This window comes from Mustela nivalis (genome assembly GCF_964662115.1).
Source record: "Mustela nivalis genome assembly, chromosome: 14".
Taxonomy (NCBI): Eukaryota; Metazoa; Chordata; class Mammalia; order Carnivora; family Mustelidae; genus Mustela; species Mustela nivalis.
This window is the reverse complement of record NC_139033.1, coordinates 79186844-79289461: the sequence shown is the minus strand read 5'-3', so window position 1 is coordinate 79289461 and position 102618 is coordinate 79186844. Positions and strand designations below refer to the sequence as shown.

General features: G+C 38.5%; 1 protein-coding gene across 5 annotated transcripts; it reads left to right on the top strand.

The window, feature by feature from the left end:
* Positions 1 to 20753: 20753 nt before the first annotated feature.
* On the top strand, positions 20754 to 101138 carry PTPN2 (protein tyrosine phosphatase non-receptor type 2). Of its 5 annotated transcripts, XM_082697417.1 has the most exons (10): positions 20754 to 21038; positions 42418 to 42508; positions 63453 to 63553; positions 68545 to 68643; positions 72752 to 72889; positions 79675 to 79884; positions 81621 to 81773; positions 88003 to 88184; positions 93299 to 93400; positions 100771 to 101138. In XM_082697417.1, exons 1-10 carry the CDS (start codon positions 20970 to 20972, stop codon positions 100790 to 100792), a joined length of 1167 nt encoding a protein of 388 aa, XP_082553543.1. In that variant the 5' UTR covers positions 20754 to 20969; the 3' UTR covers positions 100793 to 101138. The 5 variants fall into 5 exon arrangements, with proteins under 5 accessions (XP_082553543.1, XP_082553542.1, XP_082553545.1 ...); XM_082697416.1 differs by lacking the exon at positions 100771 to 101138 and having other exon boundaries at positions 20765 to 21038; positions 93299 to 94529; XM_082697419.1 differs by lacking the exon at positions 79675 to 79884 and having other exon boundaries at positions 20778 to 21038.
* The last annotated feature ends 1480 nt before the right edge of the window (positions 101139 to 102618 follow it).

The following is a 102618-nucleotide window of genomic DNA, read 5'->3' as shown; positions in this document are numbered from 1 at the left end:
CTGGTGGGGGTGAGGAATGATGTCGTTGTGGATTTACTTTGTAATCTCTAATGACACCTAGAAACGTTGACTGGCCATCTGAATATCCTCTCCATAAAAATGCCTATTCAGATTTCTTGTCCATTTTCCTTTTTTCTTTTACATACTGATTTGTAGCCAGTCTTCATGCATTCTGGACCTGAGTCATCTGTTAAATCTATCTGTTGCAACACTTCTCCAGGCTGTGGCTCACCATTTCCCTTTCCTAATGCTGTCGCTCGCTGAACAGAAGTTCTTGATTTAAAGTAGCTCAACTTATATTTTTTCTTTGTTATGTTGCATGCTTTCTATGTCCCATTAAGTTTGCAATATGTCTTTTTTCATATTTTTCCCCTCAAATCTTTATATTTACTTTCTGTATTTAACTCTCTAGTCCATCAGAATGGATTACTGTGAATGGTCTGCATTAGAAGGTCAAGATTTATTTTTTCATATACTTATCCAATTGACTCAGCCTCATTAATTTTGTTTTTATCCTCCTCTTTGATATGATTATTTATTAGGGGAAGGAGTGCATAAGGCAGGATAGGTGAATTCCATAGATATCATTATCATGTGTATCATTCATTCATTTATTCAGTAATTAACTATTATAACCAATTATCAAGAACAAAGTGTGGACGTTTCTTCATTCAAGAAGTTAGATTTTGGGGCACCTGGGTTGTTCAGTCAGTTAAGCATATGTTTTTGACTCAGGTATTTTTCTCAGGGTGGGATAGAGCCCTGAGTCAGGCTTCCTGCTTCGTGTGGAGCCTGCTACTCCCTCTCCCCCTGCTTGTACTTGTACATGCTCTCTCTCTCTCTCTCTCTCTGTCAGATAAATAGATAAAATCTTTTTAAAAAACAAAGAAGTTAAATTTAGAAACACAATTTTTTAAGTCTTCTTATTTCTCAGAGTATCAATCTGGGTCTAATCAGAAGAGAGTTATCACACAATAATTTGAAGAGAGAAAATGTAAAGGTTCATTAACTATAACAGGACACTGGAGTAACAAATGATTCTCTAGAAAAGTACAAAGAACTCTGAGGAATATAAGAATAGAAGGTACAGGGGTGCCTGGGTAGCTCAGTCAGTTCAGTGTCTGTCTTCAGCTCAGGTCATGATCTTGGGGTCCTGGTATAGAGCCCCACATTGGGTTCCCTGCTCTATGGGGAGTCTGCTTGTCCCTCTGCCTCTCCCCCCACAGCCTGCAATCATGCTCTCTCTCTCTCTCTCTCTCAAATAAATAAATAAAATCTTAAGAAAAGAAAAAATCATAGTAAGTATAAGGAGCAGCCATTACCCCTCTAGCTGAGAGAGTGTCCAAGGAAGGGCACCCCCTCTACTCGCCCCCTATCACAGACACCCTCTTGGTGTTGAGAGCCACACCTCCTTGAGAAGCCATGCCTCTGACATACCAAATGGCAGAGGAGACCCTGTGGAACTACAGCAGTGGAACTTGCCAGAAATCCTGTACAGCTGGCTGCCCAAATACCTCACCATGAACTTGGTGGCTTAAGACAACAGCAATCCATTCTCTGTCAGTTCTGGAAGCCAGAAGTCAGAAATGAAGGCATCTGTGGGGCTCTTCTTCTTCTGAAGTCACCGTGGGTGGAGGGGAATCTTCTCTTGCCTCTGCTGGCTTCTGGCGGCTGCAGGTATTTCTGGGCCTCCATCAGTTCATTGCTATTTCCCGTTTCAAATCTCTCTCTACCCTTTTTTTTTAATTTTAAGATTTTATTTATTTATTTGTCAGAGATTGAGAGAGAGAGAGAGAGAGAGAACACAAGCAGGCAGAGAGGCAGGCAGAGGCAGAGAGAGAAGCAGGCTCCCTGCCAAACAAGGAGCCCGTTGTGGGACTCGATCCCAGGACCCTGGGATCATGACCCAAGCCGAAGGCAGCAGCTTAACCAACTGAGCCACCCAGACATCCCTCTCTGCCCTTCTAAGGACACTTGTCATTGTATTTAGCGCCTACCCAGATAACCTACAATGATCTCATCTTGAGACCTTTCCCTTAATTACATCCACAGAGATCCTGTTTCTTCATAGGGCCACACTCACAGGCTTGGAGGAGACATCTTTTTGGAAGGCCACAATTCAACCCACTACACGGCTTTCTGAAGGCTGCTAGAAATCAGCTATCGAGGGGGCCCAGGAAAGCTATTCATGGGAGATATCTCACTGAAGGTACTCTACTGCATAAAGCACCCAAGGAACAGGGTGATGCAGGAACTCAGGGTTGGAGAAGCCTCCTGAACTATGGGAACCTGCTGAAAAATCACGCTGGAGTCAGGAGGGAAATCCTTTTCTCTTGCGATGTCTCTTCACTGATCTCTTCTGACAAAGATGAACATCAGGTCAGCTAGCAGGGGGCCGGGGGACATGTTGAAAGGACCCAGATCTGTTTTTCACAGAGAAGACAAAAAAGGAGATTTTGGAGCTTAAAGGCCATGAATTGATAACCAGGATACTCAGAGACAATGAAAGTTCATTTGGAAGTCTACCATATATGCTGTGTAGTTGGGTTACATAGTTATTTTTGAAAAAATTTAAAATTTTAATTCCAGTATAGTTAACATACAGGGTAGTATTAGTTTCAGGTGTATAACATAGTGATTCAGCACTTCCATACAACGTCCAGTGCTCATCACAAGTGTCCTCCTCAACTCCCACCATCTACTTAACCCATTCCCTTGCCCTCACTCCCCTCTGGTTACATAACCATCAGTTTGTTCTCTACAGTTAAGAGTCTGTTTCTTGGTTTGCCTCTCACTTTTCTCCCCTTTGCTTGTTTGTTTTGTGTCTCAAATTCTACATACAAGTGAAATCATACGGCGTTTGTCTTTCTCTGATTTATTTTGCTTAGCATTATACTCTCTAGCCCCATTTTTATGACCTATTAATATTCCATTGTATATACATACCACATCTTCTTTATTCATTCATCCGTGAAGGGACACTTAGTCTGTTTCCATAATTTGGCTATTGTGATTCACACTGCAATAAACATTGGGCTGCATGCATTCCTTTGAATTAATATTTTTGGGTTCTTTGAGTAAATACCCAGTAGTATGATTGCTAGATCATAGGGTAGTTCTATTTTTAACTTCTTGAGGAACTCCCATACTGTTTTCCAGAGTGGTTGCACCTGTTTGCATTCCCACCAAGAATGCAAGAGGGTTCACCTTTCTCCACATCCTTACCAATACCTAATGTTTCTTGTATTATTGATGATTTTTTAAAAAAGCTATAACTTATTTGGGATCTTACCAAAGCTGTTTTGGAAGCTATACATGAAGTTGAATAAATATTAACATTTTTGTTAGAATCATTAATTGCATTTGGTACAAACTTAGACAGCAGATATAGTTTATGACGGTAAAATATGGAGTCATGGTGAGTGAATTTCATCTACATCCCCTGAGCTTCATATCTATACATTGTTGTTGCTGGCAATTTGAGAAAATCAAAGTACATTGTGTGGCTTTGGAAGCTGTGTACAGCTTTCGGCTATGTTCCCTACGTGACGTAAGCCTGTTAAATATCATGTTAGATATATTTCTAAACGTATATCTAAATATATTTCTAAATATCCCAGCACCATTTATCTTTTTAAAAGAAACTGAGTACGGCTGACACATAATGTTACATTAGTTTCAAGTTTACAACATAGTGATTCAAGAACTCTATAAGTTAGGCTATGTTCGCCACAAGTGTAGCTACCACCCATCACCATACAATACTATTACAGTATCATTCACTGTATTTTCTGTGTTGCACATTTTACTCCTCTGACTTATTCATTCAGTAACTGAAAGCCTGTATCTCCCATCTCCTTTCACCTGTTTTGCCCATCCCTCGATCCTGCTCTGCTCTAGCAACCATCCGTTTGTTCTCTGTATATATAGATCGGATTCTGCTGTTTATTCATTTGTTTTTTAGATTATGCATATAAGTGAAATCAAATAGTATTTGTCTTTCTCTCTCTGGCATGCAGTTAGCATAAAACCTTCTAGGTTCATCCATGTTGTCACAAATGACAAGATCTCATTCTTTTTTATGGCTGAGTAATATTTTATTTATATATATATGTACATATATATATATAAAATATATATACACACACAGGTAGTAGAATATATATATAATAGAAATGCAATCTAACATCTTTTTTTTAAAGATTTAATTTGTTTATTTGACAGACAGAGATCACAAGTAGGCAGAGAGAGAGCAGGGGGAGCAGGATCCCTGCCAAGCAGAGAGCCCAATCTGGGGCCCGATCCCAGCACCCTGGGATCATGAGCTGAGCTGAAGGCAGAGGCTTTAACCCACTGAGCCACCCAAGTGCCCCTCTAACATTTTCTTTATCCCTTCATTTATAAATGGGCACTTGGGCTGCTTCCATAACTTGGCTATTATAAGTAATACTGCAGTAAACACAGAGGCACAAGTATCTTCTCAACAAAACAAGAAATGACAAGCATTGGTGACAATGTAGGAAAAAAAGAACCCTCATGTTGGTGGGTATGTAAGTAAATCAGTACAGCCACTGTGGAAAATAGGAAGTTCGTTCCTCAAAAATATAAAAATAGAAATACCATGTGCTCCAATAATTCCTCTATTCAGTATTTACCCAAAGAAAATCAAAGCACGATTTACTCTTATTTATTTAAATTTTTAAGTGTTTATTGAGGTTATCATGCATACAATAAAGTACAGAAATCTTAAATGTATAGCTCAACAAATTTTTGTACATAGATACAAAAATATGTATTATATGGAACCCAGATTGAGATATAGAATATTTCCTGAGTCCCAGAAGGTTCTCTCATGCTCCTTCACAGTGAACATCTCCATCCCACTCTGACTGCCCCATAGATAAGCACTACTCTGCTACTTATATGATCTTCATTTAAATGTCTGCTGTCCATTAGAACTTCATATGAATGGAAACATACAATGTCTACTTTTTGGAACCACCACCATTTGAAGACACCTTCATTTTCTCATCGTACCAGTGTCAACCTCTGTGAAATACACACACACACACAATTGTATATGTGTGAGCCTGTTTTTGGACTTTCTTTTAGTTCTGCTGGTTAGCTTGTCGACGTTTGCATTAATATCACACTGTCTTTATAATAGATCCTGATATCTGGAAGGATGAAGTCCTCCAGATCCATTCTTCTACTTGTCTACTCTTGGAACCATGAGTTTGTTTCCTGATTCTCTTCTGTTTCATTCTATTTGTCTATCGTCGCACTGTTTTAATTATTGTAGCTTTAGAATATGTAATAATATCTGACAGAGCAAAACGTCCAGTTTCCTCTTCCTCAAAATTATTTTGGCTATTTTTGGCCCTTGCATTTTTATATAAATGTTAGATTTGGCTCGTCAATTTCCAGTGTTAAAGTGTCTGGCCTCGGGGACGCCTGGGTGGTTCAGTTGGTTAAGTGTCTGCCTTAGGCTAGGGTTTTCATGCTGGGGTCCTGAGATTGAGCCTCACGTTGGTCTCTCCACTCAGCGGGGAGCCTAATTATCACTCTCACTCTGCTCTTGCTCTCTGTTCTCTCAAATAAATAAACAAATAAACTTTTAAAAAGGTAAAAATAAAGTGTCTATTCTTGTCCCAAGATGGAGTTGCTCCTGCTAAGCCCCACAGAACTCACCTAACCTTCTACCCTTGTGTCTTCCAACCAAAAGGCAGGCCTAGGTCAAGCAGTCAGTACTTGCTCACTCAGCACAACTTGTCTGACCCAGATCTAAGACTTCCCTTGGCTCCATGCAATGAAATAACCCCACTTTAACCAATCAGCAAATGCCCAGTAGAACTTCCTTTTGCACCAGATTAAAAAAAAAAAACAAAAAACAAAAACGAGTTTTACATTTTGCTCACTTTCATCTATACAAATCTCTCATTCTTCAGAATGCCTTTCTATGTGCCAGAGTGGAGGCTACCCAAGCGATGAATTGCTGAATAAACATCTAGTAGATCAGTAAATCATCTGTGGAAAGTTTTCTTTTCATACCACCAAATAAGCTCTGGCAGGATTTTGTTTGAGATTACATTGACTCCATACTCTGAGATTCTAACACTAAAGTTTTCAAGCCATGCGCATTACATACCCTTCCATTAATGTAGTTCTTCTTTCGTTTCTCTTGGTAATAATTTGTGGTTTTCAGACTAGAGGTTTTGTTAGTCTTCTGTTAAATATTCTCCCCAAATAATTTATATCATAAATTTTTTAATTCTCTATTTGTTTGCTGTTAGATAAAATTATAGTTGATTTTTATAAATATTAACTTTGTATTCAATGACATTGTTAAATTCATTTATTAATTTAGTTGTAGATTACTTTGGATTTTCTGTCTGCATAATGTGTAATATAATATCAACTTTGTTTTATCTTTTGCATTCATTATGCCATTTCTTCATTCTTATTAGCTGTTGCTATGGCTTTATAATGTTGGACATAAGTGACAATGGTAGGCATTATTGTGCTGTGTCAAATCTCAGGGGAGTACAACCACTCAAATCTGTTCAGCATTACATGGTAAAGCTAAACACCCACATATACACTATGATCCAGCACCCCACTCCTGATATGTGCCCAAGAGAAATGAGCATATACACTCACCAAAAGACAACTATAAGAATATTCAAGACAGTACCCTTCGTGGGGCACCTGGGTGGCACAACTGGTTTAGTGTCCACCTCTTAGTTTTAGTTCAGGCCATGATCTCAGGGTCCTGAGTTGAGCCTCATGTTAGACTCCATGCTCAGCACTCAGCATGGAATCTGCTTGAAATTCTCTGCCCCTCCTCTGCCCCTCTTGCTTGTGCTCTCTCTCTCTCTCTTAAAAAAAAAAAAATCTTAAAAAGCAAAACACACACAGACGCATGTATACAAATGATACTCTTCATGATAATCCCAAATTGAAAATCAAATTTAGATTAAATAAATAAATTGTGGAAGCATCAAACAATCAAATACTATTTAGCAATGAGAACAAATGAACTACTTCTACATGCCACAATAGAGATGAATCTCACAAACATGTTGAGCCAAAGAAATGAGGCACAAAAAAAAAAATTCACTATATAATTAAATAAAGTACAAAAAGAGCAAAACCAATCAGTGGTTTTAAAGAGCAGGATGCTGGTTACCCAGGGGTGGTGTGGTATCTAGCACAGAGCTAGAGGGGGTTTCTGGAGATCAGTTAGAGTTCCTGTTCCTAACCTGAGTATTGGTATATGGCTGTGTTCACTTTGTAAAAATTCACCGCCTGGGTGGCTCAGTGGGTTGAGTCACTGCCTTCGGCTCGGGTCCTTTGATCTCAGGGTCCTGGGATCGAGTCCCGCATCGGGCTCTCTGCTCAGCGGGGAGCTTGCTTCCTCTCTCTCTGCCTGCCTCTCCATCTCTGTGATTTCTGTCAAATAAATAAATAAAAAAAAATCTTTAAAAAAAAAATTCACTGACTTACATATTTATGATATGTGTGTATTTCTGTATGTATATTTAGTTAAAAGTTGATTCAACTGAATAAATTTGAAGATCTAATTGGCTATATTCAGCAACTCATGGATCGGGCAGCATCCCACCTAGCAAGAAGAAAAATGTGTAAAGAATGGAAGAATTTTATAGGCCGAAGGAGGCAGAAGAAGGAAGTTATTAACAGAGTGGATTGTTTCGGACAAGGTCACCTTCCTGCTGGGAACAGGAGGGGTCTACCAGGTGGGTTTCTGCACTAGTGCTGACCACGAGATCCCAGATTTGTTGGTTAGAGGTTATATTCCTGGGTGAGGCTGAAACTGCAAGTAGTTTGAGTATGAGGTCTTGGTTTGCTGCTGTAGGGTCTAGCACATGTGACTGCATTTTAGACCTTTTTTTCTTAATTAAAAAAAAAAACCCAATTTCAACAAAAGTTTTATTTCAAAAATATGTATGTACTTAATTGAAGTTCCATTCTCACTGGAAACTATGCAACAAAACAAAAGTTTGCCCAGCTCTGTAAATGTACATCCTCTATATAGACAGCAGGTTTTTGGGGTATAGCTTGATATGCTTGTCCCTTTGAAGTTCTAGTTAAGGGGCCTAAGGGGTTTTTCAGGGCAAAGGGGTACAAATTTCTGTTGTTAATTAGAGGAACTTCTCAGGAAACTGAAATTCAGAAGGTAGGCTTTATTCCAGTGAAAGGATGGATCTGAATTCTTGCTATGTCTCTCTCTCTCTCTCTCTCTTTTTTTTTTTTTTTGGTCTAGATGAGTGGTTCCTGTCTGTGGCAGCAGAAGCTGAATACGCCAAGACATTACTATGGATTCAAATATATAACCCATCAAAAATTATCTTTAAAATGAATAAATATCTCATATATATATAAATGTATTTGAAAATACACATGGGTATTTTTTAAATTAATATTTATTTTTAAAAGAATTTCTAAATTAAAAGATTTGTTCACTGTGTATTTTCTTAAATATATAAAAATACGTTCATTAAAGTATAGCTACTATCAAGGGGACTTCAACCACTTAGAGGCAAAAGGTGAACCTGATACTTTTAAAATCTTGAAAACTTCCTATCTCAACTTCAGATTGGGCAAAGGTCTAGGTTAGCTGTCCTTGGAATTGGCTAGGTAGGACCTAGTTGGGCTATGTCAGAGAGAACAAGCTATATTCTAGATATTCTAGAAGAGTTAACTCTCTTCTAGATCAATAGTATTCAAGCTTCAACATGTGTAAGAATCCCCTGGAGAGCTTGTTAAAACTGTTTCCTGGTCTCCATTGATTCAGTAGACTGGTCTGGGGACTGAAATTTGTGTTTCTAACAAGGTCACAGCTGATGTAAATAATGCTAGTGAGAATCACTGCCTTAGAAACTTAGCTGCACTCAGCAAACTGTGGCAGACAGTTAGAGGGGCAAGCACTACTCTCCCCCAAACAGGGAGGTTGACAAGTGGGTTCCAAAGGGATGGTAAATATCTGGTGACAGAATTGTTACTTTTAGATCAAGAGGCTCTTCCTTTTAGGGAAATACCCCGACTAAGGTCAACCTTGGAAAAAATCAGTTGATTTAAATGGGCTAATGGGTTGCCTTTCCTTATAGAACAGTATGTTTTCAGGTTGGAAAGTAATCTGATAAGCTGATTGATGCTGAAGAGGTTTAGAACAAGTCTCCCCAAAATGTGCCACTTTGGCATATGGACTATTCTCAGCTGATGGTACTCAAGACCCAGCAGACTCAAGAAAACCTTTTACCTCTCCCTTGAACTCCCTAAAATAAGTTAGATAGGGGGCCTGGCCCAGAAAGAAAGCTATTCCTGAGAGATAACTTTTTAAAAACTGTATAGCAGAACAAACATATAATTACCAAACTTCTGTTCTTTTTATTGTCTATGAATCACCTCTTCCCCTTGGAAGCCCAGACTCCTATCCAATTCCTTAGCAAGCCTCAATTGCCAGGCTCATCCTTGAGTCTCATATTCTTATGGGGTTCCCATATATATATGTAATCAAATTTGTTTTCCTCCTGTCAACCTCTTTTATGTTAATTTATTAGACCAGCCAAAGAACCTATAAGGGTAAAATAAAATTATTTTCCTCCCCAATAATTGGCATAATTGGCAGGATACTTTGCTGGCTCGACACTGCTCACTGCTGCAGCATAGATATCCTGGGGTCTCTGACAAGTGCCAAAGAAGGTAAAAATTCTTACCTCATTAGTTTCCTGGATCTTTACCTGTAGAGTCAGGTGGAAATGAGCCAGGCGGAATTTTTTTTTTTTTTAATTTTTCTAAGTTTACATAGCAAGAGGATATATTTGTGGAACTATTTCCTTGGGTATAGGGACCCTGCTACAGATTTATAATGAGCACTCCTGGTTTTACTGATCCTTTCCTCCAGAGATGGTTGCTGTTTTCCTTTCCATTGTGTTGTTTGACTTAGGGAGGAAAAACTATAAGGTGGAATGCAGGTACAGGCTCTTTAAACCTGTGTTTATAGAAGGCAGCCTCATAGACTGGTGAGTTCATGGTTCTCACTAGACTGACATTTGTTTACTTTACTGTGGATCCCCTATGTAGAAAACAGATGGGGCTTTTCTTTTTTGTCTTGTTCAGTATCCAAAGAGCTTGGGTATTTGACCAGTGAGAATATTCTCTTCTGGTCTCTGTCAGCTGGAAGGTGCACTTAACCAGGGGGCCTTTTAGTGGCCAGGGGAATAGACTGGTTTCCCAGACATGAAGTCACAAGTGATGATCTCTTTGTTCAACTGTGCCAGCTCTCAGGGGGAAATGGTTGTAAGGGGTCCCAGTGTAGAAGGGGTCTTTGTTGTCTCAACCTTCGTTGCCTCATTAGTGCCATGCCAGATGGACCTGCCTGTGTCACAGATTAGCAGCAGTGACTGGAGGTGTCTTGCGTTATTGTGGGAAACTGGAGACACTGTTTCCACAGTGCTGTCCTTGCTGCCTGTGCAATGAACTCCTTTGCCTTTCTCAGTCTAGGTCTGGGAGTATATTTTTTAGATCTCGTGAGGGCTGCGTTTTTGCATTCTCTTGTGGTGCCTCTTTCATCCTTGGTTAAGCCATAAAAGATGCTTATTAGTTGGAGCTGCTTTTGAGATTAATGAGAGCCAACTCTTCATTGACCAGAAAATGGATCCTTTGAATTGGTTATATCTGAAAGAAAAAAAATTTTTTTTAGAGAGCTCTCATTCCAAACAACTATCTTACTTATGGAAGGACCAAATTAAATAGAGGACACACAAAAATATAAGGGCTAGCCTGAGGGAGTCCCTTAATAGGATGAAAGAACAGGAGTTAGACCTAGAACAAAAATTAAATCCAACATAAATGTCTCTTCTCAAAATCCAGCCCCATCTGCCTGTTTTAACTTCCCTTTTCCTACAGGATTTACAGACAGCACTCTGGGCCTGATCTCCAGGCCCTGGTGTACAGGTTACTTGTGTACAAGCTGAAAGTCGGGAATTGGATTGAGCCAAAGCGCCCGGGAGTGACGGTTGCTCTTGCTTTGCTGGATTCCATAATTTGGTGCTCCCAACCTCAGGTCTTCCTATGTAATGTCCTTTCAGATAGATCCTAGACTCTCACTCAAAGAATTCATGTCCCCTGAGCAGCCCCAGATACTCTAAATTCTAAATTCTAAAACCCCCTGACCCCCACTTTCAGAGGATCCCACTGCATTTAAAAAGGATTAATGGCTACTTAACAACCCCATGCATAAGGAACTTGTTTGGCTGCTAAGGGGTATTTCTTCCACCCATGATTATATTGTAGTCATCAGACCAGCCAGATGACCTGCTGGGATATTCCCTCCAGAGGAAACTGATGACCAGAATTTCTCCTAGGCCCTCCTACAAACGATTATCTGAAGGTCAATATTCAGGGGCTGATAGACTTTTCCCCTAAGGTGAATCAATCCAAGGTTGAATTGCACACTCAAAAGGAAAGCCTTTGTTAACACTTTATTACAAAGGCAGATTAAACTCTGAAATGTTTGCTGTTGGTCCTGGCTGAAAACTAACAAGATAGTTAAAAGAATTTTTTTTTTTTTAAATGTAGCTCTGTAGTCAAAAGTTGCCAGATTGAAACCTGATATTCAGCCTGATAGAAATTTTTTAAAGGCCTTCTCCACTAAGCTAAAGTAAGATTATGTACACAGAAAGAAAGAAACAAATTGAGGATAATGTAGTTGGATGGGTAGATCAACCTATGATGTCATTTATGTTGCAACCCAATTCCTTGAGGGAGTAAATACAACTGTCCTTATTTTACAAATCCTTGTAAAACTGGAAACATGGTTCCCGGAACAATTCAAAGTCAATCTTTGCTTTTAACCACTCCCCAGACCTTCCCTCTTTATCTCAAAAGGCTTATAAGTATTGCCTTCAAGAAACCAACATTTATATTGGAGGAACTTGGATACTTTCTCTGTGCTTTTCTGATGAAGATTTTCTACCCCTTTTTTCTCTAGAACCTAAGAGCCTTTCTTTGAAATGCAAACTTTAGAGAGAAGTTTCTCAACAGAAAGAAAAAAAAGAGAAGAGGGGAAGTATTGGAAATTGGGTATAGGAAAAATCTCTGCAAATATTAGTAACTATATGATCTCTGTGTCTGTCTGTATGTCTGTGTATTTCTATTTGTGTATGTTTAGATGTGTGTTATTTTTCTGCCCCTCAAAGGTATTGCTAAAAATAATTTGTAAAGGAGCTCTATTTAATTGATTTAAAATTAAGCACTTAAAAATTAAGCATTTCTAAATCTCAGAAATACAATAGAAATTAACCCAAATGTTTCTCGAGTTCTGGTGATCTAAGATAATTTTAAGTAAATAAAAGCTAGTTTGGGGCACCTGGGTTGCTCAGTTGGTTAGGCATCTGGCTTTGGCTCAGGTCATGATCTCAGGGTCCTGGGATCCAGTCCCTCATTGGACTCCCTGCTCGGCGGGGAGCCTGCTTCTCCTTCTCCCTCCACCCCTCCCCACTGCTTGTGCTCTCTCTCTCTCAAATAAATAAATAAAATCTTTTTTTTAAGATTTTTATTTATTTATTTGACAGAGAGAAATCACAAGTAGATGGAGAGGCAGGCAGAGAGAGAGAGAGAGCGAGAGAGAGGGAAGCAGGCTCCCTGCTGAGCAGAGAGCCGGATGCGGGACTCGATCCCAGGACCCTGAGATCATGACCTGAGCCGAAGGCAGCGGCTTAACCTACTGAGCCACCCAGGCTCCCCAATAAATAAAATCTTAAAAATAAAATAAATTCAAGTTTAAGTTTGTTGGCTTAATTAATACAGACATGTCTTTAGTATTAAATATAATACTTTTATCCCCCCTAGGTTTACTAAAAGCTCATATTATCTTTTTTACAGAATTTGTTAGTAAGAAATGTAAGATGATGTTCACCTGTTTAATATCACATGAAATTCTCATGACTAATCTAAACATAGTTGTTAAGAAAATATGAATTAAATAGATGAAAGTAAAATAAAAATTTATAAATTATCAGCAATATTTATGTTTTAAGTTATGTCTACTTAAATACTTACCGCAAATCATTTTGGTAACTTTAAAACATTCTGCTAAGTTAAATTAGATGATGCATAAGCATTAAATATCTAGATAATTTCCAATTAAGAGAAAATGTTGAACATTTATTACTGGCTCTTCTGCCAAAATCTTCCATTTTGTCCAACTCCATAGGTCTCCTTAACATTAGCTAGATAGGATTCTATTAGATTCATGAATTTTGCCAATTACATCTTCAAATTTACTCAGCTTAATTTTGGGGGTTTTTAAAAACACAATTACAGAGAAGATAAAGATATTTGGACTTGTTGGTAAACATGTGTCACATTGAAATATACTGTGAAGAAGCACATGCTTCTAGAAATTATGAAATGTATTAATAAATTTGCCAGTGTAAAGAGTGCTGGTATGATAGAGTTCACAATTGCTTACTTTTTAGTTTTCACCAGGAATTAAGGTTTCTAATGGTTAAGAATTATAATTAATATACATGATTAATGCTACTGAAACAACAAGGGAAATATCTTTGCATGCAAGTTAAACGTGTGTTTTCTTGAGGAAAAAGAAAATTGTAAAAGATTTGTGGAAAAGGAATCTTTAGAAAGGAATTTTTAAATTTTTTGGTATGGTCAGGGCTGTTTGAGATTGAAATAAATTTAATTAAGTGAATGAGCTTGAGTATCAAAAGTAAGATGATGCAAAATTAAAATTTTGTTTCTTCTGTTAAAAGGACAAAGTTTTCTGCTCTTGATAATAAGAGATTGTGAAAGGATTTTCTTTGCTCTTAAAGTAATCTACCTAGAAAACAAAAATTTTATGTTTTATTAAAATAATGTCTTGTGCCTCGGGGGTCTGGGTGACTAAGTCAGTTAAGCCTTGGACTCTTGATTTCAGCTAAGGTCATGATCTCGGGTTGCAGGATTGAGCCCCTCATGAGGTTCCGTGATCAGCACGGACTCTGCTTGGGATTCTCTCTTTCCCTCTCCCTTTGCCCCTCCCCCCTCACACATTTTCTCTCTTTCATTCTTACTCTCCAATAAATAAATAAATAAATATTTTTAAAAACGCACAATGGATTTTAAAATGAAGCCCTGTGCTTCATTTTATCTTTTCTTAAAAAATTTATTTAAGGAATCTCTGCCCAATGTGGGGCTCAAACTCCCAACCCTAAGATCAAGAGTGGCATCCTCCTCCTAAATGAAGAGCCAGGTACCCTTTATTTTGTCTTAATTAGATCTTTGATTACTTAAAAAAACTGAACCTTTTCCATATTAAAAGTGCTAAGTTTTCCTCAAAACTATGTAATCTTTTGTATTTGCTTTTAAAATGTTTTATTGTAACTGTGGTATTTTAAATACACAAAGTGTCATTTCATAATGACCTGTGATCCTATTTATTTATTTATTTATTTATACAGATTTTATTTATTTATTTGACAGACAGAGATCACAAGCAGGCAGAGAGGCAGACAGAGAGATGGGGAAGCAGGCTCCCCACTGAGTGGAGAGCCCAATGTGGGGCTCAATCCCAGGACCCTGGAATCATGACCTGAGTGGAAGGCAGAGGCTTTAACCCACTGAGCCACCCAGGTGCCCCCTCTGATCCTATTTAATCAAAGGTTCAAACTCTTTGATATTTTTGACAAATCCCCATAATTCAAATTTTAATCAAAGGCTTTTTGACTTAGAACTAACTTTGAGGTAGGAGATATTCCAGAGGATTCCTGGAGTACCTGAAAAGATTTGTTATCTCTTCTTATAAAAGAGAGATATGAAATTAATTAAGCTTATTTGATATGTTAAATTATATGGGAAGCGTTTTCAAATAAGTGACGATAAACCTCTTTAGGTTATATTGTATGGGTGAATATTATTCATATAAGCATTATAGAAATTATATAAAATTTCTAAAATTCTATTCTGTTCTTCTATAATAATTCTAGTTATGACCTTAAAATGTTGTATGTCATAAAAACAACTCAATTTCCTTGTCAATTACATTATAATGAACTCTCATCAAATCTTTAACATAGGCCTTTTGAAGTTTTTTTCTTATTTATAGACAGTTATCGTTTTACCCTGATACTTTTGCAAATGTGTTTCATCTTCAAGGAGATTGAAAGAACTTTGACTAATAGAGATTTCTGGTAACTTAAAGATTATAAAACTGAACTGGGTAAGAATTTCCAGCATTGGGGCACCTGGGTGGCTCAGGCGGTAGGTGTTTGCCTTGGGCTCAGGTCATGATCCCAGGGTCCTGGGATGAAGCCCTGCATGGGGCTCTTAGCTGGGCAGCAAACCTGCTTCTCCCTCTCCCACTCCCCCTGCTTGTGTTCCCTCTCTCGCTGTGTCTCTCTCTGCCAAATAAACAAATAAAAATCTAGAAAAAAAGGAGAAAAAAAAAAAAGAACTGTACTTGTTTAAAAAAAAAAAAAAAGGAATTTCCAGCATTAACAGAGAAAAAAAAGAAAAACTGGACTCAAGCAAAACAAGAATTAATTACATGGGATTACATGAACTAAGTAGGATAATTACAATTATTTATGAGTTTGTATTTAAAATATTGTTGATTCTTGGGGCGCCTGCTTGGCTCAGTGGATAGAACATGTGACTCTTGATCTCAGGGTTGTGAGTCCCAGCCTCACACTGGGTGTAGCAATTACTTAAACAAACCAACAAACAAACTTTAAGAAAAAAGAAAATACTGCTGATTTCAAAGTTTGTACTTTCCAGATATAAGGGAATCTTTCCTCTCAAGCTAACTATGACTTGCAGAAATTTGGTAAATTATCCTCTTATAAGTAGGGTTGAAATATTTATGTTTTTCTCCCTACTGGATCCCTCCAGCATTCAGAAACTTAGTGAGTATTCTTGTTTTCATGGCAATATGGTTATTGATATAAGTTCAATAAGAATCCGTTCTCCTTGTAACAGGACACAATTGGCAACTTTTGTTATAATACTAAGCTTTAACTAAATGTTATATTTGAGAGAGATATAAACAAATTAAGATACAACCAGATAGCTTTAAGGAACTGAAGTTGACTCTATGGAGCCAATAAAGCCCATTGGAAAAATCGGCCTGGTACCTTGCTTATAGGGCTCCCAGCAACAGGTAAGAAAGGTTGCTTCCTGGCAGGCACAGGAACCTCAGGATATTTGGGGGATCTTGAGAAAAGAGGAATTCACCCAAATCTGTGGGTATTGCAGGCAAAGTCTGATGGTGAGTGTTTGGTGTGGCTTCTTAGCCTCAAGAGGCTTTTAAAAATTGAATCTTGGTTCCTTATGAAAAGTTCCAGCTAAGCAGCTTATATGGTCAATCATTACCTTGATGTACTTATATAAATAATCAAGCCAACTTTATTGAAATAAGATTTAGTTTGCAGATGAGTCTTGCTATGGTTATCTTTGATAAAAATGAGCAAAACTGTAAAGGAAAAATTATGTTTCAGCAATATACCTTTTTGGGTATAAAATTCTAGTGCTATTAATTGTCTTTGAGATTGTTTTCTCATAAACTAGACTAGATCCTGCATTCTTCTCATTTACTCTAAAATTCATCTGTAACTCCTCAAACTAACATTTCCAATGTTCTCCCACCCTTTTGACTTGGAATCATTGAGAACTTAAACTGCCCTTTTCCTGAAGCCATGCAAACGAATGCTGGACAACTTGAGAAAAACTTCAGAGAAATCACCATAACCATTCATGTATAGACAATTTTCATGCCTGCTGCTATGCAGGCCATTAAGAAACACCACCAGAGACATTCAAACTGCAAATCAAGAAACTGTATCGGATTGTTACTACCTGCCCTCACTCTATCCAAAGATGTTTCAAGCTGGACATCTAGAAATCTTGACCATCAGTCTTCAGAATTCAGAAACTGGGATTCTAATCTGCTCCAATTTTAATCTTTATACCCCCCCCATAGAAATGCCTCTTATTATTTGATTATTTGCACCACAGGCTTAACTTTGGGAGCCCACCTGCATTGGGAGTCTCCTGAAATGAGACAGAACTGTTCAACTGAACTAGCCTACTCTCAGGCCTGAGACCCTGGTTCACTGAGCTGGAGCTTAACTTGTAGACTGTGAAACTTCTTGGGGAAGTTTCAAATGTGTGAGGAAAGGAGTTCAGAATAAATCCCCCAGATATGCTACTTTGACATGGGGACTATTTTCAGCTGAAGGCACTCAAGACTCAAGAAAAAATTTACCTCTCCTTAAACTACCTTACAGAATTTAGATAGAAGGCTTGGCTCAGAAAGAGAGCTTTTACCAAGGATAACATTTTTCCTGTGTGGCAGAATAAACATCTAATTACCAAATATCTGCTCTTCTTACTGTCCGGTGACTCACCCTCCTCCTCTTTGAAGCCCTGGACCCCTATCCTATTCCTTAGCTCAAGATGGCATATGAGCCTCAACACCAGGTTCATCCTTGAGTATGTCTTATGGGGCCCCCATATGTATATAATTAACTTTGTTTTTCTCTTGTTAATGTTTTATGTTAATTTGAAGATTAGAAACAGCCAAAGAATACAGAAGGATTGAAGGAAAACTTTTTCCTTTCCAACAATCTCAGGAGATACCATGCCATTAGTACAAATAATCAGTTTCATTGACAGAACTTCAGAAACCAGGACCATTGTGGGGTATTTCTAGAGGAGGTTTCATGTGTTTGTAAATTACACTATGTAAAGAGAAAGGATGCTTTGTTGCTTAATTTTCTGTTACTACAATTTCTTCTACCTCCCACAGCTTACTGTCTTTACTGGTAAAAATTTTCACTATGTATATAAGGACTTTTTTTTTTTCTTCATCCATGTATTTTAATCCTTTCAGACAGCTCTGTCTCATAGAACTTTGATGATTATGTTTGCTCTGTGATACATTAGCCACTAGCTACATGTGCCTATTGAGCCTTTGAAATGTGGCTAGTACAACTGAGGAACTGAACTGAGAAACTTACTTCATGACACTTGTTGAAAATGACGACTTAGGAAGACTTTATTCACAGTGAGGGGGATCTATTGTAACAGGACCAGGGGCCCCTGCAATGAGTTTTGCAGTGGTCAAGAGAGTGAGCTCAACTTTTTTTTTTTCCTTCTTAATATTGGTTCCAGGAGAATTTAGTGATTCATTACTTACATATATATAGCACCCAGTGCTCATAACAAGGGCCATCCTTAATACCTGTCACCCATTTAGCCTATCCCCCACCCATCTCTCTCCATCAACCCTGTTTGTTCTCTGTCGTTAAGAGTCTCTTATGGTTTCCCTCCCCTTTTCTTTTTTCCTTCCCACGACATCATCTGTTTTGTTTCCTAAATTCCACATATGCGTGAAATCATATTTGTCTTTCTCTGACTTACTTCACTTAGCATAACACACTCTAGCACTATCCATGTTGCTGCAAATGGCAAGATTTCATTCTTTTTGATGGCTGAGTAATATTCCACTGTATGTGTAACCATATATATATATCACATCTTCTTTAACCATTCATCACTTAGATTGAGCTCAATTTTGAATACAGACAGGGCTAATGGGAATTTATAGCCAGGGTGCAAGGTGAAGGGTCAGTGGATAGAATATGACTAAGAGGTATTACAAAACAAAATTCAATTGAGTAAACTTCAAAGATAATATTGGCTTTATTCAATGGTTCATGATCTTGGCATCATCAAATCTAGCAGATATAAATGATCAGAGGAGCTGTACAAATTGAAAGACTTACAGACAAAAGGAGGCAGGAACAAGTTGCTTATACTAGGCAAAAAGGAGATTGGTTATTGCAAGATTACTTTTCTTCAGAGGATAGCAGGGGTCTATCAACAGATTACTTAACTAGGGCTGATCAGGTGACTCCTAATTGACTCAAATATTTAAGATCCCATTTCTGGGAGAGTTGAAACAGTAATTAATTGCAGGTCTGATAACAGGGGGTTTAGCAAGCAACTCCATTTTAGGAGTGTTGTCTTGTTTTTAACACAAAAAACATCACGGGCATTCTGACTAAACTTATCTAATAGGAGTCTTACTGTAGGCAGGCCAGGATGATCAGATAGCACCTGGGGGATAGTGGAAGATGAGGAACCTGATTAAGTATTGAGGGCGATCAGATATTGAGAATGGTGGATTCTGGATAAACTGACCTTAGTAAGATTTTTGCTAAAATTAGACAATGCAGAGAAATAGGGAAGTCCAAAAATCAATGCTTAACTGAAAAAGTGCTCAGAGGAACTTGAGTAGAATTTGTTCAAGGAGTGAATCTTTGTCATTTCTTTTTTTTTTTTTTTTTCTTATTTTTTAGAAAGAGAGAGAGAGGGAAGCAGGCTTCCTGCGGAGCAGGGAGCCCGATGCGGGGCTCGATCCCAGGACCCTGAGATCATGACCCGAGCCAAAGGCAGCAGCCCAAACCACTGAGCCACCCAGGCGCCCCGTCATTTCTTTTAATTTCAATTAAAATTTAAACATCCAGGTACCTGGGTGGCTCAGTCAGCTAAGCCTCTGACTCTGGATTTCGGCTCAGGTCATGATCTCAGGGTCTTGGGATCAAGCCCCTAGTTGGACTCTGTGCTGAGCAGGGTTTTCTGGAACCCCCCCCCCCCCCCCCCAATAAATAGGGACCTTTGCCTTCAGCTCAGGTCATGATCTCACGCTCCTCGGATACAGCCCACATTTGGGCTTCCTGCTCAGCGGCGACTCTCTCCCTCTGCCGCTCCCCCTACTCACACTCTCTCTCAAATGAATAAATAAGGTCTTTGGAAAAAATAATAAATATCTAAAAATAAAAAAATTAAATGTCAATATTGGGTAGCACCGCTAAAGTTTTTCTAACCCTTCTCATTTTTCTTTTCTTTTTTTTAAATTTTATTTATTTATTTGACAGAGATTACAAGTAGGCAGAGAGGCAGTCAGAGAGGAGGAAGCCGACTCCGTGCTGAGCAGAGAGCCCATATGGGGCTCGATCCCAGGACCCTGGGATCATGACCTGAACCCAAGGCAGAGGCTTTAACCCATTGAGCCACGCAGGCACCTCACCCTTCTCATTTCTTAGGAAGATGACATAACAAGATAATATAAGCATATGGTTTACCGACAATGAGTTATCTTGGTCTGAAGAGGGATGATTTACATAGCCAGCATGTTTGTGCTGTAAAAGATTATTTGTTCTTTTAGGTAACATTAATTTTTAAGTTGTGTGACATTTACTTAACAGCATGTATTCTCCCTAACTCCGAGAGAGGCTGCCTCTCCTTTTGCTATAGTGGCTTATTTGGCACAAAACCTTCAGGCATACACGAGCTGTCATCAGGTCTGGTTTATACTCTCCGAGGGAGCTGAGAAATTTGTTTCAAAATTGGACACAGGTCTCGACACAGGTCTCCAAACTGACCTAGATGACGTGTAAAATAAAACGAAAATACTCCATTTAAAAAAACTAAGACTAAAGAGAAAAAGAGAAATGGGACAGCAAGAAGGAAAGTCTTCCCAAGGGACTTTCTTGGTCCGCTCCATTTCTGAGAAACACGGTACTGTACCTCCTCCCCAGGGCCAGTCCACTCAAGTCCAAGGAGCCGACCGCCCAGAGCCCCACTTCCCCCAACTGCAGCCTCTGGGTGGTCCCCTTGGCCCCGCCCTCTCTCCACCTGGGCGCCCTCTGGAGCACGCCTCCTCCAAACGTCCCGCCCCGCTGCCGTCCGACTTCAGGCGCCTTGAGTCGGCGCGCTGACGTCCGACGCTCCAGGTACTTTCCCCGCGGCCGGCAGGGCCCGGCGTGGGGGCGGGGCAGGGCGCGGAGCGCGCATGCGCCGCAGCGCCAGCGCTCTCCCCGGATCGTGCGGGGCCTGAGCCTCTCCGCCGGCGCAGGCTCCGCTCGCGCCAGCTCGCTCCCGCCGCCATGTCTGCCACCGTCGAGCGGGAGTTTGAGGAGTTGGATGCTCAGAATCGCTGGCAGCAGCTGTATTTGGTGAGTCGCGGGCTCGCGCAGTAGCCACAGTCCTCACCGAGGACCCGGGCTCGCGCCCGCCGGCTCCCTCCCGCCTCCCCCGCCTCCTGCTCGGGGCGGAAGTGGCGGCGCGCGGGCCGCGTCAGGGGCGCGCCTGCGCCGACCGGGTCTCTGGGCCCTTCTGAAAAGACTTTGGGCGGACGGGAGTGCTCTTCAGGAGCGCAAGCGCAGAGTTAGTTCGGGAAGGCGGCTCCACAGCGGCGCCTGGTGGCGGGCGAGGACGTACTCCGCCACCCGGGGGGGACCTGGGAGGTCGGGCGGGGGGTGGGTTCCCGGGAGACCCGCGGGCGGTCCGAGAGTCCGCGGGGGGCCGAGAGAAGGGAAGTGAGGCCTCGGGGGACCGGGCGGGCGGCGGGGAGCCGGCTGCAGGCTTGTGGGAGTTCGCAAGCCCTGGTGGCTGACTCTGCCCGCGGATACCTTTTTCGCTGGCCAGGTGTTCTGTGGCTGAGCGGAGGCCGGCCGCGGCACCCATTTCCGACGGCGCAGCTGGCCCTGGCCTCGGTGTTCTGGGTGGCTGCGGGGCCTCTCGAAATGGCAGTGCCTAAACCGTGGGGACGGCGGAAGCTCCCGGCGAATCAGCAGTCTGAATGTTTTCAGAGAGCCCAGTGTCTCAGCGCGTGGGTCGTTCTCCACACACAGCTTCCAGGAACGAGAATATCTGGCTTTGGTTGTGTTAGTTAAAAGAAAGAAAACGGGTGTTCTCTTTGAAATCTTCTTTACCGAGGAATACTTTACAGTAAGAGACACAGATTTTGTGTGCGGAGTTAAGCAAGTTTTCTAAATGTGTACACCTGTGTAAGGCACCAACCAGGTCAAAATAATGAACCTTTTCATTACCCCGAAGGTGCCGTCATGCCCCTTCTTCCATCCCATAGACCAGACCACCGCTGTTCTGGTTTCTTACTGCTGTACGATAATCTTGCCTTTTCTCGAACTCCGTATGAGTGGAATCATGAGTGTAGTTGGATTCTTTTGTGACTAGTTTCTTCACATCAGCTAGAGAACCTTTGAATTCATACAGAACTGTATCTCTTTGAAAATGATTTAGTTGTCTGTACTGTACTGCTTCATTATTAGCATGTTATTCCCAAGATTAAATGGAGTGGTTGGTGAGTTAAATGTTGCTTCGGCTGTTCGGTTCACTATGCAGAAAAAGGGAAAAAAAAAAAAAAAAGGTTTTCCTGTAAATCTGGATGATTCTGGGTTTCTCCCCATTTAAATTCATTTAGTTAAAGGACGGTAAAAATTGCTTCTTTGTCATTACGATCAGAATGTAACTTTTTTTCTTGAACACATTAGCAGGAAGTGTAATAAATACCCTGGTTCACTTGAGTACAGAGTATATTAGAACAGAGTACTAACTTTTGAGAACGCTGGTAATGGCTTTACTAATTATAGAAAATTTTAAATGCAAATTCTGGTAGGAATCTTTGTGTTAGAGCCTGCCAGCTGTGTGACTTCTCCTGTTACATTTGTTTAAATAGAAGCTACTGTCTCCAATTTGCTACTGATAAATCAAAATCCAGATTTGAGAAGAAAAAGGTGAATGTTACAGCTTAATTCAGTTTAATATTTTGGTTAAGCAGTTTGATTTTGGGGTGGTAGGGATAGCATTAATATATTTGAAAACTTAATGAAAACTGTAATTCCCTCTCACCACAAAAATGGACTTTCTTATATCCACTGAAAATTTCACATTAAATTTCAAGGAATTCAGGAAACACTTCCATGAACTGGTGCCCAGGAATCCTTTAGTGGTTTAGTCAATGCTTTTATTATTTTTTTCATAACAGAAGAAGGAGAGCATTCGTTTGGTCAGTAGAAATCGTGCAAAACATACTGGTGTTAAGATAAAAGTGGGTCCCAAACCAAAAAAGTTAGTAATGGAAAGCAAGTGTTGAAAAAGGTTTTCCTTTGACTCTAGGATGTACATTCAGCTTTACTACAAATATGTACTGAGCACCAGTGGTGTACCAGTCCTGCTCTGGGCCATTGAGATTCCGCAGAGAACGAAGCAAAGTTTCTTCTCTTGGGGAGCTCACAATTCTAGGATTTGTTCTTTTGATGGCTTCACAATTCCCTATTTTTGTTCATCCACTCCTAACACATCTATTATGTATCAGTGTTAGACTGAGTCCCAGCTCTCAAGAATCTATCCCACTGGGAGTAGTAAATGGTAAGAAGATGAAAACCTAAAAGTAAGAAATGCAAAAGCTAGTTTTAAGCATGGGGTGTTGTCTAATCACCCAAAGGGGTGCACCTGGAAATTCTGGTAGTGATTCTGCAGGAGGTGTGGCCTTAACTAAGTCTTGAAGGACAAGTTGGCTAGGTGAAGAGAATAAGGGAAGAAGAATTAGTGTTCCAGAGAAGGAAGGAATGTGTGCAGAGGTACAGAGCGTAGAACACCAAGAGGACTACCAAGAAATTAGCCTCGTGAGGAGTATGGAATGAAGTTGAAGTGCTGGAGGGATAAGGCTGGAGAGTAAGACAGAGGCTATTAGGTGCCTGTAGATCAGACTATGGAGTTGGAGCTAATTGATAGGACTCATTGAGGAATTTTAAGCCTGGAAGTACCATGCAAGATCATACTATATATTTTTTAAAATTTTTATTATTTTTTAAAGGTTTTAATTATTTTTTTGTCAGCGTGCAAGTGAGCGAGAGCACAAGCAGGGGGAGCATCAGGCAGTGGGAGAAGCAGGCTTCTCTCTGGGCAAGGAGCCCGGTGTGGGACTCAGTCCCAGGACCCTGGGATCATGACCTGAGCCAAAGGCAGATGCTTAACCGACTGAGCCACCCAGGCGTCCTTTTACTATATTTTGTTTTTAGTAAGATTGTTCTACTGGTGCGAATGATGGGGCTCTCTGTAGGCAGGTAGTACAGGGAAATATTCTGTTGGAATAAACCAGAAGAGAAGTGTTGACCTCCTGAACTAAGGCAGTGGTAGGAGGAATGAAGGGGAGATACTGATTTGAAGTGGTAAGGGGATAAGATGTTTGAAACTGTTTAATTCAGTTTGAGATGCCTGTAAGACATCAAAATGGAAATAGTTTAATATATAAATACAGACTTCAGGGAGGTCTGAGCTGTAAATAGGATTTTGGAAATCATGAGCACATAGGTGGTATTTGTGGATGAGGTCATCTAGGGAAAATATGGAGGGTTTGGAAATGCTGAAGGCCAACAACAATTAAGGGTGTAGGTAAAGAAAGAAGCTTGCAAAAAAGACTAGAGAGCAATAATCATGGAAGTGGGAGAATATTGATGGTAGGTGCGAAAGGAGTTGATGGTGAGGAGGGCCACATGCAGCAGATGGAAAATAAAGTCAAAACTGAAAGGGCCCATTGTCTTAAGGAGTGGATGATCACACCTTTATTTTTTATTATTTGGTGTTGTTTTGTTTTGTGTGAGTGTGTTTTTGTTTTGCTTTGTTTTTAGAGGTGGGAGAAAGAGAGGGTGGGAGGGAGAGGGGGATAGAGAGAGAATCTTAAGCAGGCTCCATGCCTACCCTGTGTGAGCCCAATGTGTGAGGCTTGATCTCACAACTCTGAAATCTTGACCTGAACCGAAACCAAGAGTTGATGCCTAGCCCACCTGAGCTACCCAGGTGCCTTCAGATACCTTTAAAGATAATAATTTCAGTGGAGTACAAAAGTCAGATGCTGAGCGTGGAGAAGAGAAGGTGGGAAGAAGTATAACCATGTAAATGGAGACCATTCTTTCAAGAAGCCTAACCTGACTGATGGAGTGGGGTAGGTAGCTAAAGTGACATACAGTTACGTCCCTTCTTACTGAAAACCTTCAGTGGTTTTTTTCACTGCTCATAATGTAAAATTCAGATCCTTCTGTGGCTCACAAGACCACATGGTTTTTCTTCCCATATGACTTAATTCTCTCTTCCGTTGGGCTCTATTCCTTGAAATGTATGTGTCTGTTCTCCCTGAGGGCCTTCATAATTGTAGCTCTCCTGCTTTAGCACAACTTCTCCCCCTATTTTCCCCATTAACTACCTCCTACTCATCCCTGAAGTCTCACTTCCTTAGTGAAGGGCCTTCCTGCCCCTCCCCTGCAGGATATGATCCCCTGTTACATACTCCATAGTGTTCCACGACTTCCCCTTTCATAGCATTGCGTTGGTTATAATGTGCAGCAGATTATTTAGAGAACACAAATTTGCATTAAGCAAACCAGTATTATTTGAGTAGGGAAAAAATGCTTAAGTGAGCTCTCTGCTTTGTCTGTCACAAGACTGGGTGATATTTGTATGAATTTTTTTGGCCGCGCTAATTGGATTAGGAAAAGAAAGGCTTTGCTCTTGGGCAAAAACTAGATATAACTAGAAGTTGGACATGCTTAGTGGTGTGAGAACTTTTGTTTTACACTTCATTGAAAGTCTTGCAGGAAATGAAAAATGAATTGATTATTTACTCCGTTTTACCCAGTTTTGAACAGTTGCTTTTATAACATAGCTTTTGGTAATAGGAGGTTTCTTAGGAATGAGTTATAGGGTCAGAGCAGAACAGAATATGAATTTCTCTTCTGCATTGTCTCATTAGAACTTCATGCAGGCAGTGGCAGTGCCTTGCACAACATCAGGCACTTAGTAGGTGCATGATAAATCTTTGTTGAATAATGACTTCTTACCAGAGAAGCCTGACTTGATGTGTCTTGGGAGAGGGGGAGGATAAGCCTAAAGAGAGAGGTTAGAAGTTGAGAAATAGAAGGATTACTGTTGGTGCCAGAAACCTTGAAAAGCAGGTGCTGATGGGAGCAAGAGCACATAGATGGAAGAACTGGCCCCGAAAGGACACAAATGGCAGAAGTGAGATTGCTGGAAAAGTCTAATTTGGTTTGACTGACAAACTAATGAAACATTAATGTAGTCTCAGGTTAACTGCTTTTTGAGAAATGTTCATGATTGCTTTCTTTTTTGTCTGTAGTCACTGTGATTGCTGTCTGAATCAGGCCGGGGCATGAGAAGGGCAGAGAAAGAATGAAGTTTTACGAGCTTTCAGGGAAGGGAGTGAAACTGTAGGGAAATGGCAAAAAAAAAAAAAAAAAAGAAGAAGAAGAAAAGAAAAAATCATCTAAGCCATGGAGTAATGTTTCTAGTAAATGGTGGCTCAGAAGGAATTTGGTTGACTAATCAGAGTTTAGGAACTGTGAAACTCTTAACTGGTCATTTTTCTTTATTAGAAATTAGTAGTTCAGATAACTGCCAGAGTTAAGAGTCATTTGTGAGTCAGCCAAGTTTTAGAAGTAGAGTATCAAGGGAAGTCTATTTTTCTAATATTTATAATGGGTAGCCATAGGATAAACCAAAGCTTTCTTTTTTTTTTTTAAATTTTTAAAATTTATTTGACAGAGATCACAAGCAGGCAGAGGCAGGTGGGGGGGGGGGAGCAGGCTCCCTGCCGAGCAGAGAGCCCATGCGGGGCTTGATCCCTGGACCCTGAGATCATGACCTGAGCCGAAGGCAGAGGCTTAACCCACTGTGTCACCCAGGCGCCCCAAACCAAAGCTCTCTTGTACTAAAACACTTCCTTTGCAGTGTGTATTACACGTTGTCTACAATTGTTTAATGTTAGAATTAGGGGTTTCACATGGTTGCATGTGCTCTTCTCTATAGACTCCTTAAATTTCCTTGAAAATAGCCTGCTTTCTCATATTTGGAGTCTTTACATATGTTGGGTATTTTCTATGCCTTATATATCTAGGAAACCTCTTTAAGACTAGCCTCTGGTCTCCGTAGGCAAAGTTATGTGATTCCTGAACCTCTATATTCTTTTATTGGAGTATGAATCACATAGTGTTATAACTGTCTACTTGTGTGTCAGGCTCTTTGGAGGGGTGCTTTGTTTTGTTTCCCCACCATTTGCCTGTAGTTCTGAGACATTCACTAAACAAAAGAATCACACTCCCCTTTTAAAATGTTGGCCCCTTGCGGCTCCTGCCTGGCTCAGTTGGTGGAGCATGCACTTCTTTTTTTTTTTTTTTCCCTAAAGATTTTATTTATTTATTTATTTGACAGAGAGAGAGAGAAAGAGAGAGAGAGATCGATCACAAGTAGGCAGAGAGGCAGGTAGAGAAGGGGAAGCAGGCTCCCTGTTGAGCAGAGAGGCCAATGTGGAGCTCCATCCCAGGACCCTGAGGTCATGACCTGAGCCGAAGGCAGAGGGTTCACCCACTGAGCCCCCCAGGCGCCCTGAGCATGTACCTCTTGATCTCAGGGTTGTGAGTTCAAGCCCTGCATTGGGTGTAGAGATTACTTAAAAATCTTAAAAATAGATAAATAACATGTTAGCACCTTGATGTATTCCAGCCCCCTCATTCATAGCTGAGGAGATGCCTGTCCAGCATGAGGTTGGGACTTCTATACAGTTGCCACCATAGCCAACAGTGACACAGATCGGACCCAAATTTAGTCCTTAGGATTTTCATTTCTGTGTTATCCCAATTTGCCATTGTGACTACTTACATTGCTTTCTCCTTAAGATCTACTTGAGATTAATGCCACTGATGGTATCATTTAAATTTTTCATAGCAAGAAGAGAACAGAATGTGTTTTAATAGGTCAGGTCATTTTGGGACTGGAGGCCTTTAAAATAGTATCTGGGATCTGTGGGTTAGACTGGACAGTGATTTCCAAGTCCCCTGAAACTGTCTGCTAAATTGTGTGTATGTGTGAGTGTGTTTCAGTATTTTGTTTCTAGGTGATTCAATAGCTTTTGTTCTGCGATGGATCTCTGTGACTCCTTCATAGGTAAGGGCCGCTGCTTTAAGGGAAAGCAGCCTTGGGAACGGTGACCCTGTAGAGAATATATAACTAGAAATTATAACTGTTTTGGCTCTGATGTATGTTCTATAGTTACTGATACCTGTCTGTAATTGTGGAAATCCAGACAGTCACCTTTGTCCTAGGCTTTCTAGCTTGCCTTTTCCAATTTCTTGTTTTTGTTTGTTTGTTATTTGTAGGAGAGAGCATCTTAAGCAGGCTCCACAGGCAGTGTGGAGCCTGATGGTGGGGCTCTATCTTACAATCCTGAGATCACGAACTGGTCAAAATTCAGATGCTCAACCAACTGAGCCACACAGGCGCCCCTCAATTTCTTGATTTTAACTGGAATCTCCAAGAACTCAAAGCTACTCCCAGATCGCTACTATGCACATAATTCCTTGTTCCAGTTGGAGACCTGTGACAACTCTTGCAGTCTCCTGTTCTGTCGTTCTGTCTCCCTGCTTGATCACTTAGTGCTCTAAGTCACTGTTTCTTGAGGGCTGTTTCTTGGGGCTTGTTTATTTTTTTCATTTCAAAAAAATTGATTTATTTATGAGATAAGAGCGCAATTGGAGAGGAGCAGAGGGAGAGGGAAAGAAGCAGACTCCGTGCTGAGCAGAGAACCAAGTGTGGGGCCTTGATCCCACAAATCTGACATCATGACCTGAGCCGAAGTCAAGAGCTGGCCACTCAACAGCTGAGCCACCCAGGCACCCCATAGGGGCTTGGTTAAACTAACTGGCATATTAGAACTTTTGTAATACTCTACATTATTCTGGGGAGCATGCTTAGCTGTACTGTGTCAGTCTAGCATGTAAAATTTAAAAAACATAGCAGCTGATAACTGAGGAGGAAATAGGGTTCTGCAGGATAATTTTAAAGAATGTAAATTCTGACTTTGTTGTTCTGAGTTGAATACTCAGATGTTCTAATTAATGATGTTCTAGCTTGCCTGGCTACTATCTGAAATAGTTGTTGAAAATGAATGTGATGCTATTTTAAATGTATTTAATGTAGTGCTAATTTAATGTTCTGTTTATGGTATAGTAGTAGTAATGTTCAGGCAGTTGTTTTGGCTTAATGGTAAATCCTTGATTTTAGATTTTAAACATAGGGGTGCCTGGGTGGCTTGGTCAGTTAACATCTGCCTTAGGCTCAGGTCATGATCCTGGGGTGCTGGGATTGAGCCGTATGTGGGGCTCTCTGCTCAGCAGAGAGTCTACTTCTTGTGCTTCTGCCTTCCCATCCCCACGCCCCGTCTCCTGTCAAATAAATAAATAAATAAACCCTTAAAGATCTTAAAACATCTTTAAACACCTTTAAAATGAAACCTATGAATGAGACGAATGCCTACATACATAAAATCCTCTAAATTTTAGCATGCGATTTCAAACTGTTGGGGTTGATGACCTCTGGGAAAGAAGTCCTGGTAGAGAAACTGATTTCTGATTAGACACTTTATCTGTGAATTTCTGGTACTTTTTCAGTGCGGTATTTTCATGGTTTTTTGTTTTTTTTTTTTTAAGATTTTATTTATTTGACAGAGATCACAAGTGGGCAGAGAGGCAGAGAGAGAGAGAGAGAGAAAGAGAGGAGGAAGCAGGCTCCCTGCTGAGCAGAGAGCCTGATGCAGGCCTCCATCCCAGGACCCTGGGATCATGACCTGAGCTGAAGACAGAAGTTTAGCATATTGAGCCATCCAGGTGCCCCTTCATGTTTGTTTTAATGCACTCTTCTTACTCCTTTTGCAACCAGTATGTCTGATTTAATATGCTCTTTCTCTGTCAATTTAATTTGGTTTATTTCACTGAGCATTTATAACTTTGGTTCAGACTGCTTTCATTCCTTTGAAGAAAATGTCATACCGAATTATTTTATTCTTTCACTGTATTTGAACAGTTTTATACTCTGAAAGCTGTCAGTTCCTCTTTGTAGTTTCTAGTTGACCCTGGAACAATACAGGGTTAGGGGTGTCCACATATAAGTTTTAACTCCCTAAAACTTCGTTATTATTAGCCCACTGTTGACTGGAAGCCTTACCAAAGACATAGTTAAGATATTTTTTATGTTGTGTGTATTTTATAGTTATTTTTATAACAAAGTGAGCTAGGGAAAAGAAAATGTTATTAAAATCATAAGGAAGAGGAGGCATCTGGGTGGTTCAGTCGTTAAGCGTCTGCCTTTGGCTCAGGTCATGATCCCAAGGTCCTGGGATCGAGCCCCACATCGGACTCCCTGCTTCTTGAGAAGCCTGCTTCTTCCTCTCCCCCTGCTGTGTTCCCTCTCTCACTGTGTCTCTCTTTGTCAAATAAATAAAATCGGAAAAAAAAAATCATAAGGAGAGAAAATACCATTTTGTTCGAGGGTCACCTATTTAATCATACTTCCAGAAATTCTTTAGATGGGTTGGACTTAGGTTGTATGGCTTCCAGAGTGTGACCACTCTGTTCCTAGTCAAGGGCTGGTATGCTGGGGTCACCTGAGAAAACTGAAGTCCTGTCATGACAGTGAGACCTGCTTCTGCATGATTTATGTTTTAATCATTGCCTGCTTCCCTTTCTCCCTCCATCGCACTCCTACAAAACAAATACTAGCACAATGGTCTACACCTTGCTTTTTTTTTTTTTTTTTTTTTTTTTTTTTTTTTTTTTCACTTAATCTGTTATTGGAAATCCTTCCATTTAGCTGTGTTCATTTTAACATTTTAATAGTATTCACTATTTAACCATTGATCTATGGGCTTGTAGATTATTTCTAGTCGTCAGCTATTAAAAAACAATGTTGCAATGAATAACCTTACAAAGAAGTTTTATCAATGTACACTTCCATCATTGGTGTAAGAAAGTGCTTGTTTCCTTATACTCTTTGACCTCTACCCAGTTACATCATCTAACTTGCTGATCTTTATCTGAGAGGTGAAAAATAGTCTTACTGTAGTTATAATTTGCAGTTTTGTTGTAATGAGTGCCATTGAACAGCTTCTCTTTTGAAAAAGCCATTTGTATTTCCTTTCTCTTTTTAATACATAGGAGTTCTTTACACATTAATGAAGTTAAGTCTTTGTCGTATATTGCAAATATTTTTTCAATTTATTACTTTTTGGCCATGTTTGTGGTATTTTTTATGTAGAAAATTTAAATTTTTATGAAATCCGATTTATCAGCTTTTTCTAGATTTTTGCACCATGGCTTAGAAAGACCTTGTCTAGTCTATGATTACAAAAAATTTTCTTCTACAATTTTATGGTTTCTTTTTTTTTTTTTTTTAATGTTTAAATGATTCCTCAACCAGGACTTTATTCTGATAAAAGGGATGAGGTAGACATCCAATTAATTTTTTTTTATAAAATATATATAACAAAATATTCCATTTTAGCCATTTGTAAGTATACAATTCAATGTCATTGATTCCATTTATAATGTTGTGCAACCATCACCACCGTTTCCAAAACCCTTTCAGCACCCCAAATAGAAACTCTGTACCCATTAAGCAATAACTCCTTATTTCCCCCTTCCCCTGGTGACTTCTGCTCTACTTTCTATCTGTGAATTTGTCTCTTCTAGATACCTCATACAAGTGGAATCATATGTTGGTCCCTTTGTATCTGGTTTATTTCACTTAGCATAAGGTTGTCAAGGTTGAGCAATGTTTTTGTAGCCTGTTACCAACTTCATTCCTTTTTATGGCTGACTAATTTTTTTTGTACGTATATACCACATTTTGTTTCTCCATTCATCTGCTAATGGACACTTAGGTTGTGTTCACTGTTGGACTGCTGTGAATAATTCTGCTATGAACATTGCTGTGCATATAGGCATTGGAATCCTTGTTTTTTAATTCTTTTGGATTTGGACCTGGAAGTGAAGTTGCTGGATAATATGGTAATTCTGTGTTTAGCTAAATGGTTTCTTTGGTGGCTGCAACGTTTTATGTTCCCACTAGCAGTGTTTGAGGATTCTAATTTCTTTATATTCTCACAAACACTTGTTATTTTCCATTTTTAAAATTATAGTCTTGCTAGTAGGTATGAAGTGGTTTATATTTGCATTTCTGTAATGACTAAGGATGTCAAGTATCTTTTTCCTGTGTTTATTGACTAACTGTGTATCTTAGGAGAAATGTCTGTTCAGTTCCTTCGCCTGTTTTTTTCCTAAGACAACTTTTTTTTAAACCCTTTTTAAAAAAAATTTTTATTTATTTATTTGAGAGAGATGGAGAGCACAGAGGGAGAGTAGGAGGAGAAGCAGACTCCCTGCTAAGCAGAGAGCCCAATATGGGACTTGATCTTGGGACCCTAAGATCATGACTTGAGCCAAAGGCAGATGCTTAACCAGCTTAGCCAGCCAGACACCCAAGACTTCATTTTTTTTTTTTTAGAGTAGTTTTAGGTTCACAGCAAAATTGAGGGGGAGCTGCAGAAATTTCTCATGTACCTCCTGCCCCCACATATGCGGCCTTCCACATTATCAAAATCCCCCACCAGAATGGTATGCTTGTTATAATTGATGAGCCTACATTGATATAAATATCCAAAATCCCTAGTTTATATTGGGGTTTTTTGTTTGTTTGTAAAGATTTTATTTATTTGACAGAGAGAGATCACAAGTAAGGCAGAGAGGCAGGCAGAGAGAGGAAGGGACGCAGCCTCCCCGCTTCGCAGAGTCCCATGTGGGGCTCGATCCCAGGACCCCAGGATCATGCCCTGAGCCGAAGGCAGAGGCTTTAACCCACTGAGCCACCCAGATGCCCCTTGGGGTTCATTTTTGGTGGTATACATTCTGAGGCTTTGGGCAAATGTATCCATGTGTCCATCATTATGGCATCATATATAAAAATCCGGTGTTCTCCCTATTCATCCCTACCCCCTTCCCCAACCCCAGTAACCATTATTGATCTTTTTACTGTCTTCATAGTTTCGCCTTTTCCAAAAACGTCATATAGTTGGAATCATATAGTAAGTAGCCTTTTCAAATTGGCTTCTTTCACTTAGTAATACGCATTTAAGGTTCCTACATGTCTTCATGGCATGATAATTCATTTCTTTTGAACACTGAGTAATACTCCATTGTCTGGATGTAACACTGTTTTTCCATTCATCTACTGAAGGACATCTTGGTTGCTTCCAAGTTTAGACAGTTGTACGCAAAGCTGCTATGTCCGGTTTTTCTGTGAGCATAAGTTTTCATCTTCTTTAGGTAAATAGCAAGGAGTGCAATTACTGGATCATATGGTAAGAGTATGTTTTGTTTTGTGAGAAACCACCAAAGTGTTTTCCAAAGTGGCTGTACCATTTTGTATTCTCACCAACAATGAATGAGAGTTATTATGCTTTATATCCTTGTCAACTTTTGGTGTTCTCAGTGTTCCAGATTTTGGCCATTCTAATAGATGTCTGTGTATTTTTACATTGTTTTTCCTTTTGTTGTTGAATTGTAGGAATTCTTTGTATGTTGTGGTTATTAATCTCTTGTCAGATACATGATAGGCAAATATTTTTTCCGAAGCTGTGTGTTTCCTTTTAATTGTGTATTGTCATTTGATGAACAGAGATTTTAATTTTGTTGAAGCCCAGTGTATTTTATTTTATTTTTTTTTTTGTCACCTGTGCTTTTGGTGTCATAATTTAAGAAACCATTACCAAATCTAAGATGATGACTTTCAGTGCCTATGCTCTCTTCCAAGAGTTTTATTGTTTTAGCTCTTACATTTGGTCTTTGATCCATTTTAGTGAATTTTTGTATGGTGAAAGTCAGCTTCATTTTTTTTGCATGTGGATATCCAGTTTTCCCTGCATCACTTGTTGAAAGACTTTCCACATTGAATTTGCTTGCTTGTTGAAAATCAAATGACTGTAGATCTGAGAGTTTATTTTTGAACTTTGTATTCTATTCCATTGATCTCTGTGACTGTTTTTATGCCATACCACACTGGTAACATTTAACTATAGCTTTGCAGTAAGTTTTGTAATCAGGAAGTGTGAGTCCTCCAACTTTGTTACTCTTTTTCAAGATTATTTCGACTATTCAGGGTCCTGTGAAATTCCATGTAAATATTGGGATGAGATTTTCCATTTCTGCATATTTGTCACTGAGATTTTCATAGAGATGACACTGAATGAGTGTATCACTTTAGGTAGTTTTGTATTCTTAGTATTTAAATCTTCCAATTCATGAATACAGGATTTCTTTGTATTTATTTAGGTTATCCTTAATTTCATCTGTGTTTTGTAGTTTCCAGTGTACAAATCTTTCACCTTTTTGGTTAAGTTTATTCAGAGCACTTCTTTTTGATTCTGTTGTAAATGGGATTGTTTTCTTAATTTCCTTCTTTGGCTTCATTGCTAGTGTATAGAAATACTGACTTTTGTATGTTGATTTTGTGTTCTGCTGCTTTGCTGAATTTATTAACAGGTTTGTTTTTTGTGTGTGTGTGGGTGGGTGGGTTCTTTAGGATTTTCTACATATAAGGTCATGTCATTTGTGAATAAAGATAGTTTTACAACTTCCATTCCAATTTGAATGCCTATTTATTTATTATAGCACAGTTACTCTGGCTAAAATTTCAGTACTCTGTTGAATAGAAGTAGTGAAAGTGTGGGATACCTGACTGGCTCATTTGGTAGAGTGTGTGATTTTTGTTCTTGAGGTTGTGAGTTTCAAACTCAAACTCACCTAACCCCAGGTTAGGTGTGGAGATTACTTAAAAATAAAAATTTTAAAATAAATAAATAAAATCCTGGGGGGAAAAAAAAAAGAAGTGGTGAAATTGGGAATCATTGCCTTGTTCCTGACCAGTTTTTTTTTTCCTAAATAATTGCCTGCTTTTATCATACTGTTTGCTGAATATCCCATCCCTTTTTCCTTCCTCTTCCTGCCATTTAGAGTACCATCCTTATAATTTGCAGAATTCCTTTATGTATATTGGGTGAATGAAGCATGAACAAATGACTGTATAATCTCATCTCTATGCTTGTTCATCCTCATTTCTTGCATTTACCTCTCTTGTGCACCACAAGTTCTGTGGTGCTTATACTTCTTGCAAGACATCAGTTATTCATTCTTTCTTTTGTTTATTTTTTTTTCATTTGTTTATTTTTATGTACTTTTGCATCTTAATGACTTGGCACAAGCTGTTTTGTCTACTTAGACCTGTCATTCTCTATTTGTTTATGTGGCATACTCCTGGTTTTTGTTTTTGTTTTTTGGTAAGTCTTCATTTTAAGTTTCTGCGCCCAGTGTGGGACACAAACTTAACAACCCAGAGATCAAGAGTTGCATGCTTCACCAGCTAAGCCGGCTGGCACCCCTCCTGGTCATCTTTTGGGTCTATTCGTGCACTGTGCTCTTTACTCCCCGAGGTGAAAGTAAATCTACTTTCCATGTTTATTTTGTATGCATCTGTGTGTGTGTGTGTGTGTGTGTGTGTGTGTTTATTTGAGGTTTTATTTATTTATTTGATAGAGTGCCCAGGCAGGGGGAGGGGGGAGGAGGGAGGGGAAGAAGCAGGCTCCCTGCTGAGCAGGGAGTCCCATGCCATGGGGACTCCATTCCAGATCCCTGGGATCATGACTTGAGCCAAAGGTAGAGGCTTAACAGCTGAGCCACACAGGCATCCCTCTGTGTTTATTTTAAATGTGAACATACTTTTCTTATGGCACTTACGATAGTCTTAAGGAAAATTCTGAGGTCTGAGTATAAAAAAAGAGAAGATTGTTAGATAGAGCGGTACAAATAGCCATAAACATCGACAACAAGAACAGTGATAGATCGATCGTGAGAAATGGATATAAATTTTCAGGTTCTTAATCCCATGCAATAGAGGCTTTTTTGTTCTTACTTATTATCGAAATGACCAAAATGCAGTGATAAGAGGAAAAATCTACATTATTATTTGTCACCAGAGAAGGGTCTTATCCATATACTTGAGACTTAGAGGGTTTTTTTGTTTTGTTTTTTCAGTTTTCTTGGGAAATGACTGATATACATATATACATCACTGTTTACATTTAAGGCTTGTACAGCATGGTGGTTTGATTTATATGTATTGTAAAATGATTACCACATAGGTTCTGCTAACATCCATCTTCTCATATAAATAAAATAAAAGGAAAAGACAGGAAGGAAAACAGTTTTCTCCTTGTGAGGAGAACTTTTAGGATTTAATCTCAGTAACTTTCCTCTGCATCACATAGTAGTGTTAAGCTCTAGTCATCCTGTTGTACATTTCCTCTGCAATACTTATTTTACTTATAACTGGAAGTTTGTATCTTGACCAGTTTCCTCCAATTCCAAGAATTAGGGGATTTTGATATAAAACAGTGTGAGCATCTACAAAAGCTTGGGTGAAAGTTGATGCCTGCACTCTCTGTGAAGATGAGCAAACAAATGTTAAACATATGGAAAGTTCAACACCTCAAGAAAGTGAGACTAGTTGGATCATTTAGAGCATGTGGAATAGTATATGAAATAGGGGAAACTGGAATTCAGATTCCCAAAACTAGAGCAAGTTATAAAAATAAACCGAGAACAGGAAGGAGTTTTTAAACTTATAAAACATAATTATTGAAAAAAACTTAAGGTTCACTAGCAAAATAATGCAGAATACCAAGTTAGCATGAGAAAAATCTGAATTCAGGAAAGAGATATTTAAAGTGAAAATTATGAGAGAACACTTAAAACACATAAAAGTCTCAAATCTCTGTGTTAGGTGGTTCTGAAAGAGAACAGAGGACCCTGAGATGAAGCAGGGACCAAAGACATAAATGGAAGAGTGTTTCTGAGCTGAAGAAAGCCTTGAATTTCAAGATTAAAGGGGACCACAAAGTCTTCATCAAGAATATATTAAAAAAGCGGGCGCCTGGGTGGCTCAGTGGGTTAAGCCGCTGCCTTCGGCTCAGGTCATGATCTCAGGGTCCTGGGATCGAGTCCCGCATTGGGCTCTCTGCTCAGCAGGGAGCCTGCTTCCCCCCCTCTCTCTCTGCCTGCCTCTCTGCCTACTTGTGATCTCTGTCTGTCAAATAAACAAATAAAGCCTTTAAAAAAATATATATTAAAAAAGCATAAAAACCTAGGTGTGTCTTAATGAATTATCCAAGTAACAGGATAGAAGACAAAACCCTGTAACGTAGAAAAACAAGTTATGTGGAGAGAAGAACCTGTCAGTTTTGCATCAGACTTATGCACTCTGACAGTGTATGCCAGAAGATAATGGAGAAATGTCACCCAAGAGCTGAGAGAAATGAAATAGGTATAGAACGCAGATTTGGGCAGTGAAGCCAGGTAAACTCTAGAGTTAACGTTAAGTAATTGTAAATACTGTTGTAAACCTTACTGCAAGTGGTAAGAAATTAATTTTGAAATAATTGAAAGTGTAAAAAATATGGATCCGAAGTTCTAGATTATTTCAAGAAAATATGGGGGATTGGGCTGTAGGAAGAAGGAAGTGAAATATGATAATTGTACTGTAGATTTTTATCAGTAGGGATTTTTTTTTAAAAGATTTTATTTATTTATTTGGAAGAGGGAGAAGCAGGCTCCCTGCTCTTGGGGCTTCATCCCAGGACCCTGAGATCATGATCCGAGCTGAATGCAGACACTTAACCGACTGAATCACCCAGGCACTCCTACCAGTAGGGATTTATTGATAGATGCTTTCACATTAGTAGAAAAATACAAGTTCAAACATGGCTTTTACAAAATTTTAAGACTGATTCCCAGTAGAATAGGAGTGGTACTTTTACTTCTAAATTACTAGAGGGAAAGAGGAACAAAGAAAACTTGATTAATACAGAAAACAACGGGAAATAGGAAATAAGGAAGCATAACATATAGGAAACAACAGCCATTGCGAATCATTTTTGGGTAAAAGAAGAAATCAATATGCCATTAAAGACTCTAGAAAATAATGAGATGACACTCTTCTAAGCTTAATAGGATTTGAAAAGTCTCTAAAGCAAGAAGGAAAGAAGGATATTCAAGCTAAAAAAACAATAAAGTAAAATAAAGCTTTAGAGGGTCAGATTGAATACAAAGGAAAGATAAAAATAGATGAGTAAGCATCTTCCCTTCCCCTTCCAAATAGGCAGTTTAATTTTACTTATGATTATAATCCTAAAATTCTAATGATATTATGAGGTATTATCTAGAGATACAGTTAGAACACCATTCCCAAATTTATTTGGGGACTGTAAAGATGGTCAGTATGAGGGAGTGTAATACTATGAAATCCATCCTTACTGATTAAGGGAGAAAAAAAGTGTAGTCCTATTGAGATCAGTTAAAAATAATTTTTTTTTAAATGCTTAAGAATAAACTTAAGAAATGTGTTGGGTTTGGGGTACCTGGGTGGCTTAGTCAGTTAGTTATCTGACTCTTGATTTCTGCTCAGGTCGTGATCTCAGGGCCATGGGATTAACCCCCATGAAGGCGGCTCCATGCTTAGTGTGGAGTCTGCTTGAGATTCTCTCTCTCCCACTCCCCCTTCTCACTTGTGTGTGCAAACACACATTCTCTCTCTCTCTCTCTAAAGTAAATAAATTTTTAAAAATAAAGATTTGAAGCAGATAGTCAAAAGTGGCAATAAGTGTTTAATCTCACTGATGGTAAAATGAATGTGATAATATATATATTTCTATTTGAAATATTTCACAGTGAAAATAAATTTTTATTGCATAAATCCGTACTCTTCCCTAGATGTTCAGCCTCTCCCCAAAATTTACTAATTTCTCATGCTCCTAGAATTATTCACTGTATTCTAGGCATATTTATGTTTGAGTGGATTGTTCCCTCCCCACCATGAGTGCAGTATTGTTTTGTACTTTTTTCACTATGCAGTGAAATTGTTCATTTCATTGTTTCCTTGAAATTTTTTTATATCACTATATGTAGCACTTGCCCTTTTTCCTTGTTTCCTTTTCCATTATAAATTATAAGGCATTGGTGCCTTATAATTTATCTCACCAGTTCACTCCTGAAGATCATTTAACATTTTTGCTAATTTTTCACTCTTATGTACAGTGAACATCCTTGTCCATAAATCTTTGCACACAGGTGGGTGGCTATGTGATATAAATTCCTTGAGGATAAAATTGGTGGGTCTGGGACGCCTGGGTGGCTCAGTTGGTTAAGCAGCTGCCTTCGGCTCAGGTCATGATCCCAGCGTCCTGGGATCGAGTCCCACATCGGGCTCCTTGCTCGGCAGGGAGCCTGCTTCTCCCTCTGCCTCTGCCTGCCATTCTGTCTGCCTGTGCTCGCTCTCTCCCCCACCTCTCTCTGATAAATAAATAAAATCTTAAAAAAAAAAAAATTGGTGGGTCAAATGTATGATCTTATTAAATCATTCCCAAACATTGTATCTGTTTACATTCAGCAATAATGTATGAGAATACTATCATCTGCCTCGTATTACCAGAATTTTTTATTCTTGCCAGTTTGTTTTCTCTACATTTGATACAGAAAAGCTATTAACAGACAACTGTTATAGTATGTTTTTATTTTGTAATTTTTAATTTTTTTTTAAAAAGATTTTTATTTATTGAGAGAGCGCACGCACCAGCAAGAGAGAACACAAGTTGGGGGTAGGGGGTAGAGGGTGAAGCAGGCTCCCTGCTGAGCAGGGAACCTAATGTAGGGCTCAGTCCCAGTACTTTGTGATTATGACCTGGGCCAAAGGCAGGCACTTAACCAACTGAGCCACTCAGGTGTCCCTGTTTTAGTATTATTTTAAATTAATATTTTTCTTTTATGTCAGTTACTAATTTGCAATATAAAATTACTTTGTAGGGGCGCTTGGGTGGCTCAGAAGATTTGATGACTGCCTTTGGCTTAGGTCATGATCTCCAGGTTTTGGGATCAAGCTCCATGTCAGGCTCCCAGCTCAGCAAGGAGTCTGATTCTCCCTCTCCCTGTATGCTCCCCTTGCTTTTGCTCTCTTCTCTGTCTCTGTATCTCTCTCAAATGAATAAATAAAATCTTTTTAAAAAATTACTTTGTAGTGTTTCAACTCTATAAAGTGTATGAAGTTATCAAATAAATATAAGCCTAGACCTGAATGTATTTAATTTTACATGTAAAATTTATTACTTAACATATAAAAGCTTAATATAATTAACGTGTTGGAATAGTTGACACTTTTACATCTTTTCAGCAAATTACATTTGTTATATGCTTTCTTGGAAAAGTTTTTGAAACCGAAAGGTAATATTTCTGTCCAAATTAATATATGAGGCTGTATAACTTTGATACTGGAACTGAATTAAGTCATATGAAAATAGAAAATTAGGGGTCAGTTTAACTTAAAAACATAGATGTGTACATCTTAAATAAAACAGTGGTGGTACTTCTAGACAATGGGATATTATTCAGCACTAAAAAGATATGAGCTATCAAGCCATGAAAGGACATGGAGGAACTTTAAAGGCATATTACTAAGTGAAAATGTGTAAATTGTAATTCAACACCTACCTGAGGAAAGGAGAACAGCTATATGATCACTTCCATAAATGCAGGAAAACACTGAATACAGTTCAACACCCACCCATGATAAAAAATGTTTAGCCAACTAGAAATTAAAGAGAAGTATCTTAACTTGAAAAGGGTATCTATTGATCAGAAACACAAAGCAAATATTATGCCTAATGGTTAAACCTTAGTAGCAGTTGTTTCAAAATCAGGGGGAAAAATATATCTATATGACATTGAATAATCAATTTTAGCCAATGGGATTAGATAAGAAAAAGAAATAAGAAATTTAAAAAAATACAGGGAAGAGACAGAATCACAACTGTTTGGTAATACTGAGAAATCCAGAGCCACTACAGAATATTAGAGTGCTCAGTAAGATTGCTGGATGAGAGAGAAGCATTAAAAAATCAGTAGCAACAATTATAGCGTGTATGTGTATGTGTTTCTATTGTGTGTTTGTGGCAATACCAACATGGGTTGTGTTCCACATGTTCTTTGCACATGCAGTGTGACCCAGTGAGAGGAGGTCTGTGTTCCCTACTCTCTGCATCTTAGAAGGCCCAGTGGGTGAAAAGACAAACGAAAGTTACCTGTTCTGGGGCTGGTGGCATACAAGAGGCTAGGAAATCCATAGTAGGAGCATTTGTCAAGAAGTGACTTGAGCTCTTGTTTTTTGGGAGGTTTTTGATCACTGCTTCAATCTCGTTACTAGATACGGACGAGGAAGATGTGGTTCATATACACTATGGAGTATTATGCCTCCACCAAAAGGATGAATACCCAACTTTTGTAGCAACATGGACAGGACTGGAAGAGATTATGCTGAGTGAAATAAGTCAAGCAGAGAGAGTCAGTGATCATATGGTTTCACTTATTTGTGGAGCATAACAAATAGCATGGAGGACAAGGGGAGACGGAGAGGAGAAGGGAGTTCAGGGAAATTGGAAGGGGAGATGAACCATGAGAGACTATAGACTCTGAAAAACAATCTGAGGGTTTTCAAGGGGCGGGGGGTGGGAGGTTGGGGGGGCCAGGTGGTGAGTATTAAGGAGGGCACGTATTGCATGGAGCACTGGGTGTGGTGCATAAACAATGAATTCTGTTATGCTGAAAAGAAATTTAAAAAAATAAAGAAGGATTAAAAAATTATAAAAAATACATAGGGTTTTCAATCAAAATTAATTATTTAGGAATACATTTATTAAACTAAACATCTGTAAATAGAAAAAAAAGTGACTTGAGTAATTTATTTATGCTTACTTTATAAAATCATGTGGCCCCTCACTTTTAAAATGCTTTTTCTCACATGTGATAGTGTGAAAACAAATCAAATTAATTTTTGCTGTTGATGCACATTTTTTGGGGTGTTTCTGGTTTAGTCTGCATTCTCAGAATAATGTGTTCTCTTTGAGTTGGGGGGGGGGCTGTTCATGCTGGATACACCAGATAGCTGAGTGCTTAGTACAGCTGTACCCTCATAGAATTTCTTCCCTAGTGGAACACAGAGAACTGTAAGGGTCCTAAAATGAGCCTCTGACCTAGTGGTGGTTGCTAAGCATTTATGGCTCTAGAAATAAAATTTGAGGATATTTCTGGACTCAAAGTAACAGTAATATGGCATGAAGGTGAAGAAATAGATGAAAGTTTTAAGATAGAAACTCCAAAATAGAAGTAGATATTATTGAAAGCTTAGTAAGAAATCAGAGTATGATGTGATTAGCCTTAGATACCTCCATTGCATTAGTTTGTGTTGCATAAAGTGTCTAATGTTGCTTGTAGGGGTTGAATCATTACGAAAATACATCCAGAGCAGAGACATTGTGCCTGAAGGACCGTGTTCAGTCCTGAGGTCTGGCACTTACTGGCGTTATGACATTTGGCAGATTGTTTCACCTCTCGAAGCCTGTCATCCCTCACATATAAAACAGAGATGATAGTTTTTCCTGTTGGTGTTGTAGGAACTGAATGAGATAATGTAGACAGTGGGCTTTGTGTTGTACTTGGCATTTCATCAGTGCTTGATAAATGTTACTTTATACTGGGAAGTATCTGTTTTGCTCAATTTAAGAGGAATATTAAAATGTATTTTTGTTATTTTAAGGAAATTCGCAATGAGTCCCATGACTATCCTCATAGAGTGGCCAAGTTTCCAGAAAACAGAAATCGGAACAGATACAGAGATGTAAGCCCATGTAAGTACGTTGGGTTTGTGTGCATGTATATATTTGTGGGTTTGTTTTAGGAGGTACAGTACAATGAAAAAGAAGGTTTGGGATTAGGGTTGATAAGTACAGTGGTTTTCTTCATATTAACATCATACATATTCTTTAAAGAAAAATTTCAAGACAAAAAATAGTAGAAGGAAGGAAGATTGCCTATAATTATTGCATCCTTTAAACACAGCCACTGTTATTTCAGTGTATTTCTTACTTTTTTTCTTATGCATAATTCTTTTTTTTAATTAATGGTAATCATATATATGTATATGTGTATTTATATACGTAAATTTCTTATTATTCCATAACCTTTTAAATATTACTGAAAATATTTATCAGTGTAGTTTTCTTTTTCCCCCCACATTATAAAAGTAGTATATACTCTCTGTAGAAAACTTTTAAAACAGAAATGTGTAAAAGAGAAAAACCTCATGATTTAAAAACAAATTTAAAACTTCTGGGTTTAGGGCTCCTGGGTGGCTCAGTGGGTTAAGCTGCTGCCTTGGCTCAGGTCATGATCTCAGGGTCCTGGGATCGAGTCCCGCATTGGGCTCTCTGCTCAGCAGCGAGCCTGCTTCCTCCTCTCTCTCTCTGCCTGCCTCTCTGCCTACTTGTAATCTCTCTGTCAAATAAATAAATAAAATCTTAAAATAAATAAATAAATAAAATAAAACTTCTGGGTTTATATTTTTTTTGTATTTTTTCTGAATAAACACATATATACATTCTTTTATTTATTCAAATATTTAATTTATTTGAGAGAGAGCACAAGTGCGCATGCAAAGGGGAGGAGCATAGGGAGAAGGAGAGAATCTCATGCAGGCTCCATGCTGAACACTGAGCCTGACTTGCAGCTCTGTCTCTCAGTCCTAAGATCATGACCTGTGCTGAAACCAGGAGTCACCCAACCAAGAGTCAGATGCTTAACTGACTGAGTCCCCAGACACCCCTGTATACATTCTTTTAAATTTAAAATTAGAAGCCCTCGCATATTAATTGTAGCTCTTTTCCCACCTCACAATACACTGTAAGCATTCTCCTATCATAAGTCTTTCAGTGGCTTTGATAGCATCTTTAATATGCCATTCTTTTATGTACCAGTTCCCTTGGGTCGAACATTTGGATTCTGATGTACGTACTTGTGCATGTACACAATTCTGTGAATAGGTGTCACACCACAGCTTTAAAAATGTATTTAGCCTGAGGTGATTTTAACTTTTGTTCTGATTGATACCATTTGTTCAAATACTAAATTACTACTTATTATTCTATAATGTTATTCCATATTAGGTTTTAGTGGGCATGGTTCTTTTCTTTAGGGCTGCTTGTTAGTAGGGATGTAAAAAAAAATACTGAGTTCATCACATTTTGTTTCCTACTTGTTTGTGATTCTTTCCGCTAGTTGGCAAGGGTAGGGTGCTAGTGTGCTGAGACCTCCCGTGTAGGCTGAATAATCTCACTCTACTCAAGGCTACAGATTGTATATCCTTATATACATTGTCTTCCTTGTTAGGACGGTATGGATATTCTACTGAATATGTACTGGGTCGGGCGGGGCGCCTGGGTGGCTCAGTGGGTTGAGCCCTGTCTTTGGCCCAGGTCACGATCTCAGGGTCCTTGGATGGAGCCCTGCATCGGGTACTCTGCTCAGCAGGGAGCCTGCTTTCCCCTCTCTCTGCCTGCCTCTCAGCCTACTTGTGATCTCTCTCTCTCTCTCTGTCAAATAAATAAATAAAATCTTTTAAAAAAAAAAAAAAAAAGGAAAAGAAAATGTACTGGGGTAAAGGTCCATACTTTCTTTCTTAAAGGAACAGAACATTCTTCTTTCCGTTGATCAAGTACATTTCCATGAAAAAGTGTATTGTCTAAGTTTGGACAAATCAAATGAGAAGTAATCTCTTAAAAATATTTCATGTTTATTATAAATTACTTTCTAAATATTACGTTTCTCTTACATGTTTTCCTTGAGTTAGTAGCGTTTGTAGAGATAAGTCGCTCCCAGAGAGTGGTTTTTGTTCTTCTTTACTTGCAGTGCACTTGAAGATAGACAAACTTCTGAAACCTGGCTCACCATGGCAACCATTCTGATGTTGGTGTGTGTGCAGGGAATGGGGGCGTGGGCAGTGGTTCTAACATTTAGGTGCCCCTTCACCCTCTCCAAATTTCTTTTGAGTATCATTGAGCTAGAACACTAATCTTTTTAGTGTTTACCCTGAGTTTTGAAGACAGTGTGTCCCAGTTGTACACCTTGCTTTGTTGCCTCTAATTAAAAAAAAAAAAAACAAACAACCAAAAAACAACACCCCAAGCTTCTTTTGACAACTGTAGATAGGGATGCAGTTGTGAGAAGTAGCACTCAGAGATCCTGCGTACCCTTCCTCTGGTTCTCCCGAGTGCTAACATCTTGGCATAACTGCCACCAGGAAGTGGACATGGATGCTATCCATCCAGATCTCCCCAGTGTCACCTGCCCTCATTTGTGGCTGTGTTTGGTTCTGCTCAGCTCTGTTACATGGTAGAGTGTAGGGTCTCCACCACAGTCTGGGTACAGACCTGGGGAAGAGCGCCACCTCAAGATCCCTCTTGAGGGCCCCAGCCAGCCTGCTCCCTTCCTCCCCTATGCCAAGCCCCGATTTGTCTTTGAATTTTACATAAATCTGTTGTGATAGCAGTCTTTGGATGTGATAAAGTATGTTTGAATCCCCTCAGTAGTTTGATCAAATTGCTCTAAATGGAGGAATTGTTAAAAATTGGAACTGAGACACTTAAAAGTAAGACAATTTGTGGCTTAAATTCTTCTCAAATATACAAGTCAATGGAACTTGTGATTTGTCTCACACGTTAGACTCATGTACCCAGCTGCCTGTCGGACATGTCAGGTTGAAGGCTGCCAGAAGAGCTCGATTTGCTGTGTATTTACTAACCCCACCTCCATCCTCACTAGCTTGGGCTCGCTCTTCTGTATGTCTTCTCAGGAAGAAGGCCATTCACCTAGCATAGGTACCGTTTTAGGAGAAGTCGTTTCTTCCTCAGAGGAGATGTGGCCCTTGCCCCCTGCTGTCTCTTCCACTGCTGCTGTTTTTGGTGTGCCCCGCAGCTGCACTCGCCTGTGAGCCTGCCACTCAGCGAACCTTCTCCTTGCATTTTCTCCCCGCTGAAGCCTGGCTCTCCCTGAGTAAAGTACCTTTCTGTCTCTCCCAGGTAGAAGCTACTTGTCCTTGCTTCCCCTGTAACCTGAGTTTCCTAACTGAGCCCTAACTCTCCAGCCTGCAAGTTAAAGCGATGTGCTCTGAGGCTGTGCCATCCAGGTACTGATCACCGCCCTTGTACCTGTCCTCACCTGACTTCACAGTCCCTGCGCCGCAGTCTCCTCTCTCAGCTTAGAATGCTCAGGACCCATACCGTATCTTCCTCTTCGCCCTCTTCTCTCAGTACCTTTCTTTGTGCCTGGATGGGACTGTGGCTCTGGGAAGGAACCACGTGATGGCGTAGCCGTACAGTTCTGGACCTTTTCAGCTCTCAAGCCCGAAATCTTAAATGCTGCTACCTTGAGGGCTACTTTCTGTCTTCCCAGCCCTTTGACTTCATCAGAATCTTCAGTTTGTTGACTTTTTTATTTATTATAGTACCTTACTTCCTTCCCCACCCTACTAAGTCATTATTATAAGTTATTATATTATAAGTTATTATTACTTAATAACTTTCTTGCTATTCTGATATGTTAGAAGGATCATCTCTGTGGCTCTTTAATTTTTCCTACCCTGTGAACCTAACGTCAGATAGTCGTTCAGTTTCTGTAAACTCTGGGCTTATGTGTATGCCTTGGGTAGGCTCAGGCACTGACTGGGGCTGGGCTGCCCTGTTCTCTTCCTCCGTGCCCCCGGTCAGTCCCACTGCCCCTCAGCTCTGACTTGTCCCAAAGGAAACCAGCTCTCAACACACCCCCACACCCACCACTCGCAGAATATGATCTGCCTTCAGTTCTGTAGAGAAACAGTTTAAAAATCCAGAAATAACTCTTCAACTTCATATTCTACCACCTGGAAACTTATTTCTCTCTGCACTCCTCTTTTCCTGAAGTCCCAGGAAATAAAGCCTTCCCTCTCCTGTCCTAGGGTTGTATCCTGATGCCTCATTCCTCCTCTGGGACCTCATTTTACTCCTATTTTCAACCTCTTTCCCGTAGTTCCTTTCCCATATTATGTAAATGTGCTTCAGCCTCTTCTCATCTCAACCCTCCTACTACACCTCAGCTCCACTTACTCTGTCACCTATGCGGACATGAGTACATGCACACATTTGCATACAGAGTCTCAAAAAAAAAAACAACCCACCATATTATTTGTCTCCATCCTTGTCACTTGTGCATGTACATTCTTTGGCCCATGATTCTACCCCAGCCTCCCCTCTGAAACTTCTATTCTAACGTACTGTTCTCAAGCTTTCTAGTTTTCACATGCAATGAGGGACTTTCCACTGGTTTCTTTTCTTACCCCTATGACTTTTGACATTGTTGATTCTGCCTTCCTTCCCTAACACCATATTTTTTCTATTTTGCTATTATTTCTCTGGCTAATCAGGCATTTTCAGAGCTTCTCTTCATCAGTCGACTGTCTTCCTCTCCTTCTCACTTGGACACTTCTATGAATGGTCTCATCTTTTGTAGGTTTGGTTACCATGTACTTATCACCCTAAATCTCATCTGTAGCCTAGGTCTTAGCTATAGACCCATTTTTGCAAGGCACTCATCTCTGTGTGGATGTCCTCTAGCTGCCTCAGACTCAGTATGTCTAGATACTGATGTAACATTCCTTCCCATTGTTCCCAACCCTGAGAGCTGCTTTTTCTGCTCTAGTCCCCATATCATAAATGGTACTATTATTGACACATATGCTGCAGCTAGAAACTCAGACCCTTCCCTGATTCAGCTCTCATATCTACTTGATAATTAAGTAATTACAATTCAATTTCCATAATGTGTTTCATTTTTTAAATTAAATTTAATTGTTGAGAGAGAGAGAGAACAGGCATGTGCACTGGGCTAGGGGGATGGGTGCAGGGAACAGAGGGAGAGGGAGAGAGAATCCCAGGCAGGCTCCATGCCCAGCACGGAGTCCAACGCAGGGCCCTATTTCACACCCCTCAGATCATGACCTGAGCCAAAATCAAGAGTCAAGTGCTAAGCCACTGAGCCACCCAGGTCCCCCCACATTGTGTTTTAAATCTCTTCTTCGCTGTTTGTGCTGGCTTGGTTCAGGCCCTCACTCTTCCTCTTCTGAATTATTTTAATAACCTCTTAACTTGTCTCCTTGTCTCTGTTCTTTCCCCATTTCAGTCCATTCTCCATGTGGTATCCAGGGTAATCTTTGTAAAATGCACTTCTGTTTTCCACTCTCCAGTAGTATTCCATGAGTTTTATGAGAAATTGCTTTTGTAGCATTATCTTACAAGAACTTTTGGAGACCAAACCTTCATATACCTCTAGATTTTTCTAGCCATTTTCTCACAAATAATAATAATTGTTATTGTTATTAAAGATTTTACTTATTTGTCAGAGAGAAAAAGTGGGCACAAGCTGGAGGAGTGGCAGGCAGAAAGAGTAGCAGGCTCCCTGATGAGCAAGGAGCCCAATGTTGGACTCATCCCAGGACCCTGGGATCATGGCCTGAGCCAAAGGCAGACACTTAACCGAATGAGTGACCCACACGCCCTACTTACAAATTACTGATTTTGGTCAAACTGAAACACTGAGAGTTCTCCCAATGTGACCAGCTTCTAAGATTTTTTTTAGGTTTTATTTTTAAGTAATCCCTACACCCAGTATGGGGCTTGATTGAACTCACAACCAGGAGATCAAGTATCACATGCTCCACCAACTGAGGCAGCTAGGCAACACCCAGTGTGACCATTACTGATAACTCTGTGTCTTTGAATATATCATTCCCTTTTTGGAACATCTTCCCCTTTCTGACCCACATTAGTCAAAAACCTCTTCCAAATATCTTCACCACCACTTCGCCTTGGGAGTTATTCTCACACAGTGGAGGAGGTCATAGAGGTGACGACTCATTAAATATAGACGGGCCCAGGAATGCGTGTTTTATTTAAATCACTCCCTGGGGGGTGCCTGGGTGGTTCAGTGGTTAAAGCCTCTGCCTTCGGCTCAGGTCATGATCTCAGGGTCCTGGGATCGAGCCCCACATTGGGCTCTCTGCTCTGCGGAGAGCCTGCTTCCTCCTCTCTCTGCCTGCCTCTCTGCCTACTTGTGATCTCTGTCTGTCAAATAAATAAATAAAATCTTAAAAAAAATAAAACACTTCCTGGATTATGCAAATATATGTTTCCTTACTGTCAGTCATTATAAAATTTAAAATGTATTTCCATACATAATACTCTACAGTTGGTTTGGTTCAGAAAACATGTATTGAAAACCTGACTGACTCTATGCTATGCATTGTGAATACCACGAATACCACAAATATATGTACCCTGCCCTTGATAATTTACAGTATAGTGAGGGAGCTACAGACCTGTTGTGCTGTATGTATCATGAGTTAGGACCGTGTATGTTGGTGGAGCTGTGCCTAAGGAGTTAGGAATAGCTTCTGAGAGGAAACCTGGAAACCAGTGAGGTAAATGGGAACGGAACATAAATTACTTCCTTATGAGTCCCAGATTTTTTCTAGATTTTGATTCAGTAGGTCTGGAAATCTGTGTTTTGTGTTTTTTTAAAGATTTTATTTATTTATTTGACAGAGAGAGATCACAAGTAGGCACAGAGGCAGGCAGAGAGAGAGAGGAGGAAGCAGGCTCCCTGCTGAGCAGAGAGCCCGATGCGGGACTCGATCCCAGGACCCTGAGATCATGACCCGAGCCGAAGGCAGCGGCTTAACCCACTGAGCCACCCAGGCGCCCCGGAAATCTCTGTTTTTAAACAGTCCCCTTACATCATTCTCTCTCAAATAAATAAATGAATAAAATCTTTTTTAAAAAATAGAAAGTTACTAGGTGAGGGGAAAGTAAGGAAAACTTCCAAACCTTCTTTGCTTCCCCACCTCCTAAAATGGTATAGCTACTCCAAGTGCAAATGCCAGTATTAGCCCTGAGATTTTGATAATAAATATATTTGTGTAACAATAAAATAACCTCAAGATATATTAAGCAAAAGTGAATAGAATTACAGGAAGAAATAGGTAATTCCATGTTAATGGCCTTTTAATAAGACAGAATATTAGTAAAGAAATAAAAGGTTTAACCACACAGTTAAGCTTAATTTAATAAGAACAATATAGAGAGTCCAACAATTAGAGAATACATTTTCTTCTTGGACTTTGGACTATTTATAAAAAATGGAACACCGACTTGGCTGTAAAGTAAATCTTAATAGTTTAAGAATTGCTGTCTTACGGGCCATGTTCTTTGACCAGAAAGCAATTAAATTATAGATTATTAATAAAAAGATAAAAAGTCACATAAATTTGGAGATTTAAAGATTTCTAAGTAATTTATGGGTCAAGAAGAAATCATAAAGGAAATTTTAAAATGCTTAAAAGTGACAATATGTAAAATACTACTGATCAGAACTTTAATAAAGCAGGGAAAACAGTAATGCAAAGAAAATAAGTTGTCTTGGGGCACCTGGGTGGCTCAAGTCAGTTAATGTTTGACTCTTGATTATGATCAGGTCATGATCTCAGGGTCCTGGGTTTGAGCCCCAGGTCAGGCTGTGTGCTCAGCGGGGAGTTTGTTTTAGGATTCTCTCTCCCTCTGCTCTCCCTCCACTCATTCGCACACTCCCTTTCTAAAATAAATAAATCTTAAAAGGAAATATGTTGTCTTAAATGTATTAAAACAGAATGATAAAAATTAATATGCTAAGAATAGGTCCCGGTTCTTTCTGTGAGCTTTTGCAGGTTTGGCTATCAAAGTTCTGTAAAGTTTAATAAGAACAAAAGTTACAGGCATATCTCTCTCATGAATATAGATGTAAAGATTAGCAGACTGAATACAGCAGTCTGTAAGTTTATTTTAGGAATATAAGGGTGGCTTAACATAAAATCTTTTTTTTTTTTTTTTTTAACATAAGAGAATCTTAAAAATGTTGGTTCACCACAGTAACGTGGTAAAGGAGAAAAAGTCATGAATATTTCAGTAGAGGCAGAAAGATTATTTAAAGTCAGTGCTTGTTCGTGATTAAAAACAAAACACAGGGGCGCCTGGTTGGCTCGGTGGGTTAAACCTCTGCCTTCAGCTCAGGTCATGATCCCAGGATCCTGGGATTGAGCCCCACATTGGGCTCTCTGCTCAGCAGGTAGCCTGCTTTCCCCACCCTTTCTCTCTGCCTGCCTTTCTGCCTACTTGTGATCTCTCTCTACTTGTGTCAAATAAATAAATAAAATCTTAAAAAAAAAAAAAACACATAGCAAATTAGAAAGAGAGGGGAACTTCTGTAACCTAATATAAACTGTCTAAGAGACGCCTATAATAACTCAAGTCTGAATGATAACATGGGAGAAACCTTTTCTTTTTCTTTTCTTTTTTATTTAACAAAAATGAAGAACAAGATAAGGGTGCCCACTGTTACCGCTTCTTCTTAATATGCTTTAGGTCCTAGCCACTTCAGGAAGAAGAGTAAGAAATAAAAAGCATACAGATTAGAAATAAAACAGCAAGCTTTGTTTCTTTTTATCTGATGCTGTGTACCAAACCTCCCCAAAACAGTGACTTAAAACAACAGCAGTCATTTATCGTCTTTACAGATTCTGGGGGTTAGTTGGACTCAGGAGATTTTTGCTCAGGTTCTTCCTGCAGTTGTAGTTCAGATGGTAGCTAGGGCTCGAGTCACTTTGAGGCCTTCATCACTAATTTGTGGGCTGTCAGCTGGAACACCTACATGGGCCATGACTGTGACCTAGACTTCCGTGCAGATAGAAGCTGGGTTTCAGTAGTGAGCGTTCTGAGAGAGCCAGCTGAAAACTGCATTGCCTTGTACCACCCAGACTTAGAAGTCTTCTCACTTCCATCATATTCTTTTCATTAGTGGCTGTCCAGGTTCTAGGGAAGAGGACTAATGCTCCACTGGTAGATGAAAGAATTACCAAGAATTGTGGACATGTTTTAAAACCATCATAATTATAGATGATACTGTTTATTTCATAATCCAGAAAATGTGCAGGCAAGTCAAAGAATTATGAAGAAACACTGTAGTAGTCTCAGAATTATAAGACCGCAGATCTTTGAATTATTAGAACAGACCTTTATACATGACAGGAATCTACTTGTCATCTTAGTGCAGATTTAGATAAATGTTATGTATAATAGTAATCAGAGAAAATATAGATACGACTTAAATTTTATGGTAACTCTTATGTAAATATTTGCTAACATTCTTCCTTATTCCATCTGAAGTTTAAAAATGAAGACCAAGTGCATTTCACATTCTCAAATCCATTCTAATATCAGTTTTTTTACTAAAAGTTTTCTTGTTATTTGTTAAGACTTTGAAATTTGTGGTGGCTTTTTTTCTTCTGATGTATTTCTACTCAACTATTTATGTATATTAAAATAGATATTATCTTTTATAAACTACTTTCCATTTATTTTCTTACATGTTTCAGTTAGGGCATTATTGATATTTTAAAAAATTAAATCTAGTTTCTGTTATCTCTAATAGTAAGATAGTAAAGGTGGTATTAAAGACATCATTAAGCCTCCCCTCTCTCCTCTGAATAATTCAGTCTAAGAGCGCTTGGGGTTGGGGACCAGCAGGTGGAAGACATGTAAATAAGGGGGAAAGCATGCTTGGTGGGGGTGGGGGGGCATGTTTGAAGAACGAAGGAAAGGTGGAGTGAACCCTGTGAGGTTAGATTAGAATTAGTGAATCAGCGTATGAACTCATGATTTTCAGTGAATATGGATATACAGATACCTAGAAATGTAGATGTGTGTGTGCATGCTTATATTTCCTAACCCTGGCCACTGGGAAATCTTGGGAACAATGATATGCTCTTGGTGTTGGGCTTGCCTAGCTTTTGGTATCTAAATTTCATTCTCCACCAAGAGGAAAAGGGCTCCTTGAAGAAATGTCTGACTCTAGGGCTAGGGCAGGGAAAGTATAAGAGTAGCCTGGAATGTTTCTTGTAGTAAGGTAAGGATGTTCAAGAAATGATGAAGCTATGTCAAAAGGACACAGAAACCATCTTGAAGCCCATGGGCCAAATCTGGGGGTGATTTGAGCATTTGAAAGAAACAATAATTATAACCTGCTGAATAAAATAGGAATCCATGGTGGGTTTACACTCTTACAAAGAAATATGAATTAATAAATGAGGAGAAGGGGGGGCGCCTGGGTGGCTCAGTGGGTTAAGCCTCTGCCTTTGGCTCAGATCATGATTTCAGGTCCTGGTATCGAGCCCCACATCGGACTCTGTCCTCAGAAGGGAACACGCTTCTCCCTCTCTCTCTGTCTGCCTCTCTGCCTATTTGTGATCTCTCTCTGTCAAATAAAGAAATAAAATCTTAAAAAAAAATAAATGGGGAGAAAGGAAGGATCTGCCTTAGTGTAGGATGGCAAGTAATAAATGCTGAAATAGATGGTAAACCTGGTGGGTGAAACTTTAATGAGGAACAAACAATTTACATAATCTTAAAGCCTTCCTATAAAATACCGATTAATGTAAGAGGGGAGTATTAACTGTGCAGAGAAGTTTGGCAGACACAACCTTGAATAAGTAATCATGACCAATAAGGGGACACATCACATTGAAATCCTGAACTGCCCTACAGAGTGCAGTGAGTACAGAACGCTCCCTCTGCCCCTCTCCCAGTGCCTACATGCTCGAGTTTTCGTGTGCATGCTCTCTCTCAGTAAATAAAATCTCTAAAAAAAAGTGAAATGTGATCCTGTATTGGATCCTTTTTTAACAAAGGTTTTATATCACAGTTGGTGAAACTTGAATGGGGTTTGAGTTAGTAAAGTATCACTACTAATTTTATGATTTTTTAAAAGATTTTACTTACTTATCTGCCAGAGAGAGCACGCACACAAGCAGGAGGAGCAGCAGACAGAGGGAGAAGTGGACTCACCACTGAGCAAGGAGCCCCATGCAGGACTTGATCCCAGGATCATAACCCGAAGGCAGATGCTTAACCAGCTGAGCCACCCAGGCGCCTCTAATTTTATGATTTGGATGGCTCTACTGTGGTTAACTAGAAGTCCACAATTAGGAAATGGGCAAACGATTATGAACACAGATGGCAGATAAGTACATAAGCATATGAAAAACATCATTAACTGTTAGGGAAGTATCATTAACTGTTAGGGAAACATGATTAAACCATTAGGGAAATGAAAATTAAAACCATGTTGGCGAGGGATTGCTACATACCCACTTGAACAGCTGAAATAATGAGGCCACAATATTCCAAGAATACAGAAACTGGATCTTTTAAGGCTAGTGAAAAACTCTATGGCCACTTTGGAAAATTGTTTGTCAGTTTCTTGAAAAGCTAAACATACCTTATATAACCCAGCCATTGCCCTCCTGGGCATTTATCCCAGAGAATTGCAACCTTCTGTCCATACAGAAATGCATTCATGAAATGTGCATAGCAGCTTTCCTTGTAATAGCTCCAAACTGGAAACAGCCCAAATGTCCATCAGTGAGTGAAGTGGTTAGCAGACGAGTGTATTCATACCATGGCATCCTACTCCGCAGTAAGAACAAATGAGCTATTGATAACATGCAACAAGTCAGGTGGGTCTCAGAGGACTCATGCTGAGTCAAAAAATCCAGTCTCAAAGGTTACATACTGTATGATTCCATTTTTACAGGATTCTTGAAATGATAAGATTATAGAGATGGAAAACAGATTAATGGGTTAGGGACAGGGTTGGTGGAGAGTGTGACTCTACAGGGGTTGCATAGAGGATCTTTGTGATAATGGAACAGGACTATGTCTTGGTGGTGGTGGTGATTACACAACCTCCACATGTGATCGAATGGCCTAGAACTGTACACACCCACACAGATGGGTACCTGTAAAACAGGAAATTGGAGTATAGTCTGGGTTATCCCAGTGTCTTTCCAGGTTTCTGAATTTGGTGCTTCTTGAATGGGGTGCTTGGTGAGGGTACTGTGACAGGCAGCGGGAGGACATGGTGAACATGACCTGGTCCCGGGCTATAGAGCGTGTCACTCTAACAGAAGGCTGCGGGTGGCTGCGAGTGTGGGTGTTGCTGCTGCTGCCCCATGGCCCAAGTGGGTCAATATCTTGCCATATCAGTAGCCTTCTAACAGAGGGTCCCCACTGTAGCCACAGCTGGTCACTTGGGCAGCTCTGCTGTAGACTGCTTAACCCAGGGGACTGGAGGACAGAGCAGAAGTGCGTAGGGAAGGCACTGGAGTAATGTCTTGGAGAAACATGGCACATCTTTCAGGACCATTGCTTATACTCAGAAGGTGGGGAAGGGAGCTGTAGTTGCTTATATGTTAAAAGTACAGATGCATGATGAAGTAGAATTTTTAAGTTCCTATGCATTTTTAAGACGAAATAGGACTTTTTTTTTTTTTAAGATTTTATTTATTTATTTGACAGAGAGAAATCACAAGTACACTGAGAGGCAGGCAGAGTGAGAGAGAGAAGGAAGCAGGCTCCCTGCTGAGCAGAGAGCCTGACGCGGGACTCGATCCCAGGACCCTGAGATCATGACCCGAGCCGAAGGCAGCGGCTTAACCCACTGAGCCACCCAGGCGCCCCCGAAATAGGACTTTTCAAAGAGCTTTGTATTAGATGCTTTTAGGATATTAAGTGAGGGTCATTCATTAAAAATAATTAAGAAGGGTTGGTCTAGTCTAGCCAGCACATCTTAAAAGAAAACTGGGACTAGTGACCTCTGGTTACCACAGCGTGTGGTGTCTCACTGGATGCTAATTTTGTTTCTCAAGGAGCAGGTTACTCTTTTTTTTAATAAATCACAGCTGTGTCTGTGGTCACCCTGGTTGGTAGAGCCAGGACAGACACCGGAATCTACATTTTTAGGCCCCTTAGCCTTCCCTCACCGGCTTTCTTTCCTCTGCCAGAGTTCCAGGTATCTACCGTGAAAAGCTCTGGAGGTGTCTGAGCTCTTTGTTTTTTGCTGAATAAGGTCACTTTTCTAGTCAGTTAACATAATCTTTTCCCCCGTGTTGGTTTCAGAAAAGTTTAGTAGTGATTTGTCTTTCGGGGCGCCTGGGTGGCTTGGCTGCTTAAGTGTCTGCCTTTGGCTCAGGGTCCTGGAATTGAGCCTGCGTGGGGCTCCCTGCTCACTGGGGAGTCTGCTTTTCCCTCTCCCTCCCCACTGCTCACCCTCTCTCTCTCTCAAATAAATAAAGCCTTTAAAAAAAAAAAAAGTGATTTGTTATTCTAACAAAATTCTACCATAGTTTAATTTGAATATGAAAATTTTCTGGAATTTATTGTGTCAACAGTGCTTGAACACTTGCCAACCTAAATTGTTTAGGACTCTCTTCTAGGTAAACACTAAAAAGATGGAAGTACAAACTCTTTTTCTCTGTGTTGAATTTATGAGGTGAGACTAATGAATCAATACAGATTTTCTTGATTCTCTGAACCTAAACTGCCGGCTGCTTCTCTTCCCTTTGTTTGCGTAGCTCAAGTTCCATTAGTTGTGTCCCTCAGACACACCACCTTAAGGTATTTACTCTGTGCTTGGAACACTCTTAACCAAAATAGTCATATGATTGACCTCCTCCAAGTCTTTGCTTGAATGTCACTGTCTCAGTGAGGCCCACCCTGCCCACCCCATTTAGAATTGCAACCTGTCCCACTCCCAACATGACTATTCCCCTTCACACTACTTCTTCCCCTCATAGCATTTGTTACTGTGTAAAATATGATTTACTTGGTAGTTTTGCTTATTGCTATCACCCTCTCTGAGAAGGTGAGCTCCACAAGGGTATGGTGGGTCCTTAGTAGTACTTAGAACAGTCCTCGAATGGAAATATTTTAATAAATATTTGGTCTACTTTGTTTCTGTGGTATCCCATGGACTTCTGGTTGTAGGGAAAGTACTTTTCCCCCAACTCCCTCTACCTTCCATGTTTTAGGCTCTGTCTTTCCTTAAAGGAAAGATTCTGAGTTTCAAGGAAAATGATGAGGTGCTTACTGATAAATTGAAATTTGGTATGTCTTATTTTATACAAACTATTAAAGAGGAAAGATGTCCATGTTCCAAAGTACGTTAATGGATTAATTGATTTTACACATTTTTAAAGGGTACTTCCCAGGTGTGCTTTTCATTGCAGGGACTCTTAGGAATAGATTACAGATCTATTTTCAGTTTGGAGATGTGTGAAAGCTGGATTTACTCAATTAACATTGTGTCCTAGCAAGTTTAGGAACTGAAAATCTTGATGGACTAAAAGATTGAAATCACAGATAGTCAACCTAGTGTTTGAAAAAGATTGAGCTTTCTGGATGTTTCTAGAACAATACCTGCTTGGTTCGCAAATTGGTGATGATGTGTACCTGGGACATGCTTCCTTATAACTCTCTGCATTTCTTCCACTGTTTGGTTCTGTCCTCGTCTCTTGATTAAACTGTCAGTGCCTCAGTGTGTTAAGTTATCTTCCTTTTATTGCAGTCTATGTTCCCTAGTGCTGGTAGTTATTTTCTTGGAATCGAATGTGCTTGTGTCAGTCCTCTAGAGAGCTTCATTGAGGTAGCCTATGCCTGGAGCACAGCACACAAGGCTCTTCAGAGTCTGGCCTCAGCATGTTTTGGGACTTCTTCAGGCTTTTTCAGTTTTTGGTCCTTCATGATATACCAGTCCCTTTTACTCCTTTGTGTGTATGTGCTCCTTCTTCATCTTTGTAATGAAGCCTGCCCATCTCCCTCAGCCTCCTCAGGCATCAGTTGGTCACCTTTCTTTCCACAATACATAGTCCAATAAAGGTGGTACTAGGAATTACTACTTAGTAGAATTTTCTTCTTTTTTCTAACTTAAAAAAAATTTTTTTTAAGCTCAGTGTGGGGCAAGACCTGAGTGAGCTGAGATCAGGAGTCGGTTACACAACCAACTGAGCCACCCAGGCACTCCTAGAATTTTTTCTTTTAAAAAGCTTTAAATAAATTGTGTGTTATTTTTATGTTATTGTTGCTAGCTTCTAAAATACATTTGATGATGCATACAATTAAAATTGTATATAAAGTTGTTGAAGGATTTATTTATTTATTTATTTTTTTTTTTAAAAGATTTTATTTATTTATTCGACAGAGAGAAATTACAAGTACACTGAGAGGCAGGCAGAGAGAGAGAGAGAAGGAAGCAGGCTCCCTGCTGAGCAGAGAGCCTGATGCGGGACTCGATCCCAGGACCCTGAGATGACCTGAGCCAAAGGCAGTGGCTTAACCCACTGAGCCACCCAGGCGCCCCTGTTGAAGGATTTAAATGTGAAGAAGGGACCTTTATGGTGGGGGTTCCCTCAAAGAGGCTGTTTAGAGCATAGTCTAGGTCTTCATGAAAGAGGTTTGTGTGACAGATGAAGATGGAAGTTGTTAGCCAGCTTGGACATATCAGACAATGTAGTGTGGGAAATATGTAGTCTCTCTCTCTTTTTTTTTTTTTAAGAGAGATTTTATTTATTTATTTGACAGAGATCACAAGTAGGCAGAGAAAGAGGAAGGGAATCAGACTCCCCACTGAGCAGAGAGCCCAATGCGGTGCTCGGTCTCAGGACCCCGGGATCATGACCTGAGCCGAAGGCAGAGGCTTTAACCCACTGAGCCACCCAGGCGCCCCAATATGTAGTCTCTTAAGTCATACAACCTAGTTTGAATTTCCTCTTGTGCTTCTCTAGTGTGTGTATGGTAATGACTTGATGTTCCGAGTGTCAGTAAAATGAGCATGATAATGTCAATTTCATAGAGTTGTAAGGATTGTTGCAGAAATTTTGCAAGGTGTGTCGTACAGTACCTGACACATTCTAGGCACTGCATTCTATAGTGGTTGTAGTTGGTTATGTCATTAATAAAGGAACTATTCACCAAAGTGAGTTTTATTTTCAAAAGAAACAATTGAAATGTCAATACTCTGTGTTTACTAAGGTGTGTGTTTCTTCATTATTATGGTAGTGCATATATGGTGACTTGGATTTTAGTTCTAGCTTTGCTTTTGGCTTGTTGCTTGATTCAAGAGAGAATATTAATATTTATGCCTCAAATATTTACCTTGCAGAGTCAAAGAGGGTCAACATATCTATGAAATGCTTTGCATTCTTACAGGGAGGTAACATATAAAATATAGACATTAGTCTTTGAAAACTTATGGTTTCCCTCTGGTTGAGAACAGAAGAATTAGAGGTGAAAGTCTTTCACTGCTGTACTAATGGAACTGGTCTTCTCCTTGCCCAGTTGATGATAATGATTGTGTATCTCTGCCTTGGTGTAACCTAGGAGGATGGTTATGAGTGTGAATCCTTTTTCCTGTTTGACCTGGAAAACTTTTCAAAAAGGAGATCTTCTTACAATAATGATAAAAGGTGAACCAGTGAAGAGGGTAAGGGGTGATTAAAAAAAAAAAAAAAAAAAGCTTATTGTGACATTATTGAAAGAGGAAGCTAATCTGTATTGTCAGCTCAGGCCACAACTAGCGCGTCATTTCTTGACAGATGAAACCATTTCTCAGAAAACATACTGTTTGAGGGTGGGAGGTGAAGGGAATATTCATCAGAAGTTTGCTCAATGTTTATCCAATTTACAAGCTACAATTCTATTGGATATTGCGTTTCTTCATTCATTTGGTGACAAGAATTAAGAACAGATGTGCCTCCATTTAAAAAATATATATATATGTACATATATACATTCTTGATAGTTCAGCTTTTGGTATTATTAGATGTTGAGAAATAAGATTTCCTGTGATTACTTTTGGGTATCTCATGTAGCGTAGTTTGAACTGTCTTCATTTTTCTCCCTTTTCTGAATTTTTTTAAAAATAGGAAAGAGGGGGGAGCCTGGGTGGCTCAGTGGGTTAAGCCAATGCCTTTAGCTCAGGTCATGATCTCAGGGTCCAGGGACAGAGCTCGGCAGGGAGCCTGCTTCCCTTCTTCTCTCTCTGCCTGCCTCTCTGCCTACTAGTGATCTCTGTCTGTCAAATATATAAATAAAATCTTCCAAAAAAAAAAAAATTAGGAAAGAGGGAGGTAACCATATCCTTACTTAGAATGATGGTAAAGTACTGGGGGCTTTGGGACTTAATACTCAGAGCCCAGGGGTTATGGGACTCTTTAATAATCTCATTTCAGAGGTTTCTGGGCAGAATAAACTCTGGCAGAGGAGAAAGCATTTAACTTTCTAGTGTTTGTATGTTTTATTTTTTAATACTAATTCAGAAGTCAGAACTCTGTTTTGAAATGAACACTTCACAGGTTTTGGGCTGACTGATAGTAATAGGGCAGAGAGAAAGGGGACGTTTGACTCCCAGGTTGTGAGGGGACGTGTGTCTGCTCTCACAGATATTTTAAGCCATACATGAAGTGATGATTCCTAATTGGAGACAAGCCATTGTCTGTAATCTTTGCTAGAGAATATAAATCATAAAGTCACAATTTCTCATAAAAAGGCTTTGATAGTTTCACTTCCTGAAATGTACTGTATAGTTACTAAGTTACTATCTTTGTAGATAGTTTTAACACGGTATATTTTAGTTAACACTAGAAACTCTCTTTTTTCCCCTGTGGAATCAGAATGTTAAATATGCTTTAAAGTTTTTATTAATCTTCTTAATAAAGCAGAAGAATTAAAATAAATTTCTGATAATGTGGGTGAATTTCAGAGTTTTGTTTCTAATTATTCGTGAGATGAAAATATAGGTTCAACCAACATCTGTAGCCAGTTCTAAGTAGCTAGAGAGTTTTCCCAAGGAGTACCTTCATTTGTTGGTCTTAATCTGCTGGCAAAATTTAAAAATTTTTTCCTGAGAAAATTCTCGGTGTTCCTTTGCTTTTGTTGACTGTATAAATAAATGTGAGAGGGAAGCAAGCCCACCATTTGGGGCCAGACTCTGCAGGACCCTGGGTGTCTTTTAAGTAACACTCTGCTCCCTTTGGTCAGTCCCTGGGGCTCCAGGAAATGTGTTTGTGCTTTTACCACTGTGTGATTCGGTGTTTTCAATGTATTGGAGTGACTGCTGGTGTAGATTTTAAAGCTAGCGGGAAAATAACTGAATTCTAGTTCAAGGTCCTGAGGGCAAGGGTATAAACTGCCAAAGGTTTTTCTCTGGGGTTCTTTTCTGCAGAACATTGGAGGCCACCTGTAAGATAACTCCATTCCCAGCGCCCTGGAGAGGAACTTTCCTGGTTTTTATGGATTCTTGCTTCTGTTGGCCAAATTGCTTTTTTCACTTGTGCAATAGATAGGATTAACCTTTGGGGTTTGGGTTCTTTCTGTGATTACAACATGAGGAAATACATTCCTTTGGTATTCTATTCTAGTGGAACACGAATTTTAGGGATGGTGTGGCATTCTACAAGGGGACATTCTCCTGCTTTATCAGTGTTATCTAGGAGATATATGGCCTTTGTTTTGCTAATTAGGTAGCTGACCTCTCGTAATTTAACTGTTAAAGGATGATTAAGCTGTTAAAAAAAAAAAAAAAGGTGACTGTTTAAAAAAAAAAAAAGTGCTTGCTGACATCATCTTTCCGAGAACACTAGTATAAGTGATTTACTATAACAAGATCTTAGTTTTTCCTGTTGGCAAATGACATGTAATATTTACAGAGGTCTTGGGTTCAGTCCAGCAGAAACATCTCAGATAAATTGATGTGTGAAACTGTAGCCATTTACCATTTTCTTTCAAATGGAGATAATGTAAACAGGTTTTGTTTTAAGTTTAAAAAGTGGGGAAAAAAAGGATATTTAGTATAAATTTCCTTCAGGAAAGCAGTTTAAATTGAAGGTATTCTCCAGAGTTAAAAATCCAATGTGTTCAGTTTATAATTCGGTTACATTCTTCTGCCAGTTGTGTATTTAGGATACTAAGCCAGTGTTAACTGTGTTATTACGCATGTACTTTCTCTCCCTGAGAAAACGTCTCCTTTTTCATCAAAATAACAAGGTAAAGTTTTGTAGTCTACATATTTAAATTAGCATAAATTCTAAATCTGTGAGATTTTTACTTTTTTTAACCATAAAGCATGATTTTTAATGGCCTCATTAAAGTAATACATCTTTCATGTATACTGTAATTGTTGTACATTTTGGAAATTTGTGTTATTTCCCCTTTTGTGTGTTACTGTTAATCCCTGTGTCTGTCTCTGGCTATATGCGTTGGTTTCATTCGCAGAAATGGGAACCTTGGATTTTGAAGGATTTATACCTGTTACTCTAAACGAGGCATCTGAAAGTTATAGTTTCATCTAGTGCTTACTAAGGGGCTAGATATGGACTTGACAGCACTGGGAATTATCATTAAAAAAAAAAAAAACTTTGCCAAAAATCTTGAAATTAAAAAAAAGTTATCTTTTCATTTTAATTTGCATTTCTTTAATAGATTAAATAAATGTTTTTCAAATTTATTAGTCTTGTGTATTGTCCTTGTTCACTTTTTAAAAACAGAGGTCTCTCATTTCTTACTGATAGGTAGTCTTCATAACTTAATGCTTTGGTTGTATTTTGGGGTTTTTTTATGAGCATTCATGACATTTTCTTAATTTTGAGGCAGGTTTTTAAAAAATTGATGTGTAGTGGACATACATTATTATATTATTTTCAGGTGTACAATATAATGATGCAGTGTTTATATGCATTCTGAAATGCTTACCACAATAAGTGTAATTACCATCTGTTGCCATAGAAAAGTTATTAGAATATGATTGACTATATTCCCTATGCTGTACTTTTCATGCAGGGAATTTACTTTTAACCAGAAGTTTGTAACTCTTAATCCCCTTCTCCTGTTTTGCTCATCTTCCCACCCTCCTACTCTCTGGCAGCCACTGGTTTTGTTCTCTGGGTTTATGCATCTGTTTTTGTTTTATTTTTTTAGATTCCACATATAAGTGAAGTCATATGGTCTTTTTTTTTTTTTTTTTCTGCCTGACTTATTTCAATTGGTATAATACCCTGTAGGATCATCCATGTTGTTGAAGATGGTGACATTTTTACTCTTAAACGCTAGAAATATATCTAAGCTAGATCTGTTTATCTGTTTGTCCTGTAAAGAATTAGAATATTCCAGGTCACGTGGCTGGCCCAGTCAGCAGAGCATGCAACTCTTATTAATCTTAGGTTTGTGAATTCCAGCCCCATATTGGGCATGGGGCCTACTTAAAAAAAAAAAAAAAGAAGAAGAAGAAAGAAAGAAAAAGAATTAGAGTATTCCATCTGTATTTTAAAATCTTTAACACTTAATTTACATATAATTAAGTACTGAAAATTACTTAAATATAGTTGAATGCAGATCAGTTGAATGAAGAAAATGAACTGTAGCTACCATGGAAATCCAATCTTTTTTTTTGGAAATCCAGTCTTACCTATTTGAGGCCATTTTGGATTTTTTTGTAGGTAGACCTATCAGTTCTTAGGCACCAAGACTCTAAGTGAATCTTTTACTTTTAGGACAGTAGGTGCTTTATTTCTGTTACTATATTTTACTCTTTGGTCAATTTTTCTGATACAGTAGCTAACCTACTACAAACAAAAGCATTTCCAGTACCACAGTAACAAACAACAAGTTTCATTTTTATACTTCCTTCATAAAAAAGAGAATAATTTAGGACTTGACTCAACTCTCCTCTGATGCTAGTTTATTTTTCTTTGTTTCTTCTATCATTTAAAAAGTACCCAGAACATTACTATTAAAGTAAAAAAGAAGTGAGAAGTTTGAACTGACAATTGCTTATCATTCTCTGTTTCAGATGATCACAGTCGTGTTAAGCTGCAAAATGCTGAAAATGATTATATAAATGCCAGTTTAGTTGATATAGAAGAGGCGCAAAGGAGTTACATCTTAACACAGGCAAGTGATGGGATGTCAAGCAAATGCCTTGCAATGCAGTTACTGTGGTTGGTCTGCTTTGAAACATAGCTAAAAGGATGTCTTTACTTCTTTTGGAAATGAAATGCCATTTCAGTTTTTTCTGTCATTTTGTAGTAAAATGTAGGTATCTCGGTATTTTGCAGGTATGTATGTGAACATGAAATTAAAGTTATTTTTAAAAAGGAAATTTCTTTAATGAATGGCTTACACTAGTTCTTTTAAGGCAAATTATCTTCCTTGCTTTATACTGATACAAAATGTTTGTTAATGTTTTGTTAAGTTCTCTTCACCTAATCTCTATCATAACCAAAAGCCCTTCTCAACCCCTTTCTCTGGCATGCGTTTTCAGAGAATATGAACATGCATTTGATGATGTCTGGCCTTTGCTCAGAGTGAGGGTAGTAAGACCAGGTGCCCAGAATATTGGCTGGAAGGCCAGAAAGCGTGAGGGTTCCTTGTGGCATTCTGCCCAGTTGCTTCTTGGCACATTGGCCACACCCATATTCCAGCACTAGTACTCTTTCATTGTTTGAAAATAGAAATTATTTTGGTTTATCTACACCAGCTACTCTTTATCAAATGACAAGAGACTTAATGAGTAGTGTTGTTATATCCCCCAGTTAATGATTTTTAAATTCAAAAGATAAGCTATATGTTCATAATATTTGAGTTGAGTCAGAATAACCTGTTATTGAAAGAGACAACAGTTTCATATAGTAAAAAGATATTCTACTGGACGGTTTCTGATTGACAGGAAATGAAAAATAATTACTTCATTTTACTTAAAGTAGGTGCTATATGTTAAAAAAGAGAGAGAGAGAGAAACTATTTAAAAAAATGGCAAGAACATAAAATCACAGCTCAAGGAAGAATATAAGGGTAAACAATATACCTGTGAAAAGATACGTAATTTTTCTAGTCATTAAGGAATATAATTTTAAATCAGTGGCCACCTCTCATTTTTTACCAGTGAAAATGGCAGAGATTTAAAAGTTTATAATACTCAGTAGTTAAATATGTACAGACATAAAGATAAATGTGAAGGTGTTTATTGCAACTTAGTTTTAATAGCACAGGGCCAGAAATAATAGGACAAATAATCTGTGAGGGATTGGCTAAATAAATTACACATACAGCATTAATATTGGTTATTTCTAAGAATTAGGAATAATCAAACTTTATTGTTTTCTGCCTTTTTGTAATATTCGGAGTTTTTCTTGTGAGGATTTATGACATTTTTAATAAACTCATTTTTTAGAATTTCAGTTTACTTTCTGTTTGAAAAAAACCTATCATGTTCAAATATAGGAAAGAATAATTACCCTAGATCCCTCCCCACTTCTTTCTCTCTCTCTCTCTCTCTCTCTCTCTCTCTCCCTTTTCCCCCAGTCTTGTATATTTGTTCTTTTTTTCTCATCATAATCCTAAATTTTTTAGGTCCTTCTCAGGTTTCTGATTTAGGAGTTTATTCCCCCCCTTTCAGTCTACATCTGAGACTTCGACTCACGGAAACTGTGTGTGTTCAATGTTTGTATCTTAAGAGAATATAGACACTGGATTCACAGCATCTGTACCCAAATCCTGTCCAACTACTTCATTAGGCATTCATTCATCTGACAAAGATTTATTGAGTATCTACTGTGTGGTAGGCATTATTTAAATAAAACGGGCAGTGGGGCACCTGAGTAGCTCAGTCAGTTAAGCATCTGACTCTTGATTTCAGCTCAGGTCCTGATCTCAGGATCCTGAGATCCAGCTCCATGTTGGGCTCCATGCTGAGCATGGCATCTGCTTGAGATTCTCTTTTTTTTCCCTCTCCAACTGCCCCACCCCCCCTCTTAAAATCTTTTTAAAAAATTAAATAGACGTTAAATAAAACCTTGTTGTTAGGAACTTTATTTTACATCATAGTAGGAAATAAAATTAGTAACAGCTAGCAATTTTGTAACCTTATTGTATACTTTGTGTGTTTTGTATAATTTAAGGTTCAAAATAACTCTCTCTGGTAAACACTGGTTTTATGCACGAGGAATTATCTAAAGAGACCAGGAACATTAAACAACTTTACCAAGCCCATGCAACAAGTGAGTTGAAGCCAGATTTGAAGTCCCTTTGACTCCATGGGTCATATTCTTAATCATTCAGCTCTCCTACCATAAGATTACTGTGTGACTTTGGACAAGCTACCTAACTCCCCAAGCCTAAGTCTACCTATATTATCTCTGAAACAGTGCTAAGAGAAATTTTTATAGTTCCTGATACTGTGGTAAGCCCTCCATGGATTATTTGTTGTGGCACGTGTTACTGCTTTTTATTAGTAGTAGTAATAGTAGTAGTAGTAATAGTCCTCTTATAAAATATTGTAAATCCCATCGTAATAAAGAAAAATGCCTACAAATTGTGTTTAAGTGCCCTGTATCTATTGGACTGTGCTGTGTGTTCTGATAGAGTTCCCGCATTTAGAGCTGGAGGACTCGGAAGGCTGTCTTTAGCTTTTTTATTCTTTCCTGAATTTTCCCCCTATATATTCCAGGTCTTCACTGGATATTTTTATCCAGATGACTCATTTACATCACAAATTCTGTATTTTCTACATGTAACTCTTCTTTTTCTTTTTCTTTCTTTTTTTCTTTTTTTAAACCAAGCCAGCTCCCTTCCTGTTTTTCGCACATGGGTGAAAGCTATGCTCACCTTCTACCAAATCCTAATGCAATTGCTTTTTAATTTATTTCCTTGCTACCAGTCCCTCTCTTCCTAACCTGTCTTTTTAGCAGTGCCTCCAGAGTTATTTTTGTAACATACAAATCTGATCATATCACTTTACTTCTTAAAAAGTTTGGTGACTGTTTCCTGCATTCGACCCTCCACACTCTACAGGTGCGGTTTCCTACTGCATACTTACCTATACTTTGCCCTCATTGATTCCTTTTCTCTCCCAAATGTACCCTATACTTGCACGTGCCTTGTCTTATTCTTGGAATGGACCCTGGCTTGCTCCCTGTCATTCTATGATGCCTCCCTGTATTAGTTCTTCCTCATTTTTAAGGCTCTATTGTACCGTCCTCCCTACTTGGGAAGATCTGATGGTTTACCCCTAGCTCTGGTGGTGCTTGATATGTTTCAGTTAGTAGAACAAGGACTTCTCCTTGCCTCTTAGAAAGCTCTTTGAAGGCTGGGGATATTTTATAGGACACAAAACTAGAGATGCTAAATGTTTGTTAAAACCTTAGCTATTCTAATTGTCGTTTGTTGCTTCTTTTTGTCACCTTTTTCCTCTGGAAAAAAAAATTTTTTTTAAAGATTTTATTTATTTGACAGAGAGAGACACAGCGAGAGAGCTAACACAGGCAGGGGGATTGGGAGAGGGAGAAGCCGGCTTCCCACCTGCTTCAGGGAGCCTGCTGCAGGGCTCGATCCCAGGACCCTGGAACCATGACCTAAGCTAAGGACAGATGTTTAATTGATTGAGCCACCCAGGCACTGGTCCTCTGAATTAAAAAAAAAAAAAATTATATACACACACACACACACACACACACACACACACATATAATCATTCCTTGCTGTAAATCTCCACTTCACACAAAACAAACAAACAATAAAAACTGTTAGTATTGCTTGTAGGTGGAAGAGCTGAGAAATAACCCACACTACGACCTTAGAACCACTGACAGAATGTGTTTTGTGTTTCCATATGTATACACACTAATGAGTGATTTCTCTGCTGAATGGATAGATCCATTTTTCTAAATGAAAGAAAAGGCATTCATTTTAACTGGTGATTTTCTCACTTCATTTTGTTTTAGAAGTAGATCAAGTAATAATATCCATTGAGTGAGGAGAACAGGATCTTCAAATATTTGGTTGTCGTTACTCAGGATTCTGAGTGGATTTCTGGCCTTTTTATAACTTAGAAGCTTGGAGTTTATAATTTAAATAATATTAATAAGGAATCTGCTATAAACCAGGGAATACAACTGCGTAAAAGATACTTTCAGCCTCAAACCACGTGAATCACCTTGTTTGTCATGGGAAGCTGAAGTTCCAGGAGACCTGGCCTCCAGCCCCTGAAGCTGCCCCTCCCCTGCCCTGTGAGGAGAGTGCTTGCTGACTTGGCCGTTAGTTGCAGGAGAGCCTCATTCATTTTCACCTGTAAAATAACTTATAATTTGACTCTGGCCTTTTCATCTCTTATTTGCCCTTTCTTCTGCCCTGTGCTCTCATTAAGTAAAATGTGAGGATAATTTGATTTGACCCCCCCCCCCAATAATATGAACCATTGCCTCTTTTAAGTCTTCTATTGAGGTCGCACATGCTGTGGTTTTGTAGATTAACAGCTACAGGCACTTTGAAATTTCCGCTTTTTCTGGAAATCTTTTGCTGGTTCACTTGGGGTGGTTGGTTGGCCAGTGATGGCACAGATTTCCTCTTTTGTAGGACTGCCATGATCCATGGCAGGCAAGGCCTCTCTTCCTGCTGTGAAAGCTGAAAGGGACAGAAATTTTCTTTGCAGCTAGAACATGACCAGTCAGATATTCCTGCCCATATTTTGACTCTGGTTTGTTGAAAGGTTATGCGTGACTGCTATAGCCATCTTCGTATGGCGATGCCAGCCAAGGGAAGTGGTGGTAGTGCCAGGGTCAGGAGCACTGTCCCAGGCAGACTCCTTTGAGCAGAATCATGCCTTGACATTGGTTCCCACCGAAGCCTGGCTTTCCAGCCCTCAACTCTGAAAGTCAGCTGATAACCTAAAAAATTCATTTTTGGCCTAAGTCAATAAAAGTCAGTTTTGATCATTTATAAGCAACTAGTACGGACTGACTTTTTAACTCTAGTGGATTTAAAGTCATGATTTACTTATTATGATTCAGTACATTGTTCTTAAACCAGAAGCATACTTGGAAGGAATTTTCCTTGAACCTTGTTCCATCTCCTTTCTCTTACCTCCTTTTTCTTCTCTGTTCTTACAGGGTCCACTTCCTAATACAGGTTGCCATTTCTGGCTCATGGTTTGGCAGCAAAAAACCAAAGCAGTTGTCATGCTAAACCGAGTTGTGGAGAAGGAATCGGTGAGTAATACTTAATATTTACATATAGTGTACTGCCTGTATCATTAGCTCATAAATGTTTTCATATTTCCTTTGGGATATTCATTAATTTATTGGTTTTGGCCTTGAATTGCTAAAGGCTCTGGTCAGGGTATCCCTGACCAGAAGTAGTGTATCCTTTTCCTTTCTTGCCTTAAGTATTTAAATAATAGTTGTACAACACTACTCTCCAAAATGTAAATATAGTGAAACACATATTGACCAGTGGTGACATAGGTCTTTGGAATCCCTAGGCTTTATTAGAATTTCTATAATTTATTATCATCAAAATCTTGAAAATTTTGTAAAAGATTTGAGTGACAGGTTTTTGTTAATGTATATGAATGTTTATTGACTCTTAGGTCATGAGACCGTAAGTTTGGGAATGTATAAATTTATTGAAACTTGAGGTACTGTCTAAACACAGAGCTAATTAGTTAAATCTTTTAACTTTTGCACTTTTAGGTTCTTTTGTCAAAGAAACAAATTGGAAAGTATTGTCAGTAAGGGCTCTTCAAGCCTAAGATCTTCAGATTCCTGATTCTTACTTTTTTTTTTTTTTTAAAGATTTTATTTATTTATTTGACAGAGAGAAATCACAAGTAGTCGGAGAGGCAGGCAGAGAGAGAGAGAGGGAAGCAGGCTCCCTGCTGAGCAGAGAGCCCGATGTGGAACTCGATCCCAGGACCCTGAGATCATGACCTGAGCCGAAGGCAGCGGCTTAACCCACTGAGCCACCCAGGCGCCCCTGATTCTTACTTTTATCTAAATTAATATTTGGTGGCTTTCGATGGTGGTACAAATTATTCTACTCTCTTTCTAATCCTGAGTGGCATTCACATACCAGAATGTCTAGCAATGTTAGCATAGTTGTTTACAGTGGCTTTTTCATGGCTTCCAGTGTGACTTAAAAATTAAGTGATGATGACATTGTTTGAACAATATGAGCAGCATTGCGAAGTAGATGATTTGTAAGTTTCATCTCTCCTTTTGGTGTATAATTACTATATTCATAAGACTGCCACTAGAAATTAGAGATGATATTTATGGTGGTTGGGACTAGATGCTTCATAAGATTCAAGTTTAATAATTCTGGGGAAGATTATTTCATGGGTGATACTGCTTTGTTTATGAAGAGGCCCCTAATGTCTGATTATCTTTCTTTTTATGCTGTTAGCAGACATTGCTGGTCAGTGCTTAGTTCCTTATTTAGTTAAGGGTCACAAAATAGTGATATTCCAATTTTATCATTCCTTCTTAAATTTTTGTTGGAATACTTCTATAGAAAGAAACTTTCGAAGTGCCAAGGGGCAGAGTCAGTTAAGCGCCTGACTCTTGGTTTAGGCTTATGTTGTGATCTCAGGGTTTTGGGATCAAGCCCCATCCTGGGCTCTGTGCTCAGCACAGAGTCTGCTTAAGTTTCTCTCTCCCTCTTCCTCTCCCTCCCCTGCCCCCCTTCTCTAATTTAAAAAAAAAAAGAAGAAGAAGAAAGAAAGAAACTTTCCTTCTAGTTAGTTGACCACTTTTATATAGGAAAGCAGTTTTCAAAATAGTTGATTCCCTAGTGTCTCAACAGGTGACCAGTTAGATTTTTTTGGTGTGGGGACAGGGGCAGGAAGGATCAGTTATTACGAACTCCTAGATTTAATCATATATGATGTACTTTACTCCATTGCAGTTATTATGTGTCTTAGTAGTTGAATTATTTCTCTGTTAGCTAGCAGGAATCTCTGCAAGTTGGGCTCTGAGTCAGAAATCTAAGAGATAAAACCAAAGAGTCTTTAATAATTTTCTTACTGTCTGGAATGACTCCTTAACCTCTTCTTCATAGAATCAGCCATTTCTCTAAGGAACCTTGGTTTCTTTTATTGGACAATGGTATTTCAAGATGACAATAAAAATAGGAATGTTTACTGATGCTGGGTTGATCATTGTTTTTAGAGCTTTTTAGTGAACAGAGCTAAAGAAAATATGTGTTTGTGTGTTAGATAACATGCTTCAAGGGTTCATACTGATACTTCAATTCAAATTTAGAGTGGTAGGGGGATGGCTTAACACTTTTGATCTTGTATCTGTTGCCTCCTTTTTCCATACCATGAATCCAGCTTCTCAAAGACACAACGGATAAAGAATATTTTATAATGACTCATTTACTTTGTCCCATGTTAAATACCAAAAATACTCATAATAAGAGTATCAACTCCATCACCAAAATAATTACTGAATAAGTTTTGAATTTTTTGTGTTTTTCCCATCTCGTTCTGTTTTTAAGTTGTACTTTACCTAAATTGTCAAAGTATATAACATCCTACCTATACTGTGGTCTCTGTCTTATATCCCTTGTAAAATCTTATTTCTACATATAAATATATATTTAATTTACACTGTCGGTCTTACTGATGATTCTCCAGTCGTTCTGTAGGTAGCTCACTCTGTAGTGCATACTAAAGAGGGGACTCATGAGCATTATAGTTCCTGATTTCTTACCTGTCGATGAGAGTTTACTGTGCTGTCCTAATACTTAAAAGTCACTTTGGCAGGATATAAAATCTTGGCTCACATTTGCTTTTCTTTGAGCAACTTAGATACATTACTCCCATTTCCTTTTGGCATTACAGATTACTGACAAAGTCAATTGGATATCTGATTTTATTTCCTTTGTAAATCATGTGTTCTTTTTTATCTAGGTTACCCCAAAAGCTTTTTTTTTTTTTCTCCTTCAAATCCCGTTAATTTTACCAAAATATGTCTTAAGTGTTGGTTATTCTGGGTCAGTTTTTCCAGGTGCATAGTATGTTCTTTAAATTGTATTCATTTTACTTGTTAGTATTTACTCTTTGCTTGCTTTAGTGTTCTTCTTTGGGTCCTCCTGTGATACACTAGATTTTCTTTGCTTATTTTTATATTTGTCACTTTCTCTTAACTCCTGTCTTTCACTCCATTTCTTTTTTATTTAAGAAATGTCTTCCTTTTCCTTTTCTCTTTTTCCTAGGACATTATCTGATGTGCTTATTCATGCCTCTGTTCCTTTTAGTTTAGTCTTCCTTTCTGAAATGATGTGTTCTTTGATTCCTGATTTTTTTTCTGTTTCCTATCACTGCATTCCTGAGTTGTTCTCACTTATGCTCTTTCACTTCTTGGATCATATTTAAAATGTCTTTTAGCACCCTTGGAAGTATCAGCTTATAGTAATTATTTGTTTGGAGGTGTTGTTACTGTTTGGAATTTAGAAAAGAAGAAATGACCATATTTTATAAGGATATTTTTGTGGGGTTTTTTTCCCCCTAATAAAGGCTCTTTATCTCACCTTGCCACATAATTTGGCTTTTGGGAAGATGCTTTTATCGTTATAAATAGGAATTCCATATTAGTAGCTTTGCCAAAGTATACTAACTCTAGATAAAGAGGGCTTATTTTCTTATTCTTTTTTTAAAGATCCTATTTATTAGAGAGAGGGAGAGAGCATAATCAAGAGGAAGGGAATAGGGAGAGAGATAAGCATGCTCCCTGCTGAGTGGGAGCCCTGAGACAGTGGGCTCTTTTCCAGGACCCCGAGATCATGACCCGAGCCAAAGTCCAATACTTAACTGACTGAGCCACCCAGGCACCCCCTAAGGAGACTTACATTCTGATTCATTCCCCTGACTTAATTTTGTTATTTCTAGGTAAGTAGTATTTGGTAGCAGATTCATAGGTATTTGTAGAAAATACTTATAAAATAAAACCTTTTCAATACTGTTTGAAGAAAAGATTCTTTCAATAGGTTGATAATTTTAGAAATGTAAAGTGAATGCCAGTATGATGTTAAAATATAGGTTATCATGCTTTAGAACTGACAGATTCACTTTTATGAACGTATCTGTTGATGGCTTTTTTTTACTATAAGTTATAGTAACTTATAGTACAGATCTGCTTTTATAAAATGCCAATCTTATTAAAATACATTGATCATCAAATATAGTACAGTTGTTCATAGATTTGGGTACTTGAAAAAAATGTTACATGTATGTGGGTGGTTTGTCTTCCATTCCCAGCTTTTTAAGAGTTACATAATGTCTATGAACTAATATCTATATATCCTTAAATTTAGGTTAAATGTGCACAATACTGGCCGACAAAAGATGATCGAGAGATGCTGTTTAAAGAAACAGGATTCAGTGTGAAGTTCTTGTCAGAAGATGTGAAGTCATATTATACAGTACATCTACTGCAGTTAGAAAATATCAATGTAAGACTCTTCATGCCCAAAAGATTGGACCTTATATTGCTGGTTTTCAGAATTATTTTTTTGTGATTAGATTTGAAGTTTGGGGCTATACATACACTTTGATAGTATCTAAAATAGTATATAGTCATGACCGTAGGGTTTACATTGTGTTTCCTGCATGTGGTAGCTCTCTGAGGACCCTTGAGAGAAAACCTTAGAAACAAAGGATTTTGAAGTTCAGGTTGATATATGAGGATTGAAGATAGGATGAAGAGAGAGAGCTTTACAATCAAGCTAACCTGGATTCAGATCCTGGATTTGAATTTTGAATTGGATTCAAAACCTGGATTCAAATCTTTTGTTTAGTAGAAATGTCCCTGGACCCTGTTGCTCAACATCCCTCACCCTTTCCTTATCTGTAAAGCTGACACTGTAATAGTGCCCGTTCAGGGCTGTCCCGGAGATCAAAGGAAGATGTGTACGCAAGCCACCTAATGTAGAATAGGTGCCCAGGAAACATGGCAGCACTTGGTGCTTCTGAGAGTGGCAGGCAAGTCAAGAAAATCACTTAGTGGAATGTTGTTAATTCAGATGATTGACCACAGAGAAATTTGTCCTTCCTGAATTTTGGAAAATGGTGAAATAAATTTAGCATATGGTCCCAAGAACATTTATTGGGATCTTTTCCAGAAATATGAGAATTGTTCCTGCTTACTTGGTTGAGCTACACGTACATGGTGGATTATGAACCTGCTGTTGTCAAGTTGAGGATTAAGACATTTCTCCCCCTTTTACCACCTACATGTCTTCTTTGTGTTGTAATCAGGATAACGGGAAAATATAATATGCTCTTAGGAGGTAGGAAAACTAGAAAATAGGAAAACGTTTGTTTGCCAAAAAATGATTTCAGGAATGTATCGAATCTGTATAGTGAGATACTGTTTTAGTTAACCACTAACTGAATGAAATGATTAACATGGGATCATTGACCAAAAAAAGTTTTATAGGAGGGGCTATATAAAGTGCATACACACACACACACTTTTAGAGATGAAGAAATACATTTTATGGTTGATCTCTTGGAATGCCTCTGTTTTTGCGGCATAATTAAGGACAGGTGCACAGTGTTGAGGGCTGAGGCCCAGTTTCCCGTGACATCCATAACTAAGCTTTTTATGCAATCTCTTAGGTTATCTAAGAAGTCTTAAGGTTGGGAATTACAAGACTTAAATTTATTTATAAATTTCTCTTATTGTAGTTTTTTGTATCAACTGTTCCATTTACATATGTCTTAAGCTGCCCTGACCTACATCAGCAACTGTTTGACACTAGCCTGTGCAGTACTCATTCCCAGAAACGGAATGCTTTTCTATAAACTTCCCATGGTTCTTCGAATCATCTTCTCTTGGTATTTATCCCAGGTACCTCCTCTGCTTCTGGCATGAAAACTTACTTGAATGGAGAAGGTCATAGATGTTTTTCCCTGTTTCTGACACCTATTCTAATTAAGAGTTGATAATAGCTTAATAATAAAATGAGTTTTGTCTCTTGTTTATCATTTTGCCAAGCACTTTTACATATATATGATTTGACCCCCAGTCTTCCTATAATGTCATAGAGTAAATATTCTTAATATTTCCATATTTTCAGTATTTTTTAAAAACCTATAATCCGTTCAGATTATAAGATTTTTCCTGTAAATAGATTACTCAGCTAATAAGTGACAGGCCAGAACTCAAATCCAGATCTCTTGACTTGGAATGACATGGAGCTAAGTCTTTTGAAAATATGCTAATTGTCCTAGTAAAGGAAGACTCTTGGTTCTAAAGCATCTTTCTGTGAACTGGCCAACCACTATTTCAGTTGTTAGTGTCTGAGTGATTTCTTATTGGCCTGGGTTCAGAATCCACCATAATTAATAGCAACAGTATGCTTACATTCTACCTTACAATCTTTATTAAGAACTAGGGATGTTAGAAGAACAAAGTAGCATTTCAGCATGAGAAGCAGAATTGCATTTGGTTAAGTATTTCCACTCTGGATCCAGAATGCCTGAGTTGAAATCCCCAGTGTATGCCTCCTGGCTATGTGGCTGGTCCCACTATTTACCCTCCGTGCATCAATTTCTCATCTACAGAATGAGGATAAGGACCATGTGCCTCAGAGGGTTGCTATAAGGATCAAGGGAATTAATGCTATAACAGGCCTAAGACTCCATACAGAATTCACGATTAGTAGCTTTAGTTGTGTGCATCTGTTTCCTTTGTCCTATCAGTGAATTGGGAAGGACTACAGGAGCAAGGGCAGTTGAGAAGAATAAGTTGAGGGAGAAAGAAATACCAAACAAGTGAGAATGGTGATGCTGCAGCTGGGGAGAGGTCACCAACCTCACCCTGAGCTGCAGAGAACCAGTCTGCTGCTAAAGGAGTGTGACTTGTATGTATTAACGGGTCTGGGGCCAAAGCCGTGGGTCTGTGTGGTCCCTGCTCTTTGAATGAAGAGACTCCATCTCTGCTTTTGAAGTGGCCCTGTGGCTTCAGCTACGGGGAAGGTTTTGCAGGGCTTTTAAAAATGTAAGGTCATCTTGAGTGCTTATTTGTCTTTCAGGATTTTCTTTTTAGTTGCCCTTCACTATTTTCCATAATATTGTTGGCTGGCTTTATGTTTATCAAGTTCCAGGAATACTATTGTAATGCTGGCTGCCTTCTGTTTCTCTGTCCCTGTAGATTTGCCCAGAACAGGATGAGTGCCTAATTATTATCATGCTCGTCTGGGATTTGATTCAAAATAGTCTGAACAGTTTATCCCACCTGGAATGTCATCCTCTCTTCTCTGCCTATTTATATCCTGCACGCCCTTCGGGACCACCTTGTGGCCCATTTCTTGGTTAGGGCTTTCTTCGTTTATCTGTGACGCATTCCTTCCTAATAGCTGTAATCTTTAACACTTCTCTCCATAATTTAAATCTTACCATTTTACTGGCTTATTTAGTACTTTGTACTTTGACTCCATAACAAGGTGTTCAGCTCCCTATGGATCGAGTCCTTACCTGTTACCTTCCGTGCTTCCCTCTGCCATTGCACCGATTGAAAACACATTCTAAAACACAGGTGTGATCCTTCCACTTTGCTCTAAAAAACCCTTTCTGTGGCCAATGCAGAAGTCCAGGACCGGGCCCAGACTGGTCCTTCCTCCTTGTCTAGATACTCAGTGTTTGTTCTTGCTAACGGCCCTACACTTCTCTAAAAGGCTGAGCCCTGGGGGCTCACACCTCCGTGTATTGCTTTTCTCCCTCAGAATGCAAGCTCCATGCCTACCTGTTTCTGTCACTCTCCTCTCCTCCTGATCTGATGAGTTCATCTTTCAGAATGAATTACAGTAACTAAATATTTAATACAGACTGTATAATGATCCTGGCAAAAACTGATGAGGGATTGAACTAAGGCACTTACGGTGAGCTACAGATCTCATATAAATTTGTATTTAGGAGATAGAGTTCACAAACTTTGCTACTCCTTGGTGTAGAGGAAATAATAAGTTAAATAGTTGAAAATGTGGAGAGGTTTACGATTGGAGCTTATTAGGGGCTACAATAGAGACAATTCGTGTAATTGCTTCAGAAAAGGTATCTGTTAAGTATTTACCATATGCAGGGATAGGTTAGGCACTTCACATTCACGGTTTCATTTATTCCTCATTAATGCCTCAATAATGTTTGAGAAATACTTCTTTCGTTTATGCCTTGTAAGGTAAGTACTGTTTTTAACCATTTACAGATGACAAAATTGGGCTTATGATGAAAGTCTTGGAAACATAATCTTGGTATTTCTGTAAATGCCCAAAGTGTGAAAATAATTGGGCCTAGGACCAAAGAGCCTTGTAGATTTCTTTGTAATAATTAGAAAATTTATAATCTTATCTGTCTGTATAAAATAGTAGTTAACTTGAATTTGAATGGCTTTAGGTGGCATACACTTAAATTGCCATAAGCCTGGCTGTCACCACTAGTCTTACACCTACTCAGTTCCTAGCTTATTTTCCTGGCCTCCATATATAATGAATTAGATATCCTTATTCAGGAATAGAATTCTCCTTCAAAATATCTAAGTAACATTTTGCCTTAAAAAGAAGAGTGAACCACTGACATTTTATGCATAGAGTGGTGTGCATAAGTCAGTGTTTACAAAGAAGATTTGGCAGGCATTGTGCAGATGGGGACTGCCATGTAATTGCAGATGCAACCAGGTGTCCCTGGGGTGTGAGGTCAGCATTGAGAGGGGATGGAGAGGCCAGTTGGGTGTCACAGGAGGACTGATGGGACTTGATGACCTGGGAGAAGGAAAGTGGGCTTCCACCAGTTTTGAAATAGGGAGTTTGTCAAAAATTGCAAAGGCTACATGTAGAGAGCTTGTTTGGAATAAAGATGAATTTTGTTTTAGCTCTCTAGCCTTTGGCAGTCCTTTCCCCCCACCCCCTCTCTTTTTTTTTTTTTTTTTTTTCCCAGCACGAAAAAGAGAAGAGGTCCAGTCAAGTATATAAACATTTCTTTTCTATCACAGTAGTAAACATATGGATCTTACTGCTTCATGAAGTGGTCCGTTGGGAATTGTATGATTTTTGTGAGCTGTGACTTTGAATCTTGTTTCAGTAGGGACACATTAGTAAAAATTAACTTCTTAAGAAGTTCTTTAGTCTGGTCCTGTTAGGGGAAGAAAAAAGACTGATTCTCAAAAATCTATTAGTGGGGAAGACTGCATTATACAAACAGTCGTGAACATTTCTGGGAACTGGCTTTGAGTATCCCAGACAGCATGACCTGAATTTGAAAAAAAATCAAGAGACTGCTAGTCTTGAGCCAAAATCATACAAGTGGGAAAAAAAAGCAAGCAGTTGCTCAGGATTGTGGGTTGACTCTAGGTTTTAAGCCAGAGGTGATGCAGTAAGTAGCATAACTGAGTATACAGCTGTGTCAGAAACTGGGCCGTACCTTGCAGAGCACAGCTCACAGGTGAGCCGGGTTCTGGCACCACCGCTCAGACCAGGTAGCTCCAGCAGGTCCACACTGGACCTGGTTTAGGCTCACATGGCAGAATCTGGCCCTGCTTTGTAAGGTCAGCGTAGTGGATGACCACAGCCTGGCAGTGTGTGTTGGGGCCGGGAGGGTGGGGGGTGGTGTCTAGAAATTAGGGGTAAACACGCCCACTGGAATCTTAGACCCCATTTAAAGGAAGATGTGGCTTTGAGTTCTCCATGCCCCTGGGCTATGGCAGGAACAACCACTTTAGCCCATTTCTGTGCTGGTAATGTGTTGTTAAGTGTCCATTTATGGCTTTGTAAGAAGAAACTGAAGATTAGCCTTCTTAATTTGGAATATTTTCAATACCTTTTTTTAATACAGTAAATTTAACCTCCCCACTTTTTTACATACAATAAGCTATAATTTTAAAAGGAAATGTTTTGAAATTTAGGAATCCCAATGATCATTTTAATTAGTAATAGATTTCTGTCTTCTGATACTGTCAGTGTACTGAGAGCCTATGGATCAGAGTGTATTTGGAATTATGAAAGCTGAATTTTAAGAAAATTAGTCACTGGAAGTATGTAATTTGAAATTTTTTAAAGAATTTCTACACTGTATTTAATCAGTATTATACCTTGTATAACCATTCTGGGACTTAGGAATCTTCATTTCTACTGAAAAAGGGGGAAATTTTATTTTTTATAACATGAATATTAATTCTGAAAACTTGTCCCAAAAGCAAGATACTATAATAATAATCTTTAGCTGTTAACCATGAAAATTATCATGTGGTGGTTGTTGTTTTTTCCCCTAATGTTGCTTGTGTGGCTTCTCTCTCCATAAACATCCTACAATGAAACTGAGAAATTGTTCAGAGATATGTTAGAGAGTTACTGCTTTGGTTTACAAAAATGAAGACTGGAAGGCACTAAAGTGCTTCATGGGGCAAAAGGCAGCTGGCAAAAGCTTAGGAACATTTTCATAATGAGTTAGTCAGAATAAAGCTCATCAGGAAGATCCAGGAAGTGATAGTGAATGCCAGGCAGGCTTTAAGAGTCAGGAAGCATAGAGCTATTTGGTAAACCATTTTAGCACATCAGCTAAGTCCTATAAACAGTTTTAGGATTGGAAATTATTATTATGGGGAAGAGCAGCAGTTAGAAGAACGATTTCAATTAAAAATGTAAAGATTGTTTCTTTAATTCTTGAGTTGCTCCTCTGAGCCTGTGTAGCACAATCTACAGGATAACTCACATAATGAGAAAAATTAGATCTAAAAATGTTGGGCATTCTTAAAATGGAAACCATTAAAGAATGTAAAATTATACTGGTAGGGTTTTTTTTTTTTAATAGAAAAGAAAAAGGAATACTCCTCATGATATATGAATTAAAATATTGGCATCACGTATGGTGTAGAGGTTGGTGGTTAAGAGCCCAGACTGCAGTTTCAAATTCAGGCTCTTCCATTTCTTAACGTGTCATCTTGGGTAAATTACTTAACCTTTTGCCTCTGTTATCTCGTCTGGAAAAGGAGTTTTATTAGAACCGTTGTAGAGGTTGACTTACTACATAAAAAGCTTAGGACATGCCTGCAAAATAATGTTTTAGAGGTACTATCGTTAATAAATTCCATATTCTCCTGAAGAACTCCCGACTTGTGTGAGTGATTATCAAAAACCAAACAAAAACATCACGGTATTAAACACATTAACACAAAACACATAGTAGTTTTTTTTCATCAAAAAGAAATTAGAACTAACTTTTCCCTTGATTTTCACTTTTTTAGAGTGGTGAAACCAGAACAATATCTCACTTTCATTATACTACCTGGCCAGATTTTGGAGTCCCTGAATCACCAGCTTCATTTCTCAATTTCTTATTTAAAGTGAGAGAGTCTGGTTCCTTGAATCCTGAACACGGGCCTGCAGTGATCCACTGTAGCGCGGGCATTGGGCGGTCAGGCACCTTTTCTCTAGTAGATACCTGTCTTGTTCTGGTAAGTGCTGTTGATGATCTGATTTTAGTCTTGTTTAATTTTTTATTGTTTTCCTTGGCAGAAGTAAGCTAAAATGTCAATATCCCAGAACTGTGATTTTCAAAACTTAAACTTCTGCCTTTTTCAGAAAAACCTAAAAAAATTTCACTTATACCCTTTTAAAAACTGCCTCTTGTTTGTGAGTGGTGGGGCTCTATCCAAGATGATTCTAGAGATCTCCAAGAAGACTTTTATTTCCCCCCTGATAGCTTTATATTACAGAAATAATAGGTCTTTCCCCTTCCTTGTTTTTCAAATACAAATTGACATAAAATATTGAATTCCTTCCAGCTCAAGCAACATTTCTCTTGCCCTGAGTTTCCTTATTTACAAACTAAGGATAATGATAAAATTTTTTTCACGGGTCTGTGGCGAGAATTAAATGATTTAATACATTTGGAACACTTAGGGTCCCTGGTATTTTCTAAGCTTTCAGTAAATGTTGGTATTATTATTCCCCTGAGATTCCAATCTCTGTCCCCCAAGGGCTGTACTCTTTCTCCACCAACCCATTCCCAGCCCAGTCTGGATACAGGCACATGCCTTTTCTTTTTAGAATATCCATTTTTTCCTTATTTGGGGCATAGGGCATCTCTGGAGCGCAGGAAGGGTTGAATGTTTGTACACGTACTGTATTGCTTCACTACTCTGCCTGTAAGTAATACACACTTCATTCAAAAACTGGATTGTTACAGGATGCCTGGATGGCTTCGTCAGTAGAGCATGCAGCTCTTGATCTAGGAATCATGAGTTGAAGCACCATGTCAGGCACAGAGCACACTTAATTTAAAATTAAAATTTTAAAAGTTTAAAAGAAAACTGGGTTGGGGCACCTGGATGGCTCAGTCAGTCAGGCGTCTGACTTGGTTTCGGCTCAGGTCATGATCTCATTGGTGCACTCGGTGCAGAGTCTGCTTGAGATTCTGTCTCCCTCTGCCCCCCCTGCCCCACGCTCAAACTCTTGCACTCTCAGATAAAATAAAATCTTAAACCGATTGTTACATTAAAGTGAACTTTAACACATTTAACAAAATATTCTACTGTCTATACACTTACTGCTGAATGACTATTAAAAACTGGGTTGTGTGTTTGTGCCTATTCCCTGACAGATATAACTCCCACTTTATTCTTTTTCAGCGGGGCCGAGGGTTATGCTGGTTGAAATATGGGATGGATAGTCCGAAGCTGGTGCAGGGACTTAACAGTGTCCTTGTGGACTTAGGCTTTTCCTGTCTTCCTTCTCCACCATCTTTAGAGGGATGATGGACACAGACATGAAGGCAGAAGGGCACTGGGCAAAAAAAAGATTTACTTCTGTCAAGACCTTTAAAAAACAAACAAACAAAACAAAACACTAATTTCATTGGATTTATCTTTACATTAAGCTGGAACTGTTCCTAAGTTCTTCCTTAGACAAACACTGGCCAGAGTGAATAACATTACTGTGATTGGTTTGGAATCAGTTGTGTATCAATTAAAGGCCTCCATCTACTGCTTGAACAGTTGGGGTGTGGGAAAGGTGGTTGGTTGGGGTAGCTGTTCTGTGCAGAAAGAGTTACAGCTGCAGTGCTACCTTCTTGTTCTTGGGGAGACCCACTGCACACTGCAGAATGCTTAGCAGCTAGCTATTCTGTTTTGCTTCTCTTTCCTGGACTCCTAACAACAAAAGGCTTGAATAATTTTTACCTTTCTTGCAGATGGAAAAAGGAGATGATATTAACATTAAACAACTGTTACTGAATATGAGGAAATATCGAATGGGACTTATTCAGACACCAGATCAACTCAGATTTTCATATATGACTATAATAGAAGGAGGAAAATTTATAAAGGGAGATTCAAATATACAGGTAAACTTTTTTAGGGAAATAAATAATACCTTTGTATTATATATGATGAGCATCAAATAACGGCTGTACTCCACTGAAGTACTTGTTCCTTCCAAAAAGCATATTTCCATTCATGTGGAAAACCCAGCTGGCCATCTTAAAATTGTAAAATTTAAGCTCATGTCCTCCTATATACCTCAGCCTCATGTTAAATCTTTCCTGTTACTCAAAAGCCCTAGTGGGAACAAGATTTTATTAAAGTGGAATTTTCGTATAAGGAAATTAGTTTAAGCATTAAAGTAAACCAGAGAATTTTAGTCATTTTAGCACATTAGAAGCTTGATCTGCAATTACAGAACACTTAGTTTATATAATAGATGCTTAATTTTGTTAACAGTGAGCAGCTTGAATACTTATGACAGACGTAATGAAGTTTCAATAGAAAGTTATGTTTCTCTGCTTGCTGGCTATGCTCTCATGAAAACATTTTTATTCCACATTTGCAAAAACTAGGTTCAAAGACTGGTTATCCGAAATATGTTATGTACTAACATAAAATATAAAATAGAAACAGAAGTAACATTTATTGTCCTATCTGGTCACATAGTATTGGACATAAGAAGACAAAAACTCTTTGTTTCTCTTATGAACATATATACTGGCTCTTTAATTTCTGTGAGGCAAGACAAATATTCTGAATAAGGCTTTTTTAAATAACTCAGACCATCCGTGGTAGTGGAATTAAATATAAGTTAAGTGTTGTATAGATTTCAGAGGCATTAAAATATTCTTAAGCAATTTTCTCAGCTAACTTTTGTTCTGATCATTAGTATTATTTTAACTATTCAAGACAAACTATTATCAGTAAAATTTTGGAGGCTCATAATCTTGCCATTTGCAACAAGATGGATGGAACTAGAGAGTATAATGCTAAGCACAGTAAGTCAGAGAAAGACAGATACAATATGACTTCATTCGTATGTGGAATTTAAGAAACAAATAAGTAAAGGAGAAAAAAAAATAGAGAGGCAAACCAAGGAACAGGAGTAAATCTTTAATGAAGAGAAACATTGCACCCGTCCATAAAATACTCAACGTGTAGATTAGGCCCACAAAACATGAGACCCTTCTTCAGAAGTCAGACTTTGGGAACACTTGGTTTGCTTGACAGTGAACAGTGAGTCAGAAGAAGTAAAAGTTATCTCAGATGTTTAAGATTAGGAAAATGTGTGTGTATGTGTGTCTCTCATTCTCTCTCTCTCTCTCTTTTTTATAATCTCTGTGAACTTTTCTCCAGTTTGGAGTTGATTGGAAAAATGTTAAGTAGTTAAACCAAACTTTTTTCAGGCACTTGTAGCTTCCCTAGTTGTTCATTGCTTATTTCCTGGTCATTCTTACAGACTAATTGTGGGGCAAATGTGCTGTCCTTTGGATAGTCTCCCTCCCTCCACTTTAAAACTTTTTCATGTTTCCTTAGTTTCAGAATATATACTCACTTACTTTGAGGATCTTTTTCACTACAGAGGCGAATTTTATGAACATAATTTATTGTGGTTTTTATTATTATTATAGCGGTGTAATTTGTGGTTTGGGAGAATTTTTTGTTTGTTTGCTTCAGTTTATCTGGTACATTATAGTCATCAGATTCTCCATGTAGCTTCAGCTAGTATTCCGTGCTAACCCAAGGCATTCTCTGCCCCTTCATCATGTAGGATGTTGGCAACATCTCTGTATTTTTCAGGTACTCAGGATCAGAAAAGCCTATTACCCATTTGAAGGGGTCAGTTTCCACAGAAATGGTCTAAGGGTTCCTGCAGTTTATGTGGTGCTATAATTTTTTTTATTATAAGAATAATTAATGAGTAAACGAATATGGATTTGTTTTACCTGGATAATTTTCTCTGCCTGGAACTTTGCTATCCAATACTGAAGCCATTAACCAGACATGCTACTGAGTACTTGAAATTTGGCTAGTCTGATTCGAGATCTGCTTAAAGTATAAAACACATACTGGGGGCACCTGAGTGGCTCAGTGGGTTAAAGTCTCTGCCTTTGGCTGGGGTCATGGTTCCAGGGTCCTGGGATCGAGTCCCGCATCGGGCTCTCTGGCAGGGAGCCTGCTTCCGCCTCTCTCTCTGCCTACTTCTCTGCCTACTTGTGATCTCTGTCTGTCAAATGAATAGATAAAATCTTTAAATTAAAAAAAAAAAATCAGATTTTGAAGATGAAATACAGGGAGATAAAGTATAAAATATTTCAGTAATTTTTAAAATATTAATTATATATTCAAATGACAGTATTTATATTGAGTTAAATAAAACATATTATTAAAATTCATCTTCTTTTAAACACAACTACTAGACATTTGAAAATTGCATATGCCACTCCCATTACATTTCACTGGACAATACTGTTCTAGAATCTTAGCTTAAAATAAAAATCTAAGAGAAGTTCAGTTCTCTGAAATCCTAAATCATAAGATCCAAAGTTAATGTCCGTGTCTCAAACTTCATGAATATAACTAACTCATAAAAGTATCTCTTTTGGGGGGTGCGTGGGTGGCTCAGTGGGTTAAAGCCTCTGCCTTCGGCTCAGGTCATGATTCTGGGGACCTGGGATCTAACCCCGCATTGGGCTCTCTGCTCAGCAGGGAGCCTGCTTCCTCCTCTCTGCCTGCCTCTCTGCCTACTTCTGACCTCTGTCTGTCAGATTTAAAAAAAAAAAAAAAAAAGTATCTCTTTTGGCATACAGGGGTAGGATAGCCAATTTATAAAAAGACTCTTCTTTCTTTCCATATGTCTACCTCCTCTTCTTTACCTCTGAATTTTGGGGAAAGAAATATTTGTAAGATGAAAGAAGGAAGCTTCTTTCTGGTGTGAGCACTGTGGCTGGGCTTGTGGGTGCTGATGCTTCCTGAACCTGCGTGTCTTCGGAGAACTGTGTGTTCTGCAGCCCCAGAGCCTTGTTTCTTTGTTTCTGGTACTTTTTCCTAAAGGAGACAACTGTCTTCACCTTCAGTCTTCATTTGGATTTATATTACGTGACTGGTATTTTCCTTATTGGATACAGTTTTATGTTAATTTTTCTATGACGATTTCTGACCTATGGAGATACAAAGTGATTTAGAACCTGTCGGTACAGGAGTGCTGTTAATATTCACCTCTAAAGCTGTTGTTTCTGAAATCAGTTAGTACACGTATGCATTTATAATCACACAGCATGTATTTATTTTTGGAAATTTCCAATGATCTTGACTTACCTGGATAAATACAGATAACTTCTGGTTGTCTCTAAGACTATATCCTTTACCTTACGTCTTTCTTGGCACAAGGTTGGGCATAAAAAGACATCATAGTTCTTGGTAGTATCACTGATTAGCACACTCCCAGTATCCATGATTCCAGAAAACCTCGCAGAGTAACATATCTCAATTGGCAATTCAGAATTGGTGTTTTAAGATCTGCCACTGGTAATTTGATGCTGCTGTTAAAGTACTTACAGTGGGTTTCAAGTTTAATGACATCACTTCCAGTGCTCCTTCGAGGGACTTCCTTCAGTGAGAAGTGTGTGGGGTTGCAGGTGGCGCTTGGGGTGTTGCTCATAGCAGCCCGTGACAGGCCGGAGCGTGGTGCAGCGGGAGTGTAGATTTGGGACGATAAGAAACTCTCAGTCCAGATGCCTGTACTCCAGGCCTCAGGAGGACAGCGTGAATGAATTTGCAGCCGAGTGCAGTACTGATTCTTTGGCTTCCCCAGGCAGCAGTGACAAGCCAAGGCAGGCGACTTCAAAGTACTTGCTTGCTTGTGGGTTACAGGGAAGGCAAAGTTGAGTGAGTTTGCTGCCCAGAGACAAGGCAAAATGACGCTACCTTTTGTTTGTTTGTTTAAATTGACTAGCATTAAATATCTCCTTCTCTCCACCCCACCCCCTGTCCCTTTTGTTGAGTCCTTTTCTTGTTGACAGATTCCAGATTTGTTGCAGATTCTGGAAAGTGGTCCAGTTAAGGTTTGAGTTTTGTCATTGTCTTTTGTTTATTGACATTGTTGAGTTTTGTCCAAATATTAAGGTCAGGTTGTTATGACTAGGTCCCCAGGGAAGAATCACATTAAAAAAAAAAAAATCAGCCTAAATTCTGGAGACAGTTGAGCAATTTTTATTGGGTACTTTCTTAAACTATCTTGTATTGGAAATTGATAAGCTTTTCAGAGATACAAATAACCATGAGGGATTATAGCATTAAAATTTGGGCCCTTCTGTTCATTAGCTGCCTAGCCTGGGCAAGTCACTTCTGTTCTCTCACCCTAGCTCCTCCATAGAAGGGGGGTGATGATAGTAACAGTAGTAGACCCTACCTCCTGAGGTTCTTCTGAGGATTAAAAGCCAGTGCAGCTGCAGCATTAGGTCAGTGTGGCTGTAGTCCATGTTTGACCAGTTGCCCCACGTGCATCCAGTATACAAAATGCTGTCTGGACTGAGTAACAGAAATGGTAAATGGCAAGAAAGAAAACTGACATAGTCCTCTAAAGTGAAAGCCTCTTACTCTTAGGTTCCGTTATAGCACTTTCTCAAGTATTGGCAAGACACTCTTTCTGGGTATGGTTTGCGGCCTCTTAGATCCTTGCTCAGGAGTGGTGGGTTCCATCCCAGTGGTTCTTAAAATCAGTTCGGAGACGTCTTTCCTTGAGATCCACTTCCTTTCTGGCCTCAGCTCTCAGAGTCAGGCTCTACATATTCTTCATCTTCTAGTCACATTGACCAAACTTTCCTACTCACTGCCCTCCAGATGTAGCAAATTACAGAATTTTGCATTCTTTAAATTTTTTGTCAATCAACTACTATAAAAAAGATACATTAAGTATGCATCTTAATTAAATAGCTACATATGGGGAAGGTGGAGTGTGGTAAAAATGCCTTTTTCTTTAATTCCTCTATTGTAAGAAGATGAAATAAGGAGAAACTAATTTATCAGTGTACCCATGAGTTTTCCAAAGATTTTTTTTTTAATGATCTCAGTACACAAGTGTTGTTTTTAACAATGCCATTTTGTACCAGAGCAGCTCCAGGGAAAGAGTGTTCCATTAAGTTCCAGACAAGTGTGAGTTGCATTGTTACATCTGTGTTCAAAATCCTTTAAGTCCTCAGGCAAGAAGTTGTAGAGTCTCTTATTTATTAGGTTCCAGGCTCCTTGCTTCTGTGGTAAGATCTTCAAAGAGAGATCACCCCTGTCCCCAAGAGGTCATTTTGACCTGTGTCAGAGTCCTAGATAATCAAAACTGTTGGCTCTTACTGCCTCCACTCCTACTCTTGTCCCTGGCTTGGAGATGCATGGTTGTGTTTGCAGCCCTTGAAGGACTTGAGGAGCTAGAGGTCCCTCGTGCCGAAGGTGTACTTGCCTTCTCACTCCCTGGCTAGCACTTTGTGACTGCCTTCAGCTTTCAGGGGCCCAGATATACTTTGCACCTCTTCCTCTCTCCCTAGGGATGGTGCAGTGAGGGCAAAAGAATCTGACATTTGCCAGATGTGTTGCTAGATATGTTATGTCATTAGTCACAATAAGCTGTCAAAGTAGGTGATGACAGCCTGTTTCATAGAAGAAGGAAATGGAATTTCTCTTGATCTTGTATGGAATTTCTCTTGATCTTGTTCTAAATCCTGCCTCCTCAAGTCTAGGCATGCTCTCATAGTTTTGTCTAACCTGATGGTGGACTGACTTACCTGGAGCTACTAGCATAGCTGGAAGAAAACAAATTAAGGTCCTCTGGTGTCAGAGAACTGCCTGGAGATCTCACTGTTGTTCCTCTGTTAGACCAGATGGGCAAGGAACAAGGAGATGCTAAATCACATTCAAGTGCGTCTTGGTCACTGTTTCCAGTGTTAACATACCTGTGGGTTACGAGTCCAGCAGAATCTGGCTCTGGCTAAAATCTCACTAACTATGACTAATATTTTTGTGAGGTCCTACTATAGTTTGTCTCAATAGGTTAAAGTCTGCTTTAATTTCATTAAGATTATTATATTCAACTGCCTAGTGTTATACATAAATATTAAATGCTTTATTATTTTTACATTTCAAATTTAAAATAGGCACATCTAGAATAGCTTTTGGTAAGATACCTTTTTCATTCTTCTGTTAGCATCACAGGGTTCTCTTAAAGTTGAATATATAATTTCAATTTGTATATCCTTTTTATTTAAAGAAAAGTAAACTTTTAGTGTTTCCATTTGTTTTTCACTTCTTTTCCCTACCTAGAAACGGTGGAAAGAACTTTCTAAGGAAGACTTATGTCCTGCTTTTGATCATTCACCAACCAAAATAATGACTGAAAAATACAATGGTAATAGGATAGGCCTAGAAGAAGAAAAACTGACAGGTGACAGATACACAGGACTATCCTCTAAAATGCAGGATACTGCGGAGGAGAACAGTGAGAGGTAAGCTTATGGCAATAACATGCTTGAAAAGATGATACTGTCTTATTAAGTTCAGTGGATATGAACTAATATAGGCCCTTTGTTTATTGAATTAATGTAGCTGTTCATTTATTTATTACCTAAGGATATTTAAGTAGTATACAATGACATCATTGATCTCAAAGAGCTTTCAACCATATTAAGAAGCCAGTGCTTATAGGCAGAAACCAGTTGGAAAATAGTTTAACTCAATACTAATTTGAGTGCTCAAGTTAACATAATTAGATGCTAAAATATATAGTATGAAACAGAAAATAAGTGGTATGAATACCTGCCATTTATACAAGTATTAGTGTTCATGCTGTAGTTGCCGTGTAATGGGTAATGGGCCTTTAATGAAATTATCAAATATCTAAATGAGTGTTTTAAACTTCATTACATTATTGGGAGGGGAGAAGTCTTTTTCAAAAAAAAAAATTGCCTTTTTATATTTTTTGAGTTTTGAATCCATATAAACGTGTAAACATTTTAAGTTTTTAAATTGAAACCTGTAGGGGCACCTGGGTGGCTCAATGGGTTAAAGCCTCTGCCTTCGGCTCAGGTCATGATCCTGGGATCTTGGGATCGAGCCCTGCATCGGGCTCTCTGCTCCCCGGGGAGCCTGCTTCCACCTCTCTCTCTCTCTGTGTGTGCCTCTCTGCCTACTTGGGATCTCTGCCTGTCAAATAAATAAATAAAACCTTTAAAAAAAATAAAAATAAAATAAATCGAAACCTTTACATTTCTAAGGCTCTGGTTATCTTCCACCTGGCAGGAAGCTGGTATCCTGAGGTGTGAGTGAATGAGATGTTCACGGCCCCTCTTGATACTTTCTTGATATTTTCTCTCTGTCTGTCAAAAATGCTTTTTATTTAAGTGGTACATTTTGTGTTTTAGTTCTGTTGGTTACACTGGGATATTGGGGCACCGTGAGAATCGTTGAGGTCTCCTCTATATTATAGTAGCTTCACTTCTATGTTTCCTCAATATAAAAATTGCCTCGGTGGCTCAGTCCATTAGGCTGAGAACATGATGGGCACCCCTGCATCACGCTCCCTCTGCCTGCTGCTCCCCCTGCTTGTGTGCTCTTCCCCCACCCTCTCTCTCACTTTCTCTCTCTGACAAATAAATAAATAAAATCTTTTTTAAAAAATTACTTGAAATCTTATGAAAGGTAACATTACAATAAATACATAGTGTATATGTTATTCTGTATTACACTGAAGAGTTTATTATGACTTAGCAGTGTTACTCCTTATTTATGGCTCTAGTGGTTTTAGACTACAAGTTAAACCATTAACTGCTTATTCCTTCTTTCACCTTAAGTATAATGCTTTGAAATCAAGAAATCATGTTTTAAATTACCATATCTTTTTCAGCAATAAGATTCTCAGGTGCCTAATGTTGTTGTTGTTTTGTTTTGGTAATGGGCAGAATTAAATGGAAAGTAGGCTTGATGATTGAATTGGTGTTCTTAGTATTTCAGAGGTGTTGAGTTTTAATCTTTAAGGACACAGACCCAACAAGGTAAACCACGGATTGTCCAATTTCACAGTTTTGAGGAGATCAAGAAAACCACTCAGGTGTTAAATAGTGATTGCAGAGGGGTATCCTGAGGGTGAGAAGGTGGTATGTGTGTGTATTGTTTGCTGTCTGCCCCCAGGAGAGAAGAGACCGATCATGCTTGAAAGCAGAAACAGAGTCCCTGTAGGAAACTAGGGATTGTAAGCAGAGAGAACTAATTGAGGGAGTAGGTCGTAGAAAGAGCATAAAGATTGCTGTGAAATACTGTATTGTTCAGTCCTAATAAATTTTAATACTGATGTATAGCTTTGCATTAGGGAAGCTAATAAATTGAAATCTTACTGAAAGAATTTCAGTTTCAAGGGAGTAGGACACAATATTTTATTTTCTTTCATTATTAAATATCCTTCAAGTCAGTTTTTTCATATTGAAGGTCACATTCCCATGGTCACAAAATCAGTTTAGTGAGTTACGAAAAAAGCATTTTTAAAATAACAGAATACGCTAAAATAGAAATTAGCATTTAAATTAGAGAATAAAACAGATCAAAGTATCACCAATAGTAACTATTTTAATGTTTTATATATGTAGACATAATATATGAATTCTACGTATTGACATATATATTGTGTATATGTATAAATGTGTCTGTGTGTGCGGTTACTTTGTTGTGATGGTAAGATATTTCTAGCTGTTAAGGTTTACCATCAAAGTTTAAAAGCCAGTGTTCTCAATTACAGTGCAATCCATAAACCCAGATCACTGAGTGGAGAACAGTTTGGATAAATGAGAAGTCAGGTTATTTGGATCCTTCTGTGTGCTTGCAGAGTGTGAAGCATGTCTGTTGAAACATGGGTCAGCCTCAGCCTGCTGTGAGGAATTCCACGTGGTCTTCCATAGGCAGGAGTCCCCAGAAGTCCTCCCCTGCCAATTTGTGGGTTTAGAATTCTATGACTGTAGGAAAACCTGGGCAGGTTATTACATAGAGGTAATTTCCTTGGACCCAACTAGGTAAATAAAGACTTTATTGTATCACAAATTGAGACCAGTTTTTACTTCTTTGGAATTGCTTTCTTAAACTGAGTGATGGCATCTTTTGGTACTTATGTACAGTCCAGTTTTGGAAAGCAGGAGCCTCTATTCCATTAATGATTTCAAATGGGAAAAACTGTGTTCTCAGTCCAAACAAAACCATAACCCATTTCTCTAAATATAAAAATCCTCAAAAAATCAACTGCTGTATAACATGTAAAGCACGAATTATGTAAAATCATATAACACTCAGTGAACTCACTGGGTTTACATGGTAAAATATCAACACTGAATAAAAATTGTAATTATCTTCTATATTGCAATGAAAATTTTAAATGAAATAATCTGTTAAAGATTCCATGTAAATTGGAACATGGTGGTTTGGTGGCCTCAGGCTCCTGACAGAAGCACATATAAGGAAATACAAGCAAATCCCCTTGGATGGGAGCTCTGTATTCTTTTACATATTTTATATACGCTTTGCCTGCACTTGAATACAGTTTAAAATTTTTTCACTGATGGGTACACATGTATTTGCTAGTAGTGAATTTTAATTTCAAAGAGTGAATTCTGAGTAATATTTTTTTAGCAAATATTCAAGAGAGTTCAGACAGCCAAAGACACCTGGTATATGATAGGTAAAGTGAAGAAGATTTTGGAAATCACAGTCCCTGAGTTGCAGATATATTTAGAGGGTAAAATAAGAACCCAGATTAGCAACATAAATTATTTACTGTAAATTAAATGCTGGAAGATAAGAATAGAGGGGCTCCACGGGTTGAGTAGAGGGAGAAATTGAAGAACAGAAGTGAAGTGAGAGGACCAGAGAGATTTCTAGTTGAGGGGATCAGATTTGGAGAAAAGCAAAAAATCATTTGGGCAAGAACGAAGTTGTACACAGCAGGAGAACTCTGGATTGTTTTTGTGTGAACTTGTGTTTTCAGTTCTCTTGAGTATGTACCTATGAGCGCAGTTCCTGGGAGTTAAGGGAACCCTACATTTCACATTTTGAGGACCTGCCAGTTTTACATAGCGGCTGCATCATTGTACATTTCCACCAGCAGTGTCTGAAGGTTCTAGTAAAAGAACTTGAACATTGATAAAATTACCTAAGATAAAGTCTGTATTCAAATTTCTTTGGTTGTGTAAGAAATCTACCTTATAGCTTTTTTAAAAAATGACTTTAGAGGTGCCTAGGTAGCTCAGTGGGTTAAAGTCTCTGCCTTCAGCTCAGGTCATGATCTCAGGGTCTTGGAATCGAGTCCCGCATCGGGCTCTCTGCTCAGCGGGGAGCCTACTTCCTCCTCTCTCTCTGCCTGCCTCTCTGCCTACTTGTGATCTTTGTCTGTCAAGTAAATAAATTTTAAAAACTTTATAAAAAAATGACTTTACTCGAGATATAATTTATATACTATAAAGTTCACTCATTTAAAGCATATGCGTCAGTGGACTTACTATATTTACAGAGTTACGAACCTATCACCATAATCTAATTTCAGAATATTTTCATGATCCCAATCTCTTTAGCTACTTAAAGAAATAATCCAAGATCTAGTCAAGGATAATGCATTGTATTTGGTTGATGTGATTCTTTAGTCTCCATTAATCTGAAATAGTCCACAACGTCCTTATTTTTCCTTACTTTGACCTTGACATTTTTGCAGCTGCTGTACCAGTTGCCTTTTAGAACACGCCACAATCTGGACTCCTCTGATTGCTTCTCATTACTAGATTCAGGTGAAACATTCTGGCTGGAAGGGAAGTTGGCTCTTAATGTGGTATACTGAAAAGGCATTCAAAATTTTTAATCAAGCTACAAAACCAGAGAGCTGTACTTGAGAAAAATTGCTCTGGTGATAATGTTTAAATCAGAGGCAGAAGTTAGGTTTTTGCTATACTGTAGGCAGTAAGTGAGAAGAGTAGGTGGGGTTTTGAGAAATTTTTTTAAAGGGAGGAAATAGTAATGTACATGTTGTCATTGGTCATTCTTCTTTACCGTGCCCTAGGACCCTGTGTCTTGGGAGTCTGTGAGCTTCCATTAGAACAAACATTCTGTATTGAATAGGAAAATGGAAGCCAGAAATAAGTGTGGACAAACAGAGCAATAGTCGTTCCACAGTAGAATCTTGACAGAAGTATTAAGTAGATAGCTTTTACCAGTGGCCTTTGTGACAAATCATGTGTAAACACAAAAGAGGCTCGGCTCTCAGGGATTCCTCATCCTCACCTCTTCCAACCGGTTAGCAAGGAAGCAAGCTGACAACCACCAGCTCCCATCTCAACAAAGAATCCACCATGCTTGTTTTCAAGTCCTGCTGAATGTATTTAATAGAATGTTGTACCAGAAGTTGTTGCTAGATGATCAGAGTACATCTCTGGACCACTTAGAATATTGAAAATCTCCCCTCTTTTTTTATTCCAGTATTTAAATGCATTTAAAATGTGGGGCTTGGGGAGGAGGTGGGTGTTTGGGCTTCGTTCCTCTGTATTAGAATAATAAGTCCTGCCATGCACTTTTATTTGTTTTAATTTTTTCCTAGCGTTCTACGGAAACGAATTCGAGAAGACAGAAAAGCTAACACGGCCCAGAAGGTGCAGCAGATGAAACAGAGGCTAAATGAGACTGAACGAAAAAGGAAAAGGTGGTTATATTGGCAACCTATTCTCACTAAGATGGGGTTTGTGTCATTCATTTTGGTGGGTGCTTTTGTTGGCTGGACACTGTTGTTTCAGCAGAATGTCCTATAAACAAGCTGTTCTGCCTAGCGAGCTGCTGCGCTAGTAGCTGACAGTGTTGCGTTAGTCACAAGGGTCTGTCTGTTAGCAAGCTCCTCGCACCCCAGAAACAGTGCGGTAAGAATAGACACCAACCAGACAAGAGATCTATTCAGTCCCCAGCCCAACATCTCAGGGCATTGTCCCCAAACTGTAAACGGCTATCTGAAATAAAGACTTGAATGCTTGTTGAAAACTGGTACATTTTGCAACTGTATTCATACACGTTAAGCGTACTATTTCACCTGACCAGACCGAGAAATCCTTTACCACAAGGATTTGTTTTTGGAGGCTCTCTGGATTTTAACCTGCACTTGATACAAGCAATAAATATTGTGGTTTTATCTACATTATTACTGGAAAGAAGATGACCTTGAAATAATGCGTGTAATGTATAATGTACTGTTGACATGGGCATCGACATTTTATATTCTTAACCATTTCAGGGTAAATATATTTTATAAGTATTTAATCTTACTTTTGTAGTTAAATGTACTTTTTAAAAACTCAATTTGAAAAATCTGTTACCATGAAAAAATAAATTGTGTGTTGATTCAATTGTACTGAATACATTTTCCTAAAGAGAAGTTTGATACGAGCAGTTAGAACTAACTCTGAATAAGCAATTTTTACTATATATTTGCATTTCTTTGATGTTTTACAGTTTCCCCAATTTTAAAAAGAGAAACAAACAAACAAACATTTTCCCTAAAAATATCTTTGAAGGAAAATTCTCCTAATGGCATAGTCAGGTAACATTTGGTCAAAACTTTGTAAAGAAATTGGTTTCTGTAAAGCCCATGATGAATACTGTTTAATTTTCATGAAAATTTCAATGTAATTACCCTAATTTATAATTGGGGCAAATCTTGACTTAGGAAATAAAAATAAGGAGCAGCATTTTATTATCCGTGATTTCAGTTTACTAGACTGAAGTTTTGAAGTAAAATTTTTCAAGTTCTTTCTACTTCAATAAATAGTATGATGATGTACAAACCTGACCTTGTCCCTTTAACTTCTTAATGGGTATTTTAATTTAAAACATATTGTTTGATGAACTTAACTGCTCATTTGAGTGCTAGCCTTCTTCAGATCCCAACATTCCATTCAGTGTTTGACTTATTTAACTTAAATAGTTGTTATAAATTTAATTGCTGATATAATAAAATCACATTATTTCAGTGGTTTTCAAGCTATGCTCATTGGATTTCTGAGAGGTCTCTGAGAGGTGGTTGGAAGGACTCCAAGCTACCAGCCTTTCCTTTCAACCAGCCTGTCTCTGCTTGATCTATTTTATATACTACGTATGATCTCTGTGTGAGGTATAATCATTTTAAGGGTACAGTTACAATTTTAAAAACAGTTTGAAAACCATTTGTATAGATAGGTATTTTGAATTGATTTGAGTAGCCTTCTTGAATGTGTTAAATTATGCTGAAAGCCTGAAAGCAGGATGTAGGTGGTACTACATATTAAATCAGATTTGCATAACTTGTGCCTGTGTCCTAATTCAGTATTACTCTGTCCTGTAACCTTTAAATGGAGAGGAGGTAAGAGGGACTTTTTTTTTCCCCCCAGTGTCTGTCTGCATTAAACCTGTGTTCAGGTACCAGGACCCGTCATTATTGGTTTCAAACCTTTCTAATTTGCCTTGGTTTATATTTGCTAAAGTACAGTATATTAGTCTGCAAGTCAAATATGGGTAAATCATACTAAATTTCCAATTGAGGATAGCCTTGTCTTAAATAAAAAGGTAAAGACTTCTTACAGGAAACAAATGCTGGTTAGTGATGCACATTGTCCCTTTGCAAGGTAAATGTGCTTCACTGGATTTAGGATTTTAGCTTTGCTTTTTGTCTGCTTTCTGTCCTTCAAGTGGTGTTTGTTGTAATATATTCGAACAGTCATATTCAATGAAGTAAACATTTGTTGATAAACTTCTGCAAGTGTTAAACCTCTTTCAACCTTTCAAACAGATCCTGAAGGATAATGTTAAGTTTTTACCACTAATAATATTTTTGGTGGGTTCCATATACTAATTATTAAAAATATATGGCAATGTGGTGTGGTGTCATCATCCTGACCCTTTATTAAATGAGGAAGGCCACAGACAAGGGCTCCTGCCTTCTCAGGTAACAGCCAGAGGACAAAGTGAGCAATCCACGATAGATTCTACATTTTACATAATTTGTGTATGCTTAGGTCTTCCTTATGTTTTCTAAATATAATAGATTTTAAAAGTCAGTTGTGTAGTTTGATTTTAATGAGGCAGTATTATTTTTTGAATAGGTTAAGGAAGAACAGATTTTTTTTAAAAAGCCAGAGGCTTTATTATTTTTAAGAAAGGGTATTTATATTAATAAATAGTGTATTCGTGTTCACATCCGTCTCCTGATAAACCGACAGCAATCTTTGATTTAATGCCATCTTCTCTGGCTATACCAGCTAGTTGTACACTTGTCTCTGAGGTTAGCTAAGTATTTTATGCTGGTCTGTTAGCAGTTTTTGTCTGTGCTTGCATATATACAACATGTATGAATACAATGCTCCATTGTTCAGCTTATCCATATATAAAATAAAAATAATACCTTTTCTTGAATTCTTACGTGGCTAAAAAAAAGTAATGTGAAAAAAATGTATAGAGAACTTTAGAATAATATAAAGATCATTCCTCATGTTTAGGCGTATTTTATATCTGTGCTTTGTCCTTTTCCTATTCTATCTTCAAATGAATACTGACTGTATTAATATTTCTACCAAGAAATGAACAAGAGAAAGGAAATAAAGTGGTTTTTTTATTTCCTAAATAGCTCTGCTTTACAGGTACGTTGTAAGAAGGAACTGTAACTCTTAATTTTATGTATACTTCTGCTTGTCCCCTTATTTTAAATAAACTAGAATTATGGTATGAATCAAAAAAACATGTATTGGTTTGAAAAGTAGTTTATGATACAGAGCAGTCCTCTACTTCTTAAATCAAGTCCTTTGCTTTCAGTGTCAATTCACAGTGGTTGTTAACCATTTATTGATCATTTACTATGCGCCAGGCCCTGTGTTAATGAGCACTTTCATAGATTATCCTGTTTAAACCGTACAACAAGCTTTTGAGGTAGGTGTTGTTATTCTTAAGCCATAAGGAGCCTGAGGCTGGACATTTCTACACTGTTTTATGCTTCTGTCATTGAAAAGTCTCCTATATGTGGTCTATTGTAGAATTAGATTATTCTCAAAGAAAGACTTACACTCTGCAAGCCATTTCCCTCTTAGAAAAATACCTCTGACTAGATTCTATGTAAATAGCCACAGGCCAGAACCTGATTAAATTAGAAATTGTCATTAACCTTTGTGTACTCTATTTCAACAAGTACCTACATCTCTGAACTGCCTGCCTGGTTATTGCGCAGATTTTAAAATCTAGTCTGCCTTCATTTTTTCCTTTAGACACAAAACTTAACAGAGGTTTTAATATAGTCTGACATAAGCCGAATGCCATTATGTGTATCATCCGCTTCTTCCTGAGTTCAGGCAGAAGTCTAGGAAGCACACCTGCTGTAAACACTGATTTATTTTTTGTCCAGCAGTCCATGTGGGTTTGTTAGCAGGGTGGGTATTAAGGAGCAAGGGTGTGACTCTTGGAATCTGCTGCTGCCCAGGGTCAGGGAAGCTGAGGTTCGACTTGGTGCAGTGATCCTGGTCTGAAACTAAATGCGTTTGCTCTGACAGTTAGTTCCTATTTCTACGTCAGGAGCTAATTAAGTCTCTCTTACTTTAAGAAACCTTTAATTTGGCCTTGACTTATTCAGAGGCTCGGGGCACAGAATCTTACAAATAAAATTATGAAGGTAATATTCTTCCACATGACAGTACTAAGTTCTGACTTCATATGCAGGTCTTGCTCATTCCCTGGCTGATTTATTCTGGAGTTGACCTGTCCCTTTCATCTTTTTCCCTAGTTCATTTGTTTGGATTTTGATTCCATTTCTTCTTACACTCATTTTCAAACCAGTATTTATAGGACAGTATCACCACTAGCTTCTACAAGAGCAAATGACTATTTTAGAACTTCCAGCTCTCTCTCCATTCCATGGGATATGTTACGTATAAGTGACGACACACCTTCATGGGAAGAAACTCAGGTTGTGTAAGCTGCGTAGCACCTGCTCTACCCAGGAATCCCCAGTCCAGATTGTGCACACTTTAAGCTATATTCCACGTACTCGCCATAATATAGCCATTTCGTGGTTCACCCAGATTTGACTGTTTAAGCTTTGAATTTAGGAATTTTTAAGCTACTCACTTTCTTGGTACTGTTTGAAAGAACAGACTTCTGGGAAGATGGTATGAGTTTGGACATCTCATTTTTCCCTTACCAGCAGGAATTTTCTCGATATTTACCCCATTCAGATTCCTCCAAGAACAGCCAGTTATGCACAGGTGCTTTTCCTCAACACTCTTCAGAGAAGTAGTTATCTCCTTTGGCTACTAAATTCTGGAAACTTCTTTGGGGAGAATTCTTTTCCTGTCATTTATTCCATTACAGAGCATTGCTGAATGGAAGTGGTGCATCAGACAAGAAGCTTTTACTTGGGTTGAAAGGCTTTGTCTTTATCAGTGACAACCTGACAAGAGTTCTTCAAGAGCTCTGATGATCTCTGTGAAGTCCACTGGGAGAATGAAAAGTTCAGTCTTTGGAACTCTTTCTGTTTTGGTTTTATAATGTACAGTGGACTATGGAAATTATAGGATATAGTGGCGACCTTGCTTATGAGTCCAGTACTGTATGGTATTTCATTACATAGTGTATTTTGGGGAGCTGTAAGGAGAATTGCATGGGAATTTATATGGAGACCATTTCTTAAAGAAAAGCCTCAGTTCTTTATTGTTGTTCTAATTAACAGATTTTGTAGACATGGTGGTGTTAGTATTTCAAATACTACCATAAAAAAACAAGTTACTGTGAGTTTGGTAGATTCAGGAGAGGGAAGCTAGATGTTTGTTTTGTCTATAAGGCAGTGCCTTGCTCATTTTACAGAAGGTTTTATGATTCTTTACAGTAAAAAAAAAAAAAAAACAATGAGTATCGGTGGCAAGGACTACTCTGGGTGCAGTTTGACTTTCTATTATTTCAGGTGTAGAGCTGACTTGGGAAGATCGTTCTGTCTGTAAAGCTGGCCCTGTTCCAGAATAAGGGCAGTGGGCAGTATGTGCAGGCTGCTTCTCCAGAGAGCGGCAATCATGGCTCTTTATTCCACTTAATTTCTTTGAATCCATTTTATTTTGACGTGTTGAACAAATGATTCAAGTGAACATACTTCTTCCAAGTGTAAATCCCATTTGTCTTTAGTCTTGCAAATAAATACATTCTTTAAAAACAGTTAACACTCCCCATGATTTTATTGTATTTTCTTATCTCCCCCCCCCCAAATAATATTCTCAAACTAAAAAAAAGTGAATTTTTTAAAACGCTGTCAGTTTCTTTTAGTTGTTGTGATGCACAGTAGTTTATCCTGAGTAAATGAATCTCTAGCACTGTGCCGGGGAAAACAACAGTGTATGTTGGAAACATGCATTTCTGACAGCTTAAATACATAATCTGAATGTAATCTTCTTAACACCTCTTCTAGATACATTACCCTATTTTAAGGTAAGAAGGCCGAGTCAGAGAATAAGTAACTTGCCCCTGATTGCACAGCTAGTACATGGAGAGCTGAAATTCAGACTCCTGTCTGTAGAATTCCAGTAACTCCAAACCTCATGCTGCTTCCATTATGACACATACTCTGTTTTTTATGGAATATTCAAATACTTAAATGGAAAAAATGAGACAACCAGTTTTACCTGTTAAAATCCAAGTAACGCTTTTTTAATTTTTTAAGTGAAACAAATCTAAGTTTTTACTTCCAAAAAAATTTGTGAAAACTGTTTGAACTGCCACTGAATCAGAGAAATACTGGACATCAGGATATTCTGTAAACCAAACCATTATTTCATTTCACCTAGCACGATTGGATTGAGCTACTTTGTTCTGATGAGCAGATTTCCTAAAGGTGTGGGAAATCATGATATATTTTGCAGCAGTCAGTAAGAAGCACCTTTCCTTACTTCCAACTACTAAGGTACAGGGTTCAGTAGGACCCTGCAGTAAGCACCGGTAGAAGGTTTTGTGACTTCCAGACATCCAATGAGAATGTTTTCTTGATGACTTGACATTTCTGTGTCCCTGCTGGACGATAAAATAATAGGGCTATTCAGAACACCGGGGGCTTGGTGTTCTTCAGTAGGAGGAGTCAGTAGTCAGGGAGAAGCCCAATTGACAATATTTTAAGGATTTTTGACTAAATGTTTTGGGGAAATGTGTGGATGTGGTTTATATTCCTGTTTATATATGTGGAGACAGTAATGACAAGTATTTAGATTTGGGTTTTTTTGGTCATAGTGAGTGAAGTCGGGAAGGAAATACCATCTCAAAAATTCAGTTATTGCAAATATTATGAAACACATTCAAAAACTGACCTTAAAATAGCTCTTTCATCTGTCTGTTGCTTAAGTTCTCGTTAATCTTTACTTTTTGACATTCAGATACAATAAATCTGTCAGTTATTTTTGTCTGTGTTTTTCTTTATATTGATAACTTAAATCATGTCACTTTGGTTCTGTATTGCTATAATCATTAGTATTATCCTTCAGGACACAAAATGCATGCTGCTAACAGTCCATGACTTTTAAAGACTTAAGCCAACTTTCTGTTCAAACGTTACATTCCTAATATTTTTAGCAGTATGATACAGTGGAGGTCCAAATTGGATTAGACTTTTGCATTGAATTCCAAAGTATTGGTAAGTCTAGCACATACCATATAATCTTGCAAAACTGTTGTGGGTACATTTTTTTAAAACCTGTCTGTCTGTCGGTATCTCCCATGGAGGTCATTTCTTAAGTGATACAGGATGGCCTGAGAAACTCATAGTTAGTAATTCTTGAAAAAAGCCATATGAGTTATGGTGCTTTAACATGAGTCTGCCTCGCACCACCGATTCTGTTTGAAAATTGAGCACAGAAGCAGATTTTACCAAGATCACAGTGAAGCACTTAGTGTGGTTGAATGTGACATGTTGGAATGTTTTTTTAGTTGCCTTTTTAGTTCATTGTTAGTCCTTTTATGTTTGTGTGTATCTGTGTACGTCTGTGTGTTTGGTAAATATGAATTGAATAGATGACTTCTTATTTTATGTTTTAGGCCAAGATTGACAGACACCTAAATGTACATGACTTGAGAATATTCTGCAGCTATAAATTTTGAACCATTGATGTGCAAAGCAAGACCTGAAGTCCACTCCGGAGACTAAAGTGAGGCTTGATAAACCTGTAGATTGCCTCACATTTGTCTGTTTACAAAGTAAACTTTACATCCAGGGAACGAAGAGCAGCACCAGCAGAAGACTTTGCAGAACCCTCTAATTTGATGTATTGTTAAGTTTTTTAATATGTGTATGAAATGTAGAAAGATGTAAAAGAAATAAATTAGGAAGACTACTTTGTATTGTACTGCCATTCCTACTGTATTTTTATACTTTTTGGCAGCATTAAATATTTTTATTAAATAGACTATGTTGGTTTGTGTGCATTATCTTAGGACAGCTCTGCTTCAGATAATGTCTCCTTAAAGGGTTTTACTCTCTTAAAGGTTTTTAACTCGCAATTGACATTTACATTGAAATTGGTTCAAAATGCCGGTCCCTTGCTTCTCAAGATCTTTTTGAGGTACCTCTCAAATAGTCTTCCTATCAAAATAGGTTAGGTAAAAGCACAAAAGAAAAGTTATAATATTAATTTTTGTTCCTTACAGAAGTATGAATAGGGATAATGGTATTAAATTGTTTTCAAATAAGTACAGCAATTCCATGCAGTGTGAAAATCACAGTGCTGTTCTTGTGGTGGACTTTCTGCTTTTCTCAGACATTTCCTGTTAGGAGAGACCAGAAGTTCCCTCCTGGGTGAGGCTTTTGGCTTCTTGACCGTCGCATTTCCCAAACAAGTGGTGAGTTCGGGCTAAATATCCAGTCAGCTGTCAGGTTACTGGTGCTATTGTCTGGAGAAGACAACGAAGCCTTTGTGTCATGTGAGCATCCCCTTCAGAGTCTAACGAACTCATAATTGTTTTTGTTTGGCCAGCTGTGAACATTTGATAACACTGTCCATTGACTACCTCTCTTTCCTCTTACAAAAATGTAATGAATCACCTTACATTCCCTTTGCCTTGTCTTCCAGCATTTTTTGGTTTATTTTAGGCGTAAACAAACTCTTAATCCCTGCTAAGTCTTTCATGGAGAATGGATGGAAAGTTCATTATACCACCAAGTAGCACAGCAAGGTAATCCTCTGTGTGTGTCAGCAAAGCCCTTGAAGGTGGTGTGCACTCAACTAACTACTTCTGTTTTCCATTTCCCATCTACCCTTTACGCCATTAGTGTCTGACTCCCTTGTGTCACTCCAGAAATGACCTAGGACAGTCATCTGAGCTTGTACTGAAGCCAGGTAGAGTGTACTCTTCAGTTTTTACCTTATATGACTTGACAGCAACATGAACTCCTTTGAAGCTTTCTCCTTAAACTCAGTAAGACCTTTCTCTGCTCTCGTTGCCTCGGTTTTTCTGTCTGACTGTTGATGTATTGTGGTCAGAACCCTTAACATGAGATCTGCCCTCTTAACCAATTTTTAAGTGTATAATACGTTATTGTTGACTATAGTTACAGTGTTGTATAGCAGATCTCTAGAATTTTTATCATCTTGCTTAACTGAAATTTTATGCTTGTTGAATAAATTCCCATTTCCTCCGGTCCCTACCCCCAGCCGTTGGCAATCACCATTCCCCTCTGAGTCTATGAATTGGACTATTTTAGACACATCATCCAGTATTTGGCTTTTTGTGACTAGTTTGATTTACCTAGCCTAATGCTCTCAAGATTTATCCATGTTTCTGTGTATTACAGAATTTCCTTTTTATTTTTTTTTATTTTTTTTTAAAGATTTTATTCATTTATTTGACAGAGAGAAATCACAAGTAGATGGAGAGGCAGGCAGAGAG

Coding starts and splice junctions, on each gene's coding strand:
- PTPN2 (XM_082697416.1), top strand. CDS start 20,970: ATGTCTGCCACCGTCGAGCGGGAGTTTGAGGAGTTGGATGCTCAGAAT. Junction 63,554..68,544: donor GGAGTTACATCTTAACACAG/GCAAGTGATGGG, acceptor CTGTTCTTACAG/GGTCCACTTCCTAATACAGG. Junction 81,774..88,002: donor AGGGAGATTCAAATATACAG/GTAAACTTTTTT, acceptor TTCCCTACCTAG/AAACGGTGGAAAGAACTTTC.